The sequence below is a fragment of the Camelina sativa genome, chromosome 6, assembly GCF_030686135.1.
Source record: "Camelina sativa cultivar CO46 ecotype springtype chromosome 6, ASM3068613v1".
NCBI classification, from domain to species: Eukaryota; Viridiplantae; Streptophyta; class Magnoliopsida; order Brassicales; family Brassicaceae; genus Camelina; species Camelina sativa.
The window spans coordinates 6674297-6787382 of record NC_141885.1 but is presented as its reverse complement, the minus strand read 5'-3'; the positions used below and the strand labels follow the sequence as shown (position 1 = coordinate 6787382).

The window sequence follows — 113086 nt, the reverse complement described above, 5'->3', positions numbered from 1 at the left end:
CAGCTGTATTGTGGCATGAACTGGATGCTCCACTTCAAATATATGTGAATAACATATTCAAATCACATATTTCCATGATGTTCAATGATGCATTGTCTTGTCGATTTCAATATATTCCTTGCAACTCAAGCTTTACTTTGACGCACACATGAGTCTCATCCATAGCTCTAACGAATCCAATAAAATATGGCAAATATCTTCGGTATAATTGAAACCTTTTACGAGTTCGATAAAGTTCTTGTCTTGTGGAGTTCTAATATAATCACATGCCAATAATTCTGTTGTCGTAAGAGCTTCCCTAAATCACAGTCTCTTGATTTCGGTCAAATCTTAAACTAACATCCCTTTGAATTTCATTGTCCCTACATATCCGTAGAAACATAGGTACACTCTCTTCAATCCATATATTCAATGTTGGTTTTAGACCATAGTTTGTTTGCAACATATTACACAATGTTGTGAAACATGGAATTGACATTCGTAAAAGTTGAAGACAAGCAGCATCATCTTGTTGTAGTCGACGCCAAATATTCCTCCATCCCATACCTCCATTGGTTTCCGCTGGTACCCTTTGAAAATATCAATCATAATAAGTCTAGTTGTTCAAATTGTTCATTTTCTAAGTTTCACGGTTCAATTCTCTCTTCGTAATTTATATTGTTGAGGCATTGTGATCGCAATTGACATATACAAAATGCCTAAAATTCATTATAAACGACATGTCATTAAACGTATATTATTTTGAAAGAACAAATTGTAATAAATTTAAAAGAAAACTTTAACATAAATCATACTAAAAACATAGATTGATAAAACGCAATTGCGACAAATTAATCTTCATCTCCTACATGACTTTGATTATTTTCATTTGTTCCTTGAGAGGTTCCCCAAATATTGAAAAGACCTCATGATCTAGCTGTTTGTGGCATTTGTCCACTTTCAAAATAACTTGTGAAACTGAGACCGGATGATGATGTTTGTTGAATGATAGGTGAATTTTCTTGTTGAGTATTCCTCATATTTTCACCTTGGTCACCAAGTGAAAATCCGTATTGACCATTTACCGGAGTCGTTCCTGATGACCCGCCTTGTTGAACATTTTGTGTTTGTTGCCATGGTTGAATGATTGGCAGTGTGCCCCAATGTGGAGCATTTGGCAGTGTGCCTCATTTTTGATAACCAGGTCCCCAAATAGCTGATGGACTGTTGGATGATAGACCTCCTGAATGTGGATTCCCAAATGAATTGCATGCACCAAACTGTTTTGGTACATCTTGGTTGTTCCATGAAACACCAGTCATCGCTTTTAACAATTGTAGCTTATCCTCGTCGGTGCTTGAGGCTATGTCAATGAAATATTTAAGCCAAAATACTAGCTCCTAAAGTGCATTAATGCAGGCCCAATAAAATCTATTGTGTTCGGGAAGGTCAAGATCAATAAATATCGCTTCTGCCTTTTTACGTTCTTTGTAATCATCTTGGTCAAAACCACCAGGGAAAAGTTGTTGAAAGTTTTGTCGTTGGAATTCTCTAGATAGCCAGGAATGGTGTGTTGTATTGTTGTCTCAAAATATTGTCTCCAACGAGTTCCTCGTGAACCACTGCCAGTAGAAACTCGTGAGCTTCCTCTAGAACTTTGTGAATTACTCCCACATCTGGTGGTTGACTGCAAATTTAGCATCCCTCGTTGTTGGCCTCTACGAGCAGAAATTTGGTTCCTGTTATCGTCATCAATGGTAACTTGATACACTTCTTCTTCGTCTTGCATCACAGGAATTTGTGGTGGAACGTCACCACTATCGTTGTCTGAATCATCATGATCCTCTTCATCATTTGCATGCTCGTTCATCAACTGCTATCTTCTTTTTCGAGCAGAGTGTTGAGATTGTGATTGAACATCATATAATATGAAACATCGTTGCATCACATCCCAAAATTGAGGTGGCTTTTGGTTCAAGCTTTTTGTTACTTTTCATCCCTATAAGTTTAAAATTATTTAGATTCGTCATACCAAAATTTAAAACATATTTTGATGAGTAGAAGGATTATTTCTACTTACAAACTATTGATATTTCCACCATGAATCAGATGCATATATCATGGATGTATCATGATCAACCATGATTCCAGTTTATACGTAAGAACCTTCCACCTCTTGTAACTTTTTTTGAATTCATCAAGTTTGGTTTTGATGATATTCATGTTGAATGTTTGGTTAAATTTTTCTATCATATACTCTCTACCGATAGCAATAGAATTCTTAAGAGTATAATTATTCATCGCAATTGCTTCGTCGAACAATTGAATTAATGTTTTTTCCTGAATGTACGAACATTTATATTTGTCTTTGTTCTACAAATTCAGCAAATACAATGTCACATATTATATCAAGTAGAACTATTATTTTAATTTTTTTTTAAATAAACTAAAGAATATTTATCTGTCCTGTTGTTTCCGTAGGAAGAGTTGAATTTTTGGTTGGTTGATTTAAACTTGTTTGTTTAGAAGGATTTGTATTTCTTCGACGATTAAACGACATATCTACATTTAATGAAATTCATCGGTTACTATACATTTAATAAAGTATTAATAATTTATTGTTATTAAGAATTCTTTTAAACATATTGTTTTACTTCCAAACTAATATATTTTGTTATATATACATATACAAATATATATATATATATATATTTCTATATACGTTAGGGAAAAAATTAAAGATGATATGAAACATAATGAAAATGTTCAATTGTTATATAATTAAACTAATATGTATAATTTAAAGGATTAAGAACACTCGATTACAAATTTTTTAAAAAATATATACTTATTACATGGAGACTCAATGATATATGAATGTTTTAATAACCACTATGATATTTAAGTAGCATAGACAATAATATTATTTACTGAACAATAAGTTTATTATTTTTCTTAATTTTCAACTTAATATACATATTACAACTCTATCTTTTTTACAACTCTATTTATTAACATGAAAACTGCACTTTAAATCAGTTTTTATAAATTTAAAATCTAACAAATCATTTAAAAGTGTATTTTTCATCAATGTTTTTTATGAGAGAGAGAGTGAAACGACCGCACCCAGATTCCCAATCCTTATACAGGATCCACTGGAAACGATCTCACCGGAACCCCATAATTCCGACGAGACAACTGGCGTAGAAATCGCTCCTTACAAAAACTTCCACAATACACCAAACACCACCTCATCTAGTTACTGAGTCGCACAACCAACAATCCCTAGCGACTGAGTAACAAGAGAGGTGGGCTGGAATATTTGATTTCGTCCAGCCACGGACAACACTTCCCCACAAATACTCCAATTCATTAAAACTCCTCTAGTACCCCTGAAACCCATGACATCACTTCAGTCAATCTCTTAACATCCAAATCTAACTCCAACTATCTTCCAAAGACCCAAACACATAACAACATGCTGGTGTCGACCAACACCACCTTGGTGTCGCTAGACACCCCAACTTTACCACAAAACTCTCTATACTAGACCACAATACAAACACTTGATTAAAACACAAACTAACCGTTAATTCCACAAACCCACTGTTGGATATGAAGCTTATAGCACCACAAATCTACCTACCAAAATTCAACAAAATCGGACTCCTTTTCATCCTCCAAACATTCCCCCGTAATTGAATCACACAAATATGAGAAATTTCAAACAAACATTAACTTATTGATGGCATAATTATCGGAAATTTGAGTTTCATCGAGGTCGTTGGCAAAGTCAGCAGCCTCAAAGTGGGTTGTACCCTCAGAATGTTCGCAAGGTTCACTTCATTTCCTTTGCCCTTAGCGGATTCTTTGTACAAATTGAGCATAAAGATGTGCAAGGGTTTTCAGCATACCTAGGACCAATTTTCCTTAGTGCCACATCTGAAACAAGCACTCTCACGTTTCTGGGAGGTGTTTGCTTGGATTTATTTTCCTTTCGGACTTTGTTCAGAGCGAATCCATTGATATGACTTTCTACTTTGAGGGTTATAGTTTCTCCCACGTCTGCGATAGTTTTGGCAGCCACATCCTCCAAAAGCTCTATTTTCTCTCACTGGATTTTTAACATCCAATGCAATAAACTCAAGGAATGCTTTGGAACCGGTGGGTCGAGACATGTTATCTTTGATGAGGAGCTCATTATTCTTTTCAGCTATTAAGAGCGTCACAATCAAATCTGAGAATTTGGGGTATCCATGCAACCTATATTGTTGTTGTAGAGTAATATGATTCTTGTGAAACATGGTGTACATTTTCTCAAGCTTCTAAGATTCAGTGATGGTTTCACCACAATTTCTTAGCCTGGCGACAATCCCCTACATGGCGGAATTGTAATTCATCACCTTGTCAAAGTCTTGGAATCTTAGACTTTGCCATTCATCCCGAGCAAGTGGGAGAGTTATGTTCCTTTGATGATCAAATCGGTCCTTCAGGGACTTCCACAGCTCTTTGGGATATCTCATGTGTGCATGGTCATATATGACATTTTCATCGAGGTGTCTTCTAAGGAAGATCATAGATTTTGCCTTTTCTTGGTCCGCCGATTTATTAGTCTATAAGACTGTAGGTGTAATTCGACATTGGTAGTCCAAGATATGAAGTTAGCTCCAGTGATGTCTAAGGCTGGGAACTGGAGCTTCTCGATGTTTACCAATTTGTTTTTCTTTATTTCTATCAAATAAAATCATAAAAACATAATTAGAGATTTTATTTATTATAATTTTAAAACATAGGAGACGCTTGCATAAATAGCGCAATACAAGAAACACAATTACATAAAAAGGTAAAATAAGAACCATCAAAAACTCTTCGGGAGAAAACTCTCCAAAAAGTAAACCGCAAATAGCAAGAATTATAAAACCTGTTAAAAACACTAAGAAGGGATGAGTAATTTATCCTAGTAAAACAAATTTATTCTTCAGGAAGATTATTGATAGAGATGAAAAAAATTGAGTGAAATATATGAGTAAAAATGAGTGTATATATAGATTAATTTCATTTTCATTAGCCGTTTAAGTAGCGGTTTGAAAAGTGAGAAAAAGTTAAAATTTATTTAATTTTTCACTTATGAGCGTTGAGATTAAAAATAATAAATCAAATTATTTTATAAGAAAAATTGTAATAATTGATATAGAATAATATGTATTAATTAAAATATAAAATTATATATATATATGTGGCAAAGCCTTCTTTTATAAAAATAATAAAATTATAGTTATATGGTGATTAAATCATTCGTGGTAAATTAAAGCAAAACAGTAAGTAAATTATGGTGATTTAAATCATCCATATTAAATCAATAAATTGGAACAATAAATAAAATATAGTGACCTTTAATCATCTATATTAAATTAATAAATTAGAACGATAAATAAATATGGTGACTTTTAATCATCAATGTTAAAGCAATAAATTAAAAAGTAAATAAAAGCAATAAATAAGTTATGGTGACTAAAATCATCCATATTGAAAATTAAGTTAAAGAAGTAAATAAAGAAATAAACAACGTATGTTCGGTATCTCTATATATGAGAGCGAAAGAGTGTGCATTGACCGAAGCGAGGTGAAGAGGCACAACAAAAGGTTAAAACTATGAAAACCAATTAAACACAAGGAACAAAAAGATTCCACTTTTCAAAAGAAAAAAAAACAAAGATACGAGGTTTAGAACATGTTACCATCTTCTCATAGGAAAAATCTGCACCCCCAAACGATTTAAAGAACCCCGAGTTCTCTCCATAATAATATATATCATCTTGGTAGAATGGTTGCGAACTTGGTAGAATATCGCGAACTTGGTAGAATAATCGTGCTGATAACGTTTTTTATTTAAGTAATAAAATGTATAATAAATTTTGTAATATATTTGTATATATATGTAATGAGAAGAGTAATAGAGAGAGAGATGAATTTTTACATGCATTTTCTTGCAATCTTAATAATGTGTATTTCATATGAACGAATACATTGGTATTTATAGATAAAAAACTGAGACAAATATTACAGTGAGTTATAATGACAATTGGGCTCCATTTTTATTGCTAAACGTAAAGTCTTAACTTTTGCAACAAATATATAATTATACTAGTTATTAATAAAAAAAATATGAAATCTCTGTACATAGTTTTTCACCAATAAAACATTATTTTGTACCGCTTATTTTGCATTAACCGCACTTGTCCCGCAACTATATTTGTTCCGCACGTACCACAGTTCAATCATACCGCATTGTCAAATCGATTGTCCCACAATATCAAATCCGCTGTTACCATTCGGATCCTCTATTCTATTTTTGCTTTATAACTCATGTAGCCCATTATATTCTAACGGTTAGTGTGTTACTTTTGAAGGTTTTAATTACTTGTTTACTGATCCTACAAAACATCACGTGATCATTTCCTTTACTTTATCATACTCACACAATATCAGAAATCTCTTTTTGATAGGTCATTCATCTTAAAATTACTAATTAATCACATTTAACTCTAGAGTTCTTATGGGATGTTTGACCAAAAATCTAAGTGCACTTTAGTGACATTGATAACCAATTTTTTTTTTTTAAATCTTCTCATGCACCACTATATTTCTAGAAGTTGGAATGTTACACTTAGGTAGTCAATGTAACAATGATGACCAATTATCTCATGCACTGAGCTGATGCGGTTTGAGATGGTTTTTTTTCAATAAGTTTCATTAATCAAGCTTTTCAAGATTGAACTTCCCCATGTATTCTTGCATTTCTCTCATGCTTGATATAGAGTGGCTTGGAATATGTACCGAAATATCAATAGAGTGAGCTGTGGAATTGAGATGTAGAGCAATCAAATTGTTTGGCTCTGATTCTTCAAGTAGTTGATAGTGAGAAGACATTAGGCTAAATCTTTCCATATTTCAGAAGAATATAGATAAGATAAAAACAAGTGATCTGTTTTTTCCTATGTATTGTTACAATGTTACATATATATACTGCATTCAACTCGCTGTCCGGTGCTCCAATTCTTGATTTTATCCATGCTACATGTTAACGCTTTATTTTCACCCATTTTAGCTATGCTTTTCTAATGTTTTCAATGGGATTACCACATTTTCAATGCTTTGAAGGCATTTTTATAGGTTTTGTCTAGTTCAAAAAAGTTTTATAGGTTTTAGGAAAATATGAGAACAAATGATAGGTGAGCTTTCAGGACAATGTCATACCACCATAAGTTTTTCACTAGTTGAAGACTTTCCCGAACATCAAATAAAACGTTATTGGTGTTGTAGGAGAGTTAGGAGAACCATCCTTCATTTTCAAGTGGAATCAGAACAAAATCTGAAGCGAAACATAAGTTATCCCCGTTTGAAGAAGACCATGTCCAATTTTACCCCAAGTGAAGCCAGCGCGGCCAAATCCTAAATCACCAATTCACCATAGCCAGCATTCATTCCCCATACTCTTCCTGTACGTGTGATGACTGAGGGCTGACAACTACTCAAACAAGATAATTCGAAAATGTCCAAGCCATGAGCTAAGAGCTCTCAAGGTGGCGAGTTAAGAGCTCTCAAGGTGGCGAGTTAAGAGCTCTGCCTAAGTGACAAGTGACAAGTGACAAGCCGAGAGCTACCTAAATGACAAGCTGATTGCTAACAACAGCTCAAATAGAATCGAGTTAACAACTGCCCGAACCACTAGGTGGGACTTGGGAGCTATGTAACTGATGGAACTAATAGCTGAGAACTACTAAAACGGGATTGAGTTTTACTTGTGATTCCTAATTATTACTATAACAGGTACATATAACACTTGCTGGTCCCTATTATATTACTCAAACACGAAAGTTCAAAAACATGCTGGTCCATGTTATAGCGCAGGGGTGTCAGTTGTGGCGGAAATGACTTGGTTAATGGTTGTTGTGGTTGCAGCGAAGATGGCAGTGGGGATGGTGAAGTTGAGTAGAGTTTGGCTAGGAGGACTAAGACGAAGCTTAAAACCATGACACTTTATTACTACTCTCAATGTGGTGGCTACCATTATTACCTGTTTGTGACTAAAGTAAAGTTATTATCTGTTTCTTGAAATAGATAGAATCTCTCAACCCATCTCTCATGATATACTATGCTGATATAGCCATCTCTCTACCACCGAACAAACCAAACGAGCATGAGTAGTGCAATGCTAAGAAGTATCAGTAGAACAAAAAACATTATAAATTATTTTTGGTGTTTCTTTAAGTTCTGTAACATCATAGCTCGGGTTTTGCCGTCCGGTTCCAAACCCATCTCTCTCATTTTGACATACAACTCTTTTGCAAACTTGAACTCGCGTCTTAAACACATCCCATGTATAGCTGCGTTGTAAAGCGACACATCAGGTTCCATCTGTTCAAGAAACCAAATAACATTAGATAAACCTCTTCTTAAATCAGCATACATTTGAGTAAACAAACACAAAGACACAACTCGTACCTCTAGGATATCTTCAACCTCGTTCCAAAGGGAACCCCAAATACAACTCCTTACAAGCGACAGATAAGTAAACGTGTTTGGCTTACAATCTCTTTGAGCCATGTGCTGATATACTAGCAATGCAACTTTCGATTTCCTTGATTTCTCGCAAGCGCTTATCACCAGATTATATGATGAAGTTGAAACTGTCAACCCTGAACCTTCCATTTCATACAAAAGCTTCACAGCTTTCTCCCAATACCCAAGCTTTTGGCATGAAACCATAGCTGTGTTGTACAAATATTCATTCAGACAGCACAGGTTTTCGCTTCTTACCATATCAAACAGCTGAAGAACATCCTCATATCGGTTTGCTTTGTATAAAGCCGTGAGCAGTGCATTCCATGTGTACTCGTCCGCTTTATGCCCCAAAGATTTTGCAACACTGTAAACCTTAAACACCAATCCGACTTTGCCTGCCTTTCCCAGAGAATTTATCAAACTATTGCACGCTACAAGATTAGGCTTCATCTGTTTCTTTAACATACTCTGAAATATCTTTAAGGCCAAGTCCCAGTTTTCCTCCTTTGTACACGCGCTTATCATCGCATACATTGCATCCTCTCTCGCAGATATGTTATTGTAAACCATCTCATCATATGCATCAAGGGCTAATTCGCTTCTCCCACACCGAACAAAAATGCTAACAAGTAGAGAATATGTAATCTCTGTTCCAATATGGCCATCACCTTTCATAACTCTCCATATTCTCTCTGTCTCATACACATTGTTTATTCGTCCACATAGAGAAATGGCGGTGTTATATAGAATCACATCAAAACAACTCTTATGTTTCCGATCCCTTTCTAGTTCTCTAAACATTCTTAGTGCAGAATCACAACCCTTAACCTGTGCAACAGCTTTCAACATCAAGCTATACGTGTGCCCTGTAACATTCTCCTTTTTCTTCATGAACTCAAAGACGGTAAAAGCTTTCTGAATATCTCCATTCCTCAAAAGGCACGAGAGAAAAGAGTTACACGCATGAGCAGTGGGTTGTAAACTTAAGTATCTCATAGAATCAAACAACTCCAATGCGCTTCTAACTTTATCCAACCTGCTAAGTTTCAGAAGTCTCTTGGATAACATCTCTTCGTTCCTTTCCTCCAGAAAATGTATCATATTCCTAGCCACTACAGGCTTCTCTTCTAACCCATTTTCAACCAATAAATCGCAACCTCTCTCTCTCAATCCATGTTCAGCCTCCAACTCCGAACCAAAAACCACATTTTCACCGTTGAAAGATCTGTCTAATTCACTACTCACCTTCCTGAAACGCATTCTTGGTGTCGCCAAAGAAAAAGACTCCATTTTTACACCAAGACGCCTTTGTTTCGGCTTCATGGTCAATGCAAAGTCCAATGAGTGACTCAAAGACCAATGAAAAGTTCTCCATAAACAACTCCTCTTCCCAATTGAATAACATCCACAATCCAATTGATTCAATGTAGCAGTGATGGAGACAGAACTCAACCAGACATCTCCCATGATAATACAGTGAATAGCAAAACGCAGCAATTTACACCTCCAAATTCAACACAGAGCAGAGAGAACATACTCTTTCAGCACAAATCAGAAAGATATCTAACAAACCATTTCCTAATTCAGCATAAAGTTGACAACTTTACTGAAAATTTCAGAACCAACGAAAGGATTCACAGATTAGGAACACCACACTTCAAGTCTAAGCAAACAAACCCAATATTACCTAAATCAAAGACGAGCAGCTACGTAATAACCAGTGCCCAAGATACGAAACAAGACCATACCAAAGCCCTGTTCTTGATTAATCAAGCTTGTTCTAGGGATGAGGAAGGAAGGAGAAGAAGATACAGGCGAGAGAGAGAGAGCAGAAACGACGTAGTTTTCAAGCTATGAGAAGAGAAACGACGTCGCGTAAAGGATCTTTAAACACCGCCGTTTTATAGTAGTTGAAAACACCCTAAAGCCGAACACTTTGGTCGAGTAAAAGAATCGATTTCTCTATCAAGCAACAACAATGGGTAAAGTTTCTAGCTTTATTCGCAAACTGGTTCTGTTTTTTCTTGAATTATGTTGTGGTAAAGGAGATGGTGTGATTGCAGATGAAGGAAGAGAAGGTGAGATAGAGAAGAAGAAGAATGATGAAAGAGAAGTGAAGGAAGGAGTAGCATCAATAGCTTTGTTGCCAAGCGGGTCTATCTCTGGTCATTTCATTCAAATGCCTAGCTCCATCTGTTATGGTCTCCATGGCACTGGTAATTTCGCTCTTCTTTTACTAGGCTAAACAACAACAAAAAAGAATAATATTTTTTCTTTGTTGTGTTTGGATTTTGCTATGCAATTAGATGTTTTGTGTTACTGATTTGTCTATATCCCACATTTAGCTTGGGTTTGATGAGTCAGATTAAAGACTTAATCTTGCACTAGTTACATAATTATACAGAACATTGTATGTCAATAGGCTTAACTAGTGAGTAGGAATAGTTGAACATGATACAGAACATTGTATGTCAATAGCTTAACTAATGTGGCTTATTTGACATGACACTAGTTGATTTCACTGCATTTTTGTTGTATTATTGATATTTTGTGTCTCTTTCCAAAGAACTGGCTTGTGAGACTGAATGCAGCCGCGGTGAGGATTATCGACTGATCAAACTCACTGTCATAGACTACAATGTATGAGTTTCTCACTTCCTTTTGTAACTCTTTAACTCTTTATTTTGCTAAACTATTACTGAATATGTTCCTCGTTTTCTTCTGGTGAAAAAAGAGTAAGAAAGAACAAACAATTGTAGTGGAGTGCAAAGGCCACGATGCTGCTCGTATTAATGATGTCGAGCATGCTCACGGGTAAGCTTTCCAGTATCTGTTATGCAAATTAGCTTATGGGTGTTTTGTATAGATTGTAGTTTACTAAAGCTGGAGTGGGAAAGTCATAAAACTCATAGCTTTTCAAACAATTTGCATGAAACTTATTTGTGGGAGTCTACTACTGTCTTATGTTTGAATGAATATGACTACTTGTCTTTGAAAAGTTGGGAGGAAGATGTGATAGGATTAGTGGAACAAAAGCACGGGAAGAAGAAAGTTTCGGTTTCATTCGAGTGTGAGACATTGAAGGCAGATAAAGCAGCAGAGGACCATATCAGACAGTTTATGCCTAAATTAGCTGGACTTGACGCCGTTAGTACGTAGAACCAACAATTTCTTCTCATTACATTATTTTCTCTTGCTTTGTTGGACCAACACACTGATTTGGGGTTTTTGCAGTTAACATTGGACCAATGAAGATTTCTGGGCTTGATTTTGCTGCAGTGGAAGAGCTTTAACTCCTCTTGCACTTTGTGTATACATCGCATTTGAATGCTCTTTGAGTCTTTGCTTCATATCGTAGAACATATTTAACGGTTTAATCTTAAAGCACAGCACAGTCAAGGATCTAGTTTTAAGGACTTACTGTTGACATTATGAGAACTCAGCTCCGACCTTTCTGCTTTAGAACAGAACTCGTGTTTGTAAAGAAAGAGATTGACAGTAGAATACAAATGAGATTAGAGACTATATTAAGATATTAGAGAAGAATAAAACTCTGCACTAACTCAATTAGAGTGTTCAGTTCAGTTCATTCGAACTTGCTTAAGACAACTTATTCTAGGAAAGACGATATAAGGAATGATAGTTTAATCAAAGACTAAGAGAAGTTGCTCTATCATGCATGTAGAAGGTGGTGTTGATTGCTAGTGAAATCATGTCATGCTCAGATAAAGAATTTGCAGAATCAACCCTTTGAACTACCACTTGAGTTAGTCTTTTGGGTCAGCTCTATTAGTTTGCCTCTTGGTTCAACCACTCCAACATTTCTACATACGAGCTTCCACTTTAAACTTCGGAAGTTTTGCACTTCCACTTTTTATACCTCAAGGTGAAAACATTGCGAACATAATACCCCGAAATAGTTTCCAACATTTAACAGAATTTTTGAAACTCTTAGCTGAACAATTGACAACAGTAAACTCTAGAGCCAAAGATTGGATCTTGCATAAATGAAGCTACAAAGATTTTTTGACTGAATAATGAGCCCTTCACTGCACACTCCTCATCCAATGTTATTATCCATAAGTGCATACTTAAGGGCTGATCTAATGTTATATAATTAGGTAATTAATGACATGCACGTAAATAACTAGAAATTTAACCCACAGTATACCGCATGCATATAATTTTTATTTATTATTTATATTTATATTGTATTTGTTTATTAAATATTGAATGTTTTCCAAATAGATGAATAACTAAATTTTTTGAAATGCAACTAAAATAAGAAAACTAAGACCAAAGATGATGAAGGAACAAGAAGAAGTAGATACAAATATCGTATTGGAAAACTGATAATTTAATTGAGACAAACCCTTAAATAGTACAATAATACTATTATGTCCCGACAAGGGTCCTGAACTCTCAAACGCATGAACAATAATGCAATCTTGAACTACATATTACTTATAATCTCTTGACATACCACCGATCTTATTGGGTCATAAGTGAAGAAGAAAGAGAGAACTTTGAATAAACTTGATTCTTTATTATGATTTTAGGATACCCTTATACTCTTGAGACACATTGTCTTATATAGAGACCTAGAGAATAATCTAGAATATAATGACTCATAATTATGTGATAGGCTAGTTATGATCTTTATTTTGCAAAGTACCAAATCGGTTATGGAGCTGAGGTTTTGCAAAGTACCAAATCGGTACAGTCAATTTTATCTTGACTTGAGAGTGTTGACTAGACTTCTTAATTGGACTTTTTTCTTGTTGGACTTGTTAAACTGTTTTATTTACTTATTCTCAAACAAGCTCCAAGGACCTAGTTTGATATCTTCAGCAAGTATTTGATCGAATTTGAGGTTACTTGCACCAAATCTGATCTCTCACTATTCACATATCATAAAAATGATAAATCTCTGCTGCTACTCACATACAGGTGAGGTATGTGAGATGGGGCAGAAAACAGTCCAACAAATCCAACAGGGAAGAAGCCCAATTAAAAAGTCTAGTCAACACATATATTTGCATCTTATTTTGATATTTGACTTTTTTTTTTTTTTCGTTTTGAATGAATAAAGAACTGTATATAATTATATATCATTTGCATCTTCTTATGTCAACTTTTCGTTCTCTGTTTATTTTATTAAAGAACTGTATATTTGCATCGTATTGTTATGTTAACTTTTCTTTTTTCTTTTTGATTTACTTGTCACGAATTAACATTTTTGATTATGTTAGCTTTGATTACCAAATGGTGGAGATAAGGCAACTTAAGACGTGTATGTATTCCTCTCGTGAGACCAATATTTACAAGAGTAGTTTCATTTCTAAGAACCATTTTAAGAAGACACACGTTTTGGTGTGGCGAAGAAACAATATGGATCTAAAGCAAGTTATCCCAATAGGCATACTTATCTTCATAGCTGTCGCCTGTCTCGTGGGATGGATTTGGTCTTGCTTTCAGGGCGGTCGAACACGTGATGAGCCCAGTTCCTGTTAGTAACTATTTCTATTATTATATCACGTATCTAAGTTATTTTTATATTTTCTGCTGAATCTTTATATTTTTCTTCGCCATGAGTTTTTTTTTCTTTCTTTCTTTCTTTCTAGATTTATTGATATTGTAACTCTATTCTACATCAATTATATATGATATTTAAATAATTTCATACAGTTGCAGTATAATTTTGTCTTTGTTAAATGTCACACACATCCTTTCAAAGCGAACACATATGGATATGAAGAAAGATGAGTGAACAAGAAGAAAGATAAATTTGGTTTGGTAAATTATGTGGTATTGTTATTGTTAATAACAACTTCATTATCGAAATAAAGAGAAGGCTCCTCTTATGGCTTTGTTCTATGGGAATGGGGCCAAAAAAAAAAAAAAAAAAAAAAAACAAAACCACACCATTTCAATCTCTATATATATAAGGAAGAAACAATGTAGTTACATGTATACACAAACACATTTCCTAATAACATTGCATAAAATTTATACACAAATCTTATTGAGACAACCAGAAACGATCACAGAAAAATCCTCAAATAGTAGTACAATACTAATAAGTTTCTTGCAAGTGCCCTTACAACACATTCACATGTCAATTGCTCAGATTCCATAGAGCAACAACGCAATCCAAAACCACATCCATATATATAGATAAGAAATTACGAAATTGTTATACTTACATGAAGGACGGACCAGACCGATCTTGTGTCTCAGTTAATGAAGAAAAGTCGTCAAATTAGGAGTGGGAAGCTTCTGAAGCATTCGTAGAAAGTTCATGTGACAATCTCTCGGACAAGCCAGTCGAGACAAGGATACGCGAAGTAGAGGATGAGAAACGACGGTAGAGCCAGCAAGATAGTGACTAGAATGTACATCGCCAATATGGCTGCACTGGTCGGTATTGCATAGAGTATTATCAGCAGAAATATAACAACCAATGGGAACTTTGCTGTCAACTGGACAAAGAAAACCAGAGACTTCCTCAATGAAGTTTGTATGTTGTCCCTGGGGATGCGATGATCGTTAACAGAACCTGGTGGTTCAGGTTGACTGCGATGATGGCGATTGTGGAGACATGGAGATGGAGTTTCCCTTGTATGGTCATTGTTTCCATCTGTTTGAGCTCTACCGGGTGAGTTGCGTCTCTCTCCATTCATCCTCTCGACCATCCAAAGCACAAAGTAGTTCTTATGAGGGAACCTGAGGGTTCCTCTAAAGACAAGACGGAAGGACAATAGATTGCACCATGGGCATGAAATGAATAGAGGAAGCTGAACCGGGTGAGTAGGCAATTTCACAATAGCCCATTGAAGTCCCAAAATGCAGTTTTTACACATTGTGTGCCCACACCATAGCACGTAAGGAACGTTTTCAACAATGTTAAATGATTCCCAGCAAATAGGACACTCGAGACCTTCGTCTTTACTGCCTACAGAAGATGCATCGTCATCTGAACATTCCGCATGAGGGCGAACTGGTCTTCTTATTTCGTGTTTCGGTCCTACGTTTCCGGTAAGATAACTCGATGCTAAATTCCACATTCTGGTATCAGGGATGGATAACATGAATGCCTTTCTTAACACCAAACCCAATTCAGCCAATACCTAACTCTGACCTTCATGAAAACATAACTCAATGCTTCATCGCTTGATCCCAAAATCCATACTAGAACAAGCAAAGAGAACACATATATTAATCCTACAATAAAGATCCCAATGAAACAAGGATGCAATCTTAATTCAATATCAACTAATAAGACTAAGTGATAAACACAAATGACTAAGCAACATCACATATAGCAAAGTTTCAATTTTTATGCTCAGAATCACTATCAATTGAAGGATTCAAACGCTTGAACTAGTATTAGACCTCAAAGCTCGATCATTTCAACAGTAAAGACGCTTTGACTAGTAGTATTAGACCTCAAAGCTCGATCATTTCAGCAGTAAATACGACTCTTTTTATCTTTGAGCTAAATCTACTCAAAGGTTATGGGCATAAAACATACGTCAATCCTTTGAATGAAGAACCCAATGAAACACGGATTTCAATTGCTAACTCAGTATCAACTAATAAGACTCAGATTTTAATGCTACATTGAGCAAACCATGGCAACACAAAATGATTAAGCAACAACCTATATAGCTAAAGTTTCGATTTTTCTGCTCAAATCCAAAATCAATTATAGGATTTAAACACTTTGACATGTGTTACTTAGACCTCAAAGCTTATTAGATCATTGAGCTAAAATCTCTATTCAAAGGTTATGACTTTATTTCTATTGAGAATCATCCAATATAAAAGGGAAGAGAAAACCCAAAATTCAAAAATCACTAAAATGAGATGATCGATCACAGCATTAAGCAGCTTAATGAAGAAATCTAACCCAGATTAAGACCTAGTAGGTCAGAAGATAATGAGATAGCAATCAATGGTTTAGAAATAAACCGAACCCAAAATGAGAATGATTCAGATAAAAGATCGTACCGATTCGTTCTCAAGAGCCAGCCAAGAGGATTCGCCGGTGCGTATTTGTTTCGTACTACGTGAAAGAAGAAGATGCTCTTGAATCTTGATTCGCCAGTGTGTGTTTTGGCTAAAATATCCCAAGACTTACATTACATGTGTCCTCCGGCCTTTGTTTGGGTTGCTTTCAAAACGACGCCGTTGTTGTTTCGTCCACTAAAATTGTTTTTAAACTTTTATTTTATTTTTTTTTTACTTTTTTTGATATTTGATTGAAAAAAAATTATAAACATTACACAAACGCACCAAAACACAAATATTATTTAATAAAGGTTTTCTGGATTAGAAATATGTAAATGGTCAGTTTTTGCAATTATGCCTTTTGTAAAAACAAATTACATAATTTATGTAAGTTATTAATTATTCGAGCATCAAAGAAAGAATGTGAGGAACTTATTTGCTATTGACATTTGTATGGCATGGCTTAAAAAAAATCTGTAGTTACTTTTTAGAGGAAAACCCAGTGATTCACTGAAACAAATGGTTAAACAAACGCTAGGAATTTCATATGTTATATGGATTTGTTTAGAATGCTTTAGTGAGTCAAAACAAGCATCTCTAGTATTTATTTGTTTCATTATGGATAAAAAGAAAATTTAGAAGTCCCACAATTAGCCAAAAATAGAAAAGTTAGCAGTTTTTCTTTTCATAAGAAGAAAATAACATAAATTTTTACATTTATGTGCTTACGTTTATATGTGAACATAACAAATAGCAATTTGTTTCATTATGGATAAAAAGATGTGATATTTATATGACAATTCATCCCGTGGACTCCACTAGCTTCCTGCTAGCCGTTCAAACGAATTGTTTGTGGATCCCGCTAGTCTCCTGCTAGCCGTCCAAACGGATCCCAAGCTGGCTCTGCAGGGTATCGATCATAACCCCTCACTGTGGATATTCAAATCCACCCGAAGGTTATTGGTGTGTGAGGCGTTCCTCGAACCCTGGTCTCCACTCTTTAACAACCATCCCACATGATAAGCTGTCACCAATTGACCTCTTCTGCCGATCCTGAGCCTCTTTCATGTTCAGCCTCAGAACCAGAATCTTCTCCGAGGTCTCCTGAACAAAATCCGCACCGTAAATGCTCCTCTCCCCCACCTGAGTCCAGAATAACGGTGTACGACACGGCCTCCCATACAATGCCTCATAAGGATCCATCCCAATACTCGCCTGGTAGTTGTTGTTGTAAGCAAACTCCACCAAGCTCAAATGATTTGCCCAATGCCCACCCCAATTCAACACGTACATCCTCAGTAAATCCTCCAGAATCTGGATCGTCCTCTCCGACTGACGTCCGTCTGAGGATGGTAGGCTGTACTCATATGCACCTTCGTGCCCATCTCTGCCTGAAACGCCTTCCAGAACACCGAGGTGAACTTGGAATCTCTATCAGACACAATACTAGCAGGCACACCATGCAATATGCCTATCTCCCTCACGTACTTCTTGGCCATAACCGCTGCTCCATCAGTTTTTTTGATGGCCAGAAAGTGCGCAGACTTAGTCAAACGGTCCACAATGACCCAAATCACGTCAAACGTCCTCTACACAGGCAATCCCACCACGAAGTCCATCGTGATCATATCCCACTTCCACTCTGGAATGGGCAAACTCTGCAATAATCCACCAGGAACTTGATGCTCCGCCTTCACTAGCTGGCAAGTGTCACACTTTGCAACCCAATCGGCTACGTCCTTCTTCATCTCGACCCAGTGATAATACCGCTTGAGGTCACGGTACATCTTGGTCGCTCCTGGATGAATAGAGAACTTGCTCGAATGAGCCTCTCTCAGTATCTCCTGCCTTAAATCCTCACCCTTGGGCACACAGACCCGACCATGCACAAGGATAGTACCATTAGCAGATACCTGATATCCCGAACCCGCAGCCTTAGAGGCATTCACCAGCCCCTCATCACTCTCTTGAGCCAACCGCGCTCTACTCAACAAATCTGTTCGATCAACTGCCTCTAAACCCAAAGGTTCCTGCGAGATGTCACACAACCTCAATGCACTAATCTCACCTACCAACGCCTCCATATCCTGCTCCTGAGCCGAAGCCGCCCGCTTCCAACTAAAGGCATCTGCAACCAGGTTAGCCTTACCAGCATGGTAAGCTATGTCCAGATCATAATCCGCTACTAACTCCATCCAACGCCTCTGCTTCAAATTCAGCTTTGGCTGAGTAAAAATGTACTTCAAACTCTTGTGATCTGTAAATACATGTACCTTCCCGCCATACAAATACGTCCTCCAAATCTTCAGAGCAAAAATCATTGCTGCCATCTCTAAATCATGAGTAGGATAATTAGCCTCGTGCTTCCGCAACTGCCGCGAACCATAGGCTATAACCTTCCCATGCTGCATAAGCACACAATTGGTGACAGCTTGTCCTGTGAGAATGTTGTTAAAAGGTGGGGACTAGGGTTCGAGGAACGCCTGACGCACCAATAACCTACTGGTGGATTTGGATGTCCACAATGAGGGGTTAGGATCGATGCCCTGCAGAGACAACTTGGGGTCCGTTTGGGCGGCTAGCAGTGGGCTAGTGGGGTCCACTGGACGGGTTGTTACATAAAAGAATTGGAAAAAAAACTAATAACAAAGTACAAATGAGGTTATTTGGTAGATTGACGTTCATAGGTTATTTATAGTGTTAGTGTGATATCGAATTGAGTAAATATTGGTGAGCAATCAAAAAGATTTGATGAACTATTTCACAATATTTAATGTTTACATAAGGAGTATCTAATTAAATAGTCGTGTGTGTTTTAGTTAGTTTCTATTTGTAATATTTTAGGGTTTTGTAGAGATATTATAGAAATATTTAGTTATTACAATTTTGATTGTTATAATTTTTTTCACTAAAACATTTAAATCCTTTAAGTTAAAAAGGAAAACATAAACTGAATTCCTTAAGATATTTAAGGAATAATTGAGTTTAGGAATATTTTAGTTATTGGGAAAGATAATTATAGGAACTTAATTGATTCTATTTAGCTATTGTGATCAATTAGAAATATTCAATTAGTGTGATCGATTTTGATTTTTCATATTTAACTTAATGTTATTTTGCGTAAATATGTAGGGATCAGTTTTGTAAATAGTTTTTTAAATAAGTTAAACTTAAAGGGTATAACCCAAAAAGTACTTCAATAAAAGAGAACTTTAAGTGATTTTCTATTTTCATTGTTTATATTATTGCCGAACAATATTCAGTTACTAAAGAAGATATATACTGAATTAAATGTATAACTTCTTGTTGAAGTTAAATATTTGAGAATATTAGTTTCCTAATCAACATAAAATTGCGTTTTGCGTTTGTAGTAACTTTATTAATATTATAATAACTATGGGGATTGTAATTTTTTGTTTTGGAAAATCAGTTGTATCATTTAAATTTGAGAGATTATACATAATTTTGGCTATTTTATGGGAATAAAACTTTAATGGATAGAGTAGTTTTTGGAAAAACCGGAACGTATAGATGTTGTCTAGATTTTATGGCAAGAAATGTAACAAATGTTGGTCGATTTAAGAAGGTTTAATAATTGAAATTCTCTACATTGTTATTATTGGAAATTATTTAGAAGTTAATGTTGTAAAATAAAAAGTAAATAAGCAAAACTTAAATGGCATAACACAAAATGTACTTCAAAAATGTTAATATAGATATTAGAATTTTGTGCAAACTACATATTAACTTTATTAAATAGGTAAGCTTAGCTGGAACTGTGGAAGGCTTATACAACAAATACTGTAGATTTACTACTGACAAATGACAATAATGTGGTTTGGTGAAGATTATAGTAAAGAACATGAGGAACGTTGACATATTTTATATGTGAAATGCGCAACTCTTGGTTACACTTTGAAATCTCACCCAAAAATAAATGTATATTAGCGAATATATTAAAAGAGTAAAAAAAAAAACAATTTAACAAAGCAAATCAAACAAAATCTTTTTAAAGATTTTGCAAAGATGAAAAAAAAACACAAAACAATGTAAAGAGTCAAGACTTAGGCAAGTGGTTCCATGTCTCACGTCTTTACAAACTACAAAAAGGATATGTCAGTGGCAAACAAAACAATGTCAAGTGCTCTATCTCATAAGATTAATTTAGCTACTTGATAGGATGGGCAAGATCATAATTTGATTTCGGCACGAGGAAGTGTCATAACAAATTTTAGAAGCTTGTATATATCTTGTGATTTCTTCTTTTGAGAGAGTAACCATACTACCACTCAATCATACCAATTATAATTGGCAAGTAAAATGATCAACAACAATTGTGTGACATTTTTATAACCAATGAAAAAAAGGTGGAAAGTCTACACTCCACATTTTTGTTTTGTCAACAAATGATTAGCTCAAACAAATCAATTAGAAGGAAAATTGTTTACAAACATAATATGATGCGGAGAAAGACGGGCTTGACGTACCAGAGAATCCATTCTCACACTCCACATATTATCAAATTATATATATATATATATATATATATTTTAAAGGTTAGTATAGCCATCATTTAACAAATTTTGCAGGAACTTCTGGACACCTCAAATTGATGCGTTGATTCTTCTGGAGGCAGAGTTGTTACATGAGTTTGATATGGTGTTAGCTCAGGAGGAGATTCTTCTCGACTTTTTTAGCTCTGTTGTTTTGCCTCCTGAGATGACTGATGCCGTAGTGGTTCATATCGCAAAAGTGCTAAAACCGGAGCTGATTACACTGTTCAGACCGATAATTTTGTGTAATGTCTTATTTAAGACCATCACGAAAGCTATGGTGGGACGGCTTAAGGGTGTAATGAAGAGAATTATTGGTCCGACACAGACAAGTTTTATGCCAGAAATATTAAGTTCTGAAAATATTATTGTTGTTCAAGAAGCGGTGCACTCAATGAGACGTAAGAAAGGGCTGAAAGGCTGGATGCTTCTGAACCTTGATCTGGAAAAGGCATATGACAGAGTAAGATGGGATTTTCTACAGGATACGTTGCAGGTTGTGGGTTTATCAGAGGAATGGACAAAATGGATCATGCAATTTGTTGGTGGTCCATCAATGAGTCTACTTTGGAATTGTGAAAGGACAAAATCTTTCAAGCCACAGCGTGGTTTGAGGCAGGGGACCCGTTATCCCCATACTTGTTTGTGCTTTGTATAGAGAGGCTTTGTCAGTTGATTGAAGGATCAATCCAGGAAAAGAAATAGAAGCCGATCAAATTATCTAGGCTGGGACCAAGGTTATCGCATATTCTCTTTGCAGATGGCTTGATCCTGTTTGCGGAGGCTTCTGTCTCTCAAATTCGGGTAATATGGGGGGTGTTGGAGCGGTTTTTTTTGGCGTCTGGTCAAAAGGTTAGCCTCGAGAAATCGAAGATCTTTTTCTGATAATATTTCACGGGACTTGGGCAAGTTGATAAGTGAGGAGAGTGGGATCAAATCAACAAAAGAGATGGGGAAGTATCTTGGTATGCATGTTCTTCACAAGCGTATGAATAAAGAGACCTTTGGTGATGTCTTAGAAAGATTCGGGTCGCGTTTGGCAGGCTGGAAAGGTCGCATGTTGAGTTTTGCGAGAAGGTTGACACTCACAAAATCTATTTTGTCTTCTATTCCAATGCACACAATGAGTACCATCAAGCTCCCGCAGAGTGTACTAGAGGACTTAGATAAAGGGTTTCGTAATTCTTTATGGGGAAGCATGTCGGAGAAAAAGAAACAGAACTTAGTGGCTTGGCAGCGAGTATGTAAACCGAAGTGTGAAGGGGTTCTTGGTTTGAGGACATCAAAGGACATGAATAAAGCATTGATTGCAAAAGTGGGATGGAGAGTGTTAAATGAGCAGAACAGTCTTTGGGCTCAGGTAGTAAGAAGCAAATACATAGTTGGGGACATACATGATTCTTCTTGGATGTCTGTCAAGAGTAACTGGTCCTCCACGTGGAGGAGTGTGGGAGTGGGATTACGAGAGGTGGTGAGTCGAGGACACAGTTGGGTTGTGGGTGATGGGCGACAGATCTTGTTCTGGAAAGATACTTGGTTAGCTGGTAAGCCGCTTGTGGAGCGTACTATAAACGCGTTGCCATCTGGTTTCGACCGAGTCACAACTCGGGAATTATGGAGGGATGGGCAGGGTTGGGATTTCTCACTCATATTACCTTTTGTGTCTGAGTATATCAGACTTGAGCTGATGGCAATGGTGTTGGATAGTTTTAATAGGCGAAGGATCGTTTGGCATGGGGGAAGATTCAGCTGGAAAATTTACAGTGAAGTCTGCATATAGGTTCTTGACACGGGATGCTGTTTCAAGGCAGAATATGTTTGGTTTCTATTAGAGGAAATGGCGAGTGGTAGCACCTGAGCGGGTGAAGCTTTTTCTCTGGTCAGTTGTACAGTAGGTAATCATGACAAATGCAGAGCAGAAGCGGCGACATTTAAGTGATTCTGATGTGTGTGAGGTGTGTCGCGGGGGTATTGAGACCATAATTCACGTCCTTCGGGACTGTCCAGCAATGGCTGGGATTTGGTCTCGTAGTCTTCCACCTAGCAAGCGACGGAGCTTTTTTGGTGCCTCCTTGCTTGAGTGGGTTTATGATAATTTGGGACAAGGGTTAGTGACTAAAGAGGGAGATTAGTCCACGATGTTTTCTATGGCGGTTTGGTAGGTTGGAAATGGAGGTGTGGGAATGTGTTTGGGGATAAGAGGTTATGTCGAGATAGATTTTGCTTCGTTAAAGATCTTGCTGAGGAAGTGTCACTAGCTCACTGGTGACTACATGTTAATGCTATCGGGGAACAGGGAGTGGGGAAGCAAATTGGATGGGTGACACCGGAACTGGGGTAGTTTAAATTGAACACTAATGGTGCTTCACGGGGGAACTCGGGGTATGCAGCGGCAGGTGGAGTGATACGGGATACGGAGGGTGATTGGTGTGGGGGGTTTGCAGTTAATATTGGGGTTTTTACAGCACCGTTGGCCGAACTGTGGGGGTGTGTACTATGGCATGTATGAAGCTTGGGAGAAGCGAGTCACGCAGTTGGAGGTCGAGGTGGACTCCGAAATAGTTGCTAAGTTTCTCTTGACCAGGATCGAGGATTCTCATCCCCTGTCTTTCCTGGTACGTCTGTGGAATGGCTTTATCTCTAGGGACTGGATAGTCTGCTTTCGTCATGTGTATAGGGAAGCTAACCGTCTAGCTGACGGGTTAACAAACTATGCTTTCACGTTACCACTTGGTTTTCATGGTTTTGCTTTAGTTCCAAATGTTGTTTCTCAATTGTTACATGAGGATGATGTTGGTCGTACATAAATGTGATGACTAAATTTGTAGTTCTGTTTAATTTTTCTTAATAAAGCTGGGGGCTTTGCCCCCGTGTTCCACAAAAAAAAACAAATTTTGTAGTGGATTTAAAGTATGACATAGTTGGGATTACGAGAGGTGATGAATCGAGGACACAGTTGGGTTGTGGGTGATGGGAGATAGATCTTGTTCTGGAAAGATACATGGTTAGCTGGTAAGCCGCTTGTGGAGCGTACTATAGGCGCATTGCCATCTGGTTTCGACCGAGTCACAGCTCGGGAAAAATGGAGGGATGGGCAGGATTGGGATTTCTCACTCATATTACCTTTTGTGTCTGAGTATATCATACTTGAGCTTATGGCGGGGGTGTTGGATAGTTTTACTGGGGCGAAGGATCGTTTGGCATAGGGGGTAGATTCAGCAGGAAAATTTACAGTGAAGTCCGCATATAGGTTCTTGACACAGGACGTTGTTTCAGGACAAAATATGTCTAGTTTCTATCAGATGATATGGCGAGTGGTAGCACCTGAGCGGGTGAAGCTTTTTCTTTGGTCAGTTGTACAACAGGTAATCATGACAAATGCAGAGCGGAAGCAGCAGCAATTAAGTGATTTTGATGTGTGTGAGGTGTGTCATGGGGGTATTGAGACAATAATTCGAGTCCTTCCGGACTTTCCAGCAATGGTTGGGGTTTGGTCTCGTATTCTTCCACCTAGCAAGCGACGGAGCATTTTTGGTGCCTCCTTGCTTGAGTGGGTTTATGACAATTTGGGACAAGGGTTAGTGACTAAAGAGGGAGATTGGTCCACGATGTTTTCTATGGCGGTTTGGTGGGGTTGGAAATGGAGGTGTGGGAATGTGTATGGGGATAAGAGGTTATGTCGAGATAGAGTTCGCTTCGTTAAAGATCTTGCTGAGGAAGTGTCATTAGCTCACTCTTGACTGCATGTTAATGCTATCGGGGAACAGCGAGTGGACAACCAAATTGGCTGGGTGACACCGGAACTGGGGTGGTTTAAATTGAACATTGATGGTGCTTCACGGGGGAACCCAAGGTATGCAGCGGCAGGTGGAGTGATACGGGATAAGAAGGGTGATTGGTGTGGGGGGTTTGCAGTTAGTATTGGGGTTTGGACAGCACCGTTGCCCGAACTGTGGGGTGTGTACTATGGCATGTATGCAGCTTGGGTGAAGCGAGTCACGAGATTGGAGGTTGAGATGGACTCCGAAATAGTTGCTAAGTTTCTCTTGACCGGGATCGAGGATTCTCATCCATTGTCTTTCCTGGTACGTCTGTGCTACAAATTTATCTCTAGAGACTGGAAAGTCTGCTTTTGTCATGTGTATAGGGAAACTAACCGTCTGGCTGACGGGTTAGCAAACTATGCGTTCACGTTACCACTTAGTTTTCATGGTTTTACTTTAGTTCCAAATGTTATTTATCAATTGTTACATGAAGATGTTGTTGTTCATATATGGATGAGATGAGTACGTTTGTAGTTATGTTTAATTTTTCTTAATAAAGTTGGGGATTCTGCCCCTGTATTCCACCAAAAAAACAAATTTTGTAGTGGATTTAAAGTATGACATTATTTCGATTGACTAAATAAGATGATTTAGTAAATTTCTGCGTTAATTGAACAATTCATATTCAAATAGAAACCAGTAAACAATCACTACCATCTGGTGAGAAATACTGTTTTGCAAGACAGAATATTATAGATATATGACGAAAACGTTAATATCACTCTCTTAACAAAATGGACTAATACCACCAAATATTGATGGAAATCCGCAAGCGTCTTTAGTGACAAAAAAAAACCCCGATTTAAATGAGTTTTTAACCTTCGGCATGTGATTTTCCCGATGAACAAATAGGAAAGAAAAAGACGCTAAGGAAGAAGCAGAACATGGCCACTGACTCCGTGACTCGTATATCCCGTCATTAGTGGACAGAATCTGGCTTATTTAACTATATAGCATCGTTAAGTGCATCTGAAACACATATTTTAATCTTATCAAGACCGTCGATAATATTATTATTATTATTATTATTATTATTATTATTATTATTATTATATATATTTTTTTTTTGGCTCTTTATAAAACTTAAGAGCAAGTGTTGAGTTATGTATGGTGATGAACAATCAATATTAGTAATTTTTTTGTATATGCTGACAACGCTGGAGAATTAAATAAGCGACAATAATGTAGTTTGTTAACACCAAATAATATATATAACCAAGAAAATAATAATATATAACGTAGTTTTTAATTATTAAGAGCGTGAGAAACGTCGAAGTAAATTAAATAGTTAAATGCGCAATTATTGGTTATCTTCGACATTATATATATCCTTCGAAATCTCTCAGTTCAAAGATACGTTCACAAATTTTAGTGGTGATATTTAAAGGTAAAAAATACGACAAAACAATGTCGGGAGTAAGGCAAGTGTTTCATCTCTTACAATCATTATGCATACATACTATACATACGTACGTTTAATTTATTAACTTGTCTATTATTTTTTTATATACAGAAGGTTAGATGGCAAGATCGTAATCATAACAGGCGGAGCTAGCGGAATTGGAGCTGAAGCGGCTAGGTTGTTCACGGACCATGGAGCTAAAGTGGTCATCGTTGACTTACAAGAAGAGCTTGGTCAAAACGTTGCCGTTTCCATAGGGCTAGACAAAGCAAGTTTTTACCGTTGCGATGTAACGAACGAGACAGAAGTCGAGAACGCCGTCAAGTTCACCGTTGAAAAACATGGGAAGCTTGACGTTCTGTATAACAACGCCGGTATCTTGGAACAGGCCGGAAGCTTTCTTGATTTGGATCTTGAGCGCTTTGATCAAACGATCGCGGTCAACGTTCGCGGTGCGGCTGCTTTTATCAAACACGCGGCTCGTTCCATGGTAGCTAGTGGAACTCGTGGCTCAATCGTGTGTACGACGAGTGTTGCAGCCGAGATCGGTGGCCCGGGACCTCATAGTTACACGGCGTCTAAGCACGCGCTTCTCGGGCTGATTAGGTCAGCGTGTGGTGGGTTGGGGCAGTATGGTATTAGAGTCAACGGGGTTGCACCGTACGCGGTTGCGACGGGTTTGACTAGCATCAATGAGGAAACAGCGAAGATGGTTGAAGGATATTGTGAAGCTACTGGGAATCTCAAAGGTGTGGCGCTTAAAGCACGTCATGTGGCTGAAGCTGCTCTGTTTCTGGCTTCTGATGAATCTGTTTATATCAGCGGTCAGAATTTGGCGGTCGATGGTGGGTTTAGCGTCGTTAAGCTCACCATCTAGAGGCTCTCTTTCATTTTAATTATTGAATATAATCTATGTAATAATAAGTGATTTCGATCATTGAATGGTTGTATGTTACGCTCTTGAATATATATGGTCTCATTCTTGTGCCTTTTACCTTTGAGTTTAATATAATCTGCAAATATCACTTTTTATCTATAATGATTTAGCGGATAGGTGTGCACCTTAGATTGTGTCCGAGTCCGATTGTGCTTTTTCTCATTGTTGTGAGATTGGAGAGTCCAAGATACCGGCGTTGTACTTCAACCTTAGATCATAGACATACAATAACTCCAACCTTAGATCATAGACATAAAAAATAAAAGATCTTTGTAAGATTAATTCACCAATCTGTATTTGAAGCAATAACTCCAATCTTTTAGTTAAGAAGCCTAAGAGAAACTCCAACCATAAAACACCAAAACACCAAATTTAGTGTTTTGGTGTCTCAAATTTTTTTTCATCTCCAACCACAACACCAAGTCTCACACTAAAAGCAAAACTTTTGATTATTATATTATTAAATTTTGGATTAATATTTTTAATAAACAATAAATATATTATGTTTGTTTAGTTTTAATTTTATAATATCATGTTTCCACTATTTTATTAAATTTTAATATGAATTGTTAATCTTAATTAATTTGGTATATCTTTTTTAAAAAAACTCTAAATTATTTATTTTCTATTACATCAAATTTAGTTAATAGTTTAATAAGATAGTTTTGAAAATATTGATGCTATATTTGGCTTTTAATGGATAAACAATAAATTAGACATATTTTCAAATAAAACACAAATAAAATAATATTTTTTAGTGTGTTTGTGAATAGTGTTACATCAAATATAGTGTAACACTGTTCACAAAACACAAAAAGAAAAGATAGTGTTTGTTTGAGTTAAAAAAACAGAAAAAAAAAAGGATAGTGTTTGTTATGCCGTTTGGTTGAAATGCCTTTGCACTATAATTGATGTATTCTCGCCAGCTGATTATAAAACACGATCTTCGTTAACATGCGTATGTTGAATTTTGACTTATGAGATCTTTTCAAACACCAATAACCCATCTTCTAAAGTTGATAAGTGGAGTGATATTGAAGTTGCATGTACCTCGTTAGAAAATGATAAATTGGATTTCTTTTTGCCAAATCAATGGCAATGTAACTCAATGTTATTTAGTTTTATGTATTGCTGAAATGTTCCTTTCTTTTTCATATTACTAGGATTTAACCAGTAGTAACCCACATCATAATTTTTGTATATATAGATATATAAGTTTTATGATTTTATAATATAATTGATTAAGTTTCTTTGATTTGTATTATAGATGATGCATTGTTTTATATATTTTAGTGTATTGTCAATAAAAAGTTATGTTATTGAATTGTGATTTTTATAGATACTAGGTTTTGAACCCACGCTACGCGTGGGTATATTTGATATATTTTGATGAAAACTATATATGATTGATAACGGTAGTAAAATATTATCTTATAAAAAAATTAAATTAGTATTGAGGAAAAAGTTCAATTTCAGATACACAATTTTTTGAAATATAAAAATCAGTTGTGTTATAAAATCAAATCTGATAAAAAAAAAATCATGAATTTAACTCGACATCCAGGCGAGGCGAATTAAACTAATGACCTCACATATCCTAAACCATTTCTTTGACCACCAGAAAAACAAAACAATTTTATCATCGTGAATTTAACTCGTTTTTATATTTAATTGATCGCTACCACCTATGTTTTCGTGTTTTTTATTCAATGTTTTCTTATTCTTCATATTATTTCTTGTCATTTCTATTGTCAAATTTTGTGGTAATCGTCATCATTACTTTTACCGTCTGGTTCTTGGCTATATTCTTTTTCTTCTTCATCCTCGTCAACTTCTTCACTTTCTTCCACTAAAAAACCTTTTTTAGACTACCACACAACTTGTTAATCCATCAAACTCCAAGAACAAAATCATTTCTTTTCTCATAAAAAGAAAAAATAAGATAAAAAATAAAAAGTTAATGAAAAATATCATCTTATCTATAAAATCATACACAAAAATATGTTTTATAGCTTATAAGAAATAAAAAGCACGAACGTAGATAAATAAGATAATTTATGTTTTATATAATTATTTATAATATTTTAAACTTTTAAAAGGTTTCGAAATATAAATTTTGAACTTTTTAAAAAGTTTTTAAATATTATAATTTTTAAATTTTAAAAATTTAAATATTATAATATTTAAAAACTTTTTAAAAGCTATAAACTTTTAAAATGTTTCAATATTTATAATATTTAAAAACTTTTTAAAAGCTAAGAACTTTTAAAAGTTTCAATATTTATAATATTTAAACTTTTAAAAAGTTTCAATATTTTAAAATTTTAAAATTTTAAAATTATAATATTTAAAAACTTTTTAAAAGCTTAGGACTTTTAAAAGTTTCAATATTTATAATATTAAATATTTTTAATTTTTTAAATATTATAATTTTAGAGTTCTTAGCTTTTAAAAGGTTTTTAAATATTATAATTTATTTTTTTGAAACTTTTTAAAGTTTTAGTTTGATCAAATAAAAAACCAGATCAAACCGAATATACTTTTAAACTTGGACACCTGCTCATTCGTTGTTTGAAGTATATTAATCTTATTTATACTGGTTTTGAACCGTTGTCTAAAAATTTTCTAGCCTATGTGGGATATTATGCATAGTTTTTTTATTTCCATTAATTAAAAATTTTCCTTTGTCTAAAAAATTCTGGAAATTTTAAAAAATGTTAGTGAATGACATGTCAAATCCTGATTGGTTGTTTAAAATAATTCTTAATATTGAAAATTCTGGAGATTTTTAAAAAATGTTAATTAGTGAAGTGTTAAATCATAATTGGAGGTTTAAAATCCTATGTGGACGCATTTAGGAGCTTATAACTCCTACTTTTTATTAGTATAGATTTCCATAAAAAATCGTAATTAAGGAATGTAAGATATTGTGGTTAACATAATTGATTAGATTTTATTACAAATATTCCATTCAAGTTTTAATATTTATTCAAATGCCAAAGGATTAATTATGCAAATCTTATACAAAGTTTAGAACATAAAATGTACTTAATAAATGTTAGTATAGATGGTTACTAAAAGGAATGAAGGGGTTGGCATTTATTATGATAAAAAGAAGTTTACTAGTCTAGTATCTCAATATATATATATTTTAGAGTAAGGTGTGTTTGTAAATGAGACATAAGCAAGATTAATTATTATTTAAGCAATTTAAACTAGATAATATTATTTCAAGTTTTTTTTGTTTTTAGAAATTTATCCAATAGTATGTGTAGTATAGTATAGGGCCTATAGCATTAAACAAGAAACAAACAAATATATTTAAATTAGTTATGGATTTTTTAATAGATACATAGATAAACATACACAATAGTCATACCATATAACATTAGTGGAAAGGCATTACAAAGAACAAAGTTTAGATAACAGAGCCTGTTTGAGGCCCAATAAGCCCAAGAACCTCATCCCGAAGACCATGACTTTTGACAGCTGAACCAAGCTCAACAACACTGGAGCTACAAGCAGCGACTGTCCAGTACCCTCCCAAGATCTCTGCTTTCAACTGCTCTTTTTCCCAACCACAGTACCCATCAAAGAATCTAAGCTCACTTCTTCCAACTAAATTTCTCTTCACCATTTCTGCAGCCAATCCTACACTCTCTCTTGTCCCGTAGTACAATCCTTTCATCACTTGTCTGAACACTCCGCTCTTACCAACTTCGTTGTCTCCACCACTCCTCGGACTCACCAAGAACAACCCTTCTTCCAAAGGTCCACCAAAGAAGAGTCTCTTATCTGAAAACGTTCCTGCCATGTCTAGAACCGTTGACTTCGTCTCCTTAATCGACATAAGCGATGGACGGTTGAGGATGACTCCAATAGGACCTGATGGTCCAACAGAGAGGAGGAGGATCACTGTATTTTCGAAGATGTGGACACCATCTAGCTTCTCTGTGGCGATTAGAAGGCAGCCTGTCTCTGGCTCATGGATCTTATGTGCCCATTTGGTTCCTATTGTGATCAGTGAAGACGATGATGACGGATAGTCCACCACCATGTCCGGGTTAGACCACGAGGAAGGGTCCTTCTCGGATGTTGCAGCTTCTTCCCCAGCAACAAGCCTTGCCCTGAATTCTCTCCAGTCAGCATCTGCTGTAGAGTTATTGACACAATCCTTGAAGAGATCAGCATCATCGTCCAGTGGCTTCCATGAATCCGAGAGGGAACCTACTCAACCAAAATGCTCTCATCAGCTATCAGACAGGCAAAATTCTAAACAAGGACATGTAATTTTGATACTCAGGCCATTCTCATAGATGAAAATGATCATGAAAGAGATCTTACTTACAATTTACAGAGATCGGAGAGGCAACCTTCCTGGTGAGAAACTGGCCGGAATTTTTCTTGGGGCAAGAAAAGATTCTGGATTTGATGAACGGGACAAGCTCTTTGTTACCAGAGAGTGATCTTGAGGTAAGAAAACAAGCCTCCATGTTATTCTATCTCTCTCTCTCACTCCCCTCTATCTTTCTCTTTTTCTCTGACTCAATTCACTTTAGTTCGTGTGAAGTGAAAGCAGAACATAAAAGTAACATCTAAATAAAAGAGAGTAGACAATTGTGAACCACAGGCTGAATGAGTTAAGTTCTAAGGGTCCTAGTCAGAGGAATGGGCAATGGATATACCTTAACCCTATAAGGTGTTGATGTATTTAAAGATAGACATTTCAATATGCCTTTGGATTTTGGATAAGAGACAAATCTTTTATCACCTTTTTCTGGTGATGTGTATGCCTAGTGGCCACTCAAGGTTTGCCTCTGCAGTTACTTACCCACTCCTATGGAAAAAAAAACATGCAATTACTAGATCCACCAACTAGATAAACTCCCTCCCCACAATCTCTCACCCTCTATCTCTTTTAATCAGTAAAATTTGAATCATTCATCAAAGGGTCTTAAATAGAAGTGAATTACAATAATCCAATGAGTTCGTAGACTTTTATTTTGGGTATGATCAAAGTCATCTATTGCGGATGGAACAAATCAAAGGAGGCACTATCGGTGGTCCTCTTTTCCTCATTATTGTATTACTATTTCAATAGAAATCACTTCAATAAGGAAATTTAAGATCAACTCAAAATCATTAACACATTGATTTTGTAATAATATAAACTCCACGCCTTTGTTCTAACTTGACTTAAACATCTATTCTACCAACTAGTTGGTTAGTACAAAGGTAACATCACCAAACAATACGTCATCATACTGACGTCCAATGGTAGTACATCACCAACAATATATCATCAGTGAAGTTTTTTTAGTCTTTTACAATTCAAGTTCTAAGGATCACCGACCCATGTTTTGTTTAATATTTTCTACAAAGTCACAATATTACTCACAGTGAGGTTATGTGGCAGTTTGATAGTCTTTTTGTCCTGCATGATCTTCTCTTGTTACTGTCATCTTTAAGATTGATCACAGACCCTGTTGTAAAATTAAGACCCAGAAACTCCATCTCTGAAGTTAGTATTGCAAACAAGATGATTAAATTATGTTGTATATATACAATACCCGAACTCCTCAAATTTTGTGAATTACAAGGATAAAACCATCTGTGTTCCTATGGAAAATGAACTACAAATTTATGGCCTAGGCCACACTGTTGAATGCTGGTGTACACAGCCTATATCGATATATTACCTAAAGATCTTGACAATGTGGCTTTGACGAAATCCTTGCATTGTGAACATAATAAACTAAGCAATTTATCCCACAGCAACCAGCTCACCGGTATCTGGAGGTCCATTTAGAGTACCAAGCATCTGATATATTTGATCAGATTTTGGGTGTGACTTGTCAAACACTGTAAACTCGTGTATCCCATCCTCCAATTCAACCGAACTAGCTCCAGATGGTTTCTCTACTCCCATGCTCTTCATCTTTGATCTTATGTCAGCAACCCCTGCCCAATCCTCTGCTGCTGCATAAATATTTGACAGCAGCGTATAGTTTCCCGGATCCGAAGGGTCTAACTTAACCAGAGGATCCAGGATTTCCTTAGCCAGATCCACATTGTTATGCATCCTGCACGCTCCAAGAAGAGCACCCCAAATAACAACATTGGGTTTCATAGGCATTGTTTGGACAACTTTAACAGCTTCCTTTAACCGGCCCCCTCGACCTAATAGGTCAACAAGACAACCGTAGTGTTCAACTTGTGGAACAAGATCATACACTTTCTCCATCGAGTAGAAGTAATCTACGCCTTCATCAATGAGACCAGCGTGATTGCAGGAACACAAAACAGCAATAAATGTGACTTTATCAGGCCGAATCCCTTCCCTTCTCATTCTCGAAAAAAGCTCAATTGCTTCCTTACCGTGGCCATGAACACCAAAACCATGAAGCATAGTGTTCCAAGAGACAAGGTCCTTCTTGGGCATGTTGTTAAACACATCAAACGCATTTTCTAGGCTACCACATTTTGCATACATATCAAGTAGCGCATTTAACACAGAAGCATTAGAATTGAGGTTAGACCTTTTGATTAGAGAATGAACCCTCATTCCTAAACTGAGCAAACCAGACTCAGCACAAGCAGCCAAGATACTAATAGCAGCTGCGGCATCAAATCTCAATCCTGAAGCCACCATTTGGTCGACTAATTTATCAGCCTCCTTCACAAGCCCCTTCTCCGCATATCCAGCAATAATTATCGTCCAAGTGACCACATTTTTAGCCGGCAATGGCATCTTATAAAACATAATTTTAGCCATTTCCATATCTCCAGCTTTACTATAACCCATAACCATCGTCGACCAAGACACAGTATTCCTCTCAGGCATCTTCTCAAACAATTCAAAGGCTTGACTCATCTCTCTACATCTAGCATACCCATCCAACATAGTATTCCAACTAATCAAATCCCTTTGAGGCATTTCATCGAACAACTGGCGAGCATCTCTCAGTTCCCCTGCTTTCACTAACCCACCAAGCATCGAGTTCCAAGACACAGTATCTCTCTCACCCATCTTCTCAAACAACTTCATCGCCTCTCTAACACCCAAACCACCGCATCTAGAATAACAATCAATGAGAGCATTGGGTACATAGATATCAGACGAAAGCCCCAATTTTTCGATATGATTATGCATCATCTTCACCACAGGTAACCATGATTGACCCGAACAAGCTTTGAGAAGAAAAGGGTAAGTGAAATTATCAGCGAAAAGACCAAATCTTTGCATCTCAGAGAAAACGAAGAAAGCTTGGTACGGCTGCGAGTTCAACGCGTGAGCTCTAATCAGAGAATTGCAAAGGTGAACGTTCGGTTCTGAAACCTGATTGAAAACCCTAAGAGCTAAACCGGTTTGACGGCAGAGAGAAAGAGCTGAGATTAGCTTCGGTGCTATGTGAAGATCTTGGTGAAGGTTCCGCCGAATGATCTGGGCGTGAAGCTGCTTCACTTGGCTTAAGTTAGCGCACTTGGGAAGCTCTTGGAGTCTCTCTTCGAAGATTCTCCGGGATGAAACCCATGACGGAGCTCGGACAGGTAGCGATGACGTCATAGTCGATGTCGGATCCAGTGGAGATGGTGTGGATTAATAAGCTTTAAAGATGGGGATTAGGATTCGCATTATGAAGAAGAAGAAACAGAGAGAGTTTGAGAAACTTTAAAAAAAAAGAAAAGTGTGATATAATTTCTGGATATTATCCGCGGCATGTACATACGTTCAACGAATTACAAATAGAAAAAGAGACATTTTTGTATTTGGGGAATGGGCTGCAATGCATATAACACTAGGAGTGTGAATGGTTGCACCGGCTGAGGACAAATCTATCTGCGGATCAGACCGTTTTTTATTTAGTATTTACCATTTATCATGTGTAGTCCGCAGTGATGCGGTTTACAGAAAACAGAAACAAAACCGCAGCGGATCAACTGCGCACCGCTTTTCTGGACCGTTGCGGTTTGTTGTCCATACTTAAAAACAGGGCGGTCTGGTCCACAGACGGATTTGTCCGCCCTAACCGCAGTTACCATTCAGACCCTAGGGTTTGGTGTATGATCCTCGAAATTACACAATGGTTTGAAAGCATCTTATCTATGTGGTGTTTTATCTTTCCATCAGGCTAAACACTTAACACTCGTTTAGGGACAAAGCTTAATTTCATTCGAATTGTCATGTTGGAAATCTAAGTTCAAAAACTAAATCTCTGTCAAGTCATATGAAAAATCTCTTCATAGACCTTTCTATTTATATTGAATTAGACAACTCATAATTCTAATAGGATTACAACACAAAGCCTTATCTAAATAAGCTTCCCCTTAAGTTGTTTTTGGTTATCTTATGTGGTTTCTCCTCCTTGGTTTTGGCCATTGAATCTCCGTCGACCCCTACCTCTACCGAAACCACCTTCTACCGTAGCTTCCTCTACCATAGCTGCATCTACCTCTAGATCCTCCTTGGAAACCACCATAGCCTCCACGATTGTTAGAGGGAGTATTGGTAAACATTAATTTACCTTGATCTTCGCCTTGATTTACTTCTCCAATATGTTCTTCATAAGCCTTAACCTCCCTACTATGTCTGCAAACGTCGTTGTATTTAAGTCGAGAACTTGCTCCAAAGAGGCTACTATATGAATGAATTTGGTTCTAGGAAGTCCAGTAAGAAACTTCTTCACCAGTTTTGATTCTTCAATGGTCTCTCCCAAAGAAGCTGACTGCGGTGCAAGGCCTGAAATCTTGCCTGCAAAATCATCCACCGAATCCGAATAATTCATCTTCAAACACTCTAGTTCTGCTAACAAGGTCTGAAGTCTTGCTTCTTTTACATGTTCCGCTACTTGGTGACGTGATCAGATAGCATTCCAAAGAGTTTTGGTTGAATCTTGCTCTCCTACTTGCAAGATAAGTGACTCAGGAACAGATTGAAACAAAAGAGCTGTCACATTATCATTCTTCTTTTCATTAGTGGATCCAGGTTTGATTGTATTCCAAACTTCGCTGACTCGAAGTATGATCTTCATCCTCATCGACCAAACTGTGTAGTTTGTTGATGTTAGCAACGGACATTGGATTGATGGTGCTCCAAGGTCTTTTGTTCGCGACGGTGGATTCTGTTCGTCCCCCATGCTTGGTTTCAAAGAGTTTTCTCCACCTGTTCTTGATTAGAGACACAACCTTGCTTTGATACCAAATCTAAGTTTAAAAGCTTGAAAGTAAGAACACATTTCTTATTGATTTAGAAAATTTTTCAAAAACTAAATCTCTCTCAAGTCATATGAAACACCTCTTCATAGACCTCTCTATTTATATTGAATTAGACAACTCTTAACTCTAATAGGATTACAACACAAAACCTTATCTAAATAAGCTCCTCATTATTTTGATCTTGTTTGTGAGTCCTTATCTCTTATCTCCTTAACCAACTTCTTACTAAGATAACTTCTAACACAAGTTGGAATTATCCATCACGAAATTGATTGTAGTGATTTTGAAGATCAAATGTTCAATTTATTCTTATTTGCTCTTTTTATAAATTATTTTTAATCATATTTTTTTGTTTTTGTCAACAAAATTGTTTTTTTCTCATCCCCTATATATTAATAGAGAAGCATTTTGTTGAAAATGTTGATGTGTCGTCGCCAAAACGATTTGAAGATTTAATTACCATTAAACATTTCAAGATAAATATATTTACAAAAATAAATCTTTTGATTTATTAAATGTGCCAATAAAATATATAAGGAAATCTTTATTTCATTATTATTTACATAAATGTGTCATTAGAATATATAAGGTAATGTTTCTTTCTATTAGTTTTTAAAAATGTAAGACTTCATCAACTATTAAAAAAAAATATCAACTATTTAAAAAAATATATAAAGTTAATAATTTAATTATCATTTTCATAACATATTTAATGATTTAAAGTAAATTACATTTCATAAACTATTAAAAACTTATTCATCTATTTAACTTTTTGAAATATAAAACTTATTCTCCAATTTTTAAAAATTTGATGACTATTCAAGTGCTCCCTCTGTTTCACAATAAGTGTCATTTTGACCCATTTCAAATAAATTAGAAAAATATAAAAATATACATATATGCCCTTATTTAATAAATGTTTAATGGGTTAATTTGGTCAGAGATTAAAGGTAAAACTAGAAAATCTAATGAAAAAGATGCATTGAAAATATAAAATAGTAAAATGTAAAATGACACTTTTTGTGAAACAAAAATAAAATTCTAAAATGACACTCTTTATGAAACAAAATGAGTATATATTAAAAATTAATTATTACAATAATCTTAAAAATAAATAACATTATCAAAATTATCATAATAATTAACATTATATTCCACATTTCATGGGTGAAATATATTTTTACACAAAATAATTAAATGTAAATTTGAATAAAATAAAAAAAATTATGTGTAAAATTATTATTATAACGCCTTAAATTCCAAATAATAATTTTACTTGTAATAATTTTATTTGAGTCTATTTATCCCGCATGTAGTGCGGGTTATTACCTAGTATTTTTAATTACAAATTGAGTAAAATATATAAAAATTTGTAATCTCTTAATTAAAAATCTGTTGTTCAACCTATATTTTCCTGATCATACCATTAACGTCTAAGAAATCAAGTTTACTAACCTAATGATCGTAATAACTGAACAAAATTACAATTCTACAATTTTCCCAATTCAAATCTTCAAAGTGAGATCCAACAACAATAGTTGGAACCTAGAGCATTATCTAATGAATTTGTTGTCACATTTTCTATCCTAAATAGTATGAGAATAAATAATCTCGTATTGAGCTTTAATGGTGTTACACAACATAAAGAGAAAAAACCATAAATTGAGTTTTTCTTTCTTTTTATATTTATTAATTTTTAAAAATATAATTAGGGGGTATTTTTGGATTCTAATTTATAAAAAAATTTGAATACTCCAAAAAAATCATCAAAAGTGAATTATTGAAAAGTTTTTAAAGATTGCTAGAGAGTATGTTATAGTTTTGTTGATTAGTTTTCTAAAATCTTGTAAAGTGCTCCAAACAATCTCTATATATTTGTGATATTTTCCATAACTTTATTTTGTGAAGAAAGTGTATAAAATCATGAACCAATAACATAATAATTGAATTCATTAACAATCCTAAATTATATTTTTTTTTAATTGAATAATACAAAACTTATATTAACTTTATAAAAATCCGGATCAAATAACCCAAATTTATATTAGATTTTAAATGACTTTTTATAAATCACAAACTAATAACAATAAACTTTAAAAGAGTTTAACAAAATTTAAATCTATTAACAACATATTCCACATAACATTTAAAGTCTTTAAAATTCTATTCAAATCCCAAATCAATAACCTCCAATGTTTTTTCTAAAGTGTAAAATTGATTTTTTTTATTTATTTGTGATCTTATGAATACTTTATACTTTGTGTATTATAAAAGACAGAAAATTTAATTGTTATCTATTGTTAGAAATGTTAAATGTTCGCATAGTTTTTTACAAATAAAAAATAGTTGATGTTTTTTAGGGAATTTTCCCCATTTTCAATCCTTAGGTGTAGTTTGTTTGGTTTTTTTTTTTTGCCATTCATCCATAGTTAATAATATTACTATACTTTTAAATTATATCACAAGTCACAAGTCACAACAAACATTATTGTGTCACTTTATTGTAAATTTTTGTTTATATGTTTATAAAAAAATTTTGATGTGTAATTTGTTATTAAGTAATTGACACAAAACAGATTATAGTATCATTATCATATATAATTACTTAAATATAAATTTATATAACAAACTTTATATATGATAATTTTCTCCGCAACATCACATCAACAGTCTAATTACCTAGTTGAAAATATTGTAAAAGAACTAAAATAGAATAATATTTTGAATGAGTTGACAATTAATACAAAAATATATTATTACCTTTTATACAATAATAAAACTGTGCTATTTTTAAGGTATTTTTCATCAAATATTATTGATAGAAATTAATGAGAAACACATAAAAAAAAGGTAAAACAGAACAGAACACTTTCGTGGGCGAAAGACGTGCACGCAGACACAACCCTACCTCTTCTATCTCTCTCTCACCAACTCTGTCTCCTCACCCACTGCACCTACCCCCAAACACTACCTTAAACCATCTCTTCCCCTCTCTCTCTGCAAATGACTCGCTCTCTCTTCCTCTAATTCTCTGTTTTCTCCGTCTGCTCTGTAATTCACATCAATGGAGGCGTCATTGTTGATGATGAGATCGTCTTGTTGCTCCTCTGCGACTGGTGGGTTCCTCGACCATCGACGTGAATTATCAACCTCAACACCCATTTCCACTCTTCGTCCTCTTCCATCATCTAAATCTTCCTTCTCTGTTCGTTGCTCTCTTCCTCAGTCATCAAAGCCACGCTCTGGAACCAGCTCTGTTCAAGCCGTTATGACACTTGCTGGGTATGTATATGTATACAAAACCAAATAAGGTTTCAATTTTTAGATTCCTATTGAGAAATTGAGATAACCCTTTGTGATTTTGTTATTTTTCATCCTCAATTCTCAAATTCTCAACTTTTAGATTACCATTGTGATTTTGCTTAAATTAGAAACCTTTTTGTTCTGTTTGTGTGAATTTGAAGTAAAGTTTGGTTTTTGATGCTGTTGTTGTTGTTGTTATAGATCGTTGATAGGGAAGGAACGAGTGGATGAAAGTGAGAGTTTGACTCTTGAAGGTATTAGGAACTCTTTGATCCGTCAAGAGGACAGCATTATATTTGGGCTTTTGGAGAGAGCCAAGTACTGTTACAATGCAGATACTTATGATCCTACTGCTTTTGACATGCATGGTTTCGATGGTTCTTTGGTTGAGTACATGGTCAAAGGCACTGAGAAGCTTCATGCTAAGGTAAGAAGAACACATTATGGAACCTCATATATGGATTCTTACATACCCTCAAGATTGAAACTTGATTTTGTTTTTGAATCTTGATTTAGGTTGGTAGGTTCAAGAGTCCTGATGAACATCCTTTCTTCCCTGATGATCTACCAGAGCCTATGTTGCCTCCTCTGCAGTACCCGAAGGTACTCTCAATTCACTTTGATCACATGAAAAATAAAAGAGTCTTATAGTACTTCTGTGTCTTGTTTGATCTGTGTTTTCAACTTTGGTACTTAGTGCTAAGGCTTTGTTTCTCTTTCATGTCAAGTAGGTTTTGCATTTTGCTGCTGATTCGATCAACATAAACAAGAAGATATGGAACATGTACTTCAGAGACCTTGTTCCAAGACTAGTGAAGAAAGGCAATGATGGTAATTTCGGATCAACAGCCGTCTGCGATGCAATCTGCCTTCAGGTTCGTGTTTTTCTTTCGATTGGTACCAGACATTAGGTTTGATCTTCTTAAAGTATTCTACCTCTTTTATAAGTTGATTAATCCTATGTTGTTTTTGATGTCCATTGCAGTGTCTTTCAAAGAGGATCCATTACGGTAAATTTGTTGCAGAGGCCAAATTCCAAGCCTCACCGGAAGCATATGAGTCCGCCATCAAAGCACAAGTATTTTGTCCACTTTTCTATAGTTTTCACATTCACACATATGACATAACCAGAAGTTTATAAATTTATTGTTGTCGTCTATATTATATATACATTACTTACCTTAAAGTTACAACGCATTGCAGGATAGGGATGCGCTGATGGATATGCTAACATTCCCGACTGTGGAAGATTCGATAAAGAAGAGAGTTGAGATGAAAACACGAACATACGGGCAAGAAGTGAAAGTGGGGATGGAGGAGAAAGAAGAAGAAGAGGGTAACGAATCTCACGTTTACAAAATCAGTCCGATCTTGGTCGGGGACTTGTATGGAGATTGGATCATGCCCTTGACGAAAGAGGTTCAAATTGAGTACTTGCTCAGAAGACTGGACTGAGACCAAAAACAAAATAGAAAATACAATATGGCTTTGGCCATTGGTAGTAATGTAGAAAAAGGTTTTTGAAATGTTTTTTGGTTTTTTTAACTTCACAAATCTCTCAACATTATTAGTTTATTACACTATTGAAAATGTTTACTTAAACGATGTCCGTCTCTGTATATACGGAATCAATATATTGAGCTAATAATAGTTCATACTTGTGTAAGGTGATTACTATTTTTGTGTGTTAATGGCTGCGTGTTGAATGATAATTGGATGTTGAAGTGTATTTGGTTTAATTCTATAACGGCTAGCAAACCCACATCACGCCTCTTACGATTTACGAAAAGGGATTAGCTTTTTTACTTTGTGGTTAAGAAAGTTTCATGTGGTCTCTGTTTGACGTGACAGAACTACACGCTGTATTTTGGTGATGATACTAGGAAGGTGACGACAAACGGCATGGAGTGTAACTGTGGAAAGTGGAAACGTTTCTTGATAAGAGATGAAGGCGATTAAAATTGTAGTTTTGGTTTGAGTTTTAAACGCGTAATTAGGTTTGGTGACATTTGAAATTGGGTTGGGTATACCGTATACAGTATTGGGTTGCAACAATATCATCTATTTTATTATTAGGTTGGATTAAATTATTGCTTTTAAATAAATGAAGGAAATTAATTATTACCAGTTCTACTACTGATGATGTCATTTGTTGCCAAGACTAACAAATTCACAAAACTGAATCACTGACTCAGAGGTCCTCGGTTTAAATTCGGTTCGGTTCGGTGATATAACCAACTCTACTATTGTAATTGTAGTGTCATTTTGTTGATAAGATAAATTCACAAAACCGAATCAGTCACTCAGAGTCAGAGAGAGAGGTCCTCCAATGGCTACAGCTTCCTTCACTTGCTCAGTTCCGTTTGCTCCACTAACCAAATCCCTCAGACCCAATCGTTCCCAATCAATTCCCCGCTCAGCCTATGGAACGAGAACCGTACTCATCACGTCCATGGCGGTTCAAGAAGATGACAAGAGAACCAACGAAGGAGCAATGAGCATTGACAATTTACGCGGTTTTGTCGATCTCAATGTCGGAAAATGGACTGGATCCTTTCATGTATATAATCCATAAAACACCCTAATGCGTTTGATTCTAAAGTTTTGAACTTTTTTCGTTAGATTATATGTTACAAGCTCTTGTCTTTTTTTTTTTTTTTTTTTTGATTTTGCAGCAATTTGATGGGAATGGGACTTTGTTGCATAAAATTGATACGCGTCTTTCAGCTAGTTCTTATGGAGAAGATGAGCTCCTTAGCCTTAACCAATCGTATGATAAACTCTTTTGCTTCGTTTCTTAGTTATCTGAGTTTGATGGACATTAAGTGTTTTTGGAACATGACAGGTCTGTAATTTAGGGATTCAATTATCATTGGAATCGATTTGGAGGGGAATTTTAACATAGATACTAGTATAAAGTTCTGAACTTTTTATGGTCTGAGTAGTTATTTTATTGAATTTGGAGCAAATTTGATTGATTTGTAGTTTTATTCTTTGATGGTAATAAGTTCTTTTGATGGATCTATATGAAGGGTTTGTAATTTTAAGGATTCAATCATCTTTGGACTCAATAGAATGGAAGAAAGGGTCTGAAATTTTAATGATATCTTAGGAATTGTATATGTCCTCACAAAGTTAATACATATATGTTTGATGTTACATGGTGTTATTCGATGAATTTGGATCAATTCTGAAGTTTTTTCTTCTATACTTTTTATCTGAGGTTATTAGGGTTCAGCAATATTTTTGCTAATCTGCATTGTGTTTGTACTATAGAAAGTTTCTGAATTTTAAATGGTGTCTAAGAAATTGTATGTTCACACAAAGTTTATCCATATATGTTGATGTTCTATGGTATTATTTCTGTGAATTTGGAGCAACTCTGAAGTTTTTTTCTTGTATATTATAGTATCCTATAGACAATGTTTTTCGCTCTGCACAATCAGTTCCTAACTTGTCTTGTGTTTGTATTGTTTAGATTATATATAAAGCAGCCTACATCAGCTACTTCAGTTTCGGAAGAGGACGAGGAGGAAGCTGAATGGGTAGAATACAAAATCAAAGAAACCAATATGTTTACTGTGGACAAATATCAGCAGGTGAGCAAATTCTGTGATCTCTCAATCAAGATACTTAGTTTCAGTATGTGGTTTGTCTCTATCTTGAGTATTTGAGGACTATCTTGATATCCATCATCAGTAGTCTGCAGATTGGATTTTTCCCCAAGGAGAGAGCGTTTTCACTGAGGTATCAAACCGCTGGAATGTTGGATACAACGTTAAGGCAAGGCGTTCTAGGGGAAGATGACACTGGAGAAGAATCACCAAGGTTAGTTTCTCATGCCTATTGGTTCTGTTCTTCTATAGAAACATTTTATGCTTGTGTGCTCTGTGAAACATGAGTGTAGACTGTAATAATAAGCTTATGTAGACTGTAACAATTTTTTCAGAAATCTTAAACTTCCATCTCGGCGTCCTGCTTTAGTATGTGAGAACTGTTTGTATTCTACAAAGATGGATAGAAGGGCTAGAGCATTTCACATCATGGATCCGAAAGGTGTTCTTGAAATGCTTATTGTTTTCCTCGAGGAAAGAGGGCTAAATAATCTCACTCATCCAGTCCTCGATAACTCTCAGGTAAATTTGTTGACAGATTTGTTTTGGATTCCAGCACATAAACCACCAACAGTGTCCTTACATGATCAATATATATTTTCCTTTTGTTGCAGGCGGATGCAGATAGGATTACCCCATTTCTTGGTACTTGGAAAGGTCGTTCAGTAACAAAACGAAGTGGTGTCTATGGAGCAACACTATCTGAAGCCGATATTGTTGCTGTTCTTGAAATGAATGACAATGGTCATGTGGTCCAGGTATACGATATTTGTTCTACACTCCAACATAGCCTTTTATCAGGCTTTTGTTTATATGAGATGTCTCTGACCTTTATAAGGTTTTAATGTCAATCAGGATATCACGTCGACATCAGATGCTAAAAAAGTGACAACTAACGTACACTGGGAGGGTGAACTGACTAAAAACGTGGTTACATTTGCGGAAGGATACCAAATGACTCTGTTACCAGGAGGTTTGTACATGGGATGTCCTTGTGACGTTGCAAAAAGTGTTGCTGAGTTAAAGTCTTTTCACTTAGAATTCTGCTGGCTTGAATCCCCGACCTCAAGACAGAGACTAGTCCGCACATATGATCATGAGGGTTTGGCTGTCTCATCAACTTATTTTTCCGAGACGAAAATGTGAGAGTCAGACGTATGATGTCATTCATGTTACTGTACTATTCTATATCTATGTAACTTTGCAAATATACTTTTTTTTCAGCTCACATCATTTCACTTTTGTTGACAAATTTGATTTTTGGTAAGACATCTAAACTAATCCAACTTCAACAAAAGTTTCAATTATTCTGGCTAGTCCACAATCCACATTCCAACCAAACTTGATTTGTCTCTACAACTTTATGGTAACATGCTCGACTCAAGGGTTTCATCTTCCTTTTGTTTTATGTAAGAAAGTCCAACAGCTCTGCAAGACCACAAGGTCCCCAACGGACTAAGAACAACAACAAAACACAGAAACATAACTCGAAAATACATGAATTTGTTGTCCGATTATTCTGATCCCTTATTGTCTACGGAACTATGAGCTTAAATAGTTTATTACTACAAATCCTCGAAAATAAAATAAAAAGAGACCAAATCGTAGATCCAGACAACAATCTGAGAACTTGTTTCCAATTAAATTTGGACTATCTATGATTTAATCTAACTAATCATAAACTTCGAAAGACTAATAATAACATGAACAGAAGTGAACAAATCTACAAGATCCAAAAACACAAAAATGTAGGGCAGAAACAACTCTAGCTTTGACAGCCTAAGGCTTAAAGGAAACAGCAAAGCAAGAGGAAGGCCCCCTAAGATTGAGTTGATATGCGCCTACGCACCCAAAACAGGGTGCGCCACAAAATAAATCCCTTCTCGTGGTATACCACGCCACCCCTCACTAAAGAGGGAAGCGCTCGGCCTCAGGCACTACTAGTTTCTTCTCTTCTAGGGTTCTTACTCTTTTATATACAAGTCATCTTCTTGAGTTTGCCCTCTTCTTTAGTTTTTTTTTACATTTTGATCCCTATATTTATTTCTACTTTCAAGTTTGACCCACATACAATGTACATCAAAAAACTAACTGAAAATATAGGCCAATTTAAAAATAATTGCTGTAAAGATTTTTTAAATCAAACTGAAAATATGGGCACAAATGAAATTTCAGCACATTACATAAAATAACACATAACATAAGTTGAGGTAACAAAGTGAAAAGTTACAACAAAGGGCAAACTCAAGAAGATGACTTCATGAGTTTTGCATTTTATGACCGTTATATAAGTTTTAATAAAAATATATATATTTAGATAGATGTACATAAATATACAACATTTTTGATGAATAAATGTCCGAGTTGGAAACTTTTTGGTTTGCTTTTTGTCTTCCAGATTGGTTTATTCATCCAAAGGTTGAGGATAGATGATGAGGTTTTTACACTTGAGTTTCCCCATCCTCCGGGATTAAAAGCATAGGGATCTGACCATGGTCAACAAAGTCAATCTTGCTCAACCTCATACAGCATAACACTTGTTCCGGCAGCTCCTCTGGCTTTTGAGCCTGTTTTCATGTTCCAGTTTGTAAGAATCAAAGTTTCAATCTTTTCTCTACTCACACTTCTTCGAGAACAAAAGATTCTGGTTGAGCAAGTTACCTGAATGGTTAACCCGAGATCAAGAGTTCCGTTTTTCAATCGATCTCTGAATGCTTCAAGTCCTTTCCTCGATATGTAGCTGAATCGATGAACATCCAGATCAATCTCAAAGTACTTTGGACCCTGCGGAGTGGTCAAAGCAATGGTTAATGAGGTACCAAAGACAACTTCTTTTCTGTGTTTAAGAGCTAGTGATGTTGCTAGAACCTTAAAGAAGTTGTGCTGAGGACGAGAGAGGACGGGTTTTTCATTGTAAGCCTGAACAAGCTTCTTTTCAGTCGAGCTTAGAGCTAGATCTTCAGGGTTAACTAGTCCAGCAACTATCTTAAGCCTTTCACGGAAAGCAACATTGCTGTCTTTAGCAAACCCTTTTACCTTCTCCATCTCATCATTGACAAGTTTCTGTTTTCAAAAACCAAAAAACAAAAAGAACCTGGTAAGCATTCAGATCAATCACGGGATGTGAGAAATGTACAAGGTATGGCTTTTAAAGCTACCTTGATGCTCTCCTGATATTGTTGAGAGGTTTCTTTTTCGTAATTATCTCGTAATTTAAAGTAGAGTACAATGCTCATGCCTTCTCCATCACTGTCTCCAAGGAACATTGCAGCAGGATAAGTTGGTAACTGCCAGTGAGTCACAAAGGTCAGGATCATTTACACATATATGGATATATCAAACGCTATCTATACACTTCATATGAAGTTCACACAAGAAAAAAACTAGCGACAAAGTAAAGATGTTGATGTTGGGTGGTTGTTACCTGAATGTTGACAATGAGAAGAGCAGGAAGCTTTGCCTCGGATTTGATGTTTGGAAGCTCTATGTGTTGAGCGATATGATCAATCTTCCTTGGACAGACAAACAAGTCAACACCAATAGGAGTGTACGGACACTGATTTGGAGCGGGGGATTTCTTCTTGTCTCTGCAAGCATCATTCTTCAATAGTTACAGACAAAGCAGTTTATCGTAAAAGATACATGAAACAGTGTGTTGAAAGGTGTACTTGAAATAGGTCTCTCCACGGAGTTTAAAAGTTGAAGGCGGAATCTCGCACCAACTACCGCTGGACTGCTTCTCCTTGGCTGAGGAAGGAACAGTGAATCCCGCTTTCGGACGATACAACAACTTACGATGCTCAGTAACTTCCTCACCATCGCACGATCTCCTCTTGAATGAAAGCCGATAAACAGCGGATTTTCGTTTCTGAGATGTGGGCGAGTTTAGAGTCTTGTCATTAAAACTAACTGTCGGCATCAAACGGCTCAGGCTGGTTCTCAGGGTTTTCTCTTGAGAGTTCCGTTTCTGTTCCTTCAAGCCTTTAAAGCTTGCATGATCCATTAAATTTTTCTTCTTGTTGTTTCCAGTGAGGACAGAGAGACCACTAGGATCCTTGTACATCCCTTTGCTCACAAACTTCTCGGCCTTACTCCCATCTATCTTCAAGTAAGTCTCATGGTATTCTTCGTACTTTCCCTTCCCATCCACAATGCACGACGAAGTTTCGAATTGAACTACCTGACCATTTGGGATATTACCCGTTGCACCACCCACAGATGGTGGTGCTGATGGTGCGTTTTCTGCAGGGAGAGATGGTAAAAAACATTCAGATCCATGTGACATTTTCCAAAACTGTTCCTCCATGTATACTGAAAACAATGTAGATTGACATTTACCTTCAGGTAGGCTGTTGAAGTCCTCATCCTCATCCGAATCAAGAACACTGACAGAGTCAAACCATGCATCATCTTGCGAGAGAGCTGCAACATAGCATATTCTACATGGTAAAAATCTACGACTGTAGAATATGATCATGCCTAAATTTTGATCAACCAGTGGACGATTAAGTTAGCCGGGAGAGAAAGACTCACCAAAAGAAACTCGGCTCCCAACGTCACTGGGCCTTCTTACATTTGCATGAGGAACAATATCAGACACTTTAGAAAAGTGTTTTGAAGATCTGCGACGACCTTTCCTCCGAGCCCTAATGGCTCTCGAATGGGTTGACACACATCCACCCATTTTTCTATAATTTTATTTAGTTCCTGTTCAAAGAAATATGAAATGAATGAAAAAGAAGAAAACTCAACTAAAAGACCAATACCTTTTAACAAATCTGCAACATACAGAGACTAGTTGTTTCTTTCTGTCTTATTACTAACATTGGGACCAAGTCAGTGCCATGAATCTTGTTTTTTCTTTTAGTACAGGTATATCCAGTGTTGAAAAATCAACAGCCAAGTCAAAACAAAGATCTTTCAAAACTATAAAATAATGAAGCCAGCTCAAAAAGTGTTACAAGACAAATAAATGACTTAGTGGGGCACAAGAAACATGTAACAATAACACATCAAATTATACTAAACTGAAAAATCACATATGAGCCAAAGTGATTGCTGCAAACCAAACATTGTATATGCCCCCCTACACAAGCTTTTAGATATGTTCATGGCAATACACTAATTGGTAAAAATTCAATCACTTTCAGCTTCATAAACATAAATAAAATATGAGTTGAAAACGTCAACATCAATCAAGAAAAAAGCGTTGAATTTTGAAGATTGCAGAGACAGGAAATAGAACTATCAAATAAATTAAAAAAAAAACCAAACTTTATTCAAATAACAATCAGGACAACACTAACAAAACAACATACCGCATGCATTACATCTCTTAGAAAGAAAGAAAAAGACTTCAACTTTACGAATCTGTTAAGATCATAGATCGATCCGCTGATGAATCAGAACAGATCCGAACGAGATCATGAATGATCAACAGCAATGTAGAGAATCTAAAAACGAATCTTTAGCCTATAAAGAGATCAAAATCGATGAATCTAATTGTACCTGAAACGAGGAAGCATGATAAAGGGCAATTCCCTTTTTTTTGTTTTTCTGATTTTTTTTGTTGTTCTCTGAGAGAGAGAGAGAGAGAGAGAGAGAGAGAGAGAGAAAAGGGAAGAATCTTCCCGAGAAACCAAAAAGGGTGAAGACGAAGAACCCAGGAAGAAGATAAAAAGCGAATTTTTAGATTACCCGAAAATATCGGATCCGGGTCACAGACACCAATAATAACACCAACAAAATAAAAATAAAAAAGGAAGATTAATTGACTGATTACTAAGTTAGTAAAGAACTAAAGATGATAGTTTTTCCTAATTACAGCTTATATATAGCAGATGATAGTAATGAGAGTCTCTCCACAATAAATAGCTGAGATATCTAGGAATAATTTTTCGGTTTATTTCGGTTTGGGGTTTTTGGTTTCTTCATTCATAAGGAAAATTTTCGGTTTAATGCATTTTGGTTTGGTTTGTGTTTGAATTCATTTCAGCTTTGGTTTAGTTTTAGACAAAAAAATTATACCAAAAAAATAAAAATAAGGAGCTTTTCCTTTCAATTAATAGTAAAGATTGTTTTTAGTATATTTAAATGTACTTTTTTTTATATAGAAAACAATTTATTTTGACTTTAACTATAAGAGATGATTTTTTAATAGGCGCTTCAGCATAATTAATTAGAACATTGATGTTTACTCAAAGGTCAAATCATAAGTTAGGATAACAATATCAAACTAAACTTGAAATAAGCAAAAAATTAAAATGCTAAAGAATAAATAGACAAATACATCAAGTTTTCAAGTATGATAAAGCATGAAGACGATTATGCAGTGGAGTATGATGGTAACTTATCAAGTCAAGATATAAGAAATAATAAGCACACACATCTCCACTAACAAATACTAATCACATATAATGGATGAAACAAAACAAAATAAAATTAAAATACATAGAAAAATGTAAAAATTCTTCACTGGTTTGCTTGAAAAATGAAAGATCTTTTCCATTCAATGTGTTTTGAAGGACTGAAGGAAAAACATAAAACATAACTTAAAAATTTTACAAATTGAAACACAATATTCATAAAGGGTACAAATATAATTTAATAAAAACATAAGGGTTTAATGCGTAAATTAACAAACAACATGTTTTTGTTGCTATACTCACAAAACGCGTCGTTACGATAGAGACGAAGAAGAAGAAGAAGAACATATCTGCAAACTCTTTCGTCAAAGTAGATCTGAATCCTTAGTTCAATCTTTATCTTCTCGGCGAAGTAACCAAAACTCCGGTGAGTTTCACGGCACGCCATATCTCTCCTCCATAGTTGTATCAATCTTACCGTCGATTAATTTTGGAATCAGTTTGATTGATCTTAGTTAGGCTTTTGTTTTGATTAGGCTTTTTAGAATCAGATGCGAGCGTATGGTGTTTTATGATTCATATGTGCGGAATTGAGTTTTCAATGATTTTGTTGTGTGTTCGTTGGAGTTTCTTAAAATGGTTAATGATGATGATCTGTGGTTGTGTGATATGATTTTTTAGTAAATGGCGTCGAGGAGGAATGTAAGGTATGCTGAGCTTCCAGGAGATGAAGATTATGGAAATGGTGTTGGTAGAAGGAGAGATTTCGATCCTCGTTTCGATTATACACCGAAAGCTTTTGATAGAGTGCCGTGGAAATCTATAGCATTAGCTGTGTTTCTTCTCTTCCTTGGTTGTTTGCTTCTTCTTTTGTCGTTTTTCATCTTCACTGGTCACATGGAAGGAGATAGTTCTCAAGGTTATGCTCTTCTTGTTCTTGGGATCCTTACTTTCCTCCCTGGTAAGAAGAGTTTACAAATTCATATTTCGCTTATTGAGTTACTCTTGTTGTTTGATACTTGATGCATTATGTTTGATTGGAATTTGATGTTTATATGTGGAGAGTATGTGAGTTGGGATCAACTAGAGACAAAGATTCTGTTCTTTGTTTGCTGCTTTTTAACCAGTTCTGAGTGCATTATGTTCGAGTCAAAACCCCTTGTGTAGTTTGTTCTTTGATGTGAAAACTGAGTGAGTTGGATCAAGTGGATAGACTCTGCTAATGCATGATGTTTGATTTGAAAGCCTTGTTGAATGTGTTGTATCTGATGTGGAGATTGATTTGATTCAGGATCAACTAGAGACACAGATTGGGTTCTTTGTTTGTTGAAACTATGTTCTCTTTTTAGCCAGTTATGCTTCAGAGTTCCACCATGGTGTGTTCTGAGTGCATGATGTTTGAGTCGAAACCCCTTTTGTAATCTGTTGTTTGATGTGAAAACTGAGTGAGTTGGATCAAGTCTCTGCTTGTGTTCTTTGTCTGTTGAAACTATCTTCTCTTCTTTAATTGATGCTTAATGCATGATGGCTGATTTTGAAAGCCTTGTGGAATCTGTTGTTTGATGTGGAGACTGATTGAGTTAGGATAAACTAGAGAGACACATATTGTGTTCTTTGTTTGTTGAAATCATCGTCTCTTAGGTTTGTTCTCTTTACCCATGTGGCTGTGAGTAAACCAGTGATTTTCCATGGCCGTGACACATTTCAAAAATTGTCGCTACAGGTTTCTACGAGACCAGAATTGCTTACTATTCATGGAGAGGAGCTGAAGGGTATCGTTTCGCAGCCATTCCCTCTTACTGAACTCAAATAACTGGAGAAGTAAAAGAATATTGTGCATAGAAAAGTTTTAGAGAATTGTAATCCAAAAAGTACTAGACTTGACTCTTCAGCTGTTTCACGAATCTTACTCAGTAGAATCTCCTCCAGTTGAGTTCTGACAGATAAAAAAAATTTGCATTATAGAGAGATTCATAGATTGTTATGTTTTGTTGAGTCTCATTTGTTACCAAAAGATGTGTCGTTTAAGACAACCAAGAAGAGAGAAAGAAGTTGAGTACATAACGATGATATTTGTGGCCTTGTGGGTGACATAAGAAAGTAAAAAACATGGAAGTAACCAAAGTACCAATATCACGATTAATTAAGGGCTCGCAATCGATCGGACATGTAAAGTTGTATAAAAAATGTAAAAACTCTAGAAGAAAAATGTAAATGTTAACTATCTTCTTTATATTTTGTAGATAAATGTAAATTTCACTTATATATAGAAGATATGAGACTTAACGATTATGAATATATAATATACATATGTATTACCTTATTAACATATGAGCGAATGAATATATAAACCTAATTACCTATACACGAAAAACAAACGACCATAAACAGAAGTTGAACATACATTGTGCTATTTTACCAAACAAAATCGTTGTGTTGTAATGGACGATTTGAGTGATGTTATGCCTTGGATCAAAGTTGCAATAGTTCTTGCCTTCGTTTTCGTGGCCGTCTTTATAGCGTGCTATTTCGGATGGATTCGGAAGTGGATGAGAGGCGAGGGTGAATATGCTCAGTCTGCGTGAAACTACTTCGGTGGATTATCGTAAACCACTGTTCTTTTTTTCTTTTTTCTTTTTATATAACTTCTACGATTCTTTTATTATGTGTCTGATTGGTAACCCTTAAACAGTGTGTACGGCTTTGACAGTTACCAATCACAAAAGCATTATTAAAACACTTTTAATATTTTTATGCTATGGACCTGGGTACAAGTTGACACTAGATCAATGGAGCTATTGGTAATATGTATGCTAGGGGATCAGGGAGAGCAAGCAGTAGGGATAAACCGATTGGCAGGTTAGAAACATTAACAGCGAGCAGCATTGCAAGACTCCAAAACAAGTTCTTTAATTGGCCTTGATGCAAGGAAGATTCAAACACAGTCGAGATATCTAAGGATCTGCTACCGAGAGTAACTCGTCTTGACCAAGCAGGATACAAAGACATTACACGATATGAGCTTGCTAAGTAATTAAAATTAGTGGGTCTAAGGCTTTTCCAGGTCAGGGATGACTTATAGTTTATCCATCCTAAACTATCTTCCAGGATTTGAGAATAAGAGTGGAGACTGGAGAGATAACATGGGACAAAGAGTTCTCGAGAGAGAAGCAGAGGTCACCACGGCGAAGGTTTTCTTTGTCAAACGGTTCACCAGTACCGGCGTCAAAACAGAACTTCCGTCCAGCTGCAGCCAAGCAAAATACTTGGTGAGAGGATCTGGATCCAAGGAGCGGTAAGGTGTTAAATTTGACGGCTTAATGGGGTGGTGAGACGGACGAGAACCGGGCCTAGAGGAACCCTGATGGATCTCTCGAGCAGGAAACCGGGGGTGGGAGCTCGATGTGATGGAATCACCGAGAGGAGTACCCAGATACGAATTCGGAGAGGGTGGTTGAAGCTGCCGCAAGAGCGGAGGCGAGATCTGGAATCTCGACAGGCCGTCGATAGAACTGAAACTAGAGATAAGGAGGCTACAGGGGAAGAGGAAACCGTGGAGATGAAGAATCCAAGTCCCAGTGACGCCGATCAAACTCGACGCCGCCGGAGGAGCAGATCTCGGTGGTTGTGCCAGAGAGAAAGGAGGCTAGGGCGAACTCCACCTTCTAAGAGACTTAATTTTATGTTTTACATGAATGAGTTGTTGATGCTTGAATCTAACAAATATATTGTGGATGATCTCAAGGCAATTAACGATGAATCTCTATTATAAACAAGTCGTGACTTAGCTAAAACTGGGCGAACTATAAGGGAGAGAAAGATGCTCGTAGAACCGTTATAGAATAGGGTTAGATTCATAGGCCGAACTCAAATGATTCTAGGCGTGTTTAAGGTCATCGACTCATCGGATAGCGTATTCGACGAGTTACTCTCAACTCACTCTTGATGATTCTCTCTGTACATTTTGCCTTATATATATATGGAATGTTTGGTGCAAACATCTCAATAGATTTTTAATAAAGTCGGTATGTCAGTCTTAGCTTCAAAATCTCAATTATATTGAAAAGTTTATGTTTGTCTAGTTCATCCAACTTTCAATATGATCCACATAATCTATTTTAACCGGAAAGTTAAACAATGTAATATTTTCATAAATGGCTATATTTGGATCCAAGAGGCGTTATTTTCATATTTGATCCACAAAATAACAGTGGGTCAACAATGATTGTTGCCATGGGAAGAGTTTACAACACTAATTTAACTATGAATGTCACGAAAGTGCACTCATATTTGCGATTAATCATTTTGATAAAACTCTAGATTAATATGAAATGATTTTCGTACCTTATATGAATGAAAACAACGTAAATAAAAATCTAATAATGATTTATAGAGTTCATATATTGAGAAATGCGCGCGAAAACCCATAAATTAGGATTTTTTTCATCTATTTTTATAGAAACTAACAAGATGAAAACTATTTATTTGTTTGTTTTTAATCAATTTGTTCATTTTTGAAAGTTTACCTATAATTTTTATTTTACTTATATATATATATTTTACACCGATATATATATTTTTATTTACTTATATCCTATAATTTTTATAAGTTCTATTCGTTTCAATGTCTCTTTTATGTTACTAAATTTATTTTGAATACAAAATATTCAAAACTAGTAAAAACTAAAAATATGGTAAAATTATTAAAATATTGATATAATTCTTGTTTGATGCATTAGGAAATTAAAAAAAAAATTTAAAAAAAAAAAAAAAAAAACTAATTTTTTCAAACAAAAACAGAAATGGCCCTAATTCAAGGGCTTTTGCAATTGCAATAATTGTTTAATCTGTCTGGGTTCTTGATTCTTCGTCATTACCAATTTTACTCTGAGATCACCCAATCAAGGACTTAAGTACCTGACTCAGCTCTGCGTCACATACGACTTGGAATCTGAGTTCCCCAAGAACTTCTTCTTCTGATTATTACTCCACGATTCCCTTCTCTCTCTCTATAAATCAGATTCTCCTCTTGTTTCTGCCTTTTGCTTCGCTCTTTGTTTCAACAAGTTCTCTGGGATCTGCTCGAAGAGGGTTTGCGAACTTAAGAAGCTTTTTTAGGTAAATTGACTTTTTTTTTTGGGGGGTTTGTTTAAAAGTTTATCAATTTCGTCTTCTAAACCCAAAATTGTTTCTGCTAATTCTCGAATAATTACCTTTGATTTGTGGTTTGCTTTGTAAGTCTTGTGGTTTCGTTTCAGAGCAAAACCACCATTACTAGTAGTTTATGTCGGTGTATGTTGTTGTCTAAGTTTCTTTACACGCTTATAGTTTTGGTTTAGATTAATTAGTTTTGAATTTGTGGGGCAGGAAATGGATCATTCATCGAATAGATTTGGCAATAATGGAGTGGAATCGATTTTACCGAATTACAAGCTTGGTAAAACTCTTGGAATTGGATCTTTTGGGAAGGTGAAAATAGCTGAGCATGTTGTCACTGGCCACAAGGTTGCTATTAAAATCCTCAATCGCCGTAAGATCAAGAACATGGAAATGGAAGAGAAAGGTATACAAAATGTACTGTTAGGTTTTTGTAGCTTTAGAGGTTTCTTTAACAAAATGAGTTGCCTTTGATTATTTTAATCTCTCTTCCTATTGCATCAGAGAGGTTATGTATATTTGAGGAATTAAACGGTTTCATCTGTTCCGATTTTATCTTACAGTGAGAAGGGAGATTAAAATTCTCAGATTGTTTATGCATCCTCATATCATTCGGCAATATGAGGTGATTGAGACACCAAGTGACATTTATGTTGTGATGGAGTATGTCAAGTCCGGAGAGCTCTTTGATTATATTGTAGAGAAAGGCAGATTACAAGAGGATGAGGCTCGCAACTTTTTCCAGCAGGTTTGTTTTCTCTGATTACAATTATTGTGTTTGTAGCGTATCATGTCTCTGCTGAGTTAGAGTGTTGATAGCTTTTGACTTGTATCTGAGCAGATAATATCTGGTGTTGAGTATTGCCATCGTAATATGGTTGTCCATAGAGACCTGAAGCCTGAGAATTTATTATTGGATTCGAGGTGCAACATTAAGATTGCAGACTTTGGTCTTAGTAATGTCATGCGGGATGGTCACTTTCTAAAGACAAGCTGTGGAAGCCCCAACTACGCTGCTCCCGAGGTATTCATCTTAGTTTACCGAGCTCTTTATTACCTATGTCTCGTTTCGCTTTCTTTTGATCTGAATCACCTCTTACTACTTGTTGTAGGTTATATCAGGTAAGTTATATGCTGGACCTGAAGTAGATGTATGGAGTTGCGGAGTAATATTGTATGCTCTGTTGTGTGGTACTCTTCCATTTGATGATGAAAACATTCCCAACCTTTTCAAGAAAATTAAGGTAATTGTACATGTTACTTTGATTCAGCTCAAAGACCCTTCTCAATTGGATTCATATTTATGTAAGGAATTAATCCAAGGTGTTAATTTCTCTTTAGGGTGGGATTTACACTCTTCCAAGTCATTTATCATCTGAGGCTAGAGACCTGATCCCAAGGATGCTTATAGTTGATCCAGTGAAACGAATCACAATTCCTGAGATCCGCCAACACCGTTGGTTCCAGACTCATCTTCCTCGTTATCTTGCTGTTTCTCCACCAGATACAGTAGAGCAGGCTAAAAAGGTTGGTTTTAGCGCCATTTGGAAATTAAAAGAGTCACTTGCGGTGATAGTAACAACTTCTCCTTTATTTTCCAGATCAATGAGGAGATAATTCAAGAAGTGCTTAACTTGGGATTTGACAGAAATCAGGTCATGGAATCTCTTCGCAACAGAATACAAAACGATGTAGGAAGTTTCTATTTGTAATATCCCTTTTATTCCCTTGAACTAGTTTCCAGTAGTCAGTCACTGAAATGCCACTTCCTACTTGTCTCAGGCCACTGTTACATACTATCTGTTATTGGACAACCGATTCCGTGTTCCAAGTGGCTATCTTGAATCCGAGTTTCAGGAGAGAACAGTATGTGTTTCTCATTTCTCCCAGTGGATAGCTTTCAAACATTTTAAATCTTGAAAGGGCCATAAAAAGCATAACTCTTATACGACATGATATAGTGACCTGGTCAAACCCAAGGTATCGTTTTGGTTTTCTACTAATATTTTCACCCTTTTCTTTTACTCATCTAGGACAGTGGTTCCAATCCCATGCGCACACCTGAAGCGGCTGCTTCACCTGTAGGCCACTGGGTTCCTGCTCAGGTGGATCACTATGGGTTGGGAGCAAGATCACAAGTCCCAGTTGACCGAAAATGGGCCCTTGGACTGCAGGTTTGTTCCTGATTGCTGATTCTATTTGTTCCTCACCATAAACTCGTTTGAATGCAATACACAATTCGATATCTGTTTCGTCTTGTCAAAAACATCATTTTATTTGGAAATTTGTTTTCTTGTTTTGAATGAGTACTCTTTACCTCGACATGCCCAAATGGATAATCAATCTGTTACCATACTATTTTGAACAGTCCCATGCGCATCCTCGTGAAATCATGAATGAAGTTTTGAAAGCTCTTCAAGAACTCAATGTGTGTTGGAAGAAGATTGGTCACTACAACATGAAATGTCGATGGGTTCCGGGTTCTGCTGATGGTCAGAATACTATGGTCAACAATCAGCTGCACTTCAGAGATGAATCCAGCATCATTGAGGATGACTGTGCCATGAGTTCACCCACTGTCATCAAATTTGAACTTCAGGTAACTACAAAATTCGTAGGAGAAAGAAAAACAACAGCCCAGTTTAGTTTGTTAAGGAATATGAACGGTTTAAGTTCCCAGAATCGATCTGGAGCAAAAACTAAGATCTGCTATTGTTATATCTTAATACTTATTTAGGGTTACTTGTTGTTTTCCCAGTAGTTTAGCAAAACTAAACCAGCTAGGCCAGAGTCCAGACTAAAAATACTTAACTGTTTTCGAACAACAGTGGTCACATATTATTACACTTTTCTGAGTTTCCTTTTGATTTCGAAACAGCTATACAAAGCTCGCGAAGAGAAGTACTTGCTGGATATCCAGAGAGTTAACGGTCCTCAGTTTCTCTTCTTGGATCTATGCGCTGCCTTTCTTACAGAGCTCCGTGTGATCTGAAGCTTTTTTAAACCATTTGTTCGGACATTTTTTTTCTTTCATGTTTAATGGTTTGTAACAGTAGAGAGAACACAATATAATATGTGGGGCAGTGTTTACTTTGCCGGGTTACTTTTATATACCTGGATTCTAAGTTAAACTCTACTGTAATAGTAACTATCATTTCCTCTTTTTGATGGTTTTTTAAGGTTTGATCATGTGTACATAACTTAGCTGTTTAAGGCTTACAATTTGATATTTTCCTGACTTCCATATATACATATATACACTATTGTTACAATTTTATACTAATAGTCTTATTCCTCTTGTGATGCCATAACATGACTTGAAAATATTGTATATGTGCATCAGAACTCCATTTCACAAAATTCGGCCATCCAACTTAACTCCTTAGCATCAATAAAAGAAGTGGAACAGGATATTGATCCAGAAAGTTGGAGAGCTAGCTACTTTGAATGGCAACGCTTCTTGCAAAAGGAGCAAATAGGTCTGAGACATGATGATTGTTGGACAGAATATATATTACTCCCTCTGTTCTAATATATAAGATCTTTTAGGCTTTTTGTTTTTGTTCTATTTTATAAGATTTTTTTTTAAAGTTCTTATGCACTTTTTATATTGATTTAATAATTTTTGACTATTTAAATTCTACAGTATCTTTTCTACTGGTTGAATTTGGTTAAATGATACAATATTTATTGTTTTTTAATTTTTGTGATTTTAGCCAAAAATCTTATAATTTTTGAAACAAAGGGAGTAGATTTTAATTTAGATGAAAGGAACAAAACCCAATATTCTTCTTCAATAATCAGCGAAAAATCCAAGTTCTGAAGCAAGTAAACCTAAGCTTTTGAGTTTTAAGATAATTTTTTAAAAACGCTATTTTTAGTATCTCTTTTCAAAAATAGCACTTTTAGTTGTCCATTTTCAAAATATCACTAATTAAATCTTAAAAGTTTATCAAGTTTTATAAGGATTAGAAGGTACTTCTTGATGATAACTGTTACTTGGAGACTCCATCTAAAATCTAAAAAGTTTATAAAATTTAGAATGTACCTCTTGATGATAACGGTTAGTTGGAGAATCAATCAATTTTTTTGCAAAGTCTTCTTAAGTTTTAATAAAGTTTTACAATGTAATTTAGAAGGTTTTACAATGTTTTTATATGGTTTATAGAAAGTAGTTATACGGTATTTATAGGAGATTTATAAAAAATTTTACACTTATAGAGATAGTTTGTGTATGTTTTTATAAGGTTACACTCTTATTTGAGTACTATATTAAGACCCGTGCTAGAGCACGGGTTGAAATCCATTTTATTTATATTATAATTTTTATATAAAATATAATGTAATTATGTGATTGTTTTAAAAGGTTTTTTTGGATAAAACATTATGCAATAAAATCATATGCTAAATATGATGGTTTGAATAAAGATACATATTTTGTAAGTTTTATATTGTTAATGATTCTAGATAAGTACCCGTGTTATAACACTGGTTAAATTTTATTTTATAAAAATTTTGTATATTTCATATTTTAAAATAAAATTTTAATATGTTGTATTAGTTTATGTATGTGAAGTTATTTCAACAATGTATATTCTACATCATGACTTGAATGTCATTATAATACATAATTTTATAAATTTGGTTTTTCAAAAGCGAGTTATTATATTATGAGTAATTTAATATATTGTTATACTTTTTGTTTTAATATACGTGGTTTCTTGAAATTCTTTCATATTATAGTGACATATTATTGACATTGCTATAACAAATCAATTTAGAGTGTTTATAGTTTCTAACTTTTATATCAAGTTTCAATATTTCAAAATAAATTATTTATAATTTATTATATTATATAAAACTATAAAATTCAACAAAAAATTTAAATATTCAAATTTTGACCCGTTACTCAGTAATTTTTTTAATTCAATAGATATTATTTTTAAAGAATAATATTACTAAAGCTTGAATATTTTATAGATTTAACAATTTATACTTGTTTTTAAAAATTCAACTTATGGTATATCCGGAAATAAAACTATTTTTTTAATTATAATAAATAATAAATAATTTATTTGTTTCACAAAATAGACTCATATATAAAAATAAGAGGTGAAATATAATGATAATTAACAAATTAATATGTTAAGTTATATATCAAAAGATTTTAATATGGATGAATAATTTAATAAAGAAAATTAATATGGTAAGTTAGATGATATCAAATGATTCTTTAGAATATTCTCTTTATGATTTTTGGAAATAAATTAATGTTGCACCCACTATTTAATTTGTAACCAATTAATCTATAACCTATTTGTAATCAACTTATTAAAATTATATATTGTACAAATCAATGTTGTGTACTTCCGTTTTATTATATAGGGGATATTTAAAAATTTGAGAAGCATTTAGGATAATGTTTTTTAGAAATGAAAAGAAAAAAGAGACATTTTAAAAAATTCCCTTAAGATTTAGAGATATATACTTATTTTATAAATACCTCTAAAATTACGTACATAAGAAAATATCCCAAAGGCTAAAAATCAGATATCAAATATATATCAATTTATTTATATTTTCGGAATCATTTAAATCCTTTTTGCACAACATATTCAAACATCTTAAAGTGAATCTCTGTAAATCAGTACATGTGCATTAAAAACGTTATTGACTATATATATAGAGTGCCAAAGCAATTTAAATCTTTTGACTTTCTAGTTATTTAGGTAATCTTATAAAATATATAAATTATTATACAAAATCAACACATGCCACATTGCCACCACATAAGCATGATATGCATTTACGTTTCCATCTGTATATAATCACTTTTACCATCAAGTAAAAAAATGAAACAAGTCTTAATATTCTTACAAAAATAAAATTGGAGTCGAAAAGAAAATTGCAAGACATGAAGTTTACAACATTGGTAATGCTCGTACTGGTGATAGTAATCCAACTGTCTCCAACGTTGATCAGAGCCACCACAATAGCTGAAGGTGCGAATCCGATCGAAGAGAAACTACAATGCATTGTGATGAATGTTATTATACCATGTTTACTACCGTTGACCAATCCTTTAATCCAACCAGTCGCACATTGCTGTCAAGTAATGGTAGAATACAAACCGTGTTTATGTCAATTCATAAAAGGCGAATGGTCACAAGTTCTTTTTAATTCTCCAAATGCTCGCAAAACCTACAAAGCTTGTCATATCCCTTTTCCTATTTGTTGAAAACCTTATTACATCTATAAAATAATTAATATGTAATGACTAGGATTATTATTATGTTATAGTTTTTATTTTTATTTTTTATGGTGCAATAAAAAATTTATCTTGTTACAAGCATACATAACCTCAATATGAGAAAGATTTATATATCAACAAATTTCAAAGCCAGCCCAGCACCAGACCCATTAGACCATCACGAGGCCCATCACGAGGCCCATCACGAGGCCCATCACTCACTACACGAAATCGTAGAAAACAGTTAAATAAGAAAAGCTTTGATAATTATCGTCAAAAAAAAAAAAGAAAAGCTTTGATAATCGAAAATGTCGAAGTCCGATTGAACCGGATCTCGCAGTCTACCTATAATCGTTCGTTGGGTACAACAAAGGTGAGAGCCGATTCGTTTGAGATCTATGATTTCGATTTGGTTTCTTTTGACTTTTGAATCTGTGATAAGAGAAACTCGATTTTGTAAACAATTTGATGCAATCTGTGAAATGTTTGGTTAGGCATGTATTGAGGAGCAATTTGGAATCTTGTTCAGTTCTGTGTCTGTCTGCTGATTAGAGATATTAATTACTGATTACCTAACATAAGTACATTTGTTCTTGTCTAATTAAAAGGTTACTAAAGAGATGGAAGAGTCCATAAGAGCAGCTTCACAAGAAGTATCTGAAGAATTCAAAACTCTTGTCAAGGCTGAAGATCTCAATTCTCTCAGACATTTGCAGCATCTCATGTATGTTTGAATAATCTTTTTTTTTTTTTTTTTTTTTTTTTTGTTTTTTTTTTTGTTTTTATATATTCTGTTGAGTTGGTTTGTATGAAGAACTCAGTACATATGTTGTGTGATGATGGTTATTGATGAATCCTTGTGTGAAAATTTTGGTAGATTAGGGAGGCTACAGGATAGCAATGCGGTTCTTGCACACTACAATGAGTTTGCTGAGAATTGCTTTGCTGATGTATCGTTGGAATTTGCAAGAAACACCCGTCTTTTGAAATCAATGAAAGCAGACCTCGATTACATTTTCTTGAAACTAAGGTATGCTTCTTCTGATCTTTGTATCCCTTTACAGTTCTGAGTTAAGAGCATTTTAGATTCTTCTTATGTGGCTCATGAGTCCTTTTCTTGTTTTTAGGAGCATCAAAAGTAAGATTCTTGCTACATATCCAGACGCATTTCCAGATGATTCTACTAGTGATGCATTTGATCGAAGGCCTGATCTCGAGTTGCCTCAGTAAGCATTCAGAAACTTTTAGATGTGTATGCTTCCGGAGAAGACCTTTCTTATTGTGTTTGCTTGCTTCTTTTTCCCTGGATAGGTTTCGTCATGTAAATTACTTGATGTGTTCTTAGTTATGTTCTCTGTTAATGATAGAGAGATTCTTTTCTTTTGTTGATGTTGCATTTTAGTAATAGATGGAGAACCTTCGTACAAAGGATTTCAGATTGGAGTGCCATACATCTATATAACTTTTGAATACCTATTTACATCGTGATACAAATATACGTTCATGAAAATATATACGATTGAATTTGTGGAATGCGCAGAACATCAAATGACTAGAGAGCGTAGGGTAGATGATCCATCACTATGGGATGAAACAAGTTAGGCTCACTGCCATGTCCCTACCTACTAACACTACCTCCTTTTGGTAAAAGTTGTTTACTATATTCTTAACATTTACACCAAAAAAAACAAGAACAATAAAAAATGTTGTAAGTTTACTACAGTTGGCCATTTGACGACCATCAACGACTAGAATCTACTGTCATGGAGTTCTAATTTCCTTTTTCAGTTAACAATATATTTAGGTACCTTCTATATCAATACTCGCTCGCATTGATCGACATCGTCACGAATCAGACGAACCTCTTCCTTCCATTCTTAAAACCCTTATATGGCAAGTGAAATCATGCGGTTCCCACTTTTGAAAACAAACATCTCTTTGTGAAAACAAACTGAACTTCACGAAACTTGTTGGCCCAGCTTCTGATATCTCGAATAATATTTTTCACTGTAATATCAATGTGTTGATTGTTTAAGATTTTTGTTAATACTTCAGAGTCTCCTTCAAAGCAAACAGAGGTAATTCCTCTTATCTATGTTTGTTGTATGGCCGCTAAAAGTGATTTTGCTTCAGCATCAGGTGGAGATAACTCAGTTCCAAGAATCAATGAACCCCAGCCATTTGATATTCCACTTTTGTCTCGAAGAATCCAGCCTCCTTTTGCTTGTGTAGTGTGATGATCATAAGCTGCATCATAATTACATTTCAATATTGATGTGTCGGTCTTTGCCAATAGGTACATGGGTGTTGGTGTATTTGAGATCGTTGATGGCTTGTATGAGGATTATGATTGTGCCAATCAACGACGTCTCCTTTTGGACGCTGAACAACATTTATTGGCCTTTCTCGAATAGTATTGAATATATAATTGTTTCGAGACTTCGAGAAAGGTATCATTTGTGTGTTTGGAAGAAGACCGTCTGTATATTGCATTTCTTGATATTGCATTTCCAAGAAGGTGGTAATGAATTGTTCACTATTAAAAGATGTAGAGAGTAACAGATTAATTGGTCTATTAGAATGTTCCCATATTTGTTTGTCTTGTGGACAATAGAAATGAATGTGATCTATGGTTTCATCTGCTTAGAAACATCTTAGACAAATAGGATCCAAATTCATACTCCTTGACGTTAAACGGGTAATAGAAAGTAAGGATTTTGAAAAAATGCGCCAAAGAAAATGTTTAATTTTTGGTAATATTCTAAATTTAAGCCCAAAAAGACTATTATAGTAAAAATCCACATTGACTCACATTATATGGCATTGCTTATCTATTTTGATGTTCTCTAATTGATTTTGTTGACTAGAAATTATATACTCATAATTCACACATTCAATTCACACTCTCACATTTCAGATCCTCCTCATTTATATATATATATATATATATATATATATATATTTACAAATTGACTACTAAAAACATAAACTAAACATCCCTACTACACTTTTTAAACATAGAAAAAACATTGGAATTACTGAGAAGATGAAGACAATGAAGTTGACAACACTAGTATGCATCACATTTGTTGTGGTCCTCATGTCATCTCTAGCCACGATTAAATCATCTATGGTTGAAAATTCCGTGAAACCGCCTTACACTGAAATTGAGATCACAGGATGTGTACCAGCAATAATTGTTGGAACTCCTCCGTCAGCAGAGTGCTGCAGGAAACTAAAAGCACAATAACCATGTTTTTGTGATTTCATTAAAAACCCAACTTTCAAGCAATTAGTCACCTCTCCGCAAGCTCACGCTGCTTCAGGATTTTGTGGTATTCCTTATCCTTCTTGTGGAAGTTCAAGATATTAATTATTATGTGACTACTGGTGACTACAAAAATTATGTAATAAGGATGATGATGATAGAAAATGTATTATTATGTCATGAAATTTTTTTGGATTCATCTCTAGGGTGAACCACTCTTATTCACCCCCTCTTAATTAACCAATCAAAATACAACAAACTGCCATGTCATATCATATTTATAAAATAAATCAAAATTAAAATAAAAGACAAAACAAGTTAAGGAAACCAATTCTGTAGATTTTTTATTAAGGAAATGATGTTGGTTTAAGTTTATAAAATAACGATTAGAGTTTAAATTTTACAATTAAACGAAATTATATGTCGGTTTGGGTTTACAAAAAAATGGTTAAGGTTTAGTTTTTACAATTAAACAAAATTATATGTCGTTTTGGGTTTACAAAAGAGTGGTTAGAGTTTAGGGTATACATTTTACAATTAAATGAAATTATATGTCGGTTTGGGTTTTCAAAAGAGTGGTTAGGGTTTAGATTTTAAAATTAAGCAAAATTATATGTCAGTTTGGGTTTATAAAATAGTAGTTAGGATTTAGATTTTATAATTAAAGAAAATTATATTTTAATTTGGGTTTATAAAAAGAGTGATTTGAGTTTAGATTTTATAATTAAAGAAAATTATATTTTAATTTGGGTTTATAAAAATAGTGATTTGGGTTTAGATGTTATAATTTAAAACTATAATATAATGTTTAGAATTAATAATTTTAAAATTAATATAGATACAAAATTTGTTTCCTTAATCAATAATTTGTTTCCTTAATTAAGAGGGGGTGAATAAGAAGGGTTCACCCCTAGGGGTGAACCCAAGAATTGTCCGTATGTCATGGATCATATTAATTCCCTGTAATGTTTCTTATATCATTGTAACTTATGATGATTATATAAAAAATACTAATAAAATTTTCTTAAGAGAAAAGAATTTCTCTCTAGTCTTCATCCTTCTTTCTTAAAAAATCATAGATCTAAGCCGCTGCTTGCCTCTCCGGTTCTCCCTTCCGGCACCGTAGAGGGCTCCCTCTCTTTCTTCTTTCCTTCTTAGTGGCCTTCTCGTCGGCGTGTCTTTCTCTGGAAGTAGCAGCAGTCCTTCTGTCTTATCTGGGCTCTAGTTGGTGGATCCAGTGATAATCAAGCACGTGGCATCGGAGAGGCAGTGTACAATCCGATCGGAGGATGTGCGGGGCGTGGTGACGGTTGCACGAAGGTCCTTGGCGGATGAACGGTGCTGCGAGATTCGAGGACGAATCCATATTGGTGTGGGAGAATTGTAACATTTGCGAACCAAAATTGTGGATTTTGGGGTTGGGTGTCGATCGACACCATGGTAGTGTCGATCGACACCAGCAATTTCTGGTTCGACCAGATTGTTTTAATTGTCGAATTGGAGCGGTTTGGTTTAAGTGAAATCTCCAAACCAAGGTATTTAAAGGCAGAACTCGACCTAGGTCGTGGAAGGAAGGGTTTTTGCAGTTTCTGGAGAGAAAAGAGAGAAGGGAGATTGTTCTTGGGGGATTTGGAGTCTCTAAGATGTTTTGGTGAGATCCTTCGTGTGGAGTGGAGATCTGGTGCTAGGAACGAAGGGGAAGCTTTCTAAGGTGTTGGATTCAACTGTCTGGGTCAGAAACTCCATGCAGAAGAGGTGAGTGCATGACCATGGCTGATCTAAACCTGAGAATCCTTTGTTTTGCTTGTTTTGTTGTTGTTTGTGTTGTATTATTGTGTCTTTGTGGTTGGATGTGAGTTTCTATGAGTTTACAAGAATTTTGGATGAATTTCAGACGTTTTGGAGGTTTTGGGAAGCAGTTCTTTGACTTTCGGCTTCGTGCGGATCGTGTTGCAGGGTCGGTGTCGACACCATGTTTGAGCCAGTGTCGATCGACACTACTCTGGTGTCGGTCGACACCAACTTGTCTATTGCGTGGTTTCGTGGTTTGTTGTGTTGTTTGTTGTTGTTAAACATTGGTATCTCAGTTGCTTGTGTGTACAGATCAGTAGATGGGAGGATTGCCTCACTGAGTGTTTATTAAATACTCATGCATCTCAATTTGTGTTGTGGTGCAGGTAAAGACAAAGTGTGATCGTGGAATCAAGGCGATGAGGAGGAGGATGATCTGGGGTCTCGTTTGTGTGATGTTGGTTATGTTTTTGGATTGGAAGCTTTGTTAGAGCTATATTAGGTTGTGGATAGATTGGTTAAGAATGTTACTGTATTAATGGTATATTGGTTTGGTATTATTTGTATGCATCCGCTGTGTAAAATGGTTATTGCTGGTTTAATGATAAGTTGTGGTTTGGGTTGGTTTAATTAAGTAGTATGAGATGCTTGATTATATATATTGTATTTATTAAAAAAAAAACGGGTCGGGTTGTTTCAACATGTGTCAGTTTGATATGAAATTACGAAACATGTCAAAAATACATATTCTATTTTTATATAATAGATCTTGAAAATATCGTATTATATAAATTTTGATGTTAAAGTTACTCATTAACAAGATCGTGACACGTGTCAACTGTATCATTCAGATGTTGACACATGTCAATTCTAAATTTATTAAAATTTAAGAAAATAAAAATGTAAAAATTCTAAATCCACCATGGTTTCATATAAAAGTAAAATAGAGAAAAGAAAACCTAATTTTATTTAAAATATTTATAAAAAAGCGTTTATAAACTTTCAAATGTAAAACAAAAGTTTTGTTTTTAACAGTTTTAAAAATATTAAAAGGCATAAAAAAAAATTTAAACTGCTTTAAAATTTAGAAAAGATCATTATAAGGAAACTATGCATATATATATATATATATCATAAAATTCAAAACTGTAATATTATTTACTTATTTTAATTTTAAGTTGTTAATTTTACAAGAAAAATGATACTTTTTATATAAGATATATATCTTTTTTACTTACGAAACAAATTAAATATATATTCTTTGTTAAATTTAATTTTATTTTAATAACTTTGAACTCATTTACAACTATATTCTTTAACTACTAGTTATATATTTACTTTTTTTTTTCTTTTCAACCAAACAATAAATTAAAAGAAAATACCTCGGTTAGTTGCCCAAGCTGGAGGGAAGGAGTTTACAAAAGAAACTTCAGAGATAAGAGAACGCAAAGCACGAACAAGACAATCTACCTTCGTATTTGACGCACGCGGGATCTAAGAGCTAGAGAATAGTGGGAAGGACTCCAGCGAGTGAAAATCATCGAGCAGGTTGGAGAAGGACGACCAATCTTAAGGGGAATGCACCATAGTGAGTAATTCAGCACAATCAGTCTCGAAATGTTGACAAGCGATCCCTGCAGCACGTATCCGCCCCATAGCGCACAACAACGATTCTAACTCCGAATATAGGAGGAAGGGCTCCGTCTTAGATACTTGGCCCCCAACAACAAGACACACTCCTTATCAACGTAACACCACCAGCCCAATCATGAATGCACATTGGTTGCTTTCCAAGAATCATCAATCTGACAACTACATGAAGAAACCTAGACATCCGAAGACGGAGATGGAGCGTTGAGAGTGTTCAGAGTGTTGAGAGTGTTGAGACGGAGCGTTGATGGAGATGGAGATGGAGCGTTGAGAGTGTTGTAACATCCGCAAACCAGAAATTATAATTGTGGTCTGAGATGAATCAAAATTACAACTTTGATTGGTTTGTTTTAATTGCTGTTTGGTTCAGTTTGGTTCAATTGGAAACCCTAAACAAATTATATAAGAGGAGAAGCGACAAATTAAGGGTTTTAGGTTGTCTTGTTTTGTCGCTGTTGAGTGAGAGAAGAGAGAAAAAGGAGAGAAAGTGTTGGAGAGCGTTGAGAGTGTTCTTGAGAGATTTTTGTCTTGTTCTTGGTGTTTTTGGAGAGATCTGTGGCTGTAGAAGGGAGAGCTGTTATTGGGAACGAAGGAGGAACTTCCTAAGGTGTTGGTTCCACCGTTTCTCATTCCAATCTTCCTGTAAAAGAGGTGAGTGCTTGACCATGGTTGATCTAAGCCTGAGATCTCTTTTGTTTGGCTGTTCTTTGTCTATTTGTGGTGTTTGCTTGCTTGGGTTTGTTGTTTTTGGGTTTCCCATAGGTTCCTGAGGCATTTGGGTGAGTTTGGGACGGTTTCGAGATGATTTGAAATGGAGGTTCGTCGTTCGTGTTCGTGTAGTTCGCGTCTGCAGAGGCAGTGTCCTTACGGTTCTAGGACTAGGGTTCACTGTGCTTTTACTGTCGCTGTTTGGGATTTCATGCTAGAGTTGATTATGTGATTTAGTCAATTGTGTTTGGCATGAGGTCCTAGAACATCTCCTTCGAGCCTACTTCTTGATTCCAAGGTGAGTTGTGATCTTGTGTAATTAGAGTTATTGTTGCTTAGCCTTCTGTTCTTGGTGATACAAATGGTTAGAGGTGGGGATGCTGTTGGTCGCGGGCATGGTCGAGGTCGTGGTCGTGGTCGTAGTCGTGGTCGTGGTCGGGGGAGAGGTCAGGTTCCCGAGGTCAGTGTGAGTATGACCCAGAGTATGGCCGGTGAGGAGATAGCGGAGTCGCAGGTTCATCCTAGTGTGTCTGGAGACCAGGCTGGTTTGGGTGACAGTGGGGCGAATGGGCCCGGTGCCGGTCACGGTGATGCCCCCGGTGTGAGGGCTGCAGAGCAGGGTGCTCCAGGCAGTGATGATGTCTTGTTGGGCTTGCTAACTCAGGTTTTGGCGCGGCTTCTAGCAGCGGTGCCGCCAGTGGTTGGTGAGCAGGTTCCGATAGTGCCGCCAGTGGTTGGTGGGCAGGTTCCAGTAGTGCTGCCAGTTGTTGGCGGGCGGGACCCAGCGGTGCCGCCGGAGGCGGGTTTGCAGCCAGGTGTGCAACCAGGGGCCGAGGTAGTGGACGCTCAGTACGTGCAGATGATGGTGCAGCTGCAGCGAGTGGGAGCAGGATCTTTCTCGGGAGGTACGGATCCAAGTGTAGCTGATGAGTGGAGGGAGCGGATGGAGGATCTTTTCCGTTCGCTTCGGTGTCCCGACCAGTTTAGGGTGGACTTGGCAGTGCATTACTTGTCAGGTGATGCACGTGTGTTGTGGAGGTCGGTGACAACACGTAGGGTGCAACGGGATATGTCTTGGGAGGATTTTGTGAGGGAGTTTAACTCCAAGTATTTTCCTCAGGAGGCTCTTGACCGCACGGAGGAACGGTTCTTGGGGTTGACTCAGGGTGACCGTACAGTGCGGGAGCTGGATGCTGAGTTCAGTCGACTTGTGGGATATGCAGGTCGGGCTTGGGAGCCAGAGTCGGCTCAGGTGCGGAGGTTTTTGTTGGCTGTACGGGATGATCTGAGGACTCGGTGCAGAGTGCGGAGCTATGCTACGAGAGCGGAGCTGGTGGAGGTTGCAGCTGGGATAGAGGACGACTTGTGGTCAGTCCTTCAATGCAGCCACAACGGTCCCAGCCACATTCTGTTCCTAGCAAGGGCGGCAAGCATGCGCAGGGGCAGAAACGGAAGTTTGAGGATATGGAGAGATCGAGGTACAGTGGTCCGAGATGCTTTGGGTGTGGTAGCAGGGACCACAAGGTGACCAACTGTCTGCAGAGAGGTGAGCAGCGGGCAGTGACGGAGCAACGGGCGGTGATGGAGCCGCAGACAAATACTCGGGTGTGTTACTACTACAGGGAGACGAGGCATATCAAGCCTCGTTGTCCCAAGTTGCAGTAGATGGCAGTAGCAGCGGTGCAGGCTGGGGGTCAGCCAGGAGTGCCGCAGGGTGTGCAGCCGGTGGGTTGGATCAAGTCAACATCGCGGGTGTACTCGACTGTGGAGACCGGTGGCACTAGCGCGAGAGCGCAAACATGTATAACTTCTGAGATTCGAACTTGGTCAATTCATTAGTTCAGATTATGCTTGTTGTTTTGCTTGTGATTGAATGTTAGGTTCTCAACACATGAGGTTTGTGTAGGGACCTTGTTGGTGGGTGGGTTTATGTCCCACGTTTTGTTTGACTCTGGAGCAACTCATTGCTTCATTACGCCAGAGTGCGCGGAGAGCGCTTGTATCAGCGGAGATCCCGTGAGAGCACGGGTGTTGTCAGGGTTGCAGGAGGGAAGTTCCCGAGAGTCTTCGGTCGTGCAAGAGATGTGGAGATTCTGATTGCGGGAGAGTCGAGACCGGGAGATTTGATCATCAGTCCAGTGGATTTGTATGATGTGATTTTGGGTATGGATTGGTTGCATCGTCATAGGGTGCATTTGGATTGTTACAGGGGCAGAGTTGTCTTTGAGCGCCCAAAAGGGAAGTTGGTTTTCGAGGGAGTGAGACTGACTTCGGGAAGTCTCGTGATCTCGACTATGCAGGCCGGGAGGATGATCGAGAAGGGGTGTGAAGCCTATTTGGTTACAATCTCGATGCTGGAGTCTGTGGGGCAGTCTTCTGTCAGAGGTATTCAGATTGTGGAGGAGTTTGAGGATGTGTTCCAGTCGTTGCAGGGGTTACCACTATCTCGGTCTGATCCCTTCACGATAAAGTTGGAACCGGGGACAACGCCGTTGTCTAAGGCGCCCTACAGGATGGCTCCAGCAGAGATGGCAGAGCTAAAGAAGCAATTGGAGGATTTATTGAGTAAGGGCTTTATCCGTCCTAGTTGTTCACCGTGGGGAGCACCGGTGCTGTTCGTTAAGAAGAAGGACGGGAGTTTTTGGTTGTGTATCGACTACCGGGGTTTGAACCGGGTCACTGTGAAGAACAAGTACCCTCTCCCGAGGATTGATGAGTTGTTGGATCAGTTGAGGGGTGCTAATTGGTTCTCCAAGATTGAATTGGCATCGGGTTATCATCAGATTCCGATACATGAGGCAGATGTGAGGAAGACTGCCTTCAGGACGAGATACATGCTTTATGAGTTTGTGGTGATTCCTTTTGGTTTGACGAATGCGCCAGCTGCGTTTATGAGATTGATGAACAGCGTGTTCCAGGAGTTTCTGGACGTGTTAGTCATCATTTTCATCGACGACATCCTGGTATTTTCCAAGAGTCCTGAGGAGCATGCAATACATTTGAGGGCAGTTTTGGAGAAGCTGCGGGAGAAAAAGTTGTTTGCTAAGCTGAGTAAGTGCAGTTTCTGGCAGCGTGAGATGGGGTTCCTAGGCCACATTGTTTCTGTAAAAGGAGTTTCGGTGGATCCCGAGAAGATTCAGGCCATTAGTGAGTGGCCAAGGCCTCAGAGTGCCACTGAGATTCGGCGTTTTCTGGGCTTAGCAAGTTACTACAGGAGGTTTGTTCCAGGATTTGCGAGTATGGCACAGCCGATGACTAAGCTTACAGGGAAGGATGTCCCATTTGTGTGGTCATCTGAGTGTGAGGCGAGTTTTGTAAGTCTCAAGCAGATGTTGACTACCACTCCGGTGTTAGCACTGCCTGAGCAGAACGAGCCCTATGTTAAGTATACAAATGCTTCTGGAGTGGGGTTGGGTTGTGTGCTTATGCAGCAGGGGAAGGTTATAGCTTACGCTTCGCGACAGTTGCGGAAGCATGAGGCTAATTACCCTACTCATGATCTGGAGATGGCCGCAGTGATTTTTGCTCTGAAGATTTGGAGGTCTTATCTGTATGGCGGGAAGGTACATGTATTTACAGATCACAAGAGTTTGAAGTACATTTTCACTCAGCCAGAGCTGAATTTGAGACAGAGGCGTTGGATGGAGCTAGTAGCGGATTATGATCTAGACATAGCTTACCATCCTGGTAAGGCTAATCTAGTTGCAGATGCCTTGAGTCGGAAGCGGGCGGCTTCGGCTCAGGAGCAGGATATGGAGGTATTGATAGGTGAGATTAGTGCATTGAGGTTGTGTGCTATCTCACAGGAGCCTTTGGGTTTGGAGGCAGCTGATCGAGCGGATTTGCTGAGTAGAGTGCGGTTAGCTCAGGAGAGTGATGAGGGACTGGTGAGTGCCTCTAAGGCTGCAGGTTCAGAGTATCAGGTCTCTGCTAATGGTACTATCCTTGTGCATGGTCGGGTTTATGTGCCCAAGGGTGAGGATTTGAGGCAGGAGATACTGAGAGAGGCTCATTCGAGCAAGTTCTCTGTTAATCCAGGAGCGACCAAGATGTATCGTGACCTCAAGTGGTATTATCACTGGGTCAGGATGAAGAAGGACGTAGCCGATTGGGTTGCGAAGTGTGACACTTGTCAGCTAGTGAAGGCGGAACATCAGGTTCCTGGTGGTTTATTGCAGAGTTTGCCCATTCCAGAGTGGAAATGGGATTTGATCACGATGGATTTTGTGGTGGGATTACCTGTGTCGAGGACGTTTGATGCGATTTGGGTCATTGTGGACCGTTTGACTAAGTCTGCGCACTTCCTAGCCATCAAGAAGACTGATGGAGCAGCAGTTTTGGCCAGGAAGTACGTGAGAGAGATAGTCAGATTGCATGGTGTGCCTGCTAGTATTGTGTCTGATAGAGGTTCCAAGTTCACTTTGGTGTTCTGGAAGGCGTTTCAGGCAGAGATGGGCACGAAGGTGCATATGAGTACAACCTACCATCCTCAGACGGACGGTCAGTCAGAGAGAACGATCCAGATTTTGGAGGATTTACTGAGGATGTGTGTGTTGGATTGGGATGGTCATTGGGCAGATCATCTGAGCTTGGTAGAGTTTGCTTACAACAACAGCTATTAGGCGAGTATTGGGATGGCTCCTTATGAGGCATTGTATGGGAGGCCTTGTCGTACACTGTTATGCTGGACTCAGGTGGGGGAGAGGAGCATTTATGGTGCGGATTTTGTTCAGGAGACCACAAAGAAGATTCGGGTTCTGAGGCTGAACATGAAGGAGGCTCAGGATCGGCAGAAGAGCTATGCTGATAAGAGGAAGAAGGATCTTGAGTTTCAGGTTGGTGATAGAGTGTACCTCAAGATGGCTTTGTTGCGGGGTCCGAACAGGTCATTGTTAGAGACTAAGTTGAGTCCGAGGTACATGGATCCGTTCAGAGTGGTTGAGCGGGTGGGACCAGTGGCATACCGGCTGGAGTTGCCTGAGGTTATGTGTGCGTTCCACAAGGTATTTAATGTGTCGATGCTGAGGAAGTATCTTCACGAGGGTGATCGGTTGTTGGCTAAGATTCTTGAGGATCTTCTGCCCAACATGACCTTGGAGGCGAGACCGTTGAGGGTGCTCGAGAGGAGAGTCAAGGAACTTCAGAAGAAGAAGATTCCTTTGATGAGAATCCTGTGGGACTGTGATGGAGTAGAGGAGCAGACTTGGGAGTCCGAGGCGAGGATGAAGGCAAGGTTTAAGAAGTAGTTTGAGAAGCAGGCCGCGACTTGAGCTTGTCTAGCCGGGTCCAAGTTGTAGTCCATGGCTGGAGCGGGTACGGAGTATTCCAGCCCATCTCTCTTTATACTTGGTCGCTTAGGGGTGGTTGATTGTGCGACTAAGTACCAAGATGAGGTGGTGTTCGGGATGCGGGTTAATGGATTGGATTGTGATATCTTATTTTTTTTCTTATGTATTTTCGTTAGGGTTGTAACGATTATGACATTTTTTTTGAGAATAATAAGATGAGTATTTTTCTTTATTTTTGACTGTTATTGTCATGAGAAAAAGAGAAATAGCTCGGGTTTCTATTTTTTTAGGAAAGTTTTCATAAATAGGAAGTTTCCACAGAAAGGAAGTTTCCTGAGTTAGAAAGTTTCTAAAAAGGGAAATTTTGTGGAAAGTGTTGATGTAGATCTAGTCGGAAGATACTCGAGGGCATCAGACTTGTTTGCTCAAGGCCGTGAGGGACCAACTCATGTGACACCGATAGCTCGATGGATGATGTTCATATATTTTACCTTGTTTTCCCTTAGTTTATTCACAACTTTTGCATCTTTTGCTATCCATTTAGGCCATTATTGTGTAGTTTTAGGACTAATCATGCATTAGAGTATAGTTGCATTGCATTTGCATCTTTTCATGCATAAAGAGGTGATTTTGGAGCTTAAGGAGCATGGAAGCAATGCTGAGGAGAAGTGAAGCAATCCTGAGGAGAAAACAAGAAAGTTAAGGCTGTAGAATCAAGGTCCGGAGTCCAACTCGACCGCACACTCGAACACCACTCGACCGTGTGCTGAGAAGGACTCGACCGAGTGGAGAATGCACGAGAGAAGCCAGCTCGACCAGCCACTCGACCAAGCACTGGTCGAGTTGACCGAGCCGTTGACTGCTTTGACTTTTTGTATCTTTAGGGCTTCCACCTCACCTCCTATATAAGGCCCTTGTACCTGCAGCCACCAAAGAAGCCAGCTTTTTAGAGAGTCTAAAACCTAGTTTTTACCTTTTTTAGATTTTATTCCTTTTGCACTTTCTTTTATTTTAGATTTTGTACTTGTTTAAGAAAGGAAGACTAGATTCTTGTATTTTGTTTGTTTCATAACTTTCAAAATATTAAGATTTCGAGTTTTATTTCTTCATCTTTCTAATGATGCAAGTTTCAATATTTTCTGGGTTTTTGACATATTTCACCATGTGTTCTTGTGAGTAGTTTGCTTAGGACCTTGAGGATAGGTTAGGCTGGGTTGATCTTGTGGTTTATTTAATTTGGTCAAGCTTGATTGTTGTAGATCTCTTCTAGGCTAGATGATCTTAATGCTGATCCTATATCTGAGAAGGTAGGGTTTGATTTCAAGCATCTTAGCATCACACCAATGTCTAAGGAGCATAGATAAGGCTAGAGCTAGAGCTTACCATTAGGCTTGCTAAGAGATTAGAAGTCTTGTTTGGTTTGAGATGTATTGCTTAATGCCTGCTTGTGTAGATTCTTTACTTTGTGAGAACAAGTCTAGAAATGCATAGGTTTGATTGTTTCTTGCCATGAGAGTGGATTAAACATGTCTTAGAATAGTATGTCTAGAGATCAGCTCAAAGTTTGCTTGAGATTTGTTGACCAAGTTAGATAACCACAATGATTAGCTCAGCCCATGAATCCCTCCTCAAGGCCTTCTTTGTTTATTAATATCTTAGTCTAAATATCATTGCTTGCTTGTTGTTTGATTAGTTTTTGCATTGCTCTGTTTTTCTTGTGTTGCTCTGTTTTCACGTTTAGGCTAGCTCGACCACGTACTCGACCTACACTCGGTCGAGTGCTGCTCGAGTTCATCCCCAGAACTTGTGTTTATGATTTGTGATTGTCTTGTTTCATTCCTGTTTCATTTCCATTGCATTCACTTAGTTTTCTGTTTATTACTTGTCTTGCATTAGTTCATCAACATAGTGTCTACTTTTGTTTTAGTTTCATTATAGCTTTAATTTGTCTGTTCTGTTTGCATTTAGTATCTTGTTCTAGTTGGTTTTACTTTCTGCATTTCATATCTCATTATAGGATTGTTAGTGACAAACAATCTTTACAATTGGCTTGACTTAGACTCTTATGCACATCTTAATTGTTCACAATCACTCAGATAGGATTGACACCTCTTATACTGCAACTGCATAAGGGGAATTGAAACACCCCGACTTCTATTCATTCCATACATCATTCATTCACCACACCACAAAGAAAGTCAGTTTCAATGGACTTTGTGTCTGGAGGGTGGGAGTGGTATGTTGCTTCGGATGACGATCCGAGAGCGTGCTTTATGGTGACGAACCAAAAGCGGGATATTTGGGACTTCCTGGATACCGTAGATGTGAGCTGTGGCTCGGCAGTGAGCCGGTATGTCTCGAGGGTTGCGACCCGAGAGCGGGGGGAGTATGTGTGAGTGACTTCCTGGATGCCGTAGCTTAGGGCGGTTGGCCTGATAGCGAGCCGGCATGATTCGTTGGTTGCGACCATGGATGGGGGAAGCACTGAGTTGTGAGCAAATAGGGTCTTGGATGTGAGTATATTGACTAGAGGGAGACCTCATGGTTCAGTCGGAGGTGTGCGGGCTGTTGCGACAGTTGCACGGGAAACCTTGGCTGACAGTATTTAAGTCCAGTCAGAGGATGTGCAGTCCGTGTTGACGGTGGCACGGAGGTCCTTGACGGATGGACGGTGCTGCGGGATTCGAGGACGAATCCTTATTGGTGGACTAGAATTGTAACATCCGCGAACTAGAAATTATAATTGTGGTCTGAGTGTCGATCGACACCATGGGTGTGTCGATCGACACCATCATTTCCAATTTTGATTGGTTTGTTTTAATTGCTGTTTGGTTCGGTTTGGTTCAATTGGAAACCCCTAAACCAAGTATATAAGAGGAGAAGCGACGAATTAAGGGTTTTAGGTTGTCTTGTTTTGTTGCCGTTGAGTGAGAGAAGAGAGAAAAAGGAGAGAAAGTGTTGGAGAGCGTTGAGAGTGTTCTTGAGAGATTTTTAGCTTGTTCTTGGTGTTTTTGGAGAGATTTGTGGCTGTGGAAGGGAGAGCTGTTGTTGGGAACGAAGGAGAAGCTTCCTAAGGTGTTGGTTCCACCGTTTCTCATTCCAATCTTCCTGTAAAAGAGGTGAGTGCTTGACCATGGTTGATCTAAGCCTGAGATCTCTTTTGTTTGGCTGTTCTTTGTCTATTTGTGGTGTTTGCTTGCTTGGGTTTGTTTTTTTCGGGTTTCCCATAGGTTCCAGAGGCATTTGGGTGAGTTTGGAACGGTTTCGAGATGATTTGAAACGGAGGTTCGTTGTTCGTGTTCGTGCAGTTCGCGTCTACAGAGGCAGTGTCGGTCGACACCACTCAGCATCAAGCGAAACCGAGACAGCGTCGGTCGACACCACTCAGCATCGATCGACACCGAGATAGCGTCGGTCGACCCCACTCTGTGCCAGCGTCGATCGACACCGAGTTAGCGTCGGTCGACACCAGTCTCATCCGAGACTTGTTTTCCTGGTTTGATGTATTGTTTGTCTTTGTTTGCTTGCTTAAACATGAGGGTCTCAGTTGCTTGTGTGTATAACTTAGTAGATGGGAGGACAACCTCACTAAGTATTTATGATAATGCTTACGGATCTCAATTTTTGTTTGTGATGTGCAGGTAAAGGTAAAGTGTGATCATGGAATCAAGGCGATGAGGAGGAGGATGTTCTAGAGGCTTGGTTGATTGTGGTCTAGCTATTGTTAGGTTGCTAGTGTTGAGTTGATAGAACATTGTAGGATGTTGGAACTTAGTTATTTCATTGTTGGTTTTTGGTTCATTGCATTGTTGGTTATTGGATTGTTATTGTTGGAATTCATGTTGGATTTATGGAATTGTATTGTTATCCGCTGATGTTGATTGTTGCTAGGATGTTAGTGGGTATGGGACCACTGGTGAATTGATATTATTATAAAAAAAAGAGAAGGGTTGCTTCAGACATGACCGCCGTAAAAGAGAGCGCCTCTTCCCATGCTAACTTACCGTCCAAAGCTGAGCAATTATATAATTCACCTCGATCTTTAAACCTTGAAATTTTTTATTTATTTATGACCTTTCATATTGTCTATAAATCCATGGTAGCTGAAAAAGTTGATCAGGATCACCTGTTGTGAGGCACCTCTCCAGAAAACAAAATCCAAATTCGAGTACGCCGACTCATATGGAAAACCACTTTGACGAGACCAGAGTCAAAGATAAATGCCAAACTTCACACTAGCGAGGGCATTCAAAGAAAACGTGATTAATAGTCTCAACCGCAGAGTCACACCTTTTACACCAAATATCGCATTGGACACCTCAGTGTATCTATTTACTTTTATAGATAGTTTTCATTTAATAAAAATATTTACTTTATATTCTTTGTTAAATTTTATTTTATTTTAAAAACTCTAAACCCACATCGGGCGGGTCATAATCTAGTAATATAATTTTTTTTGGAACTTTATCACTTGATGTCACCCAGATCCTTAGTATATTTTTGGGATTGGGATATTAAACTCTTGGTTTGATTGGGATGTTATATTAAGTTCTGGTTATCTATTTATTTTTATAGATAGTTTTTACTTAATAAAAATATTTACTATATAGTATTTGTAATATAATTTTATTTTAAAAACTCTAAACCCACACATCGGGTGGGTCCTAACCTAGTATTATATGAGATTACAACACATATAAAAGATTCTAACATATGTCATGAATTAATTTAAAATATTTTTTTTATTTTTTAGTTTTAAATCCGTGATGATTTAGATTAATTTTTTTTTTGAAATTCCTTTTCAATTAAGGATATGAACAATCAATATTTGTTTATTCATTCTTCATGAATATTTTTAATTTCTTATGTTGTCATATTTTTAGATTTTACATTATTTAGTTCATTTTGATTTTAAAATTTAAAATCCATGATGATTTAAAATATTTTCTGTTGTTTTGAATATCTTTTTTCAGCTAAGGATATGTGAGATCAATATTTTTCTTTAATTTCTAAATATTTATTGACTTGGTCAAAAACCCATTGCATTGGTGTAGATATTTGTTTCTCAGATTTTTCATCCAAAATATTTTGAAGACACAATTTTATTGTTTAAAGAAACTTCGTGAAAAAAAAATTTATTGGTTAAAGGCACTGTGTCAAAGTGATAGTAAATGAAGATAAAATTGGTTTAATTTGTGGTTAAAGGCACGATGTGCAGGTCCTAATCTAGTAAATTATAATAATTAGTATAAAAATTAGCTCAGGTGAAAAATGAAAAAATATGAAATAATAAATTATTATTTAATTCATAATATGAAATATGAAAAATTTACATGAAAATTGTTAAAATGCTAGAGAACTAGTTTTGTCCTAACGATAATAGATTATGCTAGAGAACTAGTTTAATTATCAAAACATTGAATTAAATAAATTCAATTTCATATAACTTTTTTTTAAACCATGAAAGCATTATATGAACAATTTTATTTTTGTTAGATAAAAAGGAATCAAATGCCAAAAAAAAAATGCCAAAATTAAAACTTTACAACTTTTATACATAAGTACATCACCGAACGTTGGTTTCTCAAAGTGATTGAACTTAGTGTTTGCAACCACTAAGCTTTTAACCACCTTTCCAAAATCTTTCTCCAACCAAGATTTCCAACCGCTTTCTCCAACAGCTTTGTTGATTGATGACTATTAGAGCAGTTCGTTAGCAAACAATGTTAATAAGTGACATCAGTTAGAGCCAATATGTAAAGATCCATGTATACATATAACTTAAAACTAAAGTAGGGCCATCTAAAAATGGCTCCCTACTAATTTTATATTTACAAACCTAAGGAAATATATATGCAGTATATATACAAATATATCATATCTACTTTCATATCATACACATAAACTATTATACTAAATTTAAGTCCAAAAAACACTATTATAGTAAAAACCAAACATTGACTCACATTATATGATATTGACTCACATTATATGGTATTGCTTATCAATTTTGATATTTTCTAATTAATTTTGTTGACAGGAAATATATTCCTATCCCATACATTTATTTCACAATCTCACATTTCAGATCCTCCTCATCTAAAAATGGCTCCCTACTAATTTTATATTTACAAACCTATGGAAACATAAGCAGTATATATACAAATATATCATATCTACTTTCATATCATACACAAACTATTATACTAAATTTGAGCCCAAAAAACACTATTATAGTAAAAACCAAACATTGACTCACTTTATATGGTATTGCTTATCTATTTTGATATTTTCTAATTAATTTTGTTGACAGGAAATATATTCCTATCCCACACATTTATCAGAATCTCACATTTCAGCTCCTCCTCATCTAAACATGGCTCCCTACTAGTTTTATATTTACCAACCTATGGAAATATATATGTAGTATATATACAAATATATCATATCTACTTTCATATCATAACCATAAACTATTCTACTAAATTTAAGTAAAAAAAAACACTATTATTGTAAAAACCAAACATTGACTCACATTGTATGGTATTGATTCATATTATATGGTATTGCTTATCTATTTTGATATTTTCTAATTCATTTTGTTGACAGGAAATATATTCCTATCCCACACATTTATCACAATCTCACATTTCAGATCCTCCTCATCTAAACATGGCTCCCTACTAGTTTTATATTTACAAACCTATGGAAATATATATGCAGTATATATACAAATATATCATATCTACTTTCATATCATACACATAAACTATTCTACTAAATTTAAGTCCAAAAAACACTATTATAGTAAAAACCAAACATTGACTCAGATTGTATGGTATTGACTCATATTATATGGTATTGCTTATCTATTTTGATATTTTCTAATTAATTTTGTTGACAGGAAATATATTCCTATCCCACACATTTATTTTACAATCTCACATTTCAAATCCTCCTCATCTAAAAATGGCTCCCTACTAATTTTCTATTTACAAACCTATGGAAACATATATGCAGTATATATACAAATATATCATATCTACTTTAATTTCATACACATAAACTATTATACTAAATTTAAGCCCAAAAAACACTATTATAGTAAAAACCAAACATTGACTCACATTATATGGTATTGCTTATCTTTTTTGATACTTTCTAATTAATTTTGTAGACAGGAAATATATTCCTATCCCACACATTTATCACAATCTCACATTTCAGATCCTCCTCATCTAAAAATGGCTCCCTACTAGTTTTATATTTACAAACCTATGGAAACATATATGCAGTATATATACAAATATATCATATCTACTTTCATATCATACACATAAACTATTATACTAAATTTAAATCCAAAAAACACTATTATAGTAAAAACCAAACATTGACTCACATTATATGGTATTGACTCATATTATATGGTATTGCTTATCTATTTTGATATTTTCTAATTAATTTTGTTGACAGGAAATATATTCCTATCCCACACATTTATTTCACAATCTCACATTTCAGATCCTCCTCATCTATATATAATAATTTTACACCACTAACAACATAAACCAAACATCCCAAACACACTCTTTAAACACAGAAAAAGCATTGAAGTCACAAAAAAAATGAAGACAATGAAGTTTACAACACTAGTATGCATCACACTAGTTGTAGCCCTCTTGTCATCTGTAGCCACGGCTAAATCATCTATAGTCAAAAATTCCGTGAAACCGCCTTGCACTGATATTGAGATCACAGGATGTGTACCAGCGATACTTATTGGAACTCCACCCTCAGCAGAGTGCTGCAGCAAACTGTAAGCACAACAACCATGTTTTTGTGATTTCATTAGAAACCCAGCTTTCAAACAATTAGTCACCTCCCCGCAAGCTCACGCTGCTTTAGGATTTTGTGGTATTCCTTTTCCTACTTGTTGAAGTTCAAGATATTAATTATGTGACCATTGGTGATTAAAAAATTTATGTAATAAAAATGATGAGGATAGGAAATTTATTAATATTTCATAGATCATATTAGCTCCATGTAATGCTTCTTACATCATTATAACTTATGATAATTATATAAAACAAAAAAATACTAATAAAATTCTCTCAAAAAACAACTTTTTATATTAAATTTGGGCTTATTGTGGGCTTCCAACACAAAACCAATTAGCAATGAGTAGAGAGGTCCTAACCCTTTATATATTACTTAGATCTCTTCACATATTTCCGATGTGGGATATTTTACACTAACACCCCTTCTTACGCTCAGACATGACCATCTAAAGCGTGGGCATATGTGGGAACAATATCCACGGGGTGGCCCAACAATCAACCTGCTTTGATACCATATTAAATTCGAGCTTACTGTGGGCTTCCAACTCAAAACCAATTGGCAATGAGTGGAGATGCCCTAATTCTATATATATTACTTAAATCCCTTCACATCTTTCGGATGTGCGATATTTTACACTAACATTTAACGAATGGATTTAATAAAAATTTACATCAAAACTTCTTCAGTATAATTGTTATGATTAGTGTCTGACTCGTTGGTTTTTTAGGTTTAGATTAAGATTAACAAAAAAAAAGAAATTACCAGTAACAAAGAAGAAACAAATTAAATAAGGGAATGTGGAATAGATACTACAATATTTAATATACATGGTTATGAACCTTCCACAATTACTTTCATTAAGGGCGTAAATGGTGACACTAGCTAAAGGAATTGCTAAGTTATGCAGAAGATGATGATGGAACAAATGACTCTAATCTCGTTGACTTACTCTATCTATTAAAATATTTTCATTAAAATTAGAAATTTAGAACTATGAAAAACCTGTAAAGGATGAAAAAACCAAGGAAAAAGAAGAAAAAACGTCCTATATCTCCATGAGAACTATGACATCTTGCCAGATAGAGCCCAAATTTTGCTCTCATCTCAGACGTCTTTCTCGATATGTTTTTTGTAACGTCCCAACAGCCACTTCTCAGTGGTTCCCATGTACACTCCCAACTCATGGGTTCACCTTCCTTAATAGGCCTCACGTCTTCTCACTAGGCCCGTGAGCCCATCCATATCTAACGATGGCTTGCTACACCCGAACACTTTAAAGACTTATTTACCATCCCTACAAATCACCACATGATATTTTCCTATGTTTTTTCCTCACTTGCACAGTTCCATCAATCACTTCCCAAAAAATTGATTTGGCCACCTATTCACCAAAGTGCACTTATCTTTTCTGTCAACGGACCTGAGAGAACTTTAGAGTCAAACATGCTTGAGCTGGAGTAGTCTCAAGATGGGTGACCTTCCGGGAAGTGATTTTCAGAACCGTGTGAGTGAGGACACAACACAGGAAAAAACCATTTGGTGATTTGTAGGGACGGTAACAAGTAATTAAAACCTTCCGGACATAGCAAACCGACCGTCGGATATGGATGGGCTCGCGGGCCTAGTGAGAGTATGTGAGACCCATTAAGGAAGGTGGGCCATGGACTAGGAGTGGACATGAAGAAAACTAAGAGGTGATGGTCAGGGCGTTACAAGTGGTATCAGAGCCAAACCCAGATGAGTGTGGAGTCGAGTAAGCTCACACCGTCAGGGGTGACGATCTTGTTGCGCAACGAGTATGTTGCGATCTGTTAGTTGGGGTGAATTGTGACACCCCGGTTTCAAGGACTGCAGAGAGATTTAAAAGAATTGATTCGGCCACCTATGTCACTAAAGTGCACTTATCTTTTTGGTCAAGGTGACTGAGAGAATTCCAGAGTTAAGCGTACTTGAGCTGGAGTAGTCTCAAGGTGGGTGACATTCCGGGAAGTGATTGACGGAACATTCAAAATCACTCCATATGCGTGCTCACATGGATGTGTCTAACACACATTCTATGCTCTATCTTTGGAAACTCCAACTCCACAGCTTTTATCAACCCTAAAACACATTTATCAACTTATATAACAAAAAAAAATTAGAGACATACCTTTTGTCGATTAGACACTAGAATGTAACCATCTCCATCGTTTAGCTCCAGGTCAGTCTTCAATCTCTTCACATACCATAACCAATTTTCTATGTTCTCAACTTGAACAACACACCATACTATTGGATAGATACCATTGTCTGCATCTATGCCTAATGCAGCAAGCAACTGTCCCTTGATCTTTGACTTTATTGGCTGGCAAGTCTGTTTCCAAGTTCTTCTAAGGGCATAAAAAAAAACATAAAAATGATTGAATAAGTCTTTACCAACCTCATTCTTAACTGTATCAATCTCCACAACATACCCTAGATTTGTTTCCATGATCTCTGCCGCGTAATCTCGCAGTCATGTAAATTGGAGATCATACTCATACTCTATCCATGCCAAAGCCTTTCTCGGAGCTGCTTTACATTGTGGCCTAGTAGCCAAAGGCTTGTAATAATCTGGATCCTCTCTAATCTTGTCAAGAAAAATTCTAGCAATGATTGGGACCCTAAACATCTCACACTCGCCATTGGGGGTACAAAAATGGTTATCAGTGTATTTTGTAATCTTCCACATCGATGCATTTGGAAGAAGTGCAGCAAACACTTTCCACTCACATTTTCCCTTTTTCCCGATACATCTTAACCCAATTTTATCTTTCTCATACCTATACTTCCTCAAATTGCAACCATTATGTAGTGCATAGTCCAAGACATTCTCCTTCAATGAGACCCCATTGTAGAAGGATTGGCCTTTCCACAAGTTCCATCACCACGTCTGATATCTATAAACACTCTCTCTCGACCTTTACCACAACCTTCTACCTCATCGTCACTTTTTGGGTACGTATCATGACGAATCGACTCTTCATCATTGGTAAAATCCTGAGAAAGCTTGTCGACGTGAAACTCATCATGATCTTTTGCTTCTACATTGTAATCCCGTTGCTCCATATCACCTCTGATTAGTAAAGCCATCGATTTGATTTGAGATTTGACAAAAAAAAAAGAAAGGGGAAAAACTAACAAACAAACAAGAGATTCGATTGGGAACTATCGATCTGTAACACCCGCAAACCTTTTTTTTTTGGTATTTTGGTTAGGGTGTCGATCGACACCACATGTGGTGTCGGTCGACACCGGTTGAAGACGGTTTGATTTTAATCGTCCGGTTTGTGTGGTTGATTTAAGAAAAGCCCTAAACTCGAGTTTTAAAAGGGAACTCGACCTTTCTCGTCCATTTAGCCGTTTTTGACAGAGAAACAGAGAGAAGAAGGAGAAAACATTTTTGAGAGAGATTTGTGAGTTTTCTTAGCTGTTCTTGTGGGATCCAAGGCTAGGAAGGTGTTAGAAGCTTGCTAGGAGGGTTGGATTCATTGCTGTTGGTCAGAATCTTCATGGAAAGAGGTGAGTGCAGGACCATTGCTGGGATTGATTGCTACAGGTTCCCACAGACGTATATGGCTTGGCTTTTGAGTATTGGGCGATTTCGTGGAGTTTGGGAGCGAGATTCGACTCTCGGGTTCGTGCGGATCGCGGTTGCAGAGGTAGTGTCGATCAACACCAGTGAAGCGGCATCGATCGACACTGTGAAATAGTGTCGATCGACACTTGGCTGGTGTCGGTCGACACCTCCCTTCCAGTGAGATGATGTTTGCTTTCCTGGTTTGTGTGCTTTGTTTGTTGATTGTTTGAAAAATTGGTGTCATAGTTACTTGTGTGTATAGCCCAGTAGACGGGAGGATTGCCTCTCTGAGTGTTTATCAAATACTCATGCATCTCAATTTGTGTTTGTGGTGCAGATAAAGGCAAAGTGTGATCGTGGAATCAAGGCGATGAAGAGGAGAATGTTCTAAGGACTCGATTAGGTTTTGTCTCTTATTTCTAGGTTGCTAGAGTTGGGTCATTAGAACATTGCTAGGCTACTGGTTCTATGTTCCTGACATTTGGTTATTGGATGTTTTGCTATGCTTTAATTATTGTTTATTAATTATTGGATATTTATTAGTTTAATGTTATGGTTATATTATCCGCTGTTGTGTGTTTGTGGTTAGGTGGCTAGTGGGTATGTGACTACTAGCTGTAGAGTATTTCTTTATTATTATTAATATTACTATTTTTTTTTTTTAAACGGGTCGGGTCGTTTCAGTTTGGTATCAGAGCCCTTACGGTTCTAGGTTTGGGTTCACTAGGTTTCTGTTGTTGATGTTGGGATTGCATGCTTTGATTGATTGTGTGAGTTAGTCAATTGTGTGTGGCATGGAGTCCTAGAACATCCTCTTTGAGCCTACAGTGTGATTCCACGGTGAGTGTATGTTGTTTTTGTGTTATGTTAATTGTGTGCTTAGCCTTCATGGTAGTGCAGATGGTTAGAGAGGATGCTGTTGCTGGTCGTGGTCGTGGACGCGGATGTGGTCGTGGTAGGGGCAGAGTCCCAGCGGTTAGTGAGACTGCGGACCAGAGTGTGATAGCTGAGGGTGTTGGCGAGTTGCAGGGTGTCCAGGGGGATTCCATGAGTGTGGCAGTCCCAGCGGGTGGAGTCCCTGGTGTCGATCTTGCGGGATTGTTAGCACAGTTGATAGAGCGGTTACCGGGAGTGGTACCGGCTTAGGCACCGGTAGTGCCCCCGGTAGCGGTGGGGGTGAAGCAGCCAGTGGCTGCAGATGCGGGAGCTCATTCCCGTTATGTGTCCATGACGAGTGAGGAACATAACTTCCAGACTTTGAGATGTCCTGAGGAGTTTTGGATGGACATAGGGGTCCACCACTTGATTGGTAATGCTCAGGTGTGGTGGAGTTCAGTAGCTGCTAGGAGATTGGAGAGAGAGATGTCTTGGGCTGACTTCGTCTTGGAGTTCAACCACAAGTATATTCCTAGGGAGGCACTAGATAGGTTGGAGGTGCAGTTCCTTCAGCTAGCTCAGGGGACTCGGTTAGTGCGGGAGCATGACAGTTTAGTCAACTTCTGAGGTATGGGGGTCGGGCTATGGAGTCTGAGGAGGCTCAGATCAGGAGGTTTTTGAGGGCCCTACGTGACGACTTAAGGGTTCACTGTAGAGGGCGGAGTTATGCTACGCATGCAGAGCTGATTGAGACTGCTGCAGGGATCGAGGAGGATATCCAGTCAGTGACGGCTAGTCCAGCAGTTCAGCCTAGTAAGGCTCAGCATCATGGAGGTTCTAGCAAGGGCGGCAAGCCTGCACAAGGAACCAAGAGGAGGTGGGAGGCTATGCAGAGGCCAAGTGGTGCGAGTTGTGTTGGTTGTGGGAGCAAAGATCACAAGGTTGCTAGCTGTCCCAAGAGGAGTGCTCCGACGGCAGCGGCTCGTGTATGCTATCTTTGTAGGGAGCCAAGGTACATTAGGCCCTTGTGTCCCAAGTTGCAGCCGGTGGCAGTGGCAGCGTTGCAGCAGGTGCAGCCGGGAGGGCAGCAGGTGGCACGGATTGAGCAGGCACAACGGGTTTACACGACTATAGAGAATGGTGGAACCAGTGTCGGGGCGATCACATGTACAATTTCTGGTACTCTGTCTTTGTGAAATCTTAGTAAGTTCAGATTTTATGTTTTCCTGTGATAAAATGTTAGATTCTCAACACATGAGGTTTGTGTAGGGACATTGTTGGTGAGCGGGTTTAAGTACCATGTTATGTTTGATTATGGAGCTACTCATAGCTTCATTACTCCGCAGTGTGCAGAGAGTGCAGATATCAGAGGAGATCCCGGAGAGCGAGCGGGAGTGGTCGGAGTTGTTGGAGGCAAATTTCTGAGAGTTATCGTACGGGCGAGAGGTATTGATATTCAGGTCGCAGGAGAGTCGTGGCCAGCGGATTTGCTTATCAGTCCTGTGGAGTTGTATGAAGTTATCTTGGGGATGGATTGGTTGCATCGACATAAGGTTCATCTAGATTGTCATCGAGGTAGAGTTGAGTTTGAGCGTCCAGGAGGGAAGTTGGTGTTTGAGGGAGTTAGACCGACTTCAGGGAGTCTCGTGATCTCGGTCATGCAGGCTGGGAAGATGATCGAGAAGGGTCGTGAGGCTTATTTGGTTACCATATTTATGCCAGAGTCAGTGGAAAAGTCTACGGTTAGCGGTGTTCAGGTTGTGGAGGAGTTTGAGGATGTATTCCAGTCATTGCAGGGATTACCACCATCTCGGTCTGATCGTTTTACGATTGAACTGGAACCAGGGACGACATCGTTATATAAGGTTCCTTACAGGATGGCTCCAGTAGAGATGGCAGAGCTGAAGAAGCAGTTAGAGGATTTGTTGAGCAAGGGATTCATCCGTCCTAGTGTATCACCGTGGGGAGCGCCGGTGTTATTCGTTAAGAAGAAGGATGGGAGTTTCCGCTTGTGCATTGACTATAGGAGCCTCAACCGGGTCACTGTGAAGAACAAGTACCCTCTTCCCAGGATTGATGAGTTGTTGGATCAGTTGAGCGGTGCTACTTGGTTCTCCAAGATAGATCTAGCGTCGGGTTATCATCAGATTCTGATAGATGAGGCAGATGTGAGGAAGAATGCTTTCAGGACGAGGTATGGGCATTATGAGTTTGTGGTGATGCCGTTTGGGTTGACTAACGCACCAGCAGCATTTATGAGATTGATGAACAGCGTGTTTCAGGAGTTTCTGGACGAGTCTGTCATCATTTTCATCAACGACATCCTTTTTTCTCTAAAAGTCCCGAGGAGCATGCAGTGCATTTGAGAGTAGTTCTCGAGAAGCTGCGTGAGCAAAAGTTGTTTGCTAAGTTGAGCAAGTATAGTTTCTGGCAGCGTGAGATGGGTTTTCTGGGTCACATTGTGTCTGCAGATGGGGTTTCTGTAGATCTAGAGAAGATTCAGGCTATCAGAGATTGGCCTAGACCGCATAATGCCACAGAGATCAGGAGTTTTCTTGGGTTGGCGGGTTATTATAGGAGGTTTGTGCAGGGGTTAGCGAGCACAGCACGTCCGATGACTAGGTTGACAGGTAAGGATGTTCCTTTTGTTTGGTCACAAGAGTGCGAGGAGGGCTTTGCAAGCCTGAAGGAGATGTTGACTACCGCTCCAGTATTGGCTTCGCCTGAGCAAAGAGAACCCTATGTGGTTTATACGGATGCATCTAGAGTTGGTTTGGGGTGTGTTCTGATGCAGCATGGGAAGGTGATTGCCTACGCTTCGCAGCAGTTGCGGAAGCATGAAGGCAACTATCCTACTCATGATTTGGAGATGGGTGCTGTAGTTTTTGCCATGAAGATTTGGAGATCTTATCTTTATGGTGCAAAGGTACATGTGTTTACAGATCATAAGAGCCTTAAGTATATATTCACTCAGCCCGAGCTGAATTTGAGGCAGAGGCGGTGGATGGAACTGGTGGCGGATTATGATTTGGAGATAGCCTATCACCCTGGTAAGGCTAATTTGGTTGCAGATGCCTTGAGTCGGAAGCAGGCGGCTTCGGTTCAGGAGCAGGATAAGGAGTCTCTGGTAGGGGAGATCAGCGCTTTGAGTTTGTGTGCGGTTTCTCAGGAGCCGTTGGGTTTGGTTGCAGCTGATAGAGCGGATCAATTGAGCAGAGTGCGTTTGGCTGAAGAGAAGGATTTGGGGATGGTGAATGCCTCTAAGGATGTTGCTTCAGAGTATCATGTATCAGCTAATGGTACTATTTTGGTGCATGGGCGGATTTGTGTGCCTAAGGATGAGAAGTTGAGGCAGGAGATCCTGAGAGAGGCTCATGCGAGCATGTTCTCTATTCATCCAGGAGCGACCAAGATGTACTGTGATCTCAAGAGGTACTATCACTGGGTCGGGATGAAGAAGGATGTGGCTAGTTGAGTTCCGAGGTGTGATGTGTGTCAGCAAGTGTAGGCTGAGCATCAGGTACCAGGTGGATTGCTGAAAAGTCTTCCCATTCCAGAGTGGAAGTGGGATATGGTTACTATGGAATTCGTGGTGGGTTTGCTAGTGTCCAAGACGTTTGATGCCATTTGGGTCATTGTGGACCGGTTGACTAAGTCAGCACATTTTCTGGCCATTAAGAAGACTGATGGAGCAAGTCTTGGCTAAGAAGTATGTGAAGGAGATAGTGAAACGACCCGACCCGTTTTTTTTTTTGAAAATAATAAATGATAAATTACAACTAGTGGTCCCATACCCACTAGCCACCTATCCACAAACACAACCAACAGCGGAAATAACGGATACCAATATCCAAATAATAATCCAATAACTAATAACCAATAATCAAATATAACAATACTCCAATATCAAACAGCAGGAACTAGCAACCTAGCAAGTTCTAAAGACCCAACTCTAGCAACCTAGCAATGCCGGACAACATCCAATCGAGTCCCTAGTACATCCTCCTCTTCATTGCCTTGATTCCACGATCACACTTTGCCTTTACCTGCACCACAAACACATATTGCAATGCATGAGTATTTAATAAACACTCAGTAAGGCAATCGTCCCATCTACTGGGCTATACACACAAGCAATAGAGTCATCTCTAACCATCAAACAACAATCAACAGACAACAAATAACAAACCAGGACTCTGCATCGACCGACACCAACATGCATAGACCGACACCACATGGGGATGCATCGACCGACACAAGGGCTGCATCGACCGATGCAAGTTACACATGCATCGACCGACACCCAACTACATCGACCGACGCATGCTCAACATAACACGAAAACCCCTAGGTTTACGCACCGTCCTCGAACTTGCATCGACCGACGCAAGATATGCATTGACTGATGCAATGCCGAGCATCGTGTTTTCCCGAAGCTTCTCGCCGGATCTTTGTTCCTACAACCACAAAACTCGATCCCAAGCCACAAGAAAGCTTCCTAACGTCCCAATTATCAATCTAACAAGTCTAACATCACACAACAAGCAAATTAGAGAGTTCTCTAGCTTAGATAAGCCATGGTCCTGCAATTACCTTTGCCAAGACGATTCTGAACCTTAAACACGCAATAAAACTCTCCTAGCAAGCACCTACAACGTTCTAAGCCTCAGATTTCACCAGAAAACGTCACAAATCCACAGAAATCACCAAGAACACAAAGAACTCTTCTTTTCTCTTCTTCTCTCTCAAAAATGGCCAAAATCGACTAATGAGACAAAAGAATCGACTTAAGGGTTTTCCTTTCCCCTTTGCCCAAAACGCAGCGTTTCACTTAAGTGAAAACGCAGAAACTCAACCTTGCATCGACTGATGCACAACCTGCATCGACCGATGCAATCCCTAAACCAGGATTTCGGTTCACAGGTGCTACAATTCTCCCCCACCAAACTAGATTTGTCCTCGAATCTCAAACAACCATCAGCCAAGGACTCCCGTGCAACCGTCTCCATGGCCTGCACTCCTCCGACCGAACTACGAAAGGACACCTCTAGGTGATAGACTCACGCTCCATGCATTATTTGCTCTCGACTTTTGGACTTTCCTTTACTCACAGGCCTAAACCTTGACTTTTTATTGGCTCCTCATCAGGCCGAAGCCTGCATGCCATAATATTGGATCCTCATCAGGCCGAAGCCTGCATGCCATAATATATATAAGGAAGTCCAATACTCGTCTCTCGGGTTGCCACCCTACAGCGCGCCCCCGGATCGTCATCCGGAGTCGATATACCAACTATACTCCCAAGCCACAAAGTCTCAGAGTATGGCAGTACTAGGAGAAACTAAGTCCCCCAAGAGTCACGAGCAAACAATTCTGAACACGTCTGAGTCCTATCCCTATCCAGGTTTCCTCCCCGTGGCTCGTGTAAGACATCTCAATGTCCTACCAACCACATATCCCCTCACTAGGATACCTCATGACCACGCATAGATCATCTCACTGCCACAAGGGCCAAACAAATGTCCTAAACAGGACCGTCACAAAGACCAAAATAAATGTCCTAAACAGGACCGTCACAAAGATGAAATAAATGTCCTAAACAGGACCATCACAAAGACCAACTGTCCCGAAGGACCGTCACAAAGACCATCTGTCCCGAAGGACCGTCAAAAAGACCATATATCCCGAAGGACCGTCACAAAGACCATCTGTCCCGAAGGACCGTCACAAAGACCACACATCTGGCTAAACAGCCCGCCACAAAAGGCCACACAATGTCTCAAAAGACCGCCACTAAGGCCACACAATGACTAAATGTCCGCAACTAAGGCCACACAAGCCCCTCCAAAGCTCTGTCCACTTAAATGGACAAATTTTAACTCACATAAAACTTTCCACTTTTACCACTTTCCACTTTTGGAAACTTCTATTTCAGGAAACTTTCCTCCAAAAACTCCGCCTCACGGAAACTTTGTATCCCGAGCACCACCTCATCTTGTTACTTAGTCGCACAACCAACACCCCAAGCGACAAAGTAAACAAGAGAGATGGGCTGGAATACTCCATTCCCGCTCCAGCCACGGATTACAGATGGGACCAGGCTAGACAAGCTCAAGTCGCAGCTTGCTTCTCATACTACTTCTTAAACCTTGCCTTCATACTCTCCTCAGGCTCCCAAGTCTGCTCCTCAATACCATCACAGTCCCAAAGGACTCTCATCAAAGGAATCATCTTCTTCCAAAGTTCCTTAATTCTCCTCTCGAGAACCCTCACTGGTCTCGCCTCCAAAGTCATGTTGGGCTGAAGATCCTCAGGAATCTTAGCTAACAACTGATCATCCTCACGGAGACACTTCCTCAACATAGAAACATGGAAAACCTTATGGAATGCACGCATAACCTCAGGTAACTCTAGTCTATAAGCCACTGGCCTGACACGCTGAATCACTCTGAACGGACCCATATACCTCGGACTCAACTTAGTCTCAGTCAATGACCTGTTCGGACCCTGCAACATGACCATCTTGAGGTACACTCTGTCTCCTACATGAAACTTAAGATTTCTCCTCCTCCTATCGGCATAACTCCGTCACCGATCCTGAGCCTCCTTTATGTTCAGCTTGAGAATCCGAATCTTCTCTGAGGTCTCCTGAACAAAATCTGCCCGTAAATGCTCCTCTCCCCCACCTAAGTCCAGCATAACGGTGTACGACATGGCCTCCCATACAAAGCCTCAGAGGGAGCCATCTTAATACTTGCATGATAACTGTTGTTGTAAGCAACCTCTACTAAACTCAAATGATCTGCCCAAAGGCCTCCCCAATCCAACACAAACATCGTCAACAAATCCTCCAGCGTCTGAATTGTCCTCTCTGATTGTCCATCTGTCTGGGGATGATAAGCTGTACTCATATGCACCTTAGTGCCCATCTCTGCCTGAAACGCTCTCCAGAACACCGAAGTGAACTTAGAATCCCTATCAGGCAGAGATGGGCACTAAGGTGCATATGATGGCACCCCATGCAACCTAACTATCTCTTTCACATACTTCTTAGCCAAGACCGCTGCTCCATCAGTCTTCTTAATGGCCAAAAATGTGCCGACTTAGTCAACCGGTCCACATTGACCCAAATAGCATCAAACGTCCTGGACACTGGCAAACCTACCACGAAGTCCATAATAATCATATTCCACTTCCACTCTGGAATGGGAAGACTCTTCAGTAACCCTCCTGGAACCTGATGCTCAGCCTTCACTAGCTGGCACACATCGCACCTCGCGACCCAACTAGCTACATCCTTCTTCATCCCGACCCAATGATAGTACCTCTTGAGGTCACGGTACATCTTAGTCGCTCCTGGATGAATAGAAAACTTGCTCTCATGAGCCTCTCTCAGGATCTCCTGCCTCAACTCCTCATCCTTGGGCACACAAACCCGACCATGCACCAAGATAGTACCATTATCTAAGACCTGATACTCTGAATCAAAATCTTTTGAGTCATTCACCAGCCCCAAATCCCCCTCCTGAGCCAACCGCACCCTGCTCAGAAGATCTGCTCTATCAACCGCCTCCAAACCCAACGGTTCCTGAGACACAACACACAAACTCAACGCACCGATCTCTCCTTCCAGAGATTCCATCTCCTGCTCCTGAACCGAAGCTACCCTCTTCCGACTTAGAGCATTTGCAACCAAGTTAGCCTTACCAGGATGATAGGCTATCTCCAAATCATAGTCTGCCACAAGCTCCATCCACTGCCTCTGCCTAAAATTCAGCTCAGGCTGAGTGAATATATACTTCAGACTCTTATGATCTGTAAACACCTGTACCTTTGCACCATAAAGATAAGATCTCCAAATCTTCAGGGCAAAAACTATAGCACCCATCTCCAAATCATGAGTAGGATAGTTGCCTTCATGCTTCCGCAACTGCCGCGAAGCGTAGGCAATCACCTTCCCATGCTGCATCAACACACACCCCAAACCAACTCTGGATGCATCTGTATAAACTACATAGGGTTCCCCCTGCTCAGGCAAAGCCAACACTGGCGCAGTAGTCAACATCTCCTTCAGGCTTGGAAAACCTTCCTCACACTCCTCTGACCAAACAAAAGGAACATCCTTCCCTGAATTCTGTTCCCGCAGCTTCTCCATAACTGCCCTCAAATGCACTGCATGCTCCTCAGGACTCTTAGAATAAACCAGGATATCGTCGATGAAAATGATGAAATATACATCCAGAAACTCCTGAAACACACTTTTCATCAATCTCATAAACGCTGCTGGTGCGTTAGTCAACCCGAAAGGCATCACCACAAACTCATAATGCCCATACCTTGTCCTGAATGCAGTCTTCCTCACATCTGCCTCATCTATCAGTATTCGATGATAACCCGGCGTCAGATCTACCTTGGAGAACCAAGTAGCACCCCTCAACTGATCCAACAACTCATCAATCCTGGGAAGATGGTACTTGGTCGCGTTTTCAAATCGAAATTAGATTGCAAGATAAAGATTGCAATACACGCTATCAATTGAAAGTTCCATTTCAGGACCAGCCGGTCAACACCAAAATTTATTGTTTTGAAATTTATTTACAAATCATGTCCATGGCGTGTTTATGATGCGAAGATTGACGCTTCTGAGCATTTTCAAGTTCGCCAGGCGACTCAAACACATACATGCACGGTGGATGAGAGGAGGAGCTACCATCGACTGAAAACCACACAAGTTATTGGGGAGATAATGCAGAGCCATTTTGTGGGAGTAAGGAGAGGACCCAATGCGGCTGCAATTCGCAAAATTCTACTTGACGAGTACCATATCAACATATCTTACTGGAAAGCTTGGCGTACGAGGGAGGTGGCAATGGAGCTGTCAATGGGTTCAATGGCTGGTAGCTATGCCCTCCTGCCTGCATATATTGGTTTATTGTAGCAAGCCAATCCCGGATCAATCTGTTTCACTGAGCATGTAGACGAGCCTGATGGGGCCATGCGTTTCAAATACCAATTCATCGCAATCGCAGAATGCGTGAAAGGGTATCAGTACATGAGAAAAGTTGTGGTGGTTGACGGAACTTCCATGAAGGCTCGCTATGGTGGTTGCCTCCTTACCGCAAGCTGTCAAGATGGGAATTTCCAAATATTCCCGCTCACATTCGCGGTGGTCGATAGCGAGAATGATGACTCTTGGGAGTGGTTTTTCAGGAGCCTATCTACATTTGTCCATGACACAACCGAGTTAGTCTTCATATCAGATCGGCACAACAACATATATACTGGTTTGCGAAAGGTACTTGATGAAAATCAACTTCTGTGATTTGGCAACGTTTCTACATTGTACAAAATTATGATGACTTTCTTAATACTATACCATTTCTACGTTGCATCTTTGGCGCAATGTTCGCCATCTGTACAAGCCCCAATTGTTGGCTGGTTTATTGTCTTCAACAGCTAGAGCATTTGTTCTTGAGGATGTCAACAAAAAATTTCTGGAAATTCAATGAGTGAACACTGGTTGTGGAGCATATCTTGTGGACATTGGTAAGCAACAAATTCCTGAGATTTCCATTTAACATACTCTGTTTAACATTCAAACAATGAATTATTGAATATATTTTTACAGGGTTCACGCACTGGACCAGAGTTCATTCTCAAGGGAAGAGGTACAATATCATGGACAGTAACATTGCAGAATTGTGGAACCAAGTGCTGAAAGAGGCCAGAGAATATCCGCTCATTTGTATGCTAGAATACATTAGGACTACAGTGATGGAATGGTTTGCTGTGCGACGAGCTAGGTCTGAACGTTCCGCGTATGTGATAGCTCCAAAGTGTCGTGAAATTGTTGAAGAGAACTTTGAGAGTGCCATGTCCATGGCAGTTAGGCCAATTAGTGACTTTGAGTTCCAAGTTCAGGTAAGGAGTGGAGAATGCTTCACTGTTAAATTGGTTGAAGGGACATTGATGCGACCCTGGGTAGCGTTCGCACGGACTGATGAATATTGCCGCGAGTTGGACAGACGGCTTGGTCACGAACGGCCAGACGATTTGAATAAACGGACGGACGGCAACCTAGCGATAAGAACAGATGAACAGTTGGAAAGTAATGGGCGCGGGACGGTGAATGATCGATGAATGAACGGCGGTCTTGCAAGAAACGATAGAACGGAGGAACCCGACCGATAAGTAACTCGACTCGGCAGGCTCCAGTAGGGATGGGACGGAAGATCGACTCGGTAAGTAACTCGACCCGAGATGATCTCAAGGGATGAATGGTGGATTGTTGAAGCGACACACGAGCTATGAGAGGACTCGCGATACGGCTAGACTTAAACGATTTGAACCCGATTCAAAGCGTGTTAAGGGTTTTCGTTTTCATGAGAGAACAAAGAGATAAAGAACAACTTTATATTTTTATTCAAGGTAGGCTAACTTTTACAATGGGGTTCAAAACCCTTAAATAGGCAAGCTAAGCAAGGGAACTCTTAACCCTAAAACAAACGTGGCCAAACGCCAGCCTTACACATGGCCATAAAGCTAAAGAAGGAAAAGACAAAGATAAAAGAAATCCAACGGTCCGAAAATATTCAAACAAGGTTAAGAGAAGAAGGATAGGATTACCACGTTAGAGTTCACGACCTCATTAAAACCTTCTTGGTAAACCCTGTGGGACAAAACCGAGTAAAGAAAAAGAGTATCATGCCTCGTAACGTCTTTAATGTCTTCACCCTTGGGTAATGGTGAAGACTGTCCGAACAACCGCGGAGTGTTGGGAAAAATTGTTCGGTTGTGGTCCTTGACCAGCTTGATCATGGGCTTGGAGGAACCATTCGGTTAAAAGGTTGCATTTGATCCAGAGATTCCTCTTAGCACACTTGCTTCTTGTTGTGGCTCCTGGAACGATCCGTGGCACTTGCGCAACTTCCCTGGTCCTTTGCCCCGAACTGGCCTCGAATGTGTCTGTGTCCGAGTATGTGTCCGATCCGGTAGACCAGGTCACATCATCCCCTCCCCCTTGTGAAGGTTTTGTCCCCAAAACATCATCGTCCTCACCTGCATCAAACATGGCCAAATCAGCAACGTTGAAAGAGGTAGATGCAAGGTACTCACCTGGTAGTTCAAGTCGGTAGACGTTGTCATCTTCCTCACCGCGCGAACTTAGTTTGTCCTTCCTTTGTTGCAGAAATTGGTCTGGTCTAAGATGGAGACACACCCAATCGCCTGGTTTGAAGATGATCGCTTTGCGTCCGTGGTTGGCCTTGCGGGTGTATTGCTCGGCTCTCCTCTCAAGTTTGGCTTGAACCTCAGCATGTAAATTCTTGACTAGTTTGGCTTTAGCAACACCGTCTTGACACTCAGTTTCGCCTGGAGGTAGGGGCAGCAAATGTAGAGGCGTCAAGGGCTTGAATCCATACGCCACCTCAAAGGGAGACTTCTTGGTGGCTGAATGCACCGATTGATTATAGGCAAACTCGATGAGCGGTAGTAACTCAAGCCACGTCCTAGTGTTGCTAGCAATGGTTGTGCGTAGAAGCGCTCCCAGCGTCCGGTTTACCACCTCGGTTTGGCTATTGGTTTGGGGATGACAAGTCGTTGAGTAAAGTAGCCTGGTTCCCATCTTCCTCCAAAGAGTCCGCCAGAAATGTCTGAGGAATCGTGAGTCTCGGTCGGAAACAATACTTTGGGGCAGGCCGTGTAAACACACCACTTCTCGAAAGAACAGGTTGGCGACGACCATGGCATCATTCACCTTGTTGCAAGGAATAAAGTGAGCCATCTTCGAGAATCGAGCGACCACCACGAAAATGGAATCCTTATTGTCTTTAACCGGCAAACCGAGAACGAAGTCTATTGATAGGTCTACCCAAGGACTCTCTACTACAGGTAGCGGCTTGTAGAGACCGTAGGGCCGTGTTGTGGATTTGGCGGCACGACAAATGACACATCAACCACAGAATCGTTCCACCATACTCTTCATCTTTGGCCAATAGAAATGTGCCTTCAGTACCTCCAAGGTCTTTGCTACTCCGAAGTGTCTGGTTAATCCTCCTCTGTGGGCTTCATGCAATAATAGTTCGCGGATTGATCCGGCCGGTATGCAAAGGCATCTATCCTTGAATAGGAACCCCTCATGAATGAAAAACCGCTGGTAGATGCCTTTCCCGTGTTCACGATGACATTCTCTAAACTCGGGATCAGGTGCGTAGGCTTCCTTGATCTAGGCGAAGCCTAATACTCGTGCCTCCATGGTGGTGATCAGGGAGTGTCGTCTTGAGAGTGCGTCTGCCACAAAATTGTCTTTCTCTTTCTTATATTTGATCACATAAGGAAAAGACTCGATAAACTCCAACCACTTGGCATGACGCCTCTTGAGATTGGTCTGACCGCGAAGGTGTTTCAGCGTTCCAAGATCGGTGTGGATCACAAATTCTCGGGCCAACAGATAATGTTGCCAGGTTTCCATGGCTCAGACTAGCGAGTAGAGCTCCTTGTCGTAGGTGGGGTAATTGAGACTTGGTCCATGCAGTTTCTCGCTGAAATAGGCCACTCAACGGCCAACTTGTGTTAGAATGGCTCTGATGCCTACACCGGAGGCATCACACTCCACTTCAAACGTTTTATTGAAGTCGGGCAGGACCAAAAGCGGCGCTTGAGTCAGGAGGTTCTTGAGCTCTCGAAAGGATGCTTCCTGTGCCGGCCCTCACTTGAACTCCTCATTCTTCTTGGTCACGGCCGTGAGTGGTGCGGCTATAGTACTGAAATCCTTCACGAACCGCTGGTAAAAGCTGGCTAACCCGTGGAAACTCCAAACTTGGCTAACATTGGTCGGGGTTGGCCACTCCTCGATCGCTTTGATCTTTTCATGGTCCACTTTAAGTCCCTGCGAACTCACCACGAGCCCTAAAAACACAAGTTCAACAGCTCCAAACACACACTTCTTAAGGTTAGCAAAAAATTTCTCTTCCCTAAGCATTTTCAAGACATGTTCAAGGTGGTTAAGATGGTCTTCTAGACTTTGGCTATACACAAGGATGTCATCAAAATAGACTACCACAAATTTATTGATGTAAGCACGAAGAACATGATTCATGAGTCGCATAAAGGTAGAAGGTGCATTGGATAGACCGAATGGCATTACCAACCATTCGTACAAACCTTGCTTGGTTTTGAATGCGGTTTTCCACTCATCTCCCTCTTTCATCCTCACTTGATGATAGCCACTTTTAAGGTCTATCTTGGAGAAGATGGTGGAACCGCTCAACTCGTCAAGCATGTCGTGGAGGCGAGAAATTGGATGCCGGTACTTGACGGTAATGTTGTTCACGGTTCGGAAGTCTACGCACATCTTCCATGTGCCGTCTTTCTTTGGAACCAGCAAAACAGGCAATGCGCATGGGCTGAGGCTTTCCCGGACGTATCCTTGCTTCATCAGGTCGCCCACTTGTCGCTCTAACTCCTTGGCCTCGGTAGGGTTGACTCGGTACGCTGGTCTGTTCGGTAGTTGAGCTCCGAGTATAAGATCAATTTGGTGTTCGATGCCGCGTACTGGTGGTAGGCTGTGTGGAAGCTCCTCGGGAAACACATCCTGGAACGTCCTTAGAAGGGCCTTGATCTCTCCTGGTACGTGACCTTCAACAATTCCTATGGTCAAAACATCTTTGAACTCCATCAATAACACTTGACAAGTGGAGTCACTAAGTGATCTCCTAACATCATTGGCACTTATCAAGAAGTTTTTTTTAAAGTTCGGATCCTTAACCAGTTTAGATTGCATTTCACTCACTTGAGTTGGTGATAACGGTTTTAGAAAAATGCGTTTATTGTCATGAACGAACCAATACTGGTTAGTATGGCCACAATGAGACGTCCTCTTATCAAACTGCCATGGACGCCCCAAAAGGAGGTGGCTAGCTTGCATAGGGACGACAGCACATAAGACTTGGTCTTTATATGGGCCAACACTGAAAGGGACTGTGACCTGTTGCGATACTTGGATCACGGCCTTGTCATTTAACCACTTAAGCTTATGAGGTTTGGGATGGTTTGTGGTCGGGAGAGATAATTTTTTGACCATATAAGAGCTTGCAACATTAGTGCATGAACCCCCATCAATGATCAAGCCACAAACTTTCCCACTTACAGTGCAACACGTGTGGAAAATGTTGTCCCTTTGATTGGTGTCGTCTAAGGCTTGACTGGTGCTAAGCATTCGCCTGATCATTAGCAATTCTCCGACTTCAGGTTCAGCAATAGCTTCTTCTAACTCAATCGGCCCCGCATGATTGTCTGGTTCTCCATCGTCTTTGTCTTGGGACTTGATGTCACCGGCTGGTGTAACGATCATGGCTCTCGGGTTTGGGCAGTCTCTCGCATAGTGTCCTCTTCCTTGACACTTGAAACAAACAATGTCCCGGCTCCTTGCTTTGCTAGGAACTGGTCGCGGATTAGTACGCACTTCCTTGGCCGGTTCCTTTGATTTGAATCGAGTATCGTTCCGGCCTGACTTGGACTTGTCTCGATTGGTGTTCGAGGGGGATACGTTGGGTGACAAGCTTGGGAGTCCCTGGTTGCTTGTGCAACTAAGGCTTGCGACCTTCCTCTTGATTTGTTGTTCGACTTGAATGGCCAAGTGTAACAACTCGTCGTACCCATCGTAAGAGAGTCTCTCGACCTTTCGCACAATCTTGTCTTGCAAACCATCGAGGAATTGAGCCATAAGAGCTTCCTTAGTCTCGTCGATTTGGAGTCTATTGCGCAGATGTTCAAACTCCTTGTAGTACTCTTCCACGCTTTTGTTGCCTTGACTAAGCCTCCTGAACCGGCGTTGCAACTCTCGGTTGTAGTGAGGAGGAACGTATCGGCAATGCATGGTGGCTTTCATGACGTCCCACGTAGGAATGGGCCGTTCATGGTTTCTCCTTCGATCGGCCACATCTCGTTCCCACCAGGTTAAGGCATGGTCTGTAAGTTGGGCCGCAACATAGGTGACTTGCCTCTGGTCCGTGTAATGGTAACATGAGAAAACATGGTTCATGCATCCTTCCCAGTCAAGATAAGCTTCGGGATCAACTTTGCCAGCAAAGGTCGGAACTATGAGATTGTGCGCTGGTTAATGTTGATTATTGTCGGGTCGGCCTCGCCGATCTTGGTTCCGGTTCATGCCTCCTCTGGCGTCGAGGAAGTCATGTTCTTCCTCAGTAGTGTCTCCCATGTCATGTCCGCGGTTCAACGGTCTGTTATGGACGAGGCGTATGGGAGCGGCAGGCGGTGGCCTACCAAGTTCCATTTGCTGTAAGCGTTCGCCTAGCTGGGTGATCTGGGCTCAGATATCGGTCTGAACGGCTCTGATCTCCGTTGGTGGCTGCGGCTCGTCGGGCGGTTGATGTTCAGCCATCGTTCGATCAGGGTCCGTATGATTGACGTTGGTACGGATGGTGGCGGCCGGTAGTACGGACAGTGGTCTCCGGTTAGGATGTCCAGAAATTGGTACCAAAGATAGTCTCTTGCCGGAAAAGGTGGTCGTACGGACGGTGGTCGGTGTACGGACGGCAAGGGCGTTTGGTCGGTGTACGGACCGCGGTGCATCCGGCTCTCGTTCCATGGGTGATTCTTGACCTTTGCACGTGTGCGACGTCAGTCGGATCACTCGTGCACACCTGTTCACAAGTCACACGTTTTATTTTAGTGTAGCGAATATCCCAAATGCAAAACGAATATCCAATGATTGAAGAAAGGATCCAATGATTGAACAAAAAGCAAAAGAAACCTACAAAACAACAAAAGGAGAGAACTTTGACTCAAAACGGCTAGCCTAGGACTGACACGCGTCTAAGGACCACTACTAACAAGAATATAAGATAAAGCAAAGAACTTTAACGATCTACGCCCTAAAACAACCAAAAACAAAAGCCACGCAACCTAACAAAGATCTAGCTAAGCAAACGGCGAACAACAAGAACAACAAGAACGAATATGAACAAGCAACCTAGGGCAAACGGAAGTGAAAGGTGATAACAAAAACACAAAAATAGAGGTAAGGAAAGATGTAACCATGTCCATGGCGGTTAGGCCAATTAGTGACTTTGAGTTCCAAGTTCAGGTAAGGAGTGGAGAATGCTTCACTGTTAATTTTGTTGAAGGGATATTGATGCGACCCTAGGTAGCATTCGCACGGACGGACGAATATTGCCGCGAGTTGGACGGACGACTTGGTCACGAACTGCCGGACGGTTTGAATAAACGGACAGACGGTGACCTGGCGATAAGAAAAGATGAACGGACGGAAAGTAATGGGCGCGGGACGTTGAAGGATCGATGAATGAATGGCGGTCTTGCAAGAAACGATAGAACGGAGGAACCTGACCAATAAGTAACTCGACTCGGCAGGCTCCGGTAGCGATGGGTGTAACTCGACCCGAGCTGATCTCAAGGGATGAATGGTGGATCGTTGAAGAGACACAAGAGCTATGAGAGGACTCGCAATACGGCTAGACTTAAACGATTTGAACCCGGTTCAAAGCGTGTTAAGGGTTTTCGTTTTCATGAGATCAGCTCGTATTCAAGGTAGGCTAACTTTTACAATGGGGTTCAAAGCCCTTAAATAGGCAAACTAAGCAAGGGAAATCTTAACCCTAAAACAAACGTGGCCAAATGCCAGCCTTACACATGGCCATAAAGCTAAAGAAGGAAAAGACAAAGATAAAAGAAATCCAACGGTCCGAAAATATTCAAACAAGGTTAAGAGAAGAAGGATAGGATTGCCACATCACTCGGACGGGCAATGCGTTAGAGTTCACGGCCTCATTAAAAACTTCTTGGTAAAGCCTGTAGGACAAACCCGAGTAAGGAAAAAGAGTACCATGCCTCGTAACGTCTTTAATGTCTTCACCCTTGGGTAATGGTGAAGACTGTCCGAACAACCTCGGAGTGTTGGGACAAATTGTTAGGTTGTGGTCCTTGACCAGCTTGTTCATGGGCTTGGAGGAACCATTCAGTGAAAAGGTTGCATTTGATCCAGAGATTCCTCTTAGCACTCTTGCTTCTTGTTGTGGCTCCTGGACGAATCCATGGCACTTGCGCAGCTTCCCTGGTTCTTTGCCCCGAACTGGCCTCGAATGTCTCCGCGTCCGAGTATGTGTCTGATCCAGTAGGCCAGGTCACATCAGACATGCTCCTGCAACGAGTTTCAGAGTTTAAGCATACCCTATCCGCATGCCATAGCCTCCGCAACACGTTTAGGTGTATCTATTGATACCTTCGTTGACACTGCGTACTTTGAGGAGACTATCCGCCACTCATACAAAGAGAAGATATATCCAATCCCATCTGTTGGTGGCCACACTACATCGGATGCCGCATCTGGAACCAGGGATGACCTTAACCCACCACTGTCCCGCCGTCCACCAGGTAGACCCAAAAAAATCAGGATCTTGTCTAGAGGGGAGTTCAAGGTTTGTTATGTGAGTGTCATTACATAGCTATACTTATATGATGCTAATCCACAAATGCCTTTCAATGTCAATATATTTTTTTCTAAATGTAGCGTTCTCGTCCTAAATCAACAAGGAGATGTTCACGTTGTTGCCACACAGGGAACAACAAGGCATTTTGCTAGAACGCCATCTAAGAACTTGTCTAAAGCCACGAGGTACGTATGAGTTGTTGAGTGACGGTGTTTTGGATGTGCACATAAATAATGGAAGCAACCAGTGAAGTGATGTATATAGTTTCGGTGACAGGGGTCAATTTTTGACTCAAAATAGAATGGTATATCCAAGGATGGTGTATACCACTGTATTTTGAATTATAAGCACCCCTACTTCTGTAATTATAGTAGTATCTGGTTGCTAGGCGTTTGTGATGTAGATATTGTTGTAATGCTCAATGGCACCAAGGTTTGTTTTTTGTGTAATATTAATGAAATCCCCAGCTTAGCTCTATAACTAATAATTTGGCTTCTCTGTCTTGGTCTTTCAATAACAAGGCAACTGCCCCAGCAATACCATATCATTTCCCATGCTATTTTAAGTTCCTTTATAGAACATCCCAAAAGGGTTAGAAAGAGCGGATAAGGTGCATCGTTTGGTGGCATATATATGTTGTTTCGTTCGCAATGGCAAATATAAACTCAGACCCATGTTTATTTCTAACTGTCCGCAAGATACTATTCCCTACACGACCCAAAATTGTCAACCCAACAATGTCAATCACAACCTTAGCATAAGGGTAGTTACCTGCAAACATGAGATGTTTGCCTAAATATGTTGTATTGTTGACACTGGTCTCTAGAAACCACTACCCATGTAAAACACAAGATACTATTCCTACACGACCCAAAATTGTCAACCCCAAAACTGACAACCCCAACCCTACCATAAGTTGAGGTACCTGCCACCGTCAAATGTGTGTCTAAATATATGTTACTGTTTGCAATGGCCTATAAACACCCCTACCCATGTTTATTTCTTACCCTACGCAAGATACTATTCCCTACACGACCCAACATTGGCAACCCCCTCCCTAATCATAAGTTGAGCTATTTTAGAAACAATAATACGTGTGACTAAATAGTAGATTAGATGTACTATTAACAGGGCGGAAAAAATGGAATAGTATCTTTTTAAAAATTGAAATAGTAATCTTCAGGAGACAGTGATACAGTTGATGTAGCTTGACAATTTGAAGGGAACTAGAATGTAAATACAAGTACACGAAATTACATTGCAGATATCTGATAACATCACGGCATTATCTCTACCGCCTGGAGGACTATATTGTTTTGGGAGTGGTCGAGAAGGTTGCAAACGCACCAAGAGCATACTGCTTCGCTGCTATTTGAACTTTCTCCTCATCAAGTTTCCTGTAATAGGTGGCTAAGGAAGAAACCACGTGAAGCTCGAGCAGAAGCAACGAAGCAATTCCGACAAACGCTGAGAGACAGTAAAATCATGTGTGTCGTTACCAATGTAGAGGACCGTATAATGACATATGTATCAGAGGGAGCAATGACTTACTCCGGTTTGAACAGCAGAATGGTATACTAGGGCGCAGGACGGAGAGAGGATCAAGCTGTGGTCTAGATGCCTCTCCATTAACAACATATTTGCAGATTAGATATGGGAGCATCACAACAACGTGTTCCACATAGGTATTAATTTGCTGGTCCGTCAAACAAGATTTGTTGCAGTCCATGATCATAATTTGCCATGTTGTCAAATCTATAACCAGAGCAACCCAGTGTTGTCTCTCTATCTGCATGGGGCTATACAGAATATCCACTTCACTAAACCATCTAGGACACGTCAAGAAAGGCAACACCGTTAAACTAGAAAAGTTGAATTTGGCTTTATCCTGCGATCTGACAAAGCGGTTATACTGGCGGTATAGCATGGACAGAAACAAGGCAGGTATGAAATCAAACCGATGGTTAGGACTGGCGTCACGTCGGGCTTGGATAAACATAACTAACAGATCTGCCCCCTGTGGATCATATAAGGTACATGTAAAATAGTTTATGAATTAGCAAGACCACTAATAGGAAAGGAGTAGTAAATAGGTTATATATCTTACCAACTCATTAAGGAATGTCGACACTGTATAGATGTTAAGAAAATTAGTATTCTCCACAACCATGCCACACGACAACTCATATGATCTGCCAATAGTTAGTAAGCAAGAATCCCAATGTTAATTCAGTTGCACGCAATTTATGTAGTACAAGGCAAATTTGGTTCATCACATACATGGCCCTTTCCATTACATTGAGGAAATCCTCGACGAGTTTTTCATCTGGGGTAGAGAATGCATCGAATCCACCCACAAACCGCAAGGGTAACGCGGTGCTAGTATTTGCTTAGCAAGCGATCCCCAGAAATGAAGACTTACTCGTTATTGTTCACTGGCGGATACGTTGCAAAATCGGAGAACTTGTTTGTCTCTCGCCTCGAGATCGGCGATTACACTTGCGGCGCTATCTTCCGTCAAAGCGCCAACGTCACACCACTCTCGCCGATATATACAAGAAAATATTTTGCAGTCGCTGGGGGATTAAAAGCCCAAAACAGGAGACGAAACAAATGGAGAAGCGATTCTCTGTAATTTTTTTTTGTCTTCGAGGAGAGCGGGATATCAAAGGGCTCCCATATCACATCAACTTTTTGACTTCTGAACGGTAGGCAACTGTTGATCATGCAACAGAGATAAAAAAATAAATAATATATAAAATATAGAGAATATTAACTGTTGATCATGGTTAGAATGGTTACTCCATGAATTATAATTTTTTTTTGCTTCATTTATGCCAATTCCCCCAATAAATATATATTTAAGGTTATTGGAATTGGATTATGAAGTTGGGAAATTGGCAAATATAACCTAAAAAAACTATAATTAACTGGCTAACTATTCTTATCATAACCCTCTCATATTCTGTATATTTTCTGTAATAATGACAATTGTATCCCTTCTACATAACCAACAGTTGTTATTTATATTATATAGAACAGAACAACATTCTATTTCATGTTTTTTTTATTAAATATCATTCACAACTTTTGAGTTATATTTATATTGCATAATTACAAAATTTAAATTATAATTAGAAGTATGCAAACGATTTATATGTTATTGTTGTTTACCGTTTAATTTGCTTATTGGGGTTGACAATAGTATATCCTTTAAGGTATAGTGTTTTTATTCGATATGCGTTTGATTCAAATGTTTGGGTTTTTGTATCTTTTAGGGTATAGTGTTTTTTATTAAACAAATATTAAACTCGACAAAATATGTTTCATATCATATATTTTCTTAATAAAAACGTGTTTCATATTTTTCATTTCATTTTATACTATTCCATTTATGTGTTCTATTTAAACTGGAATGTTGTAAACGATTTATATGTGTTTTTTTTAATGTTCAATTTGTTGTTGGGATTGATAATATTATATCCCTTAGGATATATCGTTTTTTTCAATATGGGTTTGAGTCAAATGTTTAGGTTCTCTATGTTGTGTCCCTTTATGGTATATAGTATTTTTTATTAAACAAACATTCAACTCGACATATTAGATTTTATATGACTTGTTTCATACTTTTCATTTTATTTTATATAATGGAATATGTTCTTTTTAAACTGAAATGTTGTATTTACAAATACATTTTACTTTATTATTCTTTTTCTATTTATTTAGATTTCTAAAAATATACTAAAATAGTATAGTATAATATTATATTCATCCAGATTCTATATAGTATTATATGGATCTAACTACCAACACTATTTGTTATTATAACATTTTTTTACATTAGATTTTAGACATACAATACTACATGTCATGTTACTATAAAACCTACAGCAGTAGCTTGGTAGGGGAAAATGACCAAAATCAACCTCAACTATTTACTAAACGCTTTTTTAAACCCAAACTTCAACACCCTGCAAATAACAATATGAACTGTATTAAAATTTAAATTTGTTACCTAAACTATATAAAATGTTGTCAATTTTAACCTCTGTTCGAATAGTGTTAAATCAGAATTTAATGATGTTGAGTCAGACGGTCCGTGACATCAACGTAGCATTGGGACTTACCAAAACAACGTCGTTTTGGTCATTTTTGGGTATTTTGTAGCAAGAAATTACAAAAAATGAAGTCTTACAACACACCCAAAAACGGACTCCAGTACCCCATTTTTTCTCAACCGCTTTGTTTCTTGCTACAACACACCTAAAAATGACCAAAACAATTTAGTTTTGGTCATTCCCAGTGCCATGTGCATGTTAAAGATCGTCTGACTCAACATCGTTAAACTCTAATTTAACACTGTTCGAACAAAGATTGAAATTGACAACATTTTATATAGTTTAGGTAGCAAATTTGAATTTTAATACAATTTAGGTTGTTATTTGCAGGGTATTAAAGTTTAGGTATAAAAAAGCGTTAGCAGGATATTGCTACCCCATTTTCTTAATTTCACACGTTAATGTGCTATATTCTTTCTTTACTTTTTTTTATTTGGTTATCTCACAAAATTGCCCTATGAAGTTTAGGTTTATTTTGTTAAAAAAAAAGGAAAAAATACTAAAAAATACACAATGTTATTTTTATTTAAATGTTTAATATCCAATTGTTTTGGATTAGAATAAAAATACACCAAATAATTAAAACATGTCGTTTAAAACCTAAAATAATAAGTATTGTTATTTTTATACTACAATTTTTCAACAAAATCAAAATTCCAATTTTATTCGGGTTTATCTAATTAATTATTAATTTTTCATATAAAACTTTCGGTTTTCTAATAACCATATCAAACCAGAATTTATCTATTTCGTTCTTTCTTCTTCCTCCTCCTCTTGAACAAAATCTCTAAAGAGATTGTTGTTTCGAGATTTTACCATCAACGATAATTTCCAAAGAAACGGACCGCCTCCGCTACGGCGACAAGGAAGAAACCAGTCGCCTCCGTCTCGCCACAGCAGCAGACACCGCATGAGAAGAGGAATCGGTGTTCGTCAATCAGCTAAAACCAAGAACAAGCGGCCACCTGCCCAGAAATTAACAAGCTTCTTCCTCTCATCTCCGACCTGCCCAGATCTCTAAGTGTCTCGTTGGTGATGAGACTGCTTCTATCCTCTTCACTGCTCGCAACGATCAAGGTGACTTCATCCGATTCATATCTTGCAATTTTGCTTTTGAATTACCTTTTGATCTCTTTACCTTTTGATATCCTCGATGAAGAAGAAGAGGGAAAGAAATAGAAAACCGATAATTTTATATTAAAAATTAATAATTAATTAGATAACCGGAATAAAATTGGAATTTTAATTTTGTTGAAAAATCGTGAATATGAAAATAACAACACTTATTGTTTTAGGTTTTAAATGACACGTTTTAATTATTTGGTGTATTTTTATTCCAATCTAAAACAATTGTGTATTAAACGTCCAAATAAAAATAACTTAAGGTTTTTTTTTGGCATTTTTCCCAAAAACAATATAGGTTATTATTCAGTTAATGAGTTCTAAAAATCTTTTCAAATTCCAGGTTATTGAAAATGATATTTGTATATTGTCATTCAATACAGTTTGTTAAAATTATATGAAATCTACTGTTTATTCGAACAATAACAAATGTTTTTGAAAAAGAGTTTTGAATAGAATTTTAAGAGATTTCATATTTATTTTTAATTGAAAACAGTGATTAGAAAACGGTATTGGTAGAGGTAGAATGTAGAGAAAATTCATTCAAAATATTAAACTATATCAGTACAATTTTGGTTACATCACCTGTTTGCGGACGAGAAGAGATTGTCCTCTGATTGAATTTCAGTTTTTAACGGCTTGAGTAGGTTTAGCCATTCTTTTGAATAAGTCTGCACTAGTGTTTGGAGTGAGACTTAGGAGTAGCACGAAGAATCTCTGGGTTTGTAAGGGGCTTAAGGCCGGTAAAAAGTTTGCTTCATGGCTTGCAATTAGGATGTTTACATCCGTTTCCATCAATATAATACAAGTTGACAAAAAAATAATATCAGTACAATTTTGTTTATTTTATTAGTTTACTAGGTACCTATGTAACATGATATGAATATTTTATTATATAAAGATTGGTTTTTAACGTTAGTAACTCATCAGATTATGACAAGTGTTAGTTTTAACGATCAGAGATCAAAGTTAAAAAAACTCACCAGATCGTGACATGTGTCAGTTTTAACGATTATTTATCCATGTTAGTAATTCATATGATCTTGACACGTGTCAATTTTAACGATCAGATGTCGACACATGTCCAGATTACTGCTTAACATGATCGCAACATATGTCAAATTAACGATCTTATATTTTGACATATGTCTAAGTTAGTCGCTAAAAAAATTAAAAAATACTTACCAAACAAAACAAAAACTAATTCAAAAACGTACAAAAAGGAAACATTTATCTATCACCCTCAGGAGATAGAGCATATGTCTTATTATACAAAGATGTTTGTTAAGTAGTATCATATATTAAATCAAAACCTTAAGTACACTAGAAAATCATGAACAACAAAAAAAACAATACAAAACATGCCAAATTAGAAAACCTTGCTAACAAAAGAAAACGGGATATCATGAGTGATGATCAGATTGCTATGATTGAAAAGACACTTGCAGATGAACCTCAGATAAGGCTGGATTTAACTACACTTCATATATGGGTAGACAAACTAAATCTATGTGTAAGTACAATATTTATATACTCCTACACATATATCTTCGACTACTTCCACCTATCTGACTATTTTCACATCTATGAAAAATAGACATAGTATTATTTTAAAATTTTCATTATCTAACATATTTTACTAAAATACAGGGTTCCCAACTTAGACGATGGTAAAGACTTGTTTGGTTACAAAAATTCGAAAACAATTTTTAAAATATATATTCGTTTATAAAAATTCAAATCACATCATATACTAAAAAAAATCTAAAATTTTATTAACTTAATATATTAAATAGTAATTTAAATAAATAAATATAAGATTAAATAAAAGTGAAAGGAGAATTATATTTTAATCTAACATATTGCTTTAAATTAGGTAGATAGATTTTAGGAAATTAATATTATCAAATAAGGAAATCATTGTGTTTGGTTGTAAGGATTGTAGAGAATTTAGTTGGAACTTGTTTGAATACAAAGATAAGAAAGGATGACACAAAAATGTACTCCAAAAATGTTAAGATAGATAGGTTTGACCCCGTGGTACACCACGGGACAATTTTAAGAAATTTTTTTTTGAATATATTATAAATAGATCAAGTTTCTTTGAGTTGGAATATAAACGTTACATTGTTATATATGTGTGTGTTCTCATAGTAATTAATAAAAAGGTTAAGATAGATATTCATTACATATTAAAATAACTCAAATGTGAAATAATCTATATCCGAATATACTTATTTGGTTACAAAAATTCTAAAACAATTTTTAAAATATATATCCGTTTATAAAAATTCAAATCACATCATATACTACAAAAATCTAAAATATTATTAACTTAATATATTAAATAGTAATTTAAATAATTAAATATACGATTAAATAAAGTGAAAGGAGAATTATATTTTAATCTAACATATTGCTTTAAATTAGGTAGATAGATTTAGGAAATTAATATTATCAAATAAGGAAATCATTGTGTTTGGTTGTAAGGATTCTAGAGAATTTAGTTGGGACTTGTTGAAACGACTCGACCCATTTTTTTTTTAATTAATAATAAATAATAAATAATAATAATAATAATATATAAACTACAACTAGTGGTCCCATATCCACTAGCCACCTAACCACAATCACAACCAAACAGCGGAATAACAAATAATAATATCTAAAACAATATCCAATAATAAACCAATATTATAACATAAGCCACAAGAAAGCTTCCTAACATCCCAAATAACCATATAACAAGCCTAACAACACATAAACAAGCAGATCAGAGAAGCTCTAGCTTAGATAAGCCATGGTCCTGCACTTACCTTTGCCAAGACGAATCTGAACCTTAAACCAACAAGAAAACACCTCCAAGAAGCTCCTACAACGATCCCAGCTACAGATCTCTACAGGAGCAGCTTCCAATCTCCAGAAATCACCAAGAACACTCAAGAACACTTAGGGAACTTTTCTCTCTTTCTTTTTCTCTCAAAAACGGCCAAAGTCGACTAATGAGAAAAAATAATCGACTTAAGGGTTTTCCTCTTCCCTTTGCCGAAAACGCAGCGTTTCACTTAAGTCAAAACGCAGAAAACTGAACCTGCATCGACCGATGCACCTTCTGCATCGACCGATGCACCTTTTGCATCGACCGATGCAATCCCCCAAACCGGGATTTCGGTTCGCGGGTGTTATAATTCTCCCCCACCAAACTAGATTCGTCCTCGAATCTCGAACACCCAATAGCCAAGAATTCCCGTGCAACCGTCTCCACGGCCCGCATTCCTCCGACCGATCTACGAAAGGTCAACTCTAGGCGATAGACCCACGCTCCAGGCATTATTTGCTCTCGAATTTTGGACTTTCCTTTACTCATAGACCTAAACCTTGAGTTTTTATTGGCTCCTCATCAGACCTAAGTCTGCATGCCATAATGTTGGCTCTTCATCGGGCCTAAGCCCGCATGCCATAATATATAAGGAAAAATCCAATACTCGTGTCTCGGGTTGCCACCCTATAGCGCGCCCCCGGATCGTCATCCGATGTCGATATACCAACCATAATCCCAAGCCACAAAGTCTCAAAATATGGCGGTACTAGGAGAACCTAAGTTCAGCAAGAGTCGCGAGCAAACAATTCTGAACACGTCTGAGTCCTATCCCTATCCAGGTTTCCTTCCCGTGGCTTGCGTAAGACATCTCAATGTCCTACCAACCACATATCCCCTCACTGGAATACCTCATGACCACACATGGATCATCTCACTGCCAAAAAGGGCCGCCACAAAGGCTAAACAAATGTCCTAAACAGGACCGCCAACAAGGCCAAATAAATGTCCTAAACATGACCGCCACCAACGCCAAACACATGTCCTAAATAGGACCACCACCAAGGCCAAACAAATGTCCTAAACAGGACCGTCACAAAGACCATCTGTCCCGAAGGACCGCCTAAACAGGCTCTCTGGCTAAACAGCCCGCCACAAAGGCCACACATCTGGCTAAACAGCCCGCCATAAAGGCCACACATCTGGCTAAACAGCCCGCCAAAAAGGCCACACATCTGGCTAAACAGCCCGCTACAAAGGCCACACATCTGGCTAAACAGCCCGCCACAAAGGCCACACAATGTCTCAAAAGACCGCCACTAAGGCCACATATTGACTAAAAAGTCCGCCACTAAGGCCTC

General features: G+C 37.9%; 13 protein-coding genes and 3 pseudogenes across 17 annotated transcripts; 9 read left to right on the top strand and 7 right to left on the bottom strand.

Annotated features, from left to right (window-relative positions):
- Nucleotides 1-830: 830 nt before the first annotated feature.
- LOC104790566 (uncharacterized) lies at nucleotides 831-2539 on the bottom strand (annotated as a pseudogene).
- A 5460-nt stretch (nucleotides 2540-7999) lies between these two features.
- LOC104790565 (pentatricopeptide repeat-containing protein At3g29290-like) lies at nucleotides 8000-10515 on the bottom strand. The gene is made up of 2 exons (XM_010516341.3): nucleotides 8485-10515; nucleotides 8000-8397 (listed from the first exon to the last, which is right to left on the bottom strand). Exons 1-2 carry the CDS (start codon nucleotides 10009-10011, stop codon nucleotides 8230-8232), a joined length of 1695 nt encoding a protein of 564 aa, XP_010514643.2. The 5' UTR covers nucleotides 10012-10515; the 3' UTR covers nucleotides 8000-8229.
- LOC104790562 (uncharacterized) lies at nucleotides 10387-12069 on the top strand. 2 transcript variants are annotated; one of them, XM_019246683.2, is made up of 6 exons: nucleotides 10387-10526; nucleotides 10608-10760; nucleotides 11111-11184; nucleotides 11279-11358; nucleotides 11544-11691; nucleotides 11779-12069. In XM_019246683.2, the coding sequence occupies exons 1-6, from the start codon at nucleotides 10523-10525 to the stop codon at nucleotides 11794-11796; spliced, it is 477 nt and encodes a 158-aa protein (XP_019102228.2). In that variant the 5' UTR covers nucleotides 10387-10522; the 3' UTR covers nucleotides 11797-12069. The 2 variants fall into 2 exon arrangements, with proteins under 2 accessions (XP_019102228.2, XP_010514642.2); XM_010516340.3 differs by having other exon boundaries at nucleotides 11544-11695.
- A 2402-nt stretch (nucleotides 12070-14471) lies between these two features.
- Nucleotides 14472-16694, bottom strand: LOC104790561 (uncharacterized). Its single transcript, XM_010516339.3, has 2 exons — nucleotides 16558-16694; nucleotides 14472-15735 (listed from the first exon to the last, which is right to left on the bottom strand). The coding sequence occupies exon 2, from the start codon at nucleotides 15633-15635 to the stop codon at nucleotides 14844-14846; it is 792 nt and encodes a 263-aa protein (XP_010514641.1). The 5' UTR covers nucleotides 15636-15735; nucleotides 16558-16694; the 3' UTR covers nucleotides 14472-14843.
- A 9594-nt stretch (nucleotides 16695-26288) lies between these two features.
- Nucleotides 26289-27326, top strand: LOC104790560 (short-chain dehydrogenase reductase 5-like). The gene is made up of 2 exons (XM_087456320.1): nucleotides 26289-26355; nucleotides 26448-27326. Exons 1-2 carry the CDS (start codon nucleotides 26342-26344, stop codon nucleotides 27211-27213), a joined length of 780 nt encoding a protein of 259 aa, XP_087312446.1. The 5' UTR covers nucleotides 26289-26341; the 3' UTR covers nucleotides 27214-27326.
- Nucleotides 27327-30569: 3243 nt separating this feature from the next.
- LOC104790559 (uncharacterized) lies at nucleotides 30570-32200 on the bottom strand. The gene is made up of 2 exons (XM_010516337.3): nucleotides 31622-32200; nucleotides 30570-31500 (listed from the first exon to the last, which is right to left on the bottom strand). The coding sequence occupies exons 1-2, from the start codon at nucleotides 31764-31766 to the stop codon at nucleotides 30692-30694; spliced, it is 954 nt and encodes a 317-aa protein (XP_010514639.1). The 5' UTR covers nucleotides 31767-32200; the 3' UTR covers nucleotides 30570-30691.
- A 601-nt stretch (nucleotides 32201-32801) lies between these two features.
- Nucleotides 32802-35035, bottom strand: LOC104790558 (pentatricopeptide repeat-containing protein At3g29230). The gene has a single exon (XM_010516336.3). It carries the CDS (start codon nucleotides 34838-34840, stop codon nucleotides 33038-33040), a length of 1803 nt encoding a protein of 600 aa, XP_010514638.2. The 5' UTR covers nucleotides 34841-35035; the 3' UTR covers nucleotides 32802-33037.
- Nucleotides 35036-39296: 4261 nt separating this feature from the next.
- On the top strand, nucleotides 39297-41458 carry LOC104790557 (chorismate mutase 1, chloroplastic). Its single transcript, XM_010516335.3, has 6 exons — nucleotides 39297-39771; nucleotides 39994-40219; nucleotides 40309-40395; nucleotides 40524-40667; nucleotides 40778-40870; nucleotides 40996-41458. Exons 1-6 carry the CDS (start codon nucleotides 39554-39556, stop codon nucleotides 41245-41247), a joined length of 1020 nt encoding a protein of 339 aa, XP_010514637.1. The 5' UTR covers nucleotides 39297-39553; the 3' UTR covers nucleotides 41248-41458.
- A 469-nt stretch (nucleotides 41459-41927) lies between these two features.
- Nucleotides 41928-44658, top strand: LOC104790556 (uncharacterized). Of its 3 annotated transcripts, none has more exons than XM_010516334.3 (7): nucleotides 41928-42352; nucleotides 42468-42562; nucleotides 43271-43391; nucleotides 43502-43620; nucleotides 43742-43928; nucleotides 44021-44164; nucleotides 44262-44658. In XM_010516334.3, exons 1-7 carry the CDS (start codon nucleotides 42122-42124, stop codon nucleotides 44550-44552), a joined length of 1188 nt encoding a protein of 395 aa, XP_010514636.1. In that variant the 5' UTR covers nucleotides 41928-42121; the 3' UTR covers nucleotides 44553-44658. The 3 variants fall into 3 exon arrangements, with proteins under 3 accessions (XP_010514636.1, XP_087312443.1, XP_087312444.1); XM_087456317.1 differs by having other exon boundaries at nucleotides 42052-42352; nucleotides 43495-43620; XM_087456318.1 differs by having other exon boundaries at nucleotides 42055-42352; nucleotides 43492-43620.
- A 902-nt stretch (nucleotides 44659-45560) lies between these two features.
- On the bottom strand, nucleotides 45561-49248 carry LOC104790555 (uncharacterized). Its single transcript, XM_010516332.3, has 9 exons — nucleotides 48915-49248; nucleotides 47940-48113; nucleotides 47745-47828; nucleotides 47075-47648; nucleotides 46831-46993; nucleotides 46565-46693; nucleotides 46275-46469; nucleotides 46068-46190; nucleotides 45561-45973 (listed from the first exon to the last, which is right to left on the bottom strand). Exons 2-9 carry the CDS (start codon nucleotides 48088-48090, stop codon nucleotides 45848-45850), a joined length of 1545 nt encoding a protein of 514 aa, XP_010514634.2. The 5' UTR covers nucleotides 48091-48113; nucleotides 48915-49248; the 3' UTR covers nucleotides 45561-45847.
- Nucleotides 49249-50030: 782 nt separating this feature from the next.
- LOC104790554 (uncharacterized) lies at nucleotides 50031-52040 on the top strand. Its single transcript, XM_010516331.2, has 3 exons — nucleotides 50031-50198; nucleotides 50453-50732; nucleotides 51495-52040. Exons 2-3 carry the CDS (start codon nucleotides 50456-50458, stop codon nucleotides 51572-51574), a joined length of 357 nt encoding a protein of 118 aa, XP_010514633.1. The 5' UTR covers nucleotides 50031-50198; nucleotides 50453-50455; the 3' UTR covers nucleotides 51575-52040.
- A 2484-nt stretch (nucleotides 52041-54524) lies between these two features.
- LOC147942354 (SNF1-related protein kinase catalytic subunit alpha KIN11-like) lies at nucleotides 54525-58091 on the top strand. The gene is made up of 11 exons (XM_087456316.1): nucleotides 54525-54889; nucleotides 55139-55334; nucleotides 55492-55676; nucleotides 55770-55952; nucleotides 56041-56172; nucleotides 56270-56455; nucleotides 56530-56619; nucleotides 56711-56794; nucleotides 56962-57102; nucleotides 57297-57527; nucleotides 57807-58091. Exons 2-11 carry the CDS (start codon nucleotides 55142-55144, stop codon nucleotides 57918-57920), a joined length of 1539 nt encoding a protein of 512 aa, XP_087312442.1. The 5' UTR covers nucleotides 54525-54889; nucleotides 55139-55141; the 3' UTR covers nucleotides 57921-58091.
- Nucleotides 58092-60780: 2689 nt separating this feature from the next.
- LOC104790551 (non-specific lipid-transfer protein 2 pseudogene) lies at nucleotides 60781-61280 on the top strand (annotated as a pseudogene). Its single transcript, XR_015560485.1, has one exon. The product of XR_015560485.1 is annotated as a non-specific lipid-transfer protein 2 pseudogene (transcript).
- Nucleotides 61281-61434: 154 nt separating this feature from the next.
- LOC104790550 (kxDL motif-containing protein LO9-177) lies at nucleotides 61435-62606 on the top strand. The gene is made up of 4 exons (XM_010516327.3): nucleotides 61435-61551; nucleotides 61787-61902; nucleotides 62056-62208; nucleotides 62306-62606. Exons 2-4 carry the CDS (start codon nucleotides 61799-61801, stop codon nucleotides 62406-62408), a joined length of 360 nt encoding a protein of 119 aa, XP_010514629.1. The 5' UTR covers nucleotides 61435-61551; nucleotides 61787-61798; the 3' UTR covers nucleotides 62409-62606.
- Nucleotides 62607-94585: 31979 nt separating this feature from the next.
- LOC147942353 (uncharacterized) lies at nucleotides 94586-96339 on the top strand (annotated as a pseudogene).
- A 2566-nt stretch (nucleotides 96340-98905) lies between these two features.
- LOC104698763 (uncharacterized) lies at nucleotides 98906-101086 on the bottom strand. The gene is made up of 2 exons (XM_010414160.2): nucleotides 99361-101086; nucleotides 98906-99252 (listed from the first exon to the last, which is right to left on the bottom strand). The coding sequence occupies exons 1-2, from the start codon at nucleotides 101084-101086 to the stop codon at nucleotides 98906-98908; spliced, it is 2073 nt and encodes a 690-aa protein (XP_010412462.2).
- Between the last annotated feature and the right edge of the window lie 12000 nt (nucleotides 101087-113086).

Coding starts and splice junctions, on each gene's coding strand:
- LOC104790565 (XM_010516341.3), bottom strand. CDS start 10,011: ATGGGAGATGTCTGGTTGAGTTCTGTCTCCATCACTGCTACATTGAAT. Junction 8,398..8,484: donor AGGTTGAAGATATCCTAGAG/GTACGAGTTGTG, acceptor TTTCTTGAACAG/ATGGAACCTGATGTGTCGCT.
- LOC104790562 (XM_010516340.3), top strand. Junction 11,185..11,278: donor TCACTGTCATAGACTACAAT/GTATGAGTTTCT, acceptor TGGTGAAAAAAG/AGTAAGAAAGAACAAACAAT. Junction 11,696..11,778: donor AGCTGGACTTGACGCCGTTA/GTACGTAGAACC, acceptor GGGTTTTTGCAG/TTAACATTGGACCAATGAAG.
- LOC104790561 (XM_010516339.3), bottom strand. CDS start 15,635: ATGTTATCCATCCCTGATACCAGAATGTGGAATTTAGCATCGAGTTAT.
- LOC104790559 (XM_010516337.3), bottom strand. CDS start 31,766: ATGGAGGCTTGTTTTCTTACCTCAAGATCACTCTCTGGTAACAAAGAG. Junction 31,501..31,621: donor CTCTCCGATCTCTGTAAATT/GTAAGTAAGATC, acceptor TTGGTTGAGTAG/GTTCCCTCTCGGATTCATGG.
- LOC104790558 (XM_010516336.3), bottom strand. CDS start 34,840: ATGACGTCATCGCTACCTGTCCGAGCTCCGTCATGGGTTTCATCCCGG.
- LOC104790557 (XM_010516335.3), top strand. CDS start 39,554: ATGGAGGCGTCATTGTTGATGATGAGATCGTCTTGTTGCTCCTCTGCG. Junction 40,220..40,308: donor CTGAGAAGCTTCATGCTAAG/GTAAGAAGAACA, acceptor ATCTTGATTTAG/GTTGGTAGGTTCAAGAGTCC. Junction 40,396..40,523: donor CTCCTCTGCAGTACCCGAAG/GTACTCTCAATT, acceptor CATGTCAAGTAG/GTTTTGCATTTTGCTGCTGA.
- LOC104790556 (XM_010516334.3), top strand. CDS start 42,122: ATGGCTACAGCTTCCTTCACTTGCTCAGTTCCGTTTGCTCCACTAACC. Junction 42,353..42,467: donor AATGGACTGGATCCTTTCAT/GTATATAATCCA, acceptor TTGATTTTGCAG/CAATTTGATGGGAATGGGAC. Junction 43,929..44,020: donor CAGTCCTCGATAACTCTCAG/GTAAATTTGTTG, acceptor CTTTTGTTGCAG/GCGGATGCAGATAGGATTAC.
- LOC104790555 (XM_010516332.3), bottom strand. CDS start 48,090: ATGGGTGGATGTGTGTCAACCCATTCGAGAGCCATTAGGGCTCGGAGG. Junction 47,829..47,939: donor TGGGAGCCGAGTTTCTTTTG/GTGAGTCTTTCT, acceptor GCTATGTTGCAG/CTCTCTCGCAAGATGATGCA. Junction 45,974..46,067: donor ATCTCGGGTTAACCATTCAG/GTAACTTGCTCA, acceptor ACATGAAAACAG/GCTCAAAAGCCAGAGGAGCT.
- LOC104790554 (XM_010516331.2), top strand. CDS start 50,456: ATGGCGTCGAGGAGGAATGTAAGGTATGCTGAGCTTCCAGGAGATGAA. Junction 50,733..51,494: donor GATCCTTACTTTCCTCCCTG/GTAAGAAGAGTT, acceptor TTGTCGCTACAG/GTTTCTACGAGACCAGAATT.
- LOC147942354 (XM_087456316.1), top strand. CDS start 55,142: ATGGATCATTCATCGAATAGATTTGGCAATAATGGAGTGGAATCGATT. Junction 56,795..56,961: donor CCGAGTTTCAGGAGAGAACA/GTATGTGTTTCT, acceptor TTACTCATCTAG/GACAGTGGTTCCAATCCCAT. Junction 57,528..57,806: donor TCATCAAATTTGAACTTCAG/GTAACTACAAAA, acceptor ATTTCGAAACAG/CTATACAAAGCTCGCGAAGA.
- LOC104790550 (XM_010516327.3), top strand. CDS start 61,799: ATGGAAGAGTCCATAAGAGCAGCTTCACAAGAAGTATCTGAAGAATTC. Junction 61,903..62,055: donor AGACATTTGCAGCATCTCAT/GTATGTTTGAAT, acceptor AAATTTTGGTAG/ATTAGGGAGGCTACAGGATA. Junction 62,209..62,305: donor TACATTTTCTTGAAACTAAG/GTATGCTTCTTC, acceptor TCTTGTTTTTAG/GAGCATCAAAAGTAAGATTC.
- LOC104698763 (XM_010414160.2), bottom strand. CDS start 101,086: ATGAAAGCCACCATGCATTGCCGATACGTTCCTCCTCACTACAACCGA. Junction 99,253..99,360: donor CGCATTCAAAACCAAGCAAG/GTTTGTACGAAT, acceptor AATTTGTGGTAG/TCTATTTTGATGACATCCTT.